The 139,209-nt window shown below is 42.9% G+C and overlaps 2 protein-coding genes across 4 annotated transcripts in view; one reads left to right on the forward strand and one right to left on the reverse strand.

Moving 5' to 3' along the window:
* Window positions 1–17,345: 17,345 nt before the first annotated feature.
* LOC121285033 (protein sel-1 homolog 3-like) lies at window positions 17,346–121,594 on the reverse strand. 3 transcript variants are annotated; one of them, XM_041201152.1, is made up of 25 exons: window positions 121,172–121,594; window positions 109,265–109,829; window positions 97,716–97,842; window positions 97,059–97,180; window positions 86,740–86,855; window positions 86,453–86,511; window positions 78,317–78,449; window positions 76,689–76,824; window positions 73,551–73,709; window positions 68,113–68,333; window positions 63,921–64,100; window positions 58,878–58,997; window positions 56,397–56,537; window positions 56,066–56,128; window positions 49,441–49,617; window positions 38,661–38,788; window positions 38,486–38,569; window positions 37,553–37,643; window positions 37,363–37,441; window positions 37,172–37,281; window positions 36,934–37,061; window positions 30,904–31,006; window positions 30,176–30,248; window positions 21,537–21,566; window positions 17,346–18,750 (listed from the first exon to the last, which is right to left on the reverse strand). In XM_041201152.1, exons 1-25 carry the CDS (start codon window positions 121,268–121,270, stop codon window positions 18,614–18,616), a joined length of 3,381 nt encoding a protein of 1,126 aa, XP_041057086.1. In that variant the 5' UTR covers window positions 121,271–121,594; the 3' UTR covers window positions 17,346–18,613. The 3 variants fall into 3 exon arrangements, with proteins under 3 accessions (XP_041057086.1, XP_041057103.1, XP_041057095.1); XM_041201169.1 differs by lacking the exon at window positions 21,537–21,566 and having other exon boundaries at window positions 17,347–18,695; window positions 121,172–121,593; XM_041201161.1 differs by lacking the exon at window positions 21,537–21,566 and having other exon boundaries at window positions 17,349–18,750; window positions 121,172–121,593.
* Window positions 121,595–132,532: 10,938 nt separating this feature from the next.
* The window catches only part of smim20 (small integral membrane protein 20), a 9,382-nt gene continuing 2,705 nt past the window's right edge, over window positions 132,533–139,209 (forward strand). The window contains exons 1-2 of the mRNA XM_041189247.1: window positions 132,533–132,694; window positions 138,455–138,511. Of these exons, the coding sequence (XP_041045181.1) occupies window positions 132,586–132,694; window positions 138,455–138,511 (166 nt within the window). The 5' untranslated portion in view covers window positions 132,533–132,585. The remainder of the gene's footprint in view (window positions 132,695–138,454; window positions 138,512–139,209) is intronic.

The raw sequence follows: 139,209 nt of genomic DNA on the forward strand, positions 1-139,209 counted from the left end.
AGTGCATGAAGCAGCATGGCCTTTAACAATGAGAGAGTGAGAGGAGCAGTGGGGCCTTTAACAATGAGAGAGTGAGAGGAGCAGTAGGGCCATTAACAGTGAGAGAGTGAGAGGAGCAGTGGGGCCATTAACATTGAGAGAGCGAGAGGAACAGCGGGGCCAGTAACAGTGAGAGAGCGAGAGGAACAGTGGCGTCATTAACAGTGAGAGAGTGAGAGGAGCAGCAGGGCCTTTAACAGTGAGAGAGCGAGAGGAACAGTGGGGTCAGTAAAAGTGAGAGAGCGAGAGGAACAGTGGCGCCATTAACAGTGAGAGAGTGAGAGGAGAAGCAGGGCCTTTAACAGTGAGAGAGCTGGAGAATCAGTGGGGCCATTAACAGTGAGAGAGTGAGAGAAACAGTGGGGCCATTGACAGTGAGAGAGTGAGAGAAACAGTGGGGCCATTAACAGTGAGAGACTGAGAGGAGCAGTGGGGCCATTAACAATAAGAGTGTGAGAGGAGCAGTGGGGCCATTAACAGTGAGAGAGTGAGAGGAGCAGTGGGGCCATTAACAATAAGAGTGTGAGAGGAGCAGTGGGGCCATTAACAGTGAGAGAGTGAGAGAAACAGTGGGGCCATTGACAGTGAGTGAGCGAGAGGAACAGTGGTGCCATTAACAGTGAGAGAGTGAAAGGAGCAGCAGGGCCTTTAACAGTGAGAGAGTGGGTGTGTGATGGGTTTGTTAGTGTGTGAGTTGGGAATGATGAAAAGAGTGACTTACCCTGGTGGAATGGAGGAGATCATTCATCCTTTTGCAGCACTGGGTGGCTGTCCTCCTCTGCAGAGTGTTTGCGCTGACCACCACTGCCACTGCCTCCCAAGCCAGGTTGGTGACTTTGCTGCCCATCCTGTGGCCAGAGCTGGGATAGGGCACATCCCATCAGGCCTCCACGACATCCAACAGTCACTCAAGGGACCCGTCGCTGAAGCTGTGGGATTTTGTCCCAATTATAATGAAAGCATAAAACCCCACCACCCCTCACCGCTCTCACCCCACGCACTCCCATGCTCCATCCATGCCATCTCATGCCCTACCCACCCCAAAGGTATTCTGGCTGTCAGCTAAGGATGCGTTATGAGGCTTGGTTGAGAGCCCAGAAATCCATTTTTCCTTTGCTGGCCATGTTTCCCAGGCAGCGGTGGTGAACTGGTGGCAGTGAGCGCTTTGGTGGCGGCTGCCTTTTAAAGGTGGCCACCGGCGAGTGATGCAATAGTGGGATGAAGACGGGCAGGCAAATGAGAGCCCGCCTGCCATGGAAACGGCATGTTTCGCGGGAGTAAATAAATAAGGAGGCAGGCTCTGAACGATACGACGTGAAAATCCGTCGGCTGGTACCCACCCGCTACCGCACTTAGTGAAATTCTGGGAAAATTCTGCCTGGGGTCTTTAACAGTGAGAGAGTGCGAGAAGCAGCGTGGCCTTTAACAGTGAGAGAGTGCGAGAAACAGCGTGGCCTTTAACAGCGAGAGAGTGCAACAAGAGTGAGAGACCATTGAAGAGCGCAGAGAACATTGGTGAGTATTTCTAGTCTTTAAAGTAAAAGTAATGTCTTTAGTTTGTGTTTAGGTCTCTAGTCTATTTTTCTTTTTTTCTCTTTTCTTAAAAATAATTTGTTAAGTATAAGATCGATACTGGTGTGTAAAAAAAATTACTATAAAGTTTTAAGAGCAGGGTTTCTTCAAGTGTAAAGAGCAGAGATACTACAGGAATTAATTAAGCAATTAAATAAAATATGATCGTGATGGCAGGACATGCAGCATGTGGGAACTGCTGGACACCATTGTGATCCAGAGCAAACACATCTGTGGTAACTGTTTGCAGCTCGAGGAACTTCGGATCCGAGTTAAGGAGCTGGAGTCTGAGCTGCAGACATTGCGACACATCAGGAAGGAGGAAAGTTACCCGGACACTTTGCTCCATGAGGCTGTCACACCCCACAGAATAGGTAATTCAAATTTAGTCTGTGATCAGGGACAGGGGGGTGTGACTGTAGATGAAGCTGAAATGAGGACCTAGAGGTTAGCATTCGAGGATCCTCGGCCCTTGCAACTGTCCATCAGCTGTGAGGTTGTGGACGGGAGCAGGGACTGCAAGGAGAATGAGCGAACTGACCATGGCACCGTGATACAGTGACCATTCAAGTAGGGGGAGGAAATGGGAATTTAGTAGTGGTAGGGGACAGGATAATTAGGGGGATAGATACTGTTCTCTGCAGCCGTGAGCATTAGCCCCGAAGGCTGTGCTTCCTGCCTGGTGCCAGGTTTAAGGACATCTCCTCAGGGCTGGAGAGGAACTTGGAGTGGGAGGGGAGGGATCCAGTTGTCGTTGTCAACATTAGTACCAACGACATTGTTAGGACTAAAAAGGAGGTTCAACTAAAAGGATTTGAACAGTTAGGAGCTAAATTAAAAAGCATAACCTCCAAGGTAATAATCTCAAGATTACTACCTGAGCCACAGGCAAACTGCCATAGGGTAAATAAAGTCAAGGAGTTAAATGCATGGCTCAGAGATTGGTGTGGGAGAAATGGGTTCCAGTTCCTGGGGCACTGGCATCAGGTACTGCGGTAGAAGGGAGCAGTTCTGGTGGGGCGGGTTTCACTTGAACCGTGCTAGGACCAGTGTCCTGGTGAACCAAATAACTAGGGCTGTAGAGAGGGATTTAAACTAAATAGGGAGGGTGAAGGGGTAATTTTGGAGAGAGGATACGTTGGCGTACAAAGCAAAAAGATATGGCAGAATTGCAGAGCAACTATTTAGATATTGATACCCAGAGTGTTACGGGAAGGGACAGAGTGTACAAACATAAAAGAAAAGCAGCAAATAGGGTCAAAGGGGGAAAAAATGGTAAAAAGGCAAAATTAATGGCTCTTAAATGCAAGCAGTATTTGGAAAATAAATAAATGAATTAACAACACAAATAGAGGTTAATGGGTATGATCTCATAGCCATTTTAGAGACATGGTTACAAGGAGATCAAAGCTAGGAACTAAATATTCAGGGGTATGTGACTTTCGAAAGGACAGGCAGGAAGGAAAGGTGGGCAGCTTTGTCAGTACAAAATGGATTAAGTACGATCGAAAGAAATGATCTTGGACCAGAAGATATAGAAATCATGTGGGTAGAGGTAAGAAATAACAAGGGGAAGAACACACTGGTGGGAGTACCCTATAGGCCCCCTAAGAGTAGCTATACTGTAGGACAGAAAACAAATCAGGAGATAATTCGGGCATGTGAAAAAGATAGTACATTAATCATGGGTGACTTTAATCCTCATGTAAATCGGGAAAATCAAATTGGCAGAGGGAGCCACGAGCAAGAATTCATAGAGTATTCAGGAAGTTTCCTAGAACAATATATTGTGGGTCCAACCAGGGATCAGGCTATTTTGGATCTGGTAACGTGTAATGAGGCAGTTTTAATAAATGATCTCAGTGTAAAAGATCTCCTTGAAAACAGTGACCATAACATGGTAAAATTTAGCATTCAGTTTAAGTGAGAAACATGGGTTGGAAACAACTGTGCTAAACTTAAATAAGGGTAATTACAAAGGAATGAGTGCAGCGTTGGCTGGGGTGGACTGGGAAAGGAATTTAGCAGAAAAGGCATTTGATGAACAATGGCAGACATTTAAGAAAATAGACTCGCAACAAAGATATATCCCATTGAGAAAGAAGGTTTCTAGGAAGGGGATAAACCAACCATGGTTAACCAAGAACGTTAAGGATAGTAACAAATTGAAAGAAAAGACATACAATGTGGCAAAGATTAGTGGTAAGAGGATTGGGAAAGCTTTAACAACCAACAAAAGATGACCAAAAATAATAAAGAGGGAGAGAATAAACTTTGAGGGTAAACTAGCAAGTAATATAAAAACAGACAGTAACAGCTTCGAACCATAGAACCTCAGAAAAGTTACAGCACAGGAGGAGGCCATTCGGCCCATCTTGTCCATGCCAGCCCAAGGACATCCAGGTGCCCTTTCTAATCCCACCTCCCTGCACCCGGCCCATAGCCCTGCAGCTTACAGCACTTTAGGTGCAGATCCAGGTACTTTTTAAAAGAGTTTAGAGTTTCTGCCTCTACCACCAACTTGGGCAGCAAATTCCAGACACCCACTACCCTCTGTGTAAAAAAGTTCTTCCTCATGTCCCCCCTACACCTTCTGCCACTTATCTTGAATCTATGTCCCCTGGTTCTAGAATTCTCCATCAAGGGAAACAATTTTATCCTTTCCACTCTATCTATTCCTCTCATAATTTTGTACACCTCAATCAAGTCACCTCTCAGCCTTCTTTGTTCTAAGGAAAATAACCCCAACCTAAGCATTCTCTCCTTCTGGCTATACTTTTCTAACCCTGGCAACATTCTTGTAAACCTCCTCTGCACCCTCTCCAGAGCTATTACGTCTTTCCTGTAATGTGGTGACTAGAACTGCACACAATACTCCAGTTGTGGCCTCACCAGTGTTTTATACAATTCCATCAATATATCCTTACTCTTATATTCTATACCTCTGCCAATGAAGGAGAACATTCCATATGCCTTCTTTACAACCTTGTCTACTTGAACTGCTGCCTTCAGGGACTTGTGCACTTGTACACCAAGATCTTTCACTTCATTTACCCCTCTTAGTATATTCCCACTTATTTTGTAATCCCTGTAACTGTTTGGCCTCCCTAAATGTATGACCACACACTTCTCTATGTTAAAATCCATCTGCCACTTTACCGCCCACTCCACCAACCCATCTATATCGTTTTGGAGATTATGGCTATTCTCTACACTATCCACTACTCGGCCAATCTTTCTATCATCTGCAAATTTACCAATCGTGCCCCCCATGTTCACATCCAAATCAATATATAACATAAACAGCAAGGGTCCCAACACCGAGTCCTGTGGAACACCACTTGAGACAACTTTCCATTCGCAAGGGCATCCATCGACCATTACCCTTTGTTTCCTGCTACAAAGCCAACCTTTTATCCAGTTTGCCACATTAAACTGAATCCCTTGGGCTTTTACTCTCCTGACCAATCTGCCACGTGGGACCTTGTCCAATGCCTTGCTAAAATCCATGTACACAACATCCACTGCACTACCTTCATCAACCCTTCTTGTCACTTCCTCAAAGAATTCAATCAAATTTGTGAGGCAAGACTTTCCTTTAACAAATCCATGCTGACTATCCCTGACTAGTCCATGCCTTTCCACATGACAGTTAATCCTATCTCGCAGGATTGATTCTACTAATTTGCTCACCACCAATGTAAGACCTATAATTGTTTGGCATTTCCTTTGATCCCTTTTGAAACAATGGAACTACGTTTGCATTTCTCCAGTCCTCCGGTACCTCCCCTGTATCTAGTGAAGATTGGAAAACCATCCACAGAGCATCTGCTATCTCCTCGCTGACTTCCTTCAGCAGCCTCGGAAACAATCCATCTGGCCCTGGTGACTTAACAACTTTCAAGGATTTCAACCCTTCGAGTACTTCCTCTCTCTTTATGACTATTCCATCCAATATCTCACAGTGTTCCTCCTGGACTACTATATCGACATCCTCCCTTTCCTTTGTAAACATGGAGACAAAATATTAATTCAAAACCCATCCCACAGCCTCTGCATCTACATACAAGTTTCCATCTTCATCTCTGATAGGTCCCACTTTTTCCTTAACTAACCTTTTAGCATTAATGTATTGATAAAACATCTTTGGGTTATCTTTAACTTTATTTGCTGATCTTTTGTCATGCCCTCTCTTTGATTTCCTTATTTCCTTTTTTACTTCATCCCTGCACTTCCTATATTCGTCTAGGCTATTTGCAGTGCTTAGTTCTTTGTGCCTATCGTATGCTTTCTTTTTCTGTTTGATCTTCCCCTGTGTTCCTCTAGACAACCAGGGAGGTCTAGATTTGGCAGTACCACTCTTATTTTTGTAGCTTCTTTAAATATTAAAAGGAAGAGAGAGGCCAAAGTGAACATAGGGCCCTTAGAGAATTAGGCTGGAGAAATAATAATGGGGAACCAGGAAATGGCAGAGGAGTTGAACAATTACTTTGTATCAGTCTTCCCAGTAGAAGACACTAATAGCATTCCAAAAATACTAAATAAACAAGGATCAAAAGGTTGGAAGGTGGGGCAAGGCCTGCACCAGTAATCCAGAGACCCAGGGTAATACTCTGGGGACCTGGGGTCGAATCCTGCCACAGCAAGTGGTGGAATTTGAATTCAATAAAATTCTGGAATTAAAGTGTAATGATTACCATTAAACCATTGTCGATTGTTGTAAAAAACCCTCTGGTTCACTAATGCCCTTCAGGGAAGGAAATCTGTTGTCCTTAACTGGTCTGGCCTACACATGACTCCATACAGCAATGTTTGCCCTCTGAAAAGGCCTAGCAAGCCACTCAGTTGTAACAAACTGTGGCGGCACTGTGGTATACCGCTGGAAGGGAGCTACCCTGGGAGCCCTCAACATCAACTCCAGACCCCATGAAGTCTCATGGCATCGGGTCAGACGTGGGCAAGAAAACCTTTTGCTGATTTCCACGTACTGCCCTCCCTCAGCTGATGAATCAGTGCTCAGTGCTCTTCCATGTTGAACACCACTTTGAAGAAGCACTGAGGGTAGCATGGACACAGAATGTACTCTGGGTGGGGGACTTCAATGCCCAACACCAAGAGTGGCTCGGTAGCACCACTAATGACCCGGCTGGCCGAGTGCTAAATCATATAGCTGCTAGACTGGGTCTGCGACGGGTACTGAGGGAACCAACAAGAGGGAAAAAAAATACTTGACCTCATCCTCAATAGCCTGCCTGCCGCAGATGCATCCGTCCATGACAGTATCGGTAGGAGTGACCATCATATAGTCATTGTGGAGACAAATTCCTGCCTTCACATTGAGGATAAACTCCATCCTGTTATGTGGCACTACTGCCATGCTAAACAGGATAGATTTCAAACAGACCTAGCAACTCGAGACTAGACATCTATGAGGCACTGTGGGCCATCAGCAGCAGTAGAATTGTACTCGAATACAACCTGGCCTAATGTCCCAACATACCCCCTACTCTACCATTACCATCAAGCCAGGGGATCAACCCTGGTTCAATGAAAAGTGCAGGAGGGTATGCCAGGAGCAGCACCAGGCATACCTAAAAATGAGGTGTCAACCTGGTGAAGCTATAAAACAGGATTACTTGCATGCCAAACAGCATAAGCAGCAAGTGATAGACAGGGCTAAGCTATCCCTAAACCAACTGATCAGATCTAAGCTCTGCAGTCCTGCCACATCCAATTGTTAATGGTGGTGGACAATTAAACAACTCACTATTGGAGGAGGCTCCAGAAATAACCCCATTCTGTATTATAGAGGAGCCCAGACATTAGTGCAAAAGATAAGAAGATAAAGACTGCTACAATCTTCAGCCAGAAGTGCCGAGTGGCTGATCCATCTCGGCCTGTTCCAGAGGTTCACAGCATCACAGATGCCAGTCTTCAGCCAATTCGATTCACCCCACGTGATATCAAGAAACAGCTAAAGGCACTGGATACTGCAAAGGCTATGGGCCCCGACAATATTCCGGTAATAGTACTGAAGACTTGTGCTCCAGAATTTGCTGCATCCCTAGCCAAGCTGTTCCAGTACAGCTACAACACTGGCACCTGCCCGGCTATGTGGAAAATTGCCCAGGTGTGTCCTGTACACCAAAAGCAGGACAAATCCAACCTGGCCAATTGCCACCCCATCAGTCTACTCTCAATCGTCATTAAAGTAATGGAAGTGGTGATAACACTGCTATCAAGTGGTATTTCCTTAGCGATAACCTGCTCACTGACGCCCAGTTTGGCTTCAGCCAGGACCACTCAGTTCCTGACCTCATTACAGTCTTAGTTCAAACATGGACAAAAGAACTGAACTCCTGAGGTGAGGTGAGAGTGACTACCCTTGACATCAAGGCAGCATTTGACTGAGTGTGGTATCAAGGAACCCTAGCAAAAGTGCAGTCTATTTGAATCAGGGAAAATTCTCCGCTGGTTGGATTCACACCTAACACATAGGCAGATTGTTGTGGTTGTTGGAGGTCAGTCATCTCAGCTCCAGGACATCACTGCAGGAGTTCCTCCGGGTAGTATCTTTCACTGAATCCCGCCCCCATAAAGTATTAGGGAAACTAATGGGGCTAAAGGCCAATAAGTCCCCTGGACCTGATGGGTTGCATCCTAAGATATTAAAGGAAGTAGCTACAGAAATAGTGGATGCACTGGTACTATTCTTCCAAGAATCATTAGATTCTGGAAAAGTCCAAGAAGATTGCAAAACTACCAATATATTCAAAAAGGGAGGGAGACAAATAAACAGCCAGTTAGTTCAACATCTGTCATTGGGAAAATGTTAGACTATTATAACAGATGTAATAGCAGAATATTTAGAAATACATAATCTAATCAGAGTCAGCATGGCTTCATGAAGGGATAATCATGCGTTACAAATTTATTAGAAATCTTTGAGGAGGTAACAAGCAGGATAGATGAAGGGGAGCCGGTAGGTATAATATATTTGGATTTCCAAAAGGCGTTTGATAAGGTACCACACGTAAGGCTACTTAATAAGTTAAGAGCCCATGGTGTTGGGGGTAGTATATCAGCATGTATGGAGAGTTGGTTAACTAATAGAAGAGAGGGAGTTGGGATAAGGGAGGGGCGTATTTTCAGGATGGCAACCTGTAACTAGTGGAGTGCCACAGGGGATTAGTGCTGGGGCCACGATTATTTACAAGGTAAATCAATGACTTAGATGAGGGAAGTGAATGTACTAACGCCAAGTTTGCGGATGACACAATAATAGGTGGGAAGGCAAGATGTGAGGATGACACAAAGAATCTACAGACGGGTTAAGTGAGTGGTCAAAAACTTGGCAGATGGAATATAATGTGGGAAGATGTGAGGTTATGCATTTTGGAAGGAAGAATAGAGGAGCTTAATATTATTTAAATAGAGAAAGACTGCAGAAAGCTACAGCACAGCGGGATTTGGGAGTCCTCATGCATGGATCCCAAATGCTAACATACAAGTTTAGCAGGGAATAGGGAAGACAAATAGAATGTTGCCCTCTATTTCAAAGGGAATGGAGTATAAAAATAGGGAAGTCTTGCTAAAACTATGCAAAGCACTAGTTAGACCACAACCAGAATACTGTGAACTGTTTTGGTCCCATTACCTAAGGAAAGATATACTGGCACTGGACGCAGTCCAAAGAAGGTTCACTAGGTTGATCCCTGGTATGGGGGGATTTTCTTATAAGGAGGTTGAGTAAGTTGGGCCTGAACTCACTGGAGTTTAGAAGACTGAGAGGTGACCTTATTGAAACATATCAGATTGTTAGGGGTTTGACAGGGCAGATGCTGAGAGGTTGCTTCCACTTGTGGGAGAGTCTAGGACTAGAGTGCATAATCTCAGAGTAAGGGGGCGCCCGTTTAAGACAGAGATGAGGAGGAATTTCTTCTCTCAGCGGGTAGTGAATTTGTGGAATTCTCTACCACAGAGGGCTGTAGAGGCTGGGTTGTTAAGTATATTCAAGGCTGAGATAAACAGATTTTTAATCAGTAAAGGAATCAAGGGGTATGGAGAAAAAGCAGGAAAGTGAAGCTGAGGATTATCAGATCAGCATGATCTAAAGGAATGGCGGAGCAGACTCAACAGGCCGAGTGGCCTACTTCTGCACTTACGTCTTATGGTCTTATGGTCACCTCCGCAATCGGCAGTCCCTGGCTGGACTGCAGCTCACACTCTCCCACCCACGATGAAAATCCCATCCTTGTGGGCCATGCCAGGTATTTTCCTGACTCCCGCTACCTGCCTCAAGGGTGAAAATCTAGCCCTCAAAGTCCCAGGCCTAATTTTCAGGAGTTTAGTACCACAGTCAAAGACAAGTGTGCAGAAATTACCATCTCATGTTAAATAAAACGATACACTAAGAAAAAATGATAGCTTCACTACTGACTAAATGTATGAGTGACATCTGATGGCAGAACAGCAATCCTGCAACAGCATTTTTAGGATACTTAAATTGATGATGTTACAATCACAGATAGTGGGCAGGATTTTTCGCTGAGCGGGCAGGCATGCAGCCGACCTGCTCGAGCATAAAATCACGCGCAATGACATTGAGCGAGTGTCCCAACGTCATTGCACACTCGCATGATATTTCAGTTGGCAGGTGCACGCAGGAGTCAGCAGCGTGTCTGCCGACAATTATAAGGCCTATTAAGGCCATGAAAGATTTAATTAACTTATTTTTACTTGCCCTTCCAGCTTTGACAGAGTCACATGAAGGGACATGTTTTTTACCAATTTAAAATTGTTTCCTTTTTATTTTTTATTTTCAAAACTGTTCATCTCCCTGAGGCAGCTCTGTGCCTCAGGGAGCTTTTTCAGCACACACCCAAGAACATGTGCGATGTTTGCACTCGCCCTCCCACCCCCTTCCCACAGGCAGTGCTCAGTGCTGTAGCACATATTTCACACTAGGTGGGCCTTAATTAGCCCACCAGTGTGAAATCACAGTCCGGCCGCAATCACGGACGGCAGTCGGAATCCCAACTGCTCCAGTCTGCCCCCACCAAGCCCGCCCAACAAGGGCAAAATTCTGCCCAGTGTGATATCATACCCTTGTTTCTGTGTTTCTCTGTCCAGGAAAAGTTGAATTCTGCATGCACGCACACATATGCTGAGCTTTCCTTAGCAACCTCTAAAGACATATTACATTTTTTATATTAGCAAAAAGGTACCAGAACTCTTGGTTCTTTGTCCGATTAAAAAATTGAAAAAGATTTTTTATTCATTTTTACAGGATGTGGGCTTCACTGGCTAGGCCATCCCTAATTGCCCTTGAGAAGGTGGTGGTGAGCTGCCTTCTTGAACCACTGCAGCCATGTGGTGTAGGTACACTCACAGTGCTGTTAGGGTGGGAGTTCCAGGATTTTGACCCAGTGACAGTGAAGGAACGGCGATATATTTCCGAGTCAGGACGGGGAGTGGCATGGAGGGGAATTTCCAGGTGGTGGTGTTCCCATGTGCCTGTTGCCCTTGTCCTTCTACATGGTAGTTGTCATGGGTCTGGAAGGTGCTGCCTAAGGAGCCTTGGTGAATTCCTACAGTGCATCTTGTAGATGGTACACACTGCTGTTGCTGTGCATCAGTGATGGAAAGAGTGAATGTTTGTGGATGTGGTGTCAATCAACCGTGCTGCCTGGTGGTGTCAAGCTTCTTGAGTGTTGTTGGGACTGCACTCATCCAGGCAAGTGGACAACATTCCATCACACTCCTGCCTTGTGCCTTGTAGATGGTGGGCAGGCTTTGGGGAGTCAGGAGGTGAGTTACTCATCACAGGATTCCAGCCTCTGACCTGCTCTTGTAGCCACAGTATTTGTGACTAGTCCAGTTCAGTTTTTAGTCAATGGTAACACCCAGGATGTTGATAATGGGGGATTCAGCAATGGTAATGCCATTGAATGTCAATGGGTAATGGTTAGATTCTCTCTTGTTGGAGATGGTCATTGCCTGACACTTGTGTGGCACGAATGATACTTGCCTCTTGTAAGCCTAAGGCTGGATATTGTCCAGGTCTTGCTGCATTTGGACATGGACTGCTTCAGTATCTGAGGAGTCGTGAATGGTGCTGAACGTTGTGCGATCATCAGCGAACATCCCCACTTCTGACCCTGTGATGGAAGGAAGGTCATTGATGAAGCAGCTGAAGATGGTTGGGCTGAGGACACAACCCTGAGGAACTCCTGCAGTGATGTTCTGGAGTTGAGATGACCGATGTCCAACAACCATAACCATCTTCCTTTGTGCTAGATATGACTCCAACCAGCAGAGAGTTTTCCCCCTGATTTCCATTGAGTCCAGTTTTGCTAGGGCTCCTTGATGTCACACTCTGTCAAATGCAAGTGATGTCAAGGCAGTCACTTTTACCTCACCTCAGGAGTTCAGCTGTTTTGTCCATGTCTGAACCATGGCTGTAATGAGATCAGGAGCTGAGTGGGCCTGATGGAACCTAAACTGAGCATCAGTGAGCCGGTTATTGCTAAGCAAGTGCTGCTTGAAAGCACCGCTGATGACCTGTTCCATCACTTTACTGATAATCAAGAGTAGACTGATGGGGCAGTAATTGGCTGGGTTGGATTTGTGCAGCTTTGTGTGTACAGGACATACCTGGGCAAAGTTTCACATTGTCGAGTAAATGCCATTGTTGTTACTGTACTGGAACAGCTTGGCTAGAGGCGCTGCAAGCCCTGAAGCACAAGTCTTCAGTACTATTGTCAGAATAGTGTCAGGGTGCATAGACTTTTCTGTATCCAGTGCCTTCATCCGTTTCATGATATCACGTGGAGTGAATCGAATTGGCTGAAAACTGGCACCTGTAACGCTGTGGACCTCTGGAGGGGGTTGAGATGAATCATCCACTTGGCTCTTCTGGCTGAAGATTGTTGCGAATACTACAGCCTTATCTTTTGCACTGATGTGCTGGTCTCCCCCATCATTGAGGATGGTGATAATTGTGGAGCCTCCTATTCTAGTGAGTTATTTAATTGTCCACCACCTTTCACGACTGGATGTGGCAGGACCGCAGAGCTTAGATTTGATCCGTTGGTTGTGGAATTGTTTAGCTCTGTCTATCATGTTCTGCTTATGCTGTTTGGCACGCATATTGTCTGTGTTATAGGTTCACCAGGTTGACACCTCATTTTTAGGTATGTCTGGTACTGCACCTGGCATACCCTTCTGCACTCTTCATTGAACCAGGATCGATCCCCTGGCTTGATGGTAATGTAAGAGTGGGGGATATGCAAGGCCAGATTGTGGTTGAGTACAATTCTACTGCTGCTGCTGATGGCCCACAGTGCCTCATGGATGCCCTTGAGCTGCTAGATCTGTTCAAAGTCAATCCCATTTAGCATGGTGATAGTGCCACACTACACGATGGAGGGGATCCTCAATGTGAAGACTAGTCTTCGTCTCCACAAGGACTGTGCATTGGTCACTCCTACCAATACTGTCATGGCCAGATGCATCTGCGGCAGGAAGATTGGTTCGGGTGAGATCAAATATATTTTTTGCTCTTGTTGGTTCCCTCACCACCTGTCACAGACCAAGTCTAGCAGCTATGTCCTTTAGGATTCAGCCAGCTCGCTCTGTGATGGTGCTACCGAACCACTCTTGGTGATAGACATTGAAGTCCCCCACGCGTTCTTGCCGCTCTCAGTGCTTCCTCCAAGTGATGTTCAACATGGAGGAGTACTGAATCATCAGCTAAGGGAGGATGGTACATGGTAATCAGCAGTGAGTTTCCTTGCCCATGTTTGACCTGATGCCATGATACTTCACGGAGGCCGGAGTTGATGTTGAGGACTCCCAGGGCAACTGCCACCTGACTGTATACCACTGTGCCACCACCTCTGCTGGGTCTGTCTTGGTGGTGGGACAGGACATCCCCAGGGATGGTGACGATGGTGCCTGGGACATGATCTGTAAAGTATTATTCCATGAGCATGACTATGTCAGGCTGTTGCTTGACTAGCCTGTGAGAAAGCTCTCCCAATTTTGGCACAAGCCCCCATAGGTTAGTAAGGAGGGCTTTGCAGTGTCGACAGGGCTGGGATTGCCATTGTCATTTCTGGTGCCAAGGTCGATGTCGGGTGGTCCGTTCAGTTTCATTCCTTTTTATTGACTTTTTAGCGGTTTGGGACAGCTGAGTGGCTTGCTAGGTCATTTCAGAAGGGCAATAAGCATTTTTTTTTTAATCATTCCTGGGATGTGATCTTCGCTGGTTGGGCCAGCATTTATTGCCTATCACTAGTTGCCCTTGAGAAGATGGTGTTGAACTGCCTTCTTGAACCTCTGCAGTCTATGTGGTGTAGGTACACCCACAGTGCTGTTAAGAAGGGAGTTCCAGGATTTTGACCCAGTGACAGTGAAGCAATGGTGATATATTTCCAAGTCAGGATTGTGAATAATTTGGAGGGTAACCTCAAGGTGGTGGTGTTACCACCTATTGCTACCCTTGTCCTTCTAGATGGTAGTGATCGTGGGTTTGGAAGGTGCTGTCTCAGAAGCCTTGGTGAATCCCTGCAGTGCATCTTGTAGATGGTACACACTGCTGCTACTGTGCGTCAGTGATGAAGAGAGTCAATGTTTGTGGATGTGATGCCAATCAAGCAGCTGCTTTGTCCTGGATGGTGTCAAGCTTCTTGAGTGTTGTGGAAGCTGCACTCATCCAGGCAAGTGGGGAGTATTCCATCACACTCCTGACTTGTGCTTTGTAGAAAGTGGACATGCTATGGGGAGTTAGGAGGTGAGTTACTCATCGCATGATTCCTAGCCTCTGACCTGCTCTTGTAGCCACAGTATTTATATGGCTAGTCTAGTTCAGGTTCTGGTCAATGCTAACCACAGGATGTTGATAGTGGGGGATTCATTGATGGTAATACCATTGAACATCAAGCGGCGATGGTTGGATTCTCTCTTGTTGGGGATGGTCATTGCCTGACACTTGTGCGGCATGAATGTTACTTACCACTTGTCAGCCCAAGCCTGGATAGTGTCCAGGTCTTGCTGCATTTGGACATGGGCTGCTTCAGTATCTGAGGGGTCCTGAATGGTGCTGAACATCGTGCAATCATGAGCGAACATCTCCTCTTCTGACCTTATGATGAAAAGGTCATTGATGAAGCAGCTGAAGGTGGTTGGGTCGAGGACACTACCCTGAGGAACTTCTGCAGTGATGTCCTGGAGTTGAGATGACTAACCTCCAACAACAGCAACCATCTTCCTTTGTGCTAGGTATGACTCCAACCAGCAGAGATATTTCCCCTGATTACTATGGACTCCAGTTTTGCTCAGGCTCCTTGATCCTACACGCGGAGGAACGCTGCCTTCATGTCAAGGGCAGTCACTCTCACCTCACCTCAGGAATTCAACTCTTTTGTCCATGTTTGAACCAAGGCTACAATGAGGTCAGGAGCTGAGTGGCGCTAGCGGAACCCAAATTGGGCATCAGTGAGCAGATTATTGCTAAGCAAGTGCCACTTGATAGCACTGTTGATGACTCCTTCCATTACTTTATCGATGATCAAGTGCAGACTGATGGGGCATTAATTGGCCAGGTTGGATTTGTCCTGCTTTTTGTGTACAGGGCATACCTGGGCAATTTTACACATTGCTGGGTAGATGCCAGTGTTTAGCTGTACTGGAACAGCTTGGCTAGGAGCGCAGTAAGTTCTGGAGCACAAGTCTTCAGTACTATAGCTGGAATATTGTCAGGGCCCATAGCCTTTGCCGTATCCAGTGCCTTCAGCTGTTTCTTCATATCACGCAGACTGAAACGAATTTGCTGAAGATTGGCATCTGTGAGGCTTGGGACCTCTGGAGGAAGCCGAGATGGATCATCCACTCAACCCTTCTAGCTGAAGATTGTTGCAAATACTTCAGCCTTATCTTTTGCACTGATGTGCTGAGCTCCTCCATCATAGAAGGTAGGGATATTTGTGGAGCCTCCTCCTCCAGTGAGTTGCTTAATTGTCCACCACCATTCATGGCTGGATGTGGCAGGATGGCAGAGCTTAGATCTGATCCGTTGGTTGTGGGATTGCCTACCCCTGTCTATCACCTACTGCTTATGCTGTTTGACACACATGTAGTCCTGTTTTATAGCTTCAGCAGAGGGGGGGAGGCGGTGGCATAGTGGTATTGTCACTGGACTGTTATTCCAGAGACCCAGTGTAATGCTCTGTTGACCCTGGTCCTTATCCCACCACAGCAGATGATGAAATCTGAATTCAATAAATAAAATCTAGAATTTAAAGTTTGATGGTGACTGTGAAATCATTGTCAATTGTTGTAAAAACCCATCTGGTTCATGAATGTCCTTTAGGGAAGGGAATCTTACCTAGTGACTCCAGACCCACAGCAATGTGGTTGACTCTTAAAATGCCCTCTGAACAAGGGCAATTAGGGATTGGCAATAAATGCTGGCCTAGCGAGCGACGCCCACATCCAATGAATAAAAAGATTGATGCCTCATTTTTAGGTATGCCTGCTGCTGGTCCTGCATTCTTTATTGAACCAGGGTTGATCCCCTGGCTTGATGGTAATGGTAGAGTGGGGGATATGCCTGGGCCACGCGGTTACAGATTGTGTTCGAGTACAATTTTGCTACTGCTGATGGTCCACAGTGCCTCATGGATGCCCAGTCTTGATTTGTTAGATCTGTTCGAAATCTATCCCATTTAGCAAGGTGATAGTGCCACACAACACAATGGTGGGTATCCTCAATGTGAAGGCAGGACTTCGTCTCCACAACAACTGTGTGGCAGTCACTCCGACCAATACTGTCATGTGTGGCAGGCAGGTTGGTGAGAATAGGGTCAGGTATGTTTTTCCCTCTTGTTGGTTCCCTCACCACCTGCTGCAGACCCAGTCTGGCAGCTATATCATTTAGGACACAGCCCAGCTCGGTCAGTAGTGGTGCTACCAAGCCACTCATGGGGTCCAGAGTCGATGCTGCCGACTCCCAGGGCAACTCCCTCCCAACTATATACCACTGTGCTGCCACCTCTGCTGGGCCTGTCCTGCCAGTGGGACAGGACATACTCAGGGATGGTGATGGTAGTGTCTGGGACATTATCTGCGTGAGGATGACTATGTCAGGCTGTTGCTTGACTGGTCTGTGAGACAGCTCTCCCAAGTCAACCACATTACTGCAGATCTGGAGTCACATGTCGGCCAGACCAGATAAGGTCGGCAGATTTCCTTCCCTAAAGGGCATTAGTGAACCAGATGGGTTTTTTATGACAACTGACAATGGTTTCATGGTCATTAGACTTTTAATTCCAGATTTTTATTGAATTCAAATTCCACCATCTGCGGTGGTGGGAAAAAGTGCAAGAAGCATGCCTCACAATGCTTACTGTCATACTGATGAGAACCTTGAGGTGGGCTCTCATAACATCCCAGAATTTAACCTCAGTGACTTCACTCAAAATTTGTTGTACTACATAACTTGGGTCAATGTGAAGCCAAGATCACCCCACAGCAAAATACAATGTGCTGTATATTGCTGGTCTAAAGCAGAATGCGTTTATTGGAAATCTTAAATAATTCGTATAGTGCCCAAATGCTTGGTTGAATCAAGTTAATCCTGCACCCTCTCCATAACTGGATAAAATCTGACAGAAACAGCAAGTTCGCAGAAAATAGATTTAAGTTCAAATCCTGCATGCATCAGAATCAGGATGATTACAATTCAATACCATTTCAGCTCGATGTGGAGAACTGTTTCTCATATTTATGAGAGCACAGTAATCACAGTTTTTATCCTTAAATGAGTGCAGCTGTAATGGAAAAATTTAGTATGGAATAATTATTTTCTTTAATGAGCAACATTTGATTTCTGACAATGGTTGTCTCAAAATGATTCAATGGGAAATGTTTATCACTGCTCTTTTGATTTAGATTGCAGCTACCATGTACCTCACTCACGTTTAGAACTATTTGGTAATCTTTTGCATTTGCTGATTTGACAACATAATTTATTTCATTTGGACAAGTAAAAAAAAAAATCAATACTTACATTGGCTGATGCAGTACGTTATATAAAATCTGGTTTTACATTAGTGAACTCCAGCCACAGATGTTTCCATAATTTCTGTAATTTTTTAAAAATTATACCCATAAACTATCTATATCCATATGAGAATTTAACTGGAACAAAAATAATCCAGAAGTACAGATTCACAAATCATTTAAAGTAGCAATGGAGTTTAACAAATCCATTTGGACAAGCAAGCAAGCCACTTGGGTAAGCATCTAGAGGTATAGAGTTGAAAAGCAGAGAGGTTCTGTTAAACTTACACAGAACCTTGGTTAGACCACACTTGGAATACTGTGCATAGTTCTGGTCTCCACATTATAGAAAATGATATAGCTGCATTATAAATCATTGCTTGCATCTTTTGCCACAGATGATAACAGAACTGAGAGATTGTAATTATCAGGAAAGACTGAGCAGATTGGGGCTCTTAAGTCTGAGGTCTTTAAAGTTATGAAGGAGTTTGATAGAGTAGATGTCGAGAATGTGTTTCCACTAGTGTGGGAGTCCAAAACGTGCAGTCATAAATATAAGATAGTTACCAATGAATCCAACAAGGAGTTCAAAAGAAACTTCTTTCCCCATGCAGGTAGTGTGTCGAACATGCTACTACATGGGGTAGTTAAATCAAATAGCATAGATGCATTTAGATGAATCTGCATAAGTAAATGAGGGAAAAAGGAATAGAAGGAAATGCTATTAGGTCAGATGAAGAGGATGAGGAGTCATTTGTGTGAAGCATAAACATTGGCATAGGCCAGTTGGGCTGTATGGCCTCTTTCCTTGCTGTAGATCCATATGATTCTATGCAATATACAGAAATATTCCTAATAAGCAATGATGTAAGTGATTACACATTTCAACATGGACAGGTCAATCAGGCTACGATGCCATTACTCCAGAGAGCTCGTCTCATTCAGGTTCCAGATATTCAGCTGCAGTTGAAGGTAGTGATGTTTCTTCTTGTACTGTCTCATCTGACTGAATGTTTTGACTAGAAGAATTCAAAGTTGGAGTATGTTCATTTGTACTTGTGGTGAAAACAATTGCTAAAAATACAGGAAATTGCATTGTTGATTTGCATCTCATCACAAATACATAAATGTATTTTAAAAATTGTCAAAAAGTAGCAAGCATTACATACTATCAAACATTTTAGAAAACAGAAAGCAACACTTTGCTAGGGAATTGGAGGGAACATCATTGAACAGTTAAATAATTTCCCCCTCTAGTCAACCATGACTCATTGGCAGCAGCTTTCATCTCAGTCCTGAAGGTGAGAGTTCATCAGAGGAATAGAGGTAGGCCATTCAGCCCCTCGAGCCTGCACTGCCATTCATTGAACTCATATTGATCTGTAACCTACGTCCATTTACCAGCCTTTGCCGCGTAACCCTCAACACCTCTGGTTAGCAAAAATCTATCAATCCCAGTTTTGAGATTATTAATTAGGCAAGCATTTACTGCTTTTTGTGAAAGAAAGTTTGCATGAAGAATCACTTCCTAGCTTCTCTCCTAAATGCCTGTTCTGCTTCTAAGGTTCTCTCTCCTCATAATATAACTCTTGGAGCCCTGATATCATTCTGGTAAAATTGCACCTCATGCCTTCCAAGGTCAATACATCCTTTCTAATATGTGGTGTCCAGAAATAGGCACAGTAGTCCAGATGTAGTCTAACCAGAGCTTTGCATCAATATAGACAAATTTCCTCCACTTTATATTCTAGCCTTCTAGATATGAAGGCTAACTTTGCATTAATCTTTTTGATTTTGCCCGCCATTGTTCCTCACTTTTTAACCATTTGAAAAGTACTTGGATTTATACCTTTTTGGTCCAAAATGGATGACCTTTACACCTACTGGCACTGAAAATCACCTTCACATTTTCCCACACCTACTTAATCTATGAATGTCTCTTTGTAATTTTACGCTCCCATTTACACTACCTGCTAAGTCTTCAATCTTAACGTCATCAGTAAATTTGGATAGGTGTTTCTCTATTGTGTTTTCCAAGTCATTAATAAACATAGTGAAAAGTTAAAAATCCAACATAGATCCTGTGGGACACCACTAGTCACTTCCTTCAAACTTAAGTGCATACCCAATCTTCCTGCTTTGTCTTCTACGGCCTGGCCAATACTTTGCCTTCAATTCTGTAAGTTCTAATTTTTAGCTAACTGTCTCTCCTATTAAACCTTCTTAAATGCCTTCTGGTAGTCCATTAAAACTACATCCACATACATTCCCTTCTACTAAGTTAGTTACTTCCTTAAGAAAAACAATTTGGTTTGTTAGACACATTCTGCCTGTTACAAATATATTTTGGCTCTCTCCAGTCAGCTCAAATGTGTCTGACTCATTTCTGCCAGAACCACAATAGGGTTCCCCTTGTCCTCACTTTCCACCCTACCAGCCTCCATGTTCAAAGAATCATCCTCTGTCATTTCTGTCACCTCCAGTGTGATTCCACCACCAAACACATCTTCCCCTCCTCTCTCTTGACAGTATTCCGAAAGCACTGTTCCCTTTGTGGCACTCTAGTCCATTCCTCCATCACCCCAACATCTCATCCCCTTCCCATAACACCTTCCCATGCAATCGCAAGAGGTGTAACACCTGGCCTTTTACCTCCTCACCGTTCATGGCCTCAAACACTCCTTTCAGGTGAAGCAGCGACTTACTTGTACAGGTACTTTTCAATTTAGTCTACTGTATTCGCTGCTTACAATGCGGTCTTCTCTCCATTGAGGAGACCAAATGCAGCCGGGCGGCTGCTTTACAGAATACCTCCACTCAGTCCACAAGCATGACCCCAAGTTTCCAGTTACTTGTACACAAGTCTATCCTTGACCTGCTGCAGCGTTCCAATGAAGCTCGATGCAAGCTCAAGAAACAGCACCTCATTATCCGATTCGGCTCTTTACAGCCTTCTGCACTCAACATCGAGTTCAACAAATTCAAGACCATGAACTCTGTCCCCCATTTTAATTTTTTCTTGCCATATTCTGCTCTGAATCTTGTTTCACATTTTTTTTGCTTTTCAAGAGAGCTGCTCATTATTCTGCCATTCACACTCACTTTGGACAAATGCTTTGTTTCTTGACTAGAACCATTACTATTCCCTTTGCCTTTTGTTCCATGGCAGCTTTGTCATTTAATCTCTCCTACCCCTGTATTCTATCCCTGATCTCCCCTTTTGTTCTTCCCCCTGCCTTTCAAAGTTGTAAAGCCCATCACATTTCTACCATCCTTCAGTTCTAAAGAAAATACTCTGTTTCTCGCTCCACTGATGCTGCCAAGACCTACTGAGAACTTCCAACACTTTCTGTTGCAAAAAGTCCTGGACAGAATTTCTGGTGTGGATCTTTTGCTCCCAAATCAGGGAGCGTGAGTTGGGAAATCTTCTGGTTTGCTGCACTTACCTCAGGAGAAACTCGCCCAAATGGTGGGATCTGTTTCACTCCAGGGGAGGTGGGGTTGGGTGGCAGTGGCAGGTGTGGGATGGAGATGGGCATGCCACTCCCAGACATAGATCGGTTGCAGGGGCTGCTGAGTATCAAAGCTATTTAAAAGGCCCGCCTGGTTCCCTGGGATTTTATCCCTGCTGTTTAGTTAAATATTAGACCTCCTAGCCCTCACCTTTAAACACCACACCCACTTGCTATGCCCCATCCATGCAAACCCATGCTTGTCACCCACCTCTATGGCCCCTCGTACCTTCCACGCTAACCCATGCCCCCAACCATCCCATGGCTCTATATAGCCCATGCCAACTTAATGTCAACTCATGCCCCAACCCATCACCCTTGGTCATTACACCTTCCTTGCCAACTCACCCAGCGTCCAACATGGACAGACCTCAGGAGCTATGTTGAGACAAAATAAAATAAGTTCTAAATAATCTATTACAAGCTTTACTATAGTAAAAACATGAAAGCCCATTCAAAAATTTTAAATCCCCTCAAGTACTTAATCAATTATAAAAATAAGTAGACGTATTCATAACTCCACATCAAAGACAGCTTTCCTTTCATAAACTTTGATTTGTCAGTCAAACTGTGAGTTTAGGATACCCTGCTGAGATAATTGCAGCTTGTGGAAAGCAGCTGGGCATTAATAATAGCATGATGATAGCCCTTGGGAAAATGTCACCAAATATCTATTGTAACTGCTAGAATGAGTTTTTTCAACTCCCACTGACACAGGCAGCCTATTTTCACAATTTGTAAAGGGCTGAAGATTTAAGTACCTTCACAGCTTGTCAGTTCTACAGACCTTATCCGTCCTTCAAGAGCATTTATGTCTACTCTAAAAATTCCAAACTCCCATGCTGAGATTTAAATTTTGCGGTACTGACACATCCAGTCGTGAATAGTGATGGACAATTAAACAACTCACTGGAGGAGGCGGCTCCACAAATATACCCAGCGCACCAGCGCAAAAGATAAGGCTGAATCATTTGCAACAATCTTCAGCCAGAAGTGCTGAGTGGATGATCCATCTCAGCTTCCTCCATAGATCCCCAACATCACAGATGCCAGTCTTCAGCCAATTCAATTCATTTTACATGATATTAAGAAAAGGCTGAAGGCACTGGATACTGCAAAGGCTATGGGCCCTAACAATATTCCGGCCATAGTATCAAAGACTTGTGTTCATGAACTTGCTGCGCCCCTAGCCAAGCTGTTCCAGTACAGCTACAACACTGGCATTTACCTGGCAATGTGGAAATGTTTTTTCTTTATTCATTTACCAGATGTGGGCATCACTGGCTAGGCCAACATTTATTGCCCATCCATAATTGCCCTTGAGAGGGTGACGGTGAGCTTTCTTGAACTGCTATAGTCCATGTGGTGTAGGTACACTCATACTGCTGCCGGGAGGGAGATCCTGGATTTTGACCCAAAAGGTTCTGTCTGAAATGGGTAGGACTTCCGCATCAGGGTCTCGCCCACCAATTTTAAAGGTTCACGGACTCTCAACAATGCCATGAAAATCTGGGCCTCTGTCTCAGAGTCTTTGGACAGAATGTGAAAGAGAGTGAGGGGGGTGGGGGGAAGTGAGGGAGAGAGGGAGAAAGAGAGAGAGAGATGGGTCTCTCAGAGAAAAAGGCTCAAATCTTCTGGTCTCCGGATCATTGGAGACTGGACGTAGAAGGCAAAGCATGCATAAGGACATTGCGAAGGTCCTGATGCGTGGACATACATGGGGGTTGCCTGGGAAGTTTAAACTTCCAATTGGTAATTCCCCTGCTGCCCTGGACCCTGTGGGAATGTCTCCAACACTAAGCTAGAGTCAAAGAATTGAGACAGATCCATGTGATTTACCTCGATACTTATCCAGGAACTGTTAGACAGTTTTAAACCTGGTCTAACACCTGAGTAAATCCACAACCAATTCCCCCAATAACCAGAACAGCACTGCCACCTCCCCACCCCCCCCCCACTCCCCACTCCCCCCCACACCACCCCTGATCAGAATACCTCTCTGATCACCTGATTACCTCCTCAACCACCTAATAATCCCCAACTAGCCCCCACAACTTGACTAACCCTCAGGCCAGACCTTACTAGCCCTCCAAACACCCAACTACCCCCTCAACAGGATTTGACTACCCATCAATCTGGACCCAGCTTCTCCCGACCACCCTAATAACCCCTGATCTGAGCCAACAATCTCTCAACCACCCGACTACCCCAACCTGAGCACCCACTCTTCCACCTACCCAACAATGCATTCACCTACTCACCCACCTATCCACCTACCTACCTCACCCACTGATCCACCTCACCCACTTACCCACTCATCCACCTCATGCACTCATTCATCTATCCACCTCACTGACCTACCCACTCATCCATCTATCCACCCATCCACCTCACCCACTCACTCATCCACCTGCCTCACCAACCTACCCACTCATCCATCTACCCACCTACCCACCTCACCCATTCATCTACTCATCCATTCACTAACCCACACTGTATCATTAAAAGGCTGGGCCTTTAAATACTTAGCAGAATACAGCAACGAGTGCTGTAAAAAGTGGGTGTGCCCTCTCATTCCACCTACTCTACTTCGCTTGCTGGAGTTAGAAGGGAAATGCTGCACTGCACATTTCTCTTTCAGCTGGGATTCAAAGATTCCAGAAGAAATGCACAGTAGCGTTGGGTCAGGAAGATCTTCGATGGTGCACAGCATTGCAGCTGACAGGAAGATTCAAGCAAAGGCTGCAGCCAGTGTGGTCAACAGAAAGGAGCAAGGTACTGTTTCTCTGCAAGCTAGCAGGCAGAACACAGGAAGGAGGACTGTGTCGGGTCAAAGAGATACATCCTGTGGCAATCTAAAGACTCTAGATTTGTCTTGGCAAGGCTAGGCGAAGAAATCACTGGAGTGGGCCTTACTACTGAAAGTCAGTTTGGCCATTCACAGGAGGTTAAGGGAGAGGAGCGTCAACCGTCATGGGATTTACAACTCACCAAAATGGGGATAAGTGAACCCATTGGAAGCTAGGTTGACAGTGGACTGTTTCCTATAAAGACTGTAATCTGGTGGAGAATATGATGTAAAGTATATATGTGGCATGGGGTTATTGATCATGTTAGCACATTAATAAGGGTTTTCATTCCTGTAGTTTAGAATATTTGTTGCCTTCTAGGTAATGTTTAGTTGTAGCTGCTTTAAGTTTGTATGTTACAGTAAAAGTCTTAAAACTGGAAATCTTGTCATGTAATTTCTTTAAGCTGGTCACTGGGAACTAAAATATCTTTTTAACAATCATCAGTCTCTATGGTGTTCATAACAAATTCAACATTTATGTTACACAAATGCCAGACAATAAGCATCTCCAATGAGAGAGATTCTAACTACTTCCTCTTGGCATTCAATGGCATTACCATCACTGATTCTCCCATCAACAACATTCTGGGAGTCATTATTGACCAAAAATTTAACGCATAAATACAATGGTTACAGGAGTAGGTCAGAGGATGAGGACTCTGTGGCAAGTAACTCACCACCTTATTTCCCAGAGCCTTCTCACCATCTACAAGGCACAAGTCTGCAGTGTGAAGGAATATGCCCCACTGCCCAGAATGATTGTAGCTCCAACAACACTCAACACCACCCAGGGCAAAGCTGCTCGCTTGATTGACACTCCATCCACTACACTAAACATTCACACTCTCCACCACCAGCGCACAGGGGCTACAGTGTGCACCATGTACAAAATGCAAAGCAGCAACTCACCAAGGGTCCTTCAGCAGCACCTTCTAATTCTGGAATTTTTATCACCTAGAAGGGCAAGAGCAGCAGACACATGGGAATACCACCACCTGTAAGTTCCCTTCAAGTCACATTTTGACTTGGAAATACATTGTCATTCTTTCATTATCATGGGTCAAAATCCTGGGGCGCTGTATCAAACAGAACTGAGGGTGTACCTACACCACTTGGATTGCAACTCAACATCACCTTCAAGGGCAATTAGGGTGGGAAATAGATGCAAGAGAAACCCACATCAGCATAAACAAATAATTTTAAAAAATCTTCTTCTACATGTAGGCTGACAAAATAATTGTTCAACAAGTCTGCAATTGAAAGAAACCTGCAATTCCTTATTTTCATTTGCAATATTACACACGTTTTAAAAGGGCCTACATTATCCTACAGTACTCTTTCCCTTCTAACCAAATTATAACATCTTTGTGTTGATCTTGATGTCCCTTGGAAGTTTCTTTTTGTATTCCCTTTTCATAGCTTTCTTGCATTTTCGTAGCTCTCCCTTGCAATTTTCATATGCGCTTTCCTTTAATTTTATAATATCTTGCACCCCTTTTGGTGACATGGCTGTTGTTTTTGCCAAGTAGAACTTATGCCCCTTAAGAGTATTTACTTCCCCTGTTTGAAGCTAAATTATTTTTGAACCCTCTTACTGCTCACCTGTAGTTTAAACCATCATTAGTTTTGGAAAATTGCAAACGTAATTCCTGTATTCAAGAAAGGAGAGAGGGAGAAAGCAGGCAACTACAGGCCAGTTAGCTTAACATCTGTCATAGGGAAATTGCTGGAATCTATTATTGAGGGGGTTATAGCAGGGCACTTAGAAAATCTCAATGCAATCAAGCAAAGTCAATGTGATTTTGTGTAAATCATGTTTGACTATCTTATTGGAGTTCTTTGAGGAAATAGCAATGTGGATAAAGGGGAACCTGTAGATGTGCTGTACTTCGGGTTCCAGAAGGCACTTGACAAGGTGCCACATCAAAGATTACGACGCAAAATAAAAGCTCATGGTGTAAGGGGTAACAAATTAGCATGGATAGAGGATTGGTTCGTGAACAGGGAACAGAGAGTAGGCATAAATGGGTCATTTTGGGGTTGGCAAGATGTGACGAGTGGAGTGCCGCATAGATCAGTACTGGGGCCCCAGCTATTTACAATTTATATTAATGACTTGGATGGAGGGACCATAGGTATGGTTGCTAAATTTGCTAATGACACAAAGACAGGTAGGAAAGTAAATTGTGAAGAGGACATCAGGAGTCTGCATAGGGACATAGATAGGTTAAGTGAATGGGCAAAAGTTTGGCAGATGGGATATAATGTTGGAAAATGTGAAGTTGTCCACTTTGGCAAGAAGAATAGAAAAGAGCACATTATTTAAATTGAGAGAGATTGCAAAACTCTGAGGTACAGAGGGATCTGGGTGTCCTAGTACATCAATCACAAGAAGTTAGTATGTAGGTACAACAGGCGATGTGGAAGGTAAATGGAATGTTGCCATTCATTCCAAAGGGAATGGAATATAAAAGTATGGATGCTTCAGTTTTACATGGCCTTGGGGAAACCACCTCTGGAGTACTGTGTACAGCTTTGGTCTCCTTATTTAAGGAAGAATACAAATGTGTTAGAAGCAGTTCGGAGAAGGTTCACCCGAGTGATACCTGGGCTGGGGTGTTATCTTATGAGAAAATGTTGGATAGGCTGGGCCTATATCCATTGGATTTTAGAAGAATGGGGGGTGATCTTATTGAAACATATAAGATCCTGAGAGAACTTGACAGAGTGGATTCTTATGGAAGAGACTAAAACTAGGGGACGCAGCTTAAAAATAAGGGGTCTTTCATTTAAGATGGAGATGAGGAGAAGTTTTTTCTCTCAGTGGATCGTGAGGCTTTGGAACTCTTTTCGGAAAGCAGTGAAGGCAGGGTCATTGAATAATTTTAATCAGAGGCAGGTAAGTTCTTGACAGTCAAGGGAGTCAGTGGTTATCATGGGTAGTCGGAATGTGTAATTGAGGCCACAGTCAGATCTTATTGAATGGCAAAGTGGGCTGCAGCAATCAAATGGCCCACTGCTGCTCCTAATTCGTATGTTCATATGACCACTTTGTTGTTGTCTATCTCTGTCCCATGCTTAAAGATAACTATAACAAAATCTAGGTCCTTAAATCTGTGCTCTGTTTCTCCTTTATAAACTGAACAAAGAATTTAATCATATTCTTAGTCAACACCACAGAAACAGATTATCTGGTCGTTATCACATTGTTAATCACATTCATAATTTTTAAAATGTTGATGGAATATGGACGATAGGCTGCGATGCCAACACAACCAAAACAGAAGCAAAAGTATGACCACTGTTAAATGAATGTTCCCTAATTGTTGAATTATTAACTAAATCTGGCTCATGAAGTCCCTCTCCAGGAACTTAGACATGTAATTTTGGCTAGAACTCTAATGAGGTACTGAAGAAGTGCTGCATTGTCAAAAGTACCATCTTTTGGATGAGAAGTTAAACCTGACCGCATTTGTCCTTTCAGGCAGGCCTGAAATATCCCATGACGTTCTTCGCCTGGTGCCTTGGTCAATATTTATCTCTCAACCTACATTATTAAAACAAACTGTTTGATCATACATCTCACTGCTGCTGTACTGGGATCTTATAACAGTGACTACACTTCAAAAGTACTTCATTGGCTGTAAAGCACTCTAGGATATCCCAAGGCCATGAAAGGCACTATATAAATGCTAGTTCTTCATTCTTTTAACATCTTGACTCAATTTAATAAGGAATTAATAACAAGACTTCATCAGCTCAAACTGCAGAATCTTTCTTTGCTGTGTGCACATTGTAATTCTCACAGGAATAGCACAGTTAGAAATCACAAGATTACAAACTTTCAGTAATCTTTACCACAACATATCCCTTCTAAAAGTGTTTATTTTGTAGAGGTGTGAGAATTACGAGCTGTGCTAAATAGCCACAAATAGTGATATTTTTTTAAAAAGTGAAAATGACTATAGACCACTTTCACATCTCAGATCCCATTTCACGCTCCAAACAGTCCTTCCATACCTCCAAAATTTTCTTCATATCAATAGGAGTTGAATTCAAGCCAAATGTTGGAGAGGAAAATAATAAAATGCCAACCAGAGCTCTCACTGATGCTTGCTTTTCTGTCACAACTGCTGAAAATTGCTGGTTTATAGGTAGACAAGAACAGGATCTGGTTAGACTGTGATGTCACCCATATCAAATAAAGTGCAAACGAGCGCTGTTTGAACTCATGCATAACAAATAGCTGCATGTATGAGGTATTGATGTGGGGGGGAACAGGGTAAGTAAGGGAAATAGCCTGCTACCCTGGACCTTATCCTAGCATGAACCAGCTGCTTCAGGAGAAGGTGAGATAAATTGTTAGCACTGTATTCAGCCAAACACAACAATATTTTAGCATAAATCATTGGGATGTCAACATTAATATGTACAATAGTTGTGATTATCACAATCCTACTGGGCTAATGTGTTCAATGGCCTTTAAAGCAGCTGCACAGGGGAAGAATTTCACAGATTATTAAATTTCAGCTAAATGCTGAGAGGAATGTAAAAGAGCAAGACTGCCTCCTAGTGTTTGATTTATCAGATTATGTAAAGTACATGGGGCTAAAATTGCTTTTACAAAACACAGTTGATGCTGTTACAACAGTACGCTAGTGTTGTTAAAAGTCCAGATTTGCACAGAATTTTACACCTACGCAAGTGCATGCCACCTACAAACTGATGGCGTGTTTAGTAGTGTTCCCCATCTAAAAGAGCCAAAGTATTTCACAGAATCACTGAATTTTAACAGCACAGAAGGAGGCCATTTGCCCCATCAGGTCTGCACTGGCTCTCCAGATGAGCAATTTTACCTAGTGCCATTGCTCTGCCTTTTTCCCATACTCAATTAATGATCAAATACCCTCTTGAATGCCTCGATTTTTATGAAAAAACTTTTGCTAAAATAAGTTCTCCATCATACACCACAATGACATAGCTCACATAGAAATATGTCATTATACTAGTTGCATGTCACCACGACAAAAGTAACACTTATTCTGATTTTTCTTCCTCCAATAAATAAAATAGCTTTTTAGTTTCCTGATTGGTCTGTAAATAGCTCAGCCATACTGACCAGGCAGGTTCGGCATTCAATCCCCAGTGTCTGCTGCATTAAGTCAACACCAATGGCTTCCTGCAGAAAACCACCCCCTCTTGAAGCTGGATCCCTAGGTCAGACACAAAGTGCTCTTGAATGAGGGCTGCCCCCACCCCCCCATAGGCCACTTACAAACCCATGTTTGCTGGACTCCCTCCCCAAATGGCCACTTAAGGGCCTAAATTGTCCTCTGGGCGGGATGGTTGCCCCGTAAGCTTCTCGCCCCTGACTTTATTACAGCGAGGCAGGAAGGTGGCGGTATTGGCATCCCACACCTTCCCGTCCGATCAGACAGTTAGCCTTGCCTCTAAACTCACCCAAGAGGTGTTGGGGGTGGGTGAGCGGGGTGGGCCTTTAAATACTGAATTTGGTCATAAAGGGACTGGCAAGGAAAACACTTCTCCATCTTAGTAATGTAACTAACATAGCAGTATTTCTAATCCCATACGTCCTTAGACCAGCTGGCAATTTCAATAAAATTGCACATTCATGATTTCAGTATACAGAACATGATAGCCTATCTTTTTAAAAAAGTCATGACCAGTAAATATATATTTAATTCTAATTAAAAGAAATTGAGCTTCTATATTTCAAATAGAGTTCTACAAATTTTTATACATGTACTTAACTATACTTTTATCAACCATAATGCTTTTCTTCATACATGAATAAAATACTATGTTGAATCAGTTTGAAGGTATAGGTGAGAAGGTAATTGTTTGTATACATTTCGTGCTGAAAGTAGACAAGTTGAAATTGAAAAACGTTAAGTTTGATGAACACACATGCTAAATCTTCCGAGATTTCAACAGTACAATTATCTATCTTATTTTACATCAAGCCTTTCATTATATAACTGGCTATGTTTTGAACTATTACCTTGTAAAACATTTTCAACATTATATTCAAGTAAATTGTATTTTTCCCATATTTCTGGAAAACATATACATAATTAAGAGGCTGCAGAATTTCTTCAAGATTTCTTCAACTCACCTGTGGAATACCAGTAGTACCTAACAGCAAAAACAATTAGAGTTGACAGGAGCACTGAGCCTGCAGTATATAACTGAAAATAAACACAAAGATGATTTACTAGATAAGTTCCAATAGCTTCAATAAATACGACAGCTTCAGAAGGCACTAATTGAAGAGTGTACATTCTGGATGGAAAGAGTATGTGCATACTCTAGTCTCGGTGACAAATCGCTTTTGTTTTTACGCGGAAACTGTACATCCTGGACCACATAGATCTGTAGCTCAAAATACTATGGTCTGATGTTGACCTGAATAAGCCTTGATCACTGTGACCAATCTTGGACTCCAGCTCTCAGAGGCTGAGCAATAATATTTTTCATTTTACAGTGCACAAAATGGAAGGCTTCATTTTCCGAACACCACTGACGTTCCAGGGATTGAAAGACACGATGCATGTGAAAACTTATTGGGCAAGCATTTTTGTTTACTAACATATGATACTTTCTCGTAAGTGATATGGATGTGTATCATGATGACGGTAATATCACATGGCTCTTTACATCCATAAACAAAATACTTTCATGAAAGTGATGGCCATTAAAATTCAAAATAATTGGTGAAACATGGTTGGGAGAACATTTCAAAATGATATTTTAAGTGTTGAACCACCAGCTCATAAATCGTGTAATGGCAGCAATATAAAGTGCAATCACGATCAATAAAACAGTGTTTGATGGAATACATACTAAAGCAGCAGAGCAGATATTAATCCATATTGTTTTCAAGTGAACATGAAGCAAAGCTATAGAGCATGGGACGAAACCCTCTTCCATATCAACGGTTATACACCTAGAAAATGGAGAAATGTGTTAATACATGACCAAAACTGTGCACCTGGATTTGAATTCTGTGTTGTTCCTGTGCAACTGTTCACATTTTTAAATATAGAACAAACCCAGATTCCAGTCATTCAACCCGAGGGATTTACAAATACCAACTGATACCATCTGCTGGGTTACAGCCATACATATTTGTTACAAATACAATTTTTGGCTATGTGTATAAAAGTTAAGGACATCTAAAACCTTGACATCAAGGCACATTTGACCGAGTGTGGCATCAAGGAGCCCTTGCAAAACTGGAATCAATGGGAATCGGGGGAAAACTCTCCACTCATTGGAGTCATAACTAGCACAAAGGAAGATGGTTATTGTTGTTGGAGGTCAGTCATCTCAGCTCCAGGACATCGCTACAGGAGTTCCTCAGGGTAGCATCCTCGGCCCAAACATCTTCAGCTCCTTCATCAATGACCTTCCTTCCTTCATTAGGTCAGAAGTGGGGATGTTCGGTGATGATTGCACAATGTTCAGCACCATTTGCGACTCCTCAGATACTGAAGAAGTCCATGTCCAAATGAAGGCTTGGGCTGACAAGTGGTAAGTAAAATTTGCGCCACACAACTGCCAGGCAACGACCATCTCCAATAAGAGAGAATCTAACGATCGCCCCTTGACATTCAATGGCACTACCATCACTGACCCCCTACTCTCAACTTCCTGGGGGTTATCATTGACCAGAAACTGAACTGGACTAGCCACATTAATACTATGGCTACAATAGCAAGTCAGAGTCTAGGAATCCTGCGACGAGTAACTCATCTCCTGACTCCCCAAAAAAGCCTGTCCACCATCTACACGGCACAAATCAGGAGTGTGATGGAGTACTCCACACTTGCCTGGATGAATGCAGCTCCCACAACGCTCAATAAATGCAGGCCCAGCCAATGAAGCCCACATCACTTAATAAATAAAAAATAAAACAGAAGTCTAATTTGCTTCAACAAAGCAAACAATGATTTAATGATTTTCTTTCATAAATATAGAAAATGCCCTGTGAGTTTCCTTTTAGTAATTGTGGGTGAAGAAAAGAGGTATGAACTGGTAAAAGGAGAGCAAGGGGTCATCAACGGTGATGTTAAAACCTTTAGGAAGACATGCATCCTTCATTTGCGGGGAGAGGTTCCATGTCCCAGGCTGTGCCTTAAATGGAAGTGTAAGCACAGGCAGTTCAGAGTAACCTCCATACCATACTGTTCATTATGGGATCGAGGTACTTATTCAAAGCGTTCATGAATCAGATGATCCCTGACAATGACCGCATCCTGACGAGATGCTCGAGCCCTGTGCCAGGCCCAAGCGCTAACCTCTGCAGCAGGGGCATCTCTGTGTTCAGCATTTCCCCCACCCCCCCGCCTCCTCTTCCTCTTCATCTTCCATGTTCTGCTCCTCTTCTTCCTTCAATGAGCTTGGACCTGCTTGGTCCTCATTGTCCTCAAGGTCGACATCTCTCTGGAGGGCCATGTTATGGCCACATGGGCGTAATTGATGATGCCCTGGGGGAATCTACTAATGATGACAAAACCCCCTGCCCTCTGTGCTTCCAAGATTACGTCTGTCTGGAATTGGATGTACGGTCCACCCCTGGCAAAGGGGGCATCAATGACCTCTGAGGTGCAGTGATGTGCAGCCATTTGTGAGATACCATCAAGGCTGCTAGCTGATTCTTGGGAGAAGCAAAAGCAAAAACATTCAAGGCCACAGTGACTCTGATGGCTACATGCAGGACATGGTGACCAATGCGGTGAGGCATGAGGTCTTCTGTGACAAAGACACAGACCATCCACCTGGAGAGTCACAGTCTCCTGTAGCACTATTTCTTGATTATCTCTGGTAAAGCTCCGTCTTTGGCACTAACACCCTATGCTCAAGGTATGGTCTCAGTGTTCTTTGCCCCATGTCTCTCTCTCTCCTCTGCCCTCCTGTTTCCAGGGGCTCTTCCCTCCTTGTGGAGGGTGTTGCTCCTCTTCATTACTGAATGTAAACGCTTAAATTCATACCCCCATTACCAGCTGCTGCCTTCCTTGTGCTAGGGTGGTCCGCAATTGTGTTTAGCAGCCTTGCACCTTCTCTTTTTTTCATTCATTCATGGGATGTGAGCATCGCAGGCTGGGCCAGCATTTATTGCCCATTCCTAGTTGCCCTTGAGAAGGTGGTGGTGAGCTGCCTTCTTGAACCACTGCAGTCTATGTGGTATAGGTACACGCACAGTGCTGTTAGGAAGGGAGTTCCAGGATTTTGACCCAGCGACAGTGAAGGAACAGTGATATATTTCCAAGTCAGGACAGTAAGTGACTTGGAGGGGAACTACCAGGTGGTGGTGTTCCCATCTATCTGATGCCCTTGTCTTTCTAGTGGTCGTGGGTTTGCAAGGTGCTGTTGAAGAAGCCTTGGTGAATTCCTGCAGTGGATCTTGTAGATGGTACACACTGCTGCTACTGTGCGTCAGTGGTGGAGGGAGCGAATGTTTGTGGATGTGGTGCCATTCAAGCGGACTGCTTTGTCCTGGATGGTGTCAAGCTTCTTGAGCATTGTTGGAGCTGCACTCATCTAGGCAAGTGGGGACTATTTCATCACACTTATGGCCTGTGCCTTGTAGATGGTGGACAGGCTTTGAGGAGTCAGGTGTTGAGTTACTCATCGCACTATTCCTAGCCTCTGACCTGCTCTTGTAGCCACAGTATTTATATGGCTAGTCCAGTTCAGTTTCTGGTCAGTGGTAACCCCCAGGATGCTGATAGTGGGGGTTTCAGTGATGGTAATGCCATTGAACCTCAAAGGGTGATGGTTGGATTCTCTCTTGTTGGAGATGGTCATTGCCTGATACTTGTGCGGCATGAATGTTACTTGCCACTTGTCAGCCCAAGCCTGGATATTGTCCAGGTCTTGCTGCATTTGGACATGGACTGCTTCAGTATCTAAGGAGTCGTAATCGTTGTGCAATCATCAGTGAACATCCCCACTTCTGACCTTATGATGGAAGGAAGGTCATTAATGAAGCAGCTGAAGATGGGCCAAGGACGCTACCCTGAGGAACTCTTACAGTGATGTCCTGGAGCTGAGATGACTGACCTCCAACAACCACAACCAGCTTCCTTTGTGCTAGGTATGACTCCAACCAGCAGAGAGTTTTCCCCCTAATTCTCACTAACTCCAGTTTTGCTAGGGCTCCTTGATACCACACTTGGTCAAATGCGGCCTTGATTTCAAGGGCAGTCATGCTCACCTCACCTCAGGAGTTCAGCTCTTTTGTCCATACTTGAACCAAGGCTGTAATAAGGTCAGGAGCTGAGTGGCCCTGGCAGAACACAAACTGGGCATCAGTGAGCAGGTTGTTGCTAAGCAAGTGCCACTTGATAGCACTGTTGGTGACCCCTTGCATTACTTTACTGATGATCAACAGTACACTGATGGGGCGCTAATTGGCCAGGTTGGATTTGTCCTGCTTTTTGTGTGCAGGACATACCTGGCCAATTTTCCACATAGCTGGGTAGATGCTAGTGTTGTAGCTATACTGGAATAGCTTGGCTAAGGGCGTGGCAAGTTCTGGAGCACAAGTCTTCAGTACTATTGCAGGAGTATTGTCAGGGCCCATAGCCTTTGCAGTATCCAGTGTCTTCAGCCGTTTCTTGATATCTCGTGGAGCGAATTGAATTGGCTGAAAACTGGCATCTGTGATGCTGGGGACCTCCGGAGGAGGCCGAGATGGATCATCCACTTGGCACTTCTGGCTGAAGATTGTTGTGAATGCTACCGCCTTATCTTTTGCATTGATGTGCTGGGCTCCTCCATCATTGAGGATGGGGATATATGTGGAGCCTCCTCCTCCAGTGAGTTGTTTAATTACCCACCACCATTCACGACTGGATGTGGCAGGACTGCAGAGCTTATATTTGATCCGTTGGTTGTGGGATTGCTTAGCTCTGTCTATCACTTGCTGCTTATGTTGCTGGGCATGCAAGTAGTCCTGTGTTATAGTTTCACCAGGTTGACACCTCATTTTTCGCTATGCCTGGTGCTGCATCTGGCATGCTCTCCTGCACTCTTCATTGAACCAGGGTTGATCCCCTGGCTTGATGGTGATGATAGAGTGGGGGGTATGCCAGGCCATGAGGTTACAGATTATGGATGAGTACAATTCTGCTGCTGCTGATGGCCCTCAGTGCCTCATGGTTGCTCAGTCTGGAGTTGCTAATTCTGTTCGAAATCTGTCTCATTTTGCATGGTGGTAGTGCCACACAACACGATGGAGGGTATCCTCAATGCGATGGTGGGATTTTGACTCCACAATGACTGTGTGGTGGTCACTCCTACCGGTACAGTCATGGACGGATGCATCTGTGGCAGCCAGGATGGCGAGGATGAGGTCAACTATGTTTTTCCCTCTTGCTGGTTCCCTCACCACCTGCCGCAGACCCAGTCTAGCAGCTATAACCTTTAGGATTATCAGGATCTCATGGCTACCCTCCCCCCACCCTGTTGAAACTGGCTGACACTGAGTACAGTATCTGCAAAATGGCACACTGACTGCAGCTGGTATTTTTGACCTCTACCTATCTCTGTTCCTGCTCCCGGTGAGACCTGAAAATTCAGCCCTTTTATTCAGACTATAAAAATTATTAATTCTGGTATTGTTGTGCTCAGCTCTTGTCTTTATATCTTCTTGCAGCCTGACTGACATGACCTTTGCCAATGACCTTTGTTCCATCATAAAAGCCAGAACTGGGGATGTTCACTGATTGCAGTGTTCAGTTCCATTTGCCAAAAATGAAGCAGTCCATGCTCACACACAGCAAGACCTGGACAACATTCAGAATAGTGTGTGATAAGTAGAAAGTAACATTCATGTCATACAAATGCCAGGCAATGACCATCTCAACAAGAGGAAGTCTATCCACCTCCCCTGGACTTTCAATGGCATTAGCATCATCAAAGCCCCCACAAACACCCTAAGGGTTATAATCAATGAGAAACTTAACTAGACCAGCCACATAATTAGTGTGGCTGCAAGAGTGGGTCAGACATTGAGTACTGTGCGGTGAGTGACTCACCTTCTAACTACTCAAAGCCTGTCCACCATCTAAATTCACTGTCAGGACTGTGATCGGATACTGTCTAATTGCTTAGGTGAATGCAACTCAAACAACACTAAAGAAACTTGACACTACCTAAGACAAATCAGCCTGCTTGATTGGCATCCCATTCACCACCTTAAACATTCATCCCCTCCACAACCAACGCACAATGGCGGCACTTAATACTATTTACAAGATGCACCACACGACCTCACCAAGATCTTTTCAACAGAACCTCCAAAACTTGTGACCTCTACCACCTATACAAATAAAGTCAGCAGGTGCATGGGAACACCATCACCTGCAAGTTCCCCCTTAAGCCGTTCACCATCCTGACTTGGAAATATATCGCTGTTCCTTCACTATCTGGGCAAAATCCTGGAATCCAGAATAACGGCACTATGGAAGGTATCTTCACCCTACGGATTGCAGCGGTTCAAGGCTGTGGTTCACCAATGTTTTCTCAAGGGCAATAAATGCTGGCTTTCCATGTTCATATCCCATTTTAATGAATAAAAAACAGACATTGAATATTCTTGGTATTTTCTATTTTCATTTGAGATTTCTTGAGCTCATGATATTTCTTTCTATCTCAATATTTTCCTGGGTTGGGTTGATAATGTGCCACATGTTGCAACCACCCATTGTTATTGATTGATGTGAAGATGAACTTGAACGTGAAGATGAAACCACTGCACAGAGTTTCAGGTTACTATTCACATTACTAAAAGTGACATAATACTAAACAGTTTGATTAGTCGCTGAAATCAAAATGGATTGTGTTTTTAAGGGCATTTTCCTTTACCTCTCATAAAGCTCCAGCAGGATTGAGAAGTTGTTGAAGTGGTTTGGTGTGCCTAGGTTCAGGAGATCTAAAATTCTTTCTGGTATGTGAAAACCCTCCTCTACCAGCAAGCCCAGGTTATAAAATGCCTGTTGAAAGGCAAATGAGAAACATTACGGATGAATAATGTATTAAGCCATATATAATTTGCTGGATTGTGATAAACTGGTCCAACAACTAGAACAGCACCAATACTCACTTGAGAATAATTCAATAAGGCTGCAGAGGTGTACATCTCAATTGATTGCATGATGTCTCTTTTATGGTTCTTGTCACCATAATAGTAGTAATCTCCCATTTTTGTTAAAACTGAAAGTTACACACAAGTAAGAAATGGGTTAGTGCATTGCTACTTACTGATTTCAGGTCAGATCTGCACAGTATACATACCAAAAGGATGTGTCGTCTGCTGAAAAGCTGATAAATTATAATATCTCCAGGTATAGTCAACACTGTTGCTTGTGAGCTCCTAATCAGAAGAAACATGAAGGTAAATTTTAATAACTGTTCCTAAAAATTAATAAGGTAAGCCATGAATTTTCAACAGAAGCTGTCAAAGTTGAAGTTAACAGTTACTCACTGGGTGTTCTTCACAGAGATAGGCAACATTTGTCTGTGATGTTTCAATTCCTGTTTCTGCTGTGGCAAGGAAATACAGCAGGGCTTCATTCCTAAGTAGTTGAGATTATAGTTTTGAAAAAATAAACATTGCATCAGTAACTATCTGACCCATTTGAAATTAGACACTAAATAAAATAGTTTAAACATGAGCATTATGCAATTATGCAGATTCAACAACTGACATTCTGCATTAGCAATAATGAGCAGTGCAAAATGAGACTTGAGAAGTATGTCATATAATTTTCAGAAAACATTGGCACAAATCCTTCTGGCTCCCAATTCAGCAGCAGTGCTGATACTATTTACAGCTTCAATGATAATAAAAAGATTGGGTGTGAAAATGTGACACAAAAGATCAGATTGAAAATCAATTTAAGTACAATGCAACTAGTCGCCAATTTTTACCTTACTACAATATATTGAAATGCAAGTGAATTTACCAAATTATACAATTTTATAGTGAGTGACAATATACAGTAGGTAAAAATGTGCATGGGACATCCAAGGAAATAATTAATTCTTGGTATATACCTTAGTTCTCAATTTCTGCACAGTGCCAACAAATATTAAGAGTGGGATACAATATTGTTTCAATGTTAAAGTTTATTTAGGCACACTCTATCTCTAATATATAAATTCATGTATACAAATAGTCTTGCATATGCCCTGTAGGTGTCACTTTCTTCATGTCACACTGTTGACAACCGCCCTATTATCATAAAACAGCATATTATCTGATTAATTGTGAGTAATGCCATGGGAGATCTGCTGGCAGTAATTAAATTTACTTCCTACAATAGACAAGAAACAAAGAAACAAAATTGAATTGCAATCTTGGAACAGTGTAGTATTTACAATCACTGGGATTTGTGGACACAGCTCTTAAGCTTACCAGGATTTCTGAAGATAGGCATGCATAGCTTTTCTCATAATATAACCCAAAAACCCATTGTGTTCAGCAACAAATCTGGCCCAGCTGTCATGGGAAAAACACAAAAAACTGTGACTTTTAGGTAGTTGTTTACAATTAAAGTTTGCTAAGAAAGAACATGAAATAAACATCTTACAGGACTGCCTTTTTGGGGTTGTGTGGAATAGATTCAAAGTTTCCTGTACTCCAATAAAAGGAGCAGCGGATTATACTTTCAAAGTGTCCCCCAGATCCAGCTTTATAGTAATATTGAAATGCTTCAGTCTAATAAGGAAAGAACATAAAATAAATGTAATTTTAATAAACATAATCCATATAGAGCAATTTGCTTAGACAGTGGCGGGATTTTCCTTGGAGCCCTGCAAAATTGTCAGAATTGCAACGGAAACCCATTGGATGAACAAGAACAGGGTTTGAACCACACTTCTGGCTAAGTTATGGTAGTGAAGAGGGAGATGCTCTGAGGAAATTCCTGAACAAGGTCTGGACTGTGTCCAGATGTTACAACATAATAATTCACACGAGTAAAACAAGGGCATATAAAAGTAATCAGAGCCCAAGTGATTATATTGTAGCCCATTCATCTATTATAGAATATACACTAACACTTGCAATTATCTAATGCCTTTCATGTAGTAAAACATCCTAGGGGCATTAGCAAACAAAATTTGACTCAGCCACATAAGGAGATATTAGGGCAGATGACCAAAAGCTTGGGCACAGAGGTAGGTTTTAAAAAACATTTTAAAGGGTGGGTTGGAGGCAATGGGAGGGGAGAGAGAGGGAAGGAGAGAGGGGGAGAGAATTGAAGAGGTGGAGAGATTTAAGGTTCTGGCAGCTGAAGGCACCAGCAACATGATAGAGCAATTAAAAACCAGGGTGCGCAAAAGGTCAGAATCGGAGCAGTGCACAGATCTCAGAAAGGTTGTGGGGCAGGAGCAGGTTGCAGAGATAGGGAGGGGAAAGGTCACAGAATGATTTGAAAACAAAGAGGAGGGCTTTAAAGTGGGGGCATCGCTGGACTGGGAACCAATTTAAGTCAATGAGCACAGGGCTGATGGATAAATGACATTTGGTGTGAGTTAGGATACAGGCAGCAGAGATTTGAATAAGCTCAAATTTATGTTTTGAGATGAGACTGAGCCAGGAGTGTACTGCCAGTAGGCAGTATTGGTGATCAAGCAGATATATAGTCAAAAGCTGATCTCAGTGCCAAATATAGCATAAAGATTGAGAATGGTTAGGGTTAGCTTCAGACAGTTGTCAAGGAGAGGAAAGGAGTCAATGGCTTGAGAAGGGAGTTTGAGGGGGGATCGTAGACCTTGTAATGGAATTGTCCCAGAATTGCACTAAGTGTGGTAGCGGGCGTGAAAAACAACATTTTACCCGTTGGCTGCAATGGCGGGTTTTCATGTCTTATTATCCACTTCCCGCCTCATTAATTATGCAGTCACAGGAAACATGCCATCTCTCTGGCAGGTGGCCTCTGAATTGCCCACCATGCTGTTTTCACTCTGGGTGAAATAGCTAAACTGCAGCCGCGCACACACTTCTCAATGTTTGCAGCCCAGGACTGCTCCAGTGACGACATGGCCCTGAAAGCCAAGAAGAGTTCAGTGGTCCGTCACTGGAATGCCTTTCAGAGGCCCATCGTGATGTCCTCCACCCTTGTTCTGGCCGTAAGAGGTCAAGCAATCTCACTACTCCAGCCTGGGAGTGGGTGGCAGTGGTGGTCAGTGCCAATGCTGCACAGAAGAGGTTGACCATCCAGCGCAGAAAGAGGATCACTCTAAACTTACATTCTCAAGGCCATCAACATTCACTGGCATCTCACTCACTGCCAGCTCAAGGGACAGCACCAATCACTCTCTAACACACACACTTTCCATCCGGCTTCATCTCCTCTGGGAGCGGGTGATTCAGCCCATGGTTTTTTTCTCCCCAATATTTTGTTGGAGGAAATTTCTGCTCACCCAGTACTGGGTGTCAAATAGATATTCACAGATTTTTTCTTATTTTCAATTAAGATTCACATCTTACGGCAGTAATTCTCAAACTGGGCTCTGCACTCTCCTGGAGGTCGATAGAGACTTTCCAGGGGGTTTGTGAACTAAATTGCCTATGCACAAGTTTCACGTGAAATATATTGTGTGGAATTTTACGAGCCCACAGGCAGCGGATGTGATAGGTGCTGGGCGCGGAAAATATGGCGTGACCTGCTTCATGACGGCATGAAGGCAGGTTGCAATTGTCCACTCCGCGTTTCCCGCCATCGGTTGGCAGGGAGCTAATTGTAATACATCAGCATATAATTAAACAGCCATCCTACCAGGCTCTTGGAACCCCACCGTATCGTCCGTCCACGTCAGTAGGAAAGCCCAGCGACGTGTTTCACAACAACACATGGGCGACATGCACTTGGCGGCCTTCACTTAGGCGGAACTGAGGTGAGTGAGCAGCAGCTTTCTCCACAGCTCATCTGTAATTTACAGAGGGAGGGGGGTGGCAACTGATGCCTGGCCCCAGAGGCAACTCTGTGGTTGGTGGTTGAGGGGAGGGCAGGGGTGTCCGGGGGCAAGTGCTGGCCAGCCTTGGAGGTGACCGTTGTCAGCGGCGGGGTGGGTGGGCCTGATCACAAGCTGACCTGGCACTGTATCTCACGCACAGGCAATCAAGGTGGAGGTCAGGGTAAGTGAGGGAAGAGGCCACACATTAGGGACACCTGTATAAACTGACCATTTCTCTGCAACTGAGACAGATCAGGCACAGCCACAGTGATATGATTGGGGCCGGGCTCCTAGTCTTCCCGCCCATGCAAGCAAGATGGAGGCACCGACAGGCCACCAAGTGCTCAGTACCTTACCCCGCCCCACCCCAACCCCCGGCACAGAATTTGAGTCCGCCACCACTTGGACCACGGAGCAGTTGGACTGCACATGTTGTACAATCTCCTCGCCAACGCTGGCCATGTAGCAGTCACTGCTGGAGGTGCTCACAGCCCCTTGTAATCTCAGCATCCCGGTTTGGACCAGTGTCCCCAACGTGGCAGGTTGACAGGGCAGCCATGCAGCGCACTCATCTCTGGCCGTGCGAGGGGTGACCAGCACTCTCCAGGAAGCGTTAAGGGGCAGTCACACAGGGCCAGGAAAGGTGCTAAGTACAGCCATGATAACTACGTCTCTCTCTCTTTCATGCTGCAGGAGTACCATGTCAGGATCATGGATCCTGGTGACCTGGCTGTATGCTTGATGGCCCTACAGAGACCGTAGAAGATGGAGGAGACACTGACTGAGGCTCCTGGCTGCGCAAAGGCAGGAGCAGCAACCTCATGAAGAAGGGTCAGCAGGGGCTCCCGCACACGCTACCCAGGAACGACTGCGAGCTGTGGCCTAGCGACACCCAGGGTCTATAGACACCGCCTGCCAATCCTGCAGATGACTGAGAACTTGTAATGCCCATGACCGCACATGTCTAGGGACCTGGTGGCTCACATCTGCCACTTACTGCAGGACTTGGCGCCAAGGGGACATGGAGGGCATCCACTGCCAGTGGCTGTGAAAGTGACTGCGGTGCTCAGTTTCTATGCTAGTGGCTCATTTCAGGGCTCCACAGGTGACCCCTGTGGGATTTCACAAGCCACCACCCACAAATGCATCCATGGAGTCACGGATGCCATCTTCTTCATGGCACACAACTTTGTGCATTTCACGTGGGACCGGGACAGCCAGGATGCAAGAGCCATTGGATTCACCCTGATCACAGTATTCCCACAGGTGCAGGGTGCGATTGACTGCACTCATGTGGTGCTCAGGTCTCCATTGATCCACTTGGCGGACTTTATCAATCGCAAGGGCTTCCACTCACTGACCGTGCAGCTGGTAATGTGACCATCAGAAACGCATCCTGCAGATATGCACACGGTTTCCAGGGAGTGTGCATGATGCCTACATTCTGAGTCACTCGCAGACGCCTGCAGTCTTCCAGGGTCCACAGAGGCTACAGGGTTGGCTCCTTGGGACAAGGGCTACCTGCAGCGGTTGTGGCTGATGACACCCGTGTGGCGGCTTCAGACTGCAGCAAAGCGACTCTATAATGAGGCTTATGCTGCAGCTCACAACCTGGTGGAGCAGACCATCAGGATGCTGAAGATTCAGTTCCAGTGCCTGGACCGATCTGGTGGAGCCCAGCAATACAGTCCACAGAGGGTGTCACGCATCATTGTCGCCTGCTGTGCCCTTTACAACCTGGTGCTGCAACGAGGAGAGGAGCTAGCTGCATGTCTCCTCCGATGAGGATGCCGCCGACGGGGATGAGGGTGAGGGGGTCCTCAGTGGTGACGACGACGGGGATGAGGCTCTCGCACTGGCTAGATGAGGACAGCGTGCTCAGGAGGCACTCATAGTTGCAAGATTTGTGGAGGACGATGACAACATACAGTGAGGTGTCCTCATAGATCCTCACGTCACAGTTGTTTGACACATTTGACTCCAGTCTGGATTATCGCAGCACCAATACCCTCTGTGAGAATGCTCCTGTCATGGAGCTACAGTGGAGGCCCTAATAGTTGCTTGATCGCAGGAGGATGATGACAACATGCAGTGAGGACACTCCATAGAACTTCATATAGCCTCTGAGAATGAGTGACTCCTGTCTGGCCGAGGGCAGCTCGCTTGCGCACCATGATCAGGGCCATCTAAGAGTCGCAGCCATGAAAGTTTAGACGCATCTGATACTGTGTACGCCTTCAGCACCTCACACCTTCATAAGCACTCTAACAGCACTGTGGGTGTACCTACACCACATGGACTGCAGGGGTTCAAGAAGGCAGCTCACCACCATCTTCTCAAGGGCAACTAGGGATGGGTAATAAATGCTGGCCCAACCAGCAAAGCCCACATCCCATGATTGAATTAAAAAAAAAGCTGGTGCACAGCATCACTGGTCACAGATGCTGAAGAGATGGGGGCCAGCTCCACTTTAAAGGTGCTGAGAGCACACAGAGAGAATGATGGAACTCTGTGGCGCCTGCCCACTACATTCTGGCAAGGCGCAGGCATCAGTAATGTTTCCTGGGAGTGTGAGGCTGGACCATCACTGTGGTCTGAAGGCTGCACAGAGCACAGGGAAGAGGCCCTGGACTGAGACACCTGCCTTTTATCTTGTACAGAAAGGTTTCACATCAGAGTGACAAGAAAGCTGCTCATCAGAACAAGGAGCCACAGGCATGGAGACATTCTTAGGAGTTTATTGACAATAGTGAACAGTATGTACAAGTGATCAACACCCATGCCCAGGCTGTGCAACTACTTTTACCTAACTTTCCTAACTCTGCCGCTGGGTCTTGGTGCTCCCCAGTCATCCATAGCACAGGTGGAGACAGCCTGCTGACTGTGATGCCCTGACTCTGATGACTTTAGCGGGTGTCCGCTCTTGAGCCAAGACTTGTAGGGCCCTGGTCTGCTTTTGGGGTCCTGTTTTGTGGCAGTGGCTCCCTCCTCGGCCTACGAAGCTGGAGCTGCGGAGGTCACAGAAAGAGAGGGTTGGGATTGGCCGGGCTCTCCCAGAGTCACCTAGGTGGATGGCCCTGGAGAGTGGGCCTGCTGATCCTCCTCCCTATGGGTGCCTGAGGGCCCGTGGTTCACTCCATGAGTGGAAGGAGTAGCTGGAGTGAGATCGATCTGCCCAGCAACCTTCTCACATGCACACTGTTCGAGGCCAACTATGGCATCAGTGATAGACTTAAGCCCATGCAGCAGTGCAGGGGTGCCATCCTGGACCAAGGTCTCCATGGCAGTTGCCATCCTGCCAGTGTTGACTTCGGTGTGTTGCAATGCCGGCACTATCACCTCAGCCTGAACACGGACGGACTCCTCCATTGTGCCTTGCAATCTGATGAGTGCAGCGGACATCCCCTCCTGATGTTCCCAGGCCATGACATACACTAACAAACCCATCACACATCCACAGGGCTCTCACTCACTGCCAAACAGGTGGAGGGATGCTGGAGATCAGAGTTCTGACAGAATTTTAAAACAGAACCATTCAGCTGGCTGGTGATGACCGAAACAGGTCCTGTGCTGATGGTGAGGTCGGCGTTGCTCTACCAAATGAGGATCGAGCAGTGCAACATCCATCAGACAACCATGCCGTGAGTGAACTGTGCCATGATCGAGTCCAGAGGCTCATCATCTGACACGGACTCAGCAACGTTCTGGCCTCCAACAATCCTCTGAGTGCTGGGAACCTGGGAAGTCCCTGCCTCCACCTCCTGTGGATCAGAAAGTGTGATGTGCTCACCAGATTGTGATCCCAAGGCTACTCGAAAGCAACGCCCCACCGAGGTGTGTATCTGTGTGCTGGTGGAGGGTGTGGGTGAGCGCTGTGATGGGTCCTCAGGGAGGGTGCCTTCAGATTCCTCTTCAGGGCTTTCTTCAGGGCTTGGTTGGAGGCCCTGGGTCATGGACTCTGTCGGCTGTTTGGCAGATGCACCTGCGAAGGCAAGGGGAGATAATTAATGCATGGCAGTGGCCTGTGAAAGAGGACACGTCACTCACGGCATGGTTGTCTGATGGATGTTGCACTGCTCGATCCTCATTTGGTAGAGCAGCACTGACCTCACCATCAGCACAGGACCTGTTTCGGTCATCACCAGCCAGCTGGATGGCTCTGTTTTAAAATTCTGTCAGAACTCTGATCTCCAGCATCCCTCCACCTATCTGGCAGTGAGAGCCCTGTGGATGTGTGATGGGTTTGTTAGTGTGTGAGTTGGGAGTGATAAAAGAGTGACTTACCCTGGAGGAATGGAGGAGATCATTCGTCCTTTTGCGGTACTGGGTGGCTGTCCTCCTCTGCAGGGTGTTGGCACTGACTACCACTGCCATCGCCTCCCATGCTGAGTTGGTGACTTTGCTGCCCATCCTGCGGCCAGAGTGGGGGTAGAACACATCCCGGCTGGCCTTCACAGCTTCCAGCAGTCGCCCGAGGGGCCCCTCGTTGAAGTGAGAGGGCTGCAGTCTCTTTTTCTTGTGTGGCCATTTCTTCTGGCAGCGGTGGTGAGCTGGTGGTGATGAGCGCTTTGCTGGCGACTGCCTTTTAAAGATGGTGGCCAGAGAGATGCAACAGTGGGGTGATGGTGGGCGGGCGAATGAGAGCCTGCTAGCCATGGAAACAGCATGTATCATGGGAGTGAATAAATACAGAGGCGGGTTCAGAACGATATGGCGTGAAAACTCGCCAATTTCGTCAGTGGGTAGGACTCCACTTTACCCACCTGCTACCGCACTTAATGCAATTCTAGGAAAATTCAGCCCATTGAAATAAAAATGTTTCTAACCAGAGACTCATTCAATAATAATAAATTAAGTGCTATGAACACCAGTAATAACCTTCTCATCACCAATCTTCACAGACACCATGGGTGGAATCTTATGCCTCCGCAGGAGGTAAGGGAGGAGTTGGGAGGGCCTGAAAATTTGTCAAATTGGTCATTGTCAAACATTATAAGTAGACACTGAAGTGGGATGCAGGCACAACCATCTCACTGATACCTGCAAGTAAATACCTGTTATATTAAAAGCATTATTAAAGCACATTTTATGTGCAGCACTTTCAGAAGTATTGTACAGTGTTGTAGTTTAAATGGGAGGTCAGTGATTACTAATCCATTTGAAAAGATGTCCTTCAACCAGTAAAGTTTGAGAACCCTTTGATAAATGGAAAAATCTGCGGCTGGCTGGCCATGACTAGCAGATGTAAAGATGGGCCAGAATTTTCTAGCCCCATTGCTCCGGGGACGGGGTTGTAAAATGTAGCGAGCCATTCTAAACTCCATTGACTTTGGTGGGATTGTAAAATCTCACTAACGTGAAATTCTGCCTATGGATGCACGCTGAGATTTTCCTGCTATGCACATTATTCGTTAATGAAATGGACGAGGGTACCTTCTGTAATACAAAATGATATCAAGTTACAAGGAAATCTGAAGATCTTTAAAGACATTGACAATCATAGAAGGGGTTTTTGTGAACTAAGGAAGTGGGTCAAAGAATGGTACAAGGATTTAATGTTGAAAATGTGCAGTTTTGTTCAGAGAAGCTCAACCATTCCATATCATTTAAAAGCCCACCTTTTTGCAGAGGACACATCAAACAACAAAGGGATAGATAGGTTATCTGTATTGCAAAAGAAATCATGAAACAGGTGCACACCATGGCCCAGGTCTACTGGTTAGCATCGATGTTGCATGAATTGCTGCTGCCTGTGAAGATTTCCGTGATCCGACTGTTTTGCACACTTTCATCGGAACTTCCAATTCCAGCAGCAGCAGCAATGGGTCAGCGCTGCCACCCCTGCAGAAGGCTAACAAGCGCAGGAGAAGATAGATGAGGAGAAGACATGCCCCCTTTTTACGACATATTCAAGTGGTTTTTGAAGGTCTTTCAGTTGGCGAGTGAGTGGGGGAATGGATGAGTGCATGGGCGCATATGTAGGCATGGGTGAGTGTGCGCGCCTGGGTGAGTGGATGAGTGGGTGAGCGGGTGGGTGAGCGGGTGGGTGAGCGGGTGGGTGAGCGGGTGGGTGAGCGGGTGGATGGCTGAGTGCGTGGGTGGGCGAGTGGGCAAGCGTCGCGTGGGTGAGCGGATGGGGTGAGCGTGTGGGGGAGTGGATGAGTGTATGGCTGGGTGGGTGAGTAGGTAAGTGAGTGGATGAGTGAGCAGTCAGATTGGTGGTGGGGGAGTAGTCGGGTTGGGTCAGGGGGTATGGCGGTGGGAGAGAGTTTCAGCTCGGGTGAAGGTAGGGGTAGTTACTTTGGCAGGCTGGTGGTGGGTAGTCAGGTTGAGTAGAGCGGTAGTGATTGGTGGTGGGAGGAAGTGTCAGTTTGGGTCGGTAGGGGTGATGGTGGGAGTGTGTATCAGCTCGGGTCAAGGGGCTAGTTAGATTGGGTGGGTTATTGGTAGTGGGAGAGATAGTCGGGTCGGGGAATGGGTAGTCAGGTTGGGTCAGGTCGGTGGGGTTTAGTGGTGGGATTGAGTGTTGGGTTGGGTTATCGGGGGCGATGGTGGGAGAGAGATTCAGGTTGGTCAAGGTGGAGGTGGGTGGTGGTGGGAGAAAGGGTAAGGACGGGGGGGATGAAGATTTGGGCCAATACCTATTAGTAGAGGAAAGGAAATTAGATTTAGCTATAAGTATTTCATCACTGTGAAGTATTATCAAATCCTAACTGTGAAATGCAACTTATGGCTATTGTATAAATTGCAACTAGCTATTTTAATCTGACATGGAGCATTATGAGGCAACAAGTGAATGACTATATGCAATTTTGGGCACTCTGCCATCAAAAGGACATTGATACATAAAAGAGGGCTCAAGAAGGTACAGAAGATACCACTGGTAGAATTTCAGGTATAATCTTATTCAATGGTGCAGCAGTCTCAAGGGCCCGTATGACCTACTCCGGTCCCCATTTCTTATATTCTTATGCCAGTTATACCACTTATATTGCTGAAGCTTGTCAGGAAGATATAATACATCTCATAATGTTATTGGAATTTATTGTAAAATAGTGGTATCTGTGTCTACATACATATATGTGTGTGTGTGTGACTTAGTTGAATTAAAGGCAGCTGGTCTGAAGGCTTTGATGTAAACATGGGGCAAGTTTATAACGTAAGTTGTAAAAGGACATTTGCATTTAAAAAAAAAACAGATTTGATTGTTTTCAAAGGAGGGGTGAAGTGTGTCACCTAGCCAAGTGAAGTTTAGAAACAGTATGTTTATTTTTCCCAAAGGTTACTGGTAAAACTTAGTGCTATGAGAGATTTTTATTATCAGAAAGATAAAGTCCAAAGACATAGTGAAACAATGGGAATTTTCATTCAAAAGAGAAAATGTGACAAAGGAGTGAAGGCTGTGGTTAAAGATCGGCATCGTAAGATCTTACGAGTGTGAAAAGCCTTCAGCATGTTTCTTTGCCTGGGTCTTCTAAAATCTGTGTGTCTTACTGTTGCCTTAACAAAACCATAACTAGGATTCAGATTAAGTGGGGGATTTAGAAGTTATCATAGTAGTAAATCTATGTTTAAAATAATTTCTCTTATTAATAAATGTTTAATGTAGTTTTGTAAAAACCTATAAGATTTGGTGGTCTTATTACAACTGAATTCGAGGCACACATCTTGAAATTTATATGAATTGCACAAGTTGTGGTAGTTGTTTCAAGTTTCCCTTTGGGATTTGAACAACTCGGCATTTACCATTGGCTGTGCCATAACAAGCTGTAGTGATGCTCTCCGTGTTAATTTTAAGAGAATGTGACAAAACACCTCAAGGAGCTTTGGTTTTGCAACTATTGCATTTTAACTGTGACATGCGGGCATGCGCACTCCAGCACTTTGCCTGGCCAGAGTGTCATGGATAGTCTCAATTGCTCCAAGTGAGTTCTAACTTTAAGCTGGAACCTACAACTAGAGTAACTATGGAGAGTCGGTAATGGGACATAGGTTTAAGATAATTGTCAAAAAATTCAGGTGACAAATCAGGATTTTAAAAAAAAAACGCAGTGAGTTATGATGATGTGGAAAGCATTGCCTGAAAAGGTGATGGAAGAAGAATCAACACCAACTTTCAAATGGGAAGTAGATACATACTTGTAAAGGAACAACTTGTAGCACTGTGGGGAAAGAGCGGGGGAGGAAGTGGGATGACTGGGTAGCTCTTTCAAAGAGACCACATGGGCACAATGTGGCTTTGTGATTCCATAAAGGAGGTTTTCCTGTGGAGTATGTATAAACAGGGTGAATATATTACACAATATTTGTAGAGTAATGAGGAGGAATGCAAGATTCAAAAAAATAACTGAAGCATACTTTTGCTTTTCGTGATGAACAAGACATGTTCAGAATTTTGCAGTCATTTACCTCATTTTTTACAGGTTTGCCTGGGTACAGTCCAGCTGCATACATCACTCCAAGATTATGTAAGGCATCCAGGTTTCCCATTCTCATTGCTTTTTCCCAATATTCCACAGCTTTCACATAGTCCTTCTTAAAGGTTTCATAATACCATCCCAAACCATTAAGTGCTTCATGTGATCCCTGTTTCAATAATAAATTAATGTAAAACTTGTAATTATCTAATTACACCCTTTTAAAGGTTTTATCCGGATATATATTAATGACCTAGACTGTGGTGTGCAAGGCATGATTTCAAAAATTGCAGATGACATGAAGATTGGAAATGTTGTCAACTGTGATGGTGATAGTCTTGAACTTCAAAAAGACATAGCTATGTTGGTGGATTGGGCCGACAAGTGACAAATGAAGTTCAATGCAGAGAAGTGTGAGGTGATTCATTTTGGCAGGAAAGATATGGTGAGACAGTATAAAATGAAGGGAGAGGCTCTAAAGGAGATGCAGGAACAAAGGGACCTTGGAGTATACGTACATAGGTCACTGAAGATGGCAGGGCATGTTGAGAGAGCAGTTAATTAAGCATATAGTATCTTCAGCTTTATTAATAGGAGCATTGAATACACAAGTAGGAGGTCATATTGAACTTGTATAAGACAGTAGCTAGGCCTCATCTGGTGCGCTCATCCAGTTCTGGGTGCCATACTTGAGGAAGGATGTGAAGGCATTGGAGACAGCACGAGGGGATTCACAACAATGATTCCTGGGAGAAGAACTCTAGTTAAGAGGATAGACTGGGGAGGTTGGGGCTGTTTTCCTTGGAGAAAAGACGGCTGAGAGGAGGCTTGATAGAGGTATTCAAGATCCTGAGGGGTATGGACAGGGTAAATAGTGAGAAACTTCCCACTCAAGAGAACATCAAGAACTAGAGGGCACAGATACAAAATAATTGGCAAAAGGAGTAAATGTGATGTAAGCAAAAATGTTTTCACCCAGAGGATGGTTGGAGTCTGGAATGAACTTCCTGAAAGGTGGAGGGAGGTTCGATTGAGGTATTCAAAAGGGAATGGATTTCTAAGTGAAAAGAGAGAATCTGCAAGGTTACAGGGATAAGACAGGGGAGTGGTACGAGGTAGAATGCTCTTTCAGAGAGCCAGTGCAGACTCAATGGGCCAAATGGCCTCCTTCTGCACTGTAAAGATACTGTGATAAATTTGATAAAAAAAACTCTTCCTTTGTATGTCCAGGAGGATTAAGTTAAATTAATCCAGCCAATCCTAGAGCATACCAATAGTATAAAAAGTCCAAAAGATCTTCAGCTACTTTATCAATGACCTTCTCTCCATCATAAGGTCAGAAGGGGCATGTCATGGATGATTGTGCAACCCCTCAGATGCTGAAGCAGTCCGTATTGGTATACAGCAAGACCTGGACAACACTTAGGCTTAGGCTGATAAGTGGCAATTAATATTTGCGCCACACAAGTGCCAGCCAATGACCATCTCCAACAGGAGAAAACCTGACTATCTCCCTCTTACATTCAATGGCATTATTGAAACCCCCACCATTAACATCCTTGGGGTTACCATTGACCAGAAACTGAACTGGACCAGCCATATAAATACTGTCGCTACAAAGCTGGTCAGAGACTAGCAGAGAGTTACACACCTCCTGACTCCCCAAAGCCTATCCACCAACTACAAGACACAAGTCAGGGATGTAATGGAATACTCTCACTTGCCTGGATGAGTGCAGCTCCAACAACACTCAAGAAGCTTGGCATCATCCAGGACAAAGCAGTGCGCTTGACTGGTACCCCACCACCTTAAACATTCACTCCCTCCACCACCAACTAACAGTGGCAGCAGTGTGTATCATCTACAAGATGCACTGCAACAACTCAGCAAGTGTCACAGGACAACAACATAGGGGGTTGCGTTCAAGAAGCCTCAGCCTCTGAAATGGTCCAACAGTTACCAGGTTCTAGCAAGCTATGTGGACGAGAGCAGGGGCTGCAGGGAGGATGAATGAACTGACCACAGCACCGTGGTACAGGGAGCCATTCAAGTGGGGGGAGAAAATAGGAATGTAGTAGTGGTAGGGAACAGTCTAATTAGGGGAATAGATGCTGTTCTCTGAAGCTGTGAGCATGAGTCCCGACGGCTGTGTCGCCTGCCCGGTGCCAGGGTTAAGGATATCTCTTCAGGGCTGGGGAGGAACTTGGAGTGGGAGGGGAGGGGTCCAGCTGTCATCGTCCACATTGGTACCAATGACGTTGATAGGATTAGAAAGGAGGTTCTGCTGAAAGAATTTGAACAGTTAGGAGCTAAATTAAAAATCAGAACCTCCAAGGTAATAATCTCAGGATTACAAGCTGAACCACAGGCAAACTGACATAGGGTAAATGAAGTCAAGGAGTTAAATGCGTGGCTCAAAAGTTAGTGTGGAGGAATGGGTTTCAGTTCATGGGGTACTGGCATCAGTACTGGGGTGGAAGGGAGCTGTTCCAGTGGAATGGGCTTCACTTGAACCATGCTGGGACCAGTGTCCTGGCAAGTTGAATAACTAGGGCCAAAGTGAGGACTTTAAATTAAATAGAGCAGTGGACTGGGAGAGGGGGGGGCGGGGGGCAGAGGTGCAGGGTAGGGTTCTGAACAGGGGATAAGAGGCTTACAAAGCAAAAGGATATGGCAGCATTGCAGAGCAGCTACTTAGGCAATGATACCCAGAGTGTGACAGGAAGGAACAGAGTGTACAAACACTAAAAACGGCAGCAAACAGGGTCAAAGGGGGAAAAAATGGAAAAAAGGCACAATTAATGGCTCTTTACTTAAGTGCGCGTAGTATTTGGAACAAAATAAATGAATTAACAGCACAAATAGAGATTAATGGGTATTATCTTATAGCCATTATGGAGACATGGTTACAACATGATCAAAGCTGGGAAATAAATATTCGGGGGTATGTGACTTTTCGAAATGACAGGCAGGAAGGAAAGGGTGGTAGGACAGCTTTTTTAGTATGAGGTGGAATAAGTACAATAGCAAGAAATAATCCTGGGATCAGAAGATGTGGAATCCATATGGGTGGAGGTAAGAAACAACAAAGAGAAGACAACACTGGTGGGAGTAGTATATAGGCCCCCTAACAGTAGCTATGCTGTCGGACAGAGAGTAAATCAGGAAATAATGAGGGCATGTAAAAAAGGCAGTATATTAATCATGGGTAACTTTAATTTCCATGTAGATTGGTAAAATCAAATTGGCAGAGGTAGCCACAAGCAAGAATTCATAGAATGTATTTGGAACAGTTTCCAAGAACAATATGTTATGGATCTAACCAGGGAGCAGGCTGTTTTGGATCTGGTAAAGTGTAAAAAGGCAGGTTTAATAAATGATCTTAGAGTAAAAGATCCCCTAGGAAACAGTGACCATAACATGGTGGAATTTAGCATTCAGTTTGAGAATGAGAAACTTTGGGTTGGATTTTCTGCAGCTGCCCGCTGTCATGATCTTCTGGTCCGGCCGCAAGTCAATGGACTTCTGGCTGGGGCGCCGCCTTGCCCATGGCGAGTCCTGCCCACGACGGGGATAGAAAATATTGGCCTTAGTTCAGAAACATCTGTGTTAAACTTAAATAAGGGTAATTACAAAGGAATGAGGGCAGAGTTGGCTACAGTGGAATGGGAAAGGAATTTAGCAGAAAAAAAGGTTGAGGAACAATGGCAGAAGCTTGAGAAAATAGTTCATGACTCACAACAAAAAGATATATCCCAATGAGGAAGAACAATTTTAGGAAGGGGATAAACCAACCACAGTTACCCAAGGAAGTTAAGGATAATATCAAGGTGAAAGAAAAAACATACAATGTGGCAAACCAGAGGATTGGGAAAGTTTTAAAAACCAACAGAAGTTGACCCAGAAAATAATAGAGGGAGAAAATAAACTTTAAGGGTAAACTAGCAAGTATTATAAAAACAGACAGTAAGAGCTTCTTTAAATATATAAAAAGAGAGAGGCCAAAGTCAATAAAGGGCCCTTGGAGGATGAGGCTGGGGAAATAATAATGGGGAACCAGGAAATGGCAGAGAAGTTGAATAAATAATTTGCATCAGTCTTCACAGTAGAAGGCACTAATAGTATACCAAAAAAACTAAATAATCATGGGCAAAAGAGGGGGAGGAATTAAATACAATAACTATCACTAGAGAAAAAGTACTAGGGAAACTAATGAGGCTAATGGCCGATAAGTCACCTGGACCTGATGGGTTGCATTTGAGGATATTAAAGGAAATAGCTGCAGAGGTAGTGGATGCACTGGCAGTAATCTTCCAAGAGTCCTTAGATTCTGGAAAAGTCCCAGAGGATTGGAAAACTGCCAATGTAACATCCTTATTCAAAAAGGGAGGGAGACAAAAAACAAGTAACTACAGGCCAGTTAGCTTAACATCTGTCATTGGAAAAATGTTGGAGTCTATTATAAAGGATGTAATAGCAGAGCATTTAGAAATGCATAATCTAATCCAGCAGAGTCAGCATGGCTTCATGAAGGGGAAATCATGCCTGACGAATTATTATAATTCTTTGAGGAGGTAACAAGCAGGATAGATAAAGGGGAACCAGTAGATGTAATATATTTGGATTTCCAAAAGGCATTCAATAAGGTACCACACATAAGGCTACTTAGTAAGATAAGAGCCCATGGTGTTGGGGATAGTGTATCGGCGTGGACAGAGGACTGGCTAACTAATAGAAGACAGAGAATTGGGATACAGGGGGCATTTTCAGGATGGCAACCTGTAACTAGTGGAGTGCCACAGGGATCAATGCTGGGGCCTCAGTTATTTATAACATATATTAATGACTTGGATGAGGGAAATGAATGTTCTATCACCAAGTTTTGGATGACACAAAAATAGGTGGGAAGGCAAGTGGTGAGAATGACACAAAGAATCTTCACAGGGGTATAGACAGGTTAAATGACTGGGCAAAAATGTGGCAAGTAGAACATAATATGGGAAAGTGTCAGGTTATGCACTTTGGCAGGAAGAATAGAGAAGCTGAATATTATTTAAATGTGGAAAGACTGAAGAAAGCTGCAGCACAGAGGGATTAGGGGGTCCTCGTGAATGAATCCCAAAAAGCTAGCATACAAGTTCTGCAGGTAATAGGTAAGGCAAGTGGAATTTTAGCCTTTATTTCAAAGGGAATGGAGTAAAAAAATAGGGAAGTCTTGCAAAAACTTTACAAGGCACGAGTTAGACCACACCTAGAATACTGTGAACAGTTTTGCTCCCCTAATCTAAGAAAAGACATACTGGCATTGGAGGCAGTCCAGAGAAGGTTCATTAGGTTGATTCCAGGTATGGAAGGATTTTCTTATGATGAGAGGTTGAGTAGGTTGGGCAGGTTAGGCCTGTACTCATTGGAGTTTAGAAGAATGAGAAGCGACCTTATTGAAACATATAAGATTCTTAGGGGGCTTGACTGGGTAGATGCTGAGGGGCTGTTTCACCTTGTGGGAGAGTCTAGGACCAGAGGGCATAATCTCAGAGTAAGGGGGCACCCATTAAAAACAGATATGAAGAGGAATTTCTTCTCTCAGAAGGTAGTCAATCTGTGGGATTTTTTTTACCAGAGGGATGTAGAGGTTAGGCTGTTAAGTATATTCAAGGCTGACTTAGATTTTTTAATCAGTAAGGGAATCAAGGGAATCATATGGGGAAAAGGTAGGAAAGTGGAGCTGAGGATTATCAGATCAGCCATGATCTCATTCAATGGCGGAGCAGACTCGATGGGCTGAATGGCCTGCTTCTGCTCCTACATCTTATGGTCTTCTGATCTGCACTTTCCAAACCCGCAACCTCTACCATCTAGAAGCAGAACAACAGCAGATGCATAGGAACACAATCACCTGCAAGTTACCCTCCAAGTCATGTACCTTCCTTACTTGGAACTATATTGCTGTTCCTTCACTGTCGCTGGGTCAAAATCCTGAAACTCCCTCCCTAACAGCACTGTGGATGTACCTACACCACATTGACTGCAGCGGTTCAAGAAGGCAGTTCACCACCACTTTCTCAATTAAGAATGGGCAATAAATGCTGGCCTAGCCAGTGACGCTTTCATCCTGTGAACAAATAAAAAATAGCTCAGCACTAATTTTGCACCCTCACCTAGATGGATCATAAGGTGAGACAGTATGGAATATGAACAGTGACAGAGCTCTGGCGAGAATTTGGAACTTGTATGGTGTGGTTGAAGCAAATAGCGTTGACACATATAAGGGGATGCTTGAAGCATAAATGAGGGAGAAGGGAATACAAGCACATGTGGGCAAGGCGGGAACAGATTAGTATGGTTGGGAGATACTTGTATGACATATAACTACTGGGAAAACTAATTGGGCTGAATTGCCTGTTTCTGTGTCATGGATTTTATGTAATTTAATGCAATACAGAATGTTTTCCAACATTTGCTATTATATTATACTGTCTCAGTGAAGTACAGAGGCTGTATGATGAATGCTAGGGTTGCTGATTACTGCAGGATTCTCAAGTTCTTTCAATGTTAAATTCAAACAGATAAACAAAAAAGGTTAAACAACACAGATTTGCATTGTGTGAAGATCTTACCTTGGAAGCTGCTTCATTGATTAGTTTTAAGCCTAATTTTGTATTTTTTTTCACTCCACGACCCTAAAAGTAGTTTGAAACACAGCAGAGTTTACATACCATTTAAGGGTTATCTCAGTGTTACAAACTGAAAATGCTGGAAATACTCAGCAGATCAGGCACCTTTGGAGAGGAAAAACAAAGTTAACAACGTTTCAGATCTTTGATATTTCATCAATTCGCAGCGTGGCTCAACTCTGACAAAAGTGAAATAGCTGAGATCATGTATCGTAGCACTGGAATCCAAGTACCTAAGAAGATATGTACAGGAGTCAAAATTTGTAACACCTACCTTGAAAAGAAAAAGCCCATACTCGTACAGCGATAGTGGGTCTCTTGTCTCTTCTGCACTTCTAGAATACCATTCCAAGGCTGCGTTCACATCACGTGTGACACCCTGTTGTCCCCAGTAAAGCATTCTTGCAAGTTTTTGCTGCAAGTGTTAAAAAACCTTTATTTGGCTAGAATAGAATAACTAAACCAGATTAAATCTTCAATTAATTTAAATTTTATTAAAATATAGATACAATTTTTTCCAATAGTATTTAATGAGTTAAATTACAATAGCCCAGACCTTCCAATCAGAATCAGAACCATTGCGAATGACACTGATCAGGCTGAAAACTACCTTCTCACTGGGATACATTTAAAAAGGCCAGACTTCCAATTGATGATACTGAAGAACCCCCTCAGTGCAGGAATCCTCACAGAGAGAGAATCAGCGCAGAAGACACATCCCCTTTTTATGGCACGAGTTGCTGTAAGGTAAGTCGGGGGGATGGTGGGGTCAGAGGAGAGTAGTCAGGGATCAGTGAGGGGGGGGGAAGTAGTCAGGGGAGGGGAAGGTCAGTTGTATAGTTATCCAGGACTTAGACTAGGACTTTTCTGTCTAACATTTCCTGGGTAACTATTCAGGAGCTGTCTGAAGTCTCTGATTCAATTCTAGCTCAGAGTTGGAGATCTTTTCGGAGGGTCCTGGGAATAGAGAAATTGCCCACTGGAAAGTGAAGCTCCCTGGGAAATTCCCATGGATTGAATGCATTGGGACCTCAGCAAGGATTGACATGCATCTTGGGTCATATATCCAGTCTCCATATCTAGAGATCAGAAGATCTGGGCCAACATTTATGCTGTAGTTGAGCAACACTGAAATTCAGACTTGCTTCTGGTACTCAATTTATTCGCAATATATTTCACTTTGGAAAATATTTTATTATTTCAACAAATATCACCTTTATATTCATCATCAATAACTTGCATCCAGAAAGCACCTTTAACATAGAAAAACATCCCAAGGCACCTCAGAGGGGTATAATCCAAAATAGACAGACAATGAAACAATGGGCAGGATAGTATAAGAAATTATTAGGAGCTCAATCAAAGTGGTAAAGAGGAAGGTATTAAATGGAGGAGAGGAAAGTGGAGAGGAAGATGTGGTGCAGGGAAGGAATTCTACAGTGTGAGGCCTAGACGGCTGAAAGCATGACCGCTAATAGTGAGGAAAAGGAGGAATGATGCTCTAGAGTCTGAGGAACACAGAATTCTGGGGATGTTACAGGATAGGAAAAGCTTACAGACATGAGGAGAAGCAAGGCATGCATAAATCTAAACATGAATAATTTTAAATTTGTGACACAGATAACAAGGACATATTTCATGGGTGAGCAAGATTTGGTGGAGGATAGGATATTAGCAGCAGTTTTGAATGAGCGGAAGTTTACAAAGGATGAAAGATGGAAAGACAGCTAAGAGTGCACTACAAAGTCTGAAAGTGCCTAAAACATAGTTGAGGGTTTCAGCCGTGGAAGAGATATGTTTTTTGTTCAGAGGGCATTTAAGAGCCAACAGCATTGCTCTGGGTCTGGAGTCACACGTAGGCGGTAAGGATGGCAGATTTCCTTCCCTAAAGTGAACTAGATAGGTTTTTACAATCAACAATGGTTTCATGGTCATCATTAGACTTCTAATTCCAGATTTTTATTGAATTGAAATTCCACCATTTGCTGTGGTGGGATTCGAACCCGGGTCCCCAGAGCATTTCACTGGGTCTCTGGATTACTGGTCCAGCAACAATACCACTATGCCATTGCCCCTCCTCCCCTACAGGGGCAGAGGTAGGTGATTTATAGGCCAGAGAGGGTACATCTCTCCCTGCCCCTCCTCCGCCCAATCCCCTTGGTGGCAAAATGCAAACCTCCTTTGGACCATATGCCAGTCAGAATGGGTAATCCACAGGCTCACCTGCATTTCAGAAATCACCAAAGAGTTTAATGCCCTTTGTGGTGAATGATAGAATATAACCTCAAGTACAAATAATATAATATAAATAATATAACCTCAGCCAAAAATAGGAACAGTAATCTCCTTGGCATAGCCCTGCAGAGGATAATAGTTCTGGCTTACATTGTTGCTATGCTGATGAAATAGATAGACCTTTTATTACTTCCTTTTCCAACAATAGATTTATCCAAACCATTTATCCAATGGGAGAGCCAAGAACTTGCTCCATGCCTCTGCCAACACTAAGAAGCCAGCCAGATTCTGCCTAGTCATTCCTTTTAACAAATCACCAAGATAGGCAATTTACACACAGCAATTGCAGGCGCAAGCCCACTTCTCACCACCCCTTAACTATACCAAGGCAGTGCAGCGTTAGGCCACTCATAGAATCCAATGTTGTTTTTATGAAAATAGTAGCAACAGATATGCAGGCATCTGGTTAATTTACCAGGATGTGTGAATAAAGCAAAATATTATGGTATGTGCAATGTACCTGAGCAAATGCATCCCCATGATTTGCCTGATACCTGAGCCACAAGAAGAGGTCATCGTTTTCTTTAGTTTGACTCTGCAAAGCTGAATTATCCATTAACCTTACTTGTTCAACAAAAGCCTGAAAAAGTAGGAAATTATTATTACAGGATTGGTTACAACAGTTATGGCAAAATAACATGTTGGAAGAATTTGTAAAACCGAATTTGTAATGACCAAAAACTCAAATTTTAGCAAAGTAAAATTATAGAAGAGAAACATTATGTAAAATCACAAAACAAAATTCATGTAATTGGAGAAACACTCACTTTACTAACGATTGAGTTAGTTTGTCCAGTGAGTAGCTGTACCATATAGACCAGGAGGATCCCAGATCCAATCCCTGATTGGTATTGAATTAACTGACCATGTGATTAGCATGCTATAGTTTGAATCAGCACCCTGGAACATATAGGAGGAAAAATTGGTTCCTGGTTCAAATTGCTATTCAAACATCCCTGCTTGAAATGGGTGGCTGAATGTCAAATGAAGTCAAGACCTGGGAAACTGGAGGAACAGCACCTCATCTTCCGACTAGGCACTTTACAGCCTTCCAGACTGAATGTTGAGTTCAACAATTTTAGATCATGAACTCTCTCCTCCATCCCCACCCCCTTTCCAATCCCCCTTTTTTTCAATAATTTATATAGATTTTTCTTTTCCCACCTATTTCCATTATTTTTAAATGTATTTCCATCCATTGTTTTATCTCTACCTTTTAGCCTTTTTTGATTCCTTCACCCCACCCTGCCCCCACTCGGGCTATCTGTACCTTGTTTGTCCTGCTTTCTACCCTTAATTAGCACATTCCTTAGATAATATCACCATCTTCAACACCTCTTTGTCCTTTTGTCTGTGACATCTTTTGGTTTTCTCCACCTATCACTGACCCTCTATCCAGCTCTACTTGTCCCACCACCCCCCTTAAACCAGGTTACATTTCACCTTTCTTCTATTTTTACTTAGTTCTATTGAAGGGTCATTCGGACTTGAAATGGGTTCCTGTGCTCCTCGCCGCAGACGCTGCCAGACCTGCTGAGTTTTTCCAGGTATTTTTGTTTCTGTTCAAGACCTGGGTTTGATAGTGGATATGGAGAGACTGTTTTCAGGAGGGTTGGTGACCAGAAGACACAGATTTAAGAAGATGGGCAAAATACAGGGAGAGATGAGGAGATTCTTTTTAAACTCAACAAGTTGCTACAATTGGGAAAGAATTGCCTGAAAGAGTGGAAGCTGATTCAATAGCAATTTTCAAAAGAGAATTGGATACTCAAAAAGAAAAGAAATGCAGTGCTACAGGGACAGAGCAAGGGAAAATAACTATATTGGACATATGGCCTGTTTCTGTGCCCTTCGGCCAAACTAGTCCATGGTGATTATGCTCCTAGGCACTTGCTCCTAACTTTTCTCATCTAAATCTACAATTGTAACGTGTACCCCTCTCCCTCATATGCACATCTAGCTTCCCCTCAAATGTATCTGTACTACTCACTTTAACCACCTCCTGTGGTAGTCAGTTCCACGACCTTACCACTCATTGAGCAAAGAAGTCTTTTCCGAATTCCCTATTAGGTTTCTTGCTGACTATCTTATATTGATGGCTCTAGTTATGCTCTTCCCCACAAGAGGAAACATACTCTCTGTATCCACTCTACTAAACTTATCATGATTTTGAAGACCTCCATTAGGTCACTCCTCAGCCTGCTTCTTCCAAGAGAAAAAGATATCCAGCCTGTCAACCTTTTCCTGATATGTATACCCACGCATTTCTGGTATCATGCCTGTAAATCTCACTGCACTCTTTCCAGTGCCTCTGTGTCCTTTATATGACGTCCAGAGCTGCACACAGTACTCTTAAATGTGGTCTACAGTTGCTTGCTCTTTCAAATAGCTGGCAAAGCCATGATGGGCCAAATGGTTGCATGATTCTATGATTTTCTGGACGTGAAAACCCACAATTAATATTCTTTGATCAGGCTTATTCATGAATATTAGTCACAGGGCATAGTATTAGAGATTGACCGGCATCTGTGTAATTGTATCCCAATAAGAAGCCATTAATTTGAGGAGGAAGAAAAGAAACACACTCACAATGATTGTTTTGATGAAGTATGTAAATTATAAAAATATTTTTAATTTGTACAATTAGTTCACCCAACATAGTGTATGTGCTTCAGAAAAAGTATAGGTTGAACTTCTCGGCATTTTGAAAAGTGCACAATACTATTCTTAGTAGTTTCCTCATCAATTTAATGCTTTTATCATATTTTCAGTTACAAGGTTTCTTTTCTTTTTTTGCTTATTTATGGTAACTTTAATGTTATCCTGAATATATATGAATTAAGCTAGAAGAATGCTGTCTTGTTTTGGTCATATTTTTGTCATTTTTCTGTAGGTCTTGATACCACCACTGAAAAATATTAAGACCACAATCATTAGTCTAACAACATTATCCTTGGAAGAACTATTCTAGGTATATGACTTAGCAGAATCCTGGGAACTAATAATTCGATCAATATACCACCAGAAAGTTTAGTGAAAACATCATCTCCCTCCAGGCATGCTGAGCCAGTAGTTTTTATTAACAAGTTATCCTATCACTGACAGTAGCTCACTTACTTTGACTGCACAAAAGAACTGATGGGAGAATGGAAAAATGCTATAGATATGTCAACTAAGTATGGTCCATCAAATTACAGCAGTTTATGAAGAACAGAATATTTGACCAGGCAGCCTATAGGTATGTGTTCCATTAAGCAATTCACTTGTCAGACCTGAGCTACTTAATCAGTGTTTCACAGAGATGATGGAGGCAGAAAAGGAGTGAAATCAGAACATTCTACATTGGGTCAGCGGACTGATGTGTTCCCTCATCTAGGCAATATTGCTGGAAAAGCTACACTCCCAGCAGTGGCAGGAAGCCAATTAAGGGCTTAGTGAGGGGATCTGAAAGGACTTTGCCAGGATCTTGCCTGCATCAGAGCTTCCTCTTACGGAGTGCAGCTCCAGAAAGATGGCTGCATGGCAGCAGGCTGGAAAACCATCAGAGCTGGGGCTCTGTGGACCAATTATGAGCAGGAAGGGCTGCAACTGAGGCCCAAACAATCATCTGGAGGGGTTTCTCTGCCACTCCGAAGCACATATTGAGTTCAGCCCTCTTTATTTTTAATATGTTATGCACATTTCTGAGGGTACTTTGATTTTGAGGCAATGACCCACCTTTCCCAGTGGGGTTCCTGGCCATTCAAAGCTGAAGGCTCTCTGATTAGGTGTACATAGCGTTCAATGGTTTGTTTCATCTGTATTTTATTATGTTAGTATGGTAACTGATCCTTATACACTTGCTTGATTGCTTATGTCTGTGGGTGGAGCTAGAGAGTTAAAAAAAACTTGATAAAGTTGCGGAAAGGATCTGGGATCTAGCAAAGACCATGCATGTTGGTAATTCTGTAAGTTCTGCGATGTTTTGAAGACTTGTAAATAAAGATTTAGAATTAGAGTCATCACTGCATTGTTCTGAGACAATTCAGTTATCTAAGTATACAGCAACTGAGCACATACATAACAGCATGTAGCCTCAGGAACCCACCTGCTGTCTTTAATTGTATGGGGCTCCAGGAGGCGGCCTCCTATACACCACCTGCCCCCACCATATCCGAATCTAAGGAACTGTTGCTCTGACAGCCAATCTAGCTGTTTGCTTCGTACAGGTGATGCCCAGCTCCAATCAGCAACAGAGCCTGGATTTTAAGCATTCACACATTTCTACATAGCAATCAGATGTTTAATGCTTCATTTGAATTTTGTAACACTTTTTTTAAATTTCACGAATCTGCTGCCAGTGTTGAATGGTTTAAATATTGCTGGAAAGCAGGGTAAACATCATCCTGAAAACAACAGCATAATGAAAGCACAGAAACAATTCTCGAGAGTCTATGTAGTGGGATTCTCCACGGGTGCTGTCAATGTCATTTTGCTCAGATGATATGAAATTTTTTGGGGGCTGTGTTTGAAAAACAATATCAGGTCATATGAGACAGCCTTTGTTTGGCTTTACCAGCTGAAAATAGAGCATTGCTCTCCTTAGAAAACTCTAGCAGCGAGGACAAAACTGAGAAAAAAATTACTTGGGTCTGAATGAGACACAATTCTCTGGCTGGATAAGGATTTGGATTATTTTTGGCTTTGGATTTATAAATGGGGATCCTTGTTCAGATGTGTCAGGCTAGTGTAAAAGTCTCTTACAATCAATAGGAAAGATGTACCCCACATTTAGTTAAAAACAAATACAAATTCAATATTTATTATCCTTGAAACATGCCAGATACACACAGCCATCCAAACAAAAATGACATAAATGAAACATTGTTTAAAAATATTACTCCATAATAACTAAATGAAAGATTGTCATAAATTCAGGTGGGTACTGACTCTCACAATCACAATCACTGGCGTTTCAAATTTAAGTATTCAAAGGAATAAATAAATGGGTGAACTTCATCCACTTTCAATGCAGTTATTCATACCCTTTCTTAGGACATAGATTGATAGCATCAGGACTTTACTGCTTATAATACCTTGCAATTATTTGAATTATAAATCAAAACTTCAACATCATTGCCCTTCTAAAGTAATCTCCAGTGTATAAGGATTAATTTTGATTTTGTTTTCTGATCTCTGATATCACTGGGGAATTCAGTTTGGAGAGGTCACTAACCGTGAACTACATCAACCACAGAAATACAACTGACAACTTCAGGCAGGCCATAACTTAGCCACATCATAATTCAGACAGGGTTGATACATCAGTACCCTTAAAAATATCCATACAGCTTAAAAAAAAAAATAAAACAATAATCTTATAACAATTCATAACTCTTGATAACTGATTTTTTTAAATATTGATTCTAACAGTGAGGCTGCCCCCTCAAATTAAATCATGTTAGTCATTTAATTTTCAGCTATGTATTTTACTGTAAGTCTCATTCAAATCCATAACACTTACCTGTTCTCCATCAAATTCATGCCGATCATTAACAGTCTGTTGTGCAACGTTTAAGTAGTAACTGTATGATATATCGTCGTCCAGGGCGTAACCATCAATGCCTTGATTATGCTTATATCCCAGATGCATTAAGGCAAGTCTGTCATTTCCTTGTGCAGCAAGCAGACTGTACAACAAGCCCTGATGAAATATCAATGAGATTCCATTTTTTAAAAAGGATGATTACAAAAATTTACTACAAGAAGTTGCATTTTGTAGTTCTTTTCAGTTGTCACTTTAATGTACTGAGCAGAGAAAGCAACAAATTAGGGAAATGATTCCTAGGTTTTGTAGGTGAGGTTTTAATGACTGACAAAGCATTTGACTCAGTTGGATAAACACAAAAGTATGCATGTAACTTAAAAAAGACTATGCACATAAACTGTACTCTTGCAAAATAATAATGTGTAAGGCGAGGCAAGAGTGTAAATTAAAATCGATAAATAGCTTTATTTAAAAGGAAAGTGAACATACAGCAAAACAGCCATGATTGGACACGTTACAATAATTAATTCACTCAATACAACCTATCCTTACACAATAAAAGCAAACAAAGAAAAAACTAAATGTTCCTTCTATATGAGAGGTGGACTTACTCAAATTAGGAAAATAATTTCTGACTCTTCTCTCCCGCACTCTTAACTTTGGCTGCCTGACTGGTTTCCAATATTCAGTGCCAAAAATCTCTGTCTCTCTGGGTAACATACCAGTTCAGCTTGTTATAAGACTGTTAAGGTTTATTGTCAGAATTTTCCAGTCGGCCTCCAGGTCCCCAGAGGTGTTGCGGAACAGTATAGATGCCCAGAGGCAGCCTTCTGGTTGCAGACCAAGGTGCCTTAGCTCCTGGCATGCTTAGAGGCCCTCCCCACCTGCTTGGCTTTAGCTGCCACTACAGGTCTCCCTATGGATGGGTTTCCCCTCCACAATGGTAGCCTAGCTCCTGTGGCCATTTTTTGTAATGAAAAAAGCAGCCTGCTGACTTCTATGGGCTGGAGGGCTTCCTTTTGGCCCTACAGCTTCAAGAGGCAACCCGCTGTCCTTAATTGGAGGGCAAGCCCACTCTCTAGTCACTTATTGACAATTTGGGGGAAATCACAGCTGGGTGACTGGTCCTCACACAGCGCAGCATTCTGATCCACATTTGACTATGATGGCAGGGTACCAAAATCTGCTTGGAAAATCCTGCCTCTGTTTGTTTCATCGCTCACTGTTCACAGCCAAAACAGTTCAATGTGAATCAAAATTTGCTGGCAAAATAACAGCCAATTAAATGGGACATTTCATTATTAGTATGTAGATTATCCAAATATTTGCATTGAGAAAGAGATACCCATGAGTTGTAAAACAGCAGCTCATCCTCATCCTCCCTGTGAGTTTCAAGGAGTAAATACTTCCTAAACTCAGCACAGAAAGCTACAGTCGGTACCTAACAGCTTATGGACCTTTTTAATGAGGAGATTTATGTTTCTTCAAAGTCACTCAACCTCCTCCACCAAAAGGGAACAATTGAAACTGTGGAGCCTCAATCCTGCAGTTAATAAATGGTTCTTAAAGGCTTCTGATATTTTAAAATTGTTTTTTTTTTCTTTTCTTTCTGTCCCTTTCTTTCTTGACCTAATCTTCTTTGCCCTCAATTGATTTCTCTTTCTGTACCTAATTTGACTCAAGTTCTTCCTATTTCTTTCTCCATTGGCCTGCTGTTTCTTTCTGTGTCTTTCAATCTTTAGCCAAGAATGCATAATGAGGCTTGGCTGAGAGCCCAAAAATTCATTAGTCTATTGACACACCTGAGCTCTAGCGAAAACACTGCTTGATTGACAGCTCTGGATCTCTAATCTCTTTTGTCAATTACACAATGTCTGTTTATACAAGATTAAAGAGGTTGCAAGTGCTTGCAGATTCAGCTATTGATACTTTAAACGGTCTGGATGATTGATACTTTTATTGGCCTGTAGTAAAAAAGATTTTCTTTCAAGAAAGAGGAAAGTTATCAATTAATGTCTTTTTTATAGCTTTTTTGTTTACACATCCTACTGTCACTGTAGGGTTCATTAGCTCTATACACTGTATAGTGGGTGAATGGGCATGGAAGTGCCATAACTTGGAATGAAAGGCAGGGGGGTGGGTGTTATAAGATGGCATGGCTGGGAGATGGGGAGTGTGTGGAGGGGGCGAGTGGGTGTGAGCGGTGATGGATAGAAGGCCTTACTCTTTCATCATCACTGGGATGAAATCCCAGAGCACCAAGGGGTGCCTTTTAAACAGCCCGCCTGTGCACCCAGTAACCCCTGTGGCTGCCTCCGATCTCTCTCCTGGGTCAGCTGGCCTGAATGCAGCCTGCCTCAAGGCTGAAAATCCAGCCCATTAAAGCATCAGTGCTGGCTGTAATTTTAATACCCAAGGGCAGGTATGAACAAAAATACATTTATAAGTTTCAAACCCACTTCCATCACTAAGATAAAAGCAAAATACTGCAGATGCTGGAAATCTGAAACAAAAATACAAAATGCTGGAAAAACTCAGCAGGTCTAGCAATATCTGTAGAGAGAGTGCCAGAAGTGAAGTTTTGCATCCGTATGACACTTCTTCAGAGCAGGGTTATACAGAGTCAAAACGTGAACTCTTTTTCTCTCTTCACAGATGCTGCTAGACCTGCTGAGCTTTTCCAGCATTTTCTGTTTTTGTTCCACCTCCATCACTTTTGGTTTTAATTGAGGCTGTTTGGGGCTGACAATGAAACTAAGCTCAGGAGGTGAGTTGGTCATTGAAATCTTTTAAAGTAGCTGCATGCCTCCATTTCAAACAGGTTTATTTTCACTTTTAACTCTTGGAGGCTAGGATTCCCTGGCCTCAGAATCCAAGCAGGTAAAAGGAGGAGGTAAGAGCTGAATCCAAGAGGTTTGTGTCTTTATTGCCCTGCTGGTAGGACAGAAGCAGCAGGAAAGTATCTTCAAGGTCCAGCAAGCTTATCCACCCCATTGGACCTCCATGATTAGCTGACACTCCACTATGATCAGCTGACTTCTACCTGTGATGTACGTCTCCCAATTCCCTCCCCCCTCCGCTGACCCCACGATATCAGGGGTCAACACTTCCAACATCCACAACCACACCTCCCAGGATGTCCAAACAACCCCACAAAGCCAAGATGTTTGACCTGGTTTCCACTCCCTGGCTGCTTTCCTGCCTGATGGCAAATAGATTGTCAATTTGGCTGGCTTCAGGTAGAAGGCCTTTTGAGAAAGCTAAGAAAAAGACAATCTGTGGTTAAATTCTGCAAGGCATCTGGATTTGGGGAAATTCATATTTTAGGCTATCCTTTCTGAAAATCTCCCCACCACATCTCCTCAATGCGCCCCTCCCCCCCCCAACTCAAACTCTTTTCTCAGCCTCAAGTAAATATCAGGATCATTATTTTACTGAGAGAGTCATCAATCTGTGGAACAGGCCTCCTGCTGAGATAATGGAAGCAGATGGTATTCATTCATTCAAATACAAAATAGATTTCTTACAGAAATTATAGCAATACAGTATATAAGTAATTTGAGACATGTAGTTAATGTAGCACACCTGGGAAAAACAGGTGACTGTTGACGTCCGGATTTTCATCACCAGATATATGGATCTGATGTAGGCTAATTGATGGAGATTTATTGCTATAATTAGTCAACAACTCCAACATTGTTACATAATATGACTACCAGGATGGTAGAAGGCAAACTAGATGAACCTTGGTATAATAAAAGCAAATACTGTGAATGCTGGAACTCTGAAATGAAAACAAATTGCTGGAAAAATTCAGCAGGTCTGGCAGGATCTGGGGACGGACCTTGGGTCTTTTCTTGCCTAGCAATTCCTATGATTTTTACTGGAGCACAGATCTTGGAAAACAGGTCAAAACCACCTTGACTTTACAGCAAATCAAGGTCAGTTTGACCTGTTTGCCACCATCTAATATTTATAATACAAGTTAAGTCAAATTGTTGAAGAGTTTCAAAACCAGTTCACATCAGCACCATTCTACTCTGTCTGCTTTTAGAAATTTATAACATGGAAAAAGCTACAGCAAAATTAAAAAACACAACACATGAAAGGACCTTTCATTTTAACTAGGTAATAAAATTGAAATGGTCAATCCCATTGATTGCATTACCTGTAAGGGCTGTATTTCCACACCTAAACCAGTCTCAAAAATAACTGCCAGGAAGTAGGCTGCTCTGTGGTAACCACAGCAGCTAGCTTCCATTAATGAAGTGATCAGGTGGTCCATTTGCTCAGTACTGTCTGGACGAACAAGTATTTCTACTGTCTTCTGGAAAAGTTTCTCACCAACTTTAATAAGTGTAGATCCTAGGTTTGGTGACTGAGTGGAGTCTAAGGACAAGATCACAAAAAAGATTTGTAAAGATACTGAAAACTGTACAAAAAAAGAAACGTACACCTTGCAAAGTTAATTACTTAATAACATCTATCTCTGTAAGCCCCTAAACTATTCCAATATTTTTGGACAGATTATTTTATATATCCATGGGAACTAAGATACAAAAATAAAATGTTTAACATGATCATCTGAAATTATTTTTTCCATGATTTTAGCAGAGGCATTAACTCAATAAAAAATAAATGAGGAATCATGCCATATTTGTGCCCTACATGGGAATTTCAGGGATCAAGTCATTTGTCACATGAAAAATGCACAGCTTCCTGGGACAATTTAACTTTCCTTTACATAAATTGGAATATTGTAACATATAAATGCGGTGTGGGGTTTTCGAGCATTTTAAAAAACTAGCAAGGGACTTTTTTTCTGTAGTTTAGTCTGAATGGAGTTACATTCTCTAACAGGCTGCAGCCCATTTTGTCATTTTCTAAATAATCTCTGAATTATAGTTTCACATTTTAATTTGGAAGAAGATATCAACTGAAGGATGCCAAGGATCTATTTAGCTTAGTGGCTAGATGATCTTAAATGCATCCTCTTATCGATGTCACTTTATCAATGAATATAGATTATGAGGTGTAGACATAATATTCCTTGTAAGAAAAAAAACTGGAAAATGGCAGACTTCCTCCATAATTTGCAAGTCACAAATGAAATTGTGTAGCTTTGAATTGTATACTTCCATTTGCAGATTGACATCCTGTCACAGTGTGCGCCCACACCCTCCACCAATGCAGAGAAAAACACCTTGGTGGGATCCAACTTTAGAGTAGCCTCAGGATCACAATCTGGTGAGCACCTTGTACTTTTTGATCCAGAGCAGGCAGCTGAAGCTCTTCCCAGGTCCCCGGCATTCGGAGGACTGCTAGAAGCCAGAAGTTTGCTGAGTCCAATCATATGATGAGCCTCTGGGCTCGGTCATGTCACAGTTGTGGGAGCTGCAAAGGTAAGCTCAGGAACATCAGGAAGGGATGTCCGCTACACTCCTCAGATTGCAAGGCACGATGGAGGAGTCCATCCACCTTCACTCTGAGGTGATAGCGCTGACATGTCAATGCACTGAGGTCAACACTGGTAGGATGGCAGCCGCCATGGAGCCCTTGGTCCAGGATGTCACTCCTGCACTGCTGCATGGGCTGAACTCCATCACTGACATCATAGTTAGCCTCCAACACTGTGTACGCCAGTGGGTGCGGGGCAGTTTGACCTCACTCCAGCTACCTCTTCACCTCTAGGTGCCAGCCTGGGCCCTTGAGCACCTATAGGGAGGAGGATCAGTAGGTGCACACCCTGGGGCCATCCACCCAGGTGACTCTGGAAGTGTCCAGCCCAAGCGAATCCCCTCTTCCTGTAACCCCAACAGCTCCAGCTCCACAGCTCGAGGAGATTGGCACTGCCACACAGCAGGTCCCCAAAAGGAGGCTGGGGCCCTCCAGAGGACGCCCACCAAGGTCATCACAGGTGAGGTTTGGCAGTCAGCAGGCTGCCTCCATGTCCACTGTGGATGTTTGGGGAACACCAAGACGTAGTGGCAGGGTTAGGAAGATTAAGAAGATGCAGTTGCACCATGTAGGCACGGGTGTTAATCACTTGTACATAATGCTCACTATTGTAAATGAACGCTCAACAATGTCTCCCTGCCTATGGCTCCTTGTTCTGATGAGCAGTGTTCGTGTCACTCAGGTGTGAAACCTTTCTGCACAAGATAAAAGGCAGGTGCCTCAGTCCAGGGCCTCTTTCCTGTGTTTTGTGCAGCCTTCAAACCAAAGTGATGGTCTGGCCTCACACTCACTTCACATATTATTGATGTCTGCACCTCGATGGTGCTTGCCATTGCTGCCAGAATGTCGTGGGCAGGTGTCACAGAGTTTGTCATTCTCTCTGTGTGCTCTCAGCACCTTTAAGGTGGGGCTGGCCCCCATCTCTTCAGCATCTGTGACCAGTGACTCTGTGGTCCTAAAGGGCTCAGATGCTGAAAGCATCAGGTGCTTCTAAAGTTTCATGCCTGCGTCTCTATGATATGAACCTGATCACTGAGCGCAAGTGAGTTGCCCGCGGCCAGACAGGAGTCAGACAGTCTCAGAGACTATGTGAAGATCTATGGACTGTCCTCACTGCATGTCGTCATCATCCTCCTGCGATCGAGTGACTATTAGAGCCTCCAATTTGTTTCCATGACAGGAGCCTTATCACAGAGGATATTCGCGCTGCCATAATCCAGTTTGGAGTCAAACATCCATATATACAATGCAAGGATCTTATGGTGTCACCTCACTACATGTCAACATCATCCTCCACAAACCTAGCAGCTATGAGGGCCTCCCCAGCACACCTGCCTCGTCTGGCCAGTGCAAGGGCCTCATTGCTGTCATCGCCTTCAAGGACCTCCTCACCCTCAACATCCTCCTGATTGGAGGAGACCTCCAGCTCCTCCTCAGCCAGCTCCTCTCCCCATTGCAATGCCAGGTTGTAAAGGGCACAGCAGACAGCGGCGATACATGACACCCTCTGTGGACTATATTGCAGGGCTCCACCAGACTGGTCCAGGCACTGGAATCTCATTTTCAGCATCCTGATGGTTTGCTCCACCAAGTTGCGAGTTGTTCCTTGAGCCTCATTATATCTTCGCTCTGCTGCAGCCTGAGGCCGCCACATGGGTGTCATCAGCCACGTGCTCTGTGGGTAGCCCTTGTCCCCAAGGAGCCATCACTGCAGCCTCTGTGGACCCTGGAAGATATCAGGGATCTGTAACTGACTGAGAATGTAGGAGTCGTGCACTCTCTGGAAACCGTGTGCAGACCTGCAGGAAACATTTGTGGTAGTCGCACACCAGCTGCACATTCAGAGAATGGAATCCCTTGAGGTTGACGTAGTTGATCATGTTGCCATGGAGATCTGAACACCATGAGTGTGGTCGATCACATCCTGCACCTGTGGGGAACCCAAGATCTGGGCAAATCCAATTGCTCCTGTATCCTGGTTCTCCTGGTCCAGGGCAAAATGCACAATGTTTTGCGCCCTCACAAAGATGGCATCTGTGACCTCATGGATGCATTTGTGGGTGGAGGCTTATGATATCCCACAGGGGTCACCTGTGGAGCCCTGAAAGGAGCCACTGGTGTAGAAATTTCACGGTCACTTTCACGGTCACTGGCAGTCGATGCCCTCCATGTCCATGGCACCAAATCCTGCAGCAGTTGGCAGATGTGACTGACCAGTTCTCTAGACATGCGCAGACTTCGGCAACATCGGTTCTTGGTCATCTGCAGGAATGAATGTAGGTGTCCATAGACCCTGGATCTAGCAAGGTGCTGACCAGCGATGGCTCACTGTGGCTCTTTGGTGATGCGTGCGGGAGCCCCAGCCACCCTTCTTCCAGAGGGTTCTGCTCCTCCCTCTGCATAGCCAGGTGCCTCAGTCGCTCTCTTCCCCATCGTCTTCACTCTCTGAATGCCATGAGGTATACAGCTAGTTCACCAGGCTCCATTATGCTGATGTACTCCTCCTGCAGAATGAAAGAGAGAGACACGTGTGTTCGCATGGGTGTACTAAGAGCCTCCCCTTGGTTAAGTCTGAAGGCCCTTAACACATCCCAGAGAGTGCTGGCCACCACTTGGATGGCCAGAGATTAGTGCACTGTGTGGCTTCCCAAAATCCCACCCTCCTGCCACTCCACCTGACCCATTGGCTGCAGCTTTGCCAATTGGACTGCATGCTGTGCTCTCAGCTCAGGCGCAGGCAATCTTCTAACCCGTGCTGCAAGGCTGCACTGTTACCTCGATCCATGGGGGAGACTGGTCCAAACCAGAATGATGACATTGCAAGGGGCTGTGAGTGCCTCAACCAGTGACTGCTCCATTGCCAACATTAGCGATGAAATTGTACAACATGCCCAGTCGTCCAACTGTCCTGCAGTCCAATGAAACACTCATTAGTTTGCAGTCTGTGCCCAAGGGGTGAAAAACTCTGGAGCACTTGGTGGCACTTTGGTGCCTATGTGTTGCTTGAGTGGGCAGATAAGCTCGAGGCCTGGCTCCAATCATATTAATGTGGCTGCGCCTGAGCTGTCTCAACTTCAGAGGAATAGTCACTTTATACAGGTTTCCCTAACGTGTGGCCGCTTCCCTCACCCACCCCTACCTCCCACCCTGCGTGTGTTTGTGTGCTACCTTCAACCGCAGGGCAGCCTCTGCACCCCCACAAAGTTGCCTCAACTGCAGGACAGCCTTTGCACCCCCACCCCCCACTCCCACCCCACCTCAAGCTTGAAAACCAACAGGCATCCCTCATGTGCACTCACCTCCAAGTTCCCCTCAAAGTGCAGCCTGCCAAGTGCACGCCTTTTACATGCTGCTGTGAAACATGTTAAAGTGCAATCACAGTGACATGGGCAGACGATACAGCGGCTGGATGGGTGGGGGGGCGCAGTTGGGTGTGGATGAGTCTGGTGGGCTGGATCTATAATGATATGCTGGTGTATTACAATGAGGTTCCGGACGTCCGATGGTGGGACACATGGCTCACCACCGGCGGGCTGAGTGGACAGTTGCAAACTGGGTTTCCCGATGGACACGGATAATTCTGCCCAGAGACAGGGACATCAGCTATTGCAGTCAGCAGAGGGGGTAGGGTATTTTCTGTTAGCTGTCAGACAGAATGCAGGTGGGAAGGCATTCTCTGGTCAAACAGATGGGACTCGTAGAACTTTTAAGGGCATTGGAAGATTTGTCCTGGCGTGGTCTGGGGAAGGAGTCACCAGAATAAGCTGCTGGAGGTCCATTCGGCATTTTGACCGTCACTAAACATTATGACTCAGCGAAAACAGGGAGAAGCGAGCTTGTTGAAAGCTGGGAATAACTTTGGACTGACTCCTGTAAAGATTACAATTCTGCAGAGGGTGTGCGGTAGCGTATAAATGTTGTGCAGAGTTTTCAAATGTGTTAAAACACTAATAAGGGATTTTTTTCTGTAGTTTAGTGCATTTGTTGCCTATTAATACTGTTTGGCGATGTTGATTTTAGTTTGTTACTGTAGAAGTCTTAACTTTAAATCTCGTCAGCCATTCCTTCAAGTCAGTCACTAAGAATTCAAATCTCTTTTTAAAAGTTATTGGTGTCTACAGGGATTGTAACAAATCACTTTGCAATTACCTAAAATTGGCTGCAAAGCCATTGTCTGAAGTAGATCAAATAAAGCCTTGTGTTTCTTCTCTGTTCTTTTCCCCCAGGGACGCACTGCACATTTTTCTTCGTCGTAGTTTATTGGTCCATATTTAGTGACCAACTCTAAATAATAATTGTTGTTTCTATCTGTAAATAAATAAATAATCATGGATAATCATTGTTAAACTGAAGAATTTCCATAATTTACAACATGGATGTCTCCTGACAAAATATGTAAAGTGGATCTCTATCGCTTACTGTGCTCAGCTGTCTTTTGATCTGTAAGTTAATTCCTTCTTTATGGGAATCATTCCATGAGAAAACAATAAGAAATTTCCATCACAGTAGCAATTTCAGGAGTGATATTAGAGAAATTCAAAGGGGACTCTACAAGTTGTGTGTAATTCATTCAGAAACAAATTTAACAACTTTTATGTCTTGTGTTTATAAGTACACTAGTCGAGTGTACTTCAATTGCGCCTTCATATACACTTGTTCATTGATGCTCGCTATCAATATCAGAGAGACCAACATAAGAACAAACTGTGATTGGTTATTGCAACAGAGAGCAGAGAACTAAATCCTTGCATGCTCCCACAACCACCACCACCTCTAGACTTACAATTAACCAGTAGCCCCCCACCCCCCCACCACCCCCGCTGTACATTGATTGGTACGTACTGTCACATGGTTAGACCACTTGCATTCTCTTGAAGGCACATGATACTCCACTTTACCACATCCCTCCCCCTTTACTTAAAAAATACAGTTGACAAACTTAATATGTTAACTATTTACAGTAATAACTATTTACAAATCAAGACTCTCTGAAGACTTTCTCAGGTGTGTTGAGTGTCGCAGTTCAACAACCTCGGCTGGTTTCTCCAAGACCTCCTTTTCAGGAGATAGATGTCCACTAGACTCCTCAGTGGATGATTTCACCATCTTCTGGGTGTGGTCACATTCACTCCTGCTGCCCCTCCCCTCCAGGCTAAACAGATAAAAGGCAACTAGCACAAAGCAACAAAGCGGTGAACTGCATGAGGTGTGAAGGGAGGAGAAAGAGGAAAAGAAATTTTTAAAAATTTGTTTTTCTTTCAGGATTGTCAATAATTCCTCTTTTTCTTCCTTTGTGTCCTTTCCTTGGTAGCACTGATCCATATCTCGGTCTTCTCATTAATTTCATTATTGGTTGGACCAGACTCGGGCGTGAGCTGAACATGAACAAGCTCAGTAGTTGGGTTTTCTGACAGCTGTTCTGAAAACTCAAGGCCTTCTAGTTTTAAAACTTCAGGGCTTTTACACAGCTGCTGATTCAGCTCTTTTAATTCTTTCTTATTCTCATTAATAGTTTCCTGGAGAATCCAATATCATTGCCCCTTCTCAGCTAAATAATTCCTTAACTCAACCAGAGACAAGTTTAACTCTTCCTTTTCTTCGTCATAACTTTTCAGTGGCACAAATTGGGAGCTGATTGAATTTTGTAGCGCACAAAAGTCCTTTAGTAGGGTTTCCTTTTCTTTTAGACGGATGCTGACTTCAGCTTGATCTCTGACCTGGTGTAACACTTCTACGGGCTTCTCCCATTAGGTTTACGTACACCCATTTTTTTCTGCAATAGCACTTCTGGTTTCCAATTGGGAACTTAGCAGGCCCTCAAGGTTTCTCTCTCCCAGCCAGTTCCTTCTGAGGAGACTTGGTCCCCTGCCTGACATTACCAATAGGGGTAATTTTGTGGGCTGTTTCTCATACTCCACCTTGACTTGACATATCCCTTTCGGTCTTATTTCTTCACGCATGTATGTTTTCAGTCTAGTGTCCAAAATTTCCGACCTTTAAGGATGGGTTCCTTTACTCAAGTACCTGAATGTATGTTCTCCAATGACGGACATCGACGCTCCAGTATCATCTTTCATTTTAATGGGTTGTCCATTGACTATAATAACTATTTGGATTGGCTCGGTTCTACCCACTTTCAGGTTATATAATGAATGGATGTCTGATTCTATTTCTTCTGGTTCTTCCCTGAGATACATTTCATGATTTTTCCCTTTGTCTTTAAAATGCTGTCTCAGCCTATCTCTGCAGTATGTGACAATAGCGATGGCAGAAAAAGCACTCGGCTTGTTTGAATTGTCAATCACCGACTAGATGCCTGGTTGCATTTCTCTCATTCATTTTGTGGGTTTTCACTGCAGCACTGCTGTTTTTACTGATCTGTACACAGGGGGCATTTCCTGCCTTTCTGCGGGGTCTGATGTTTTCACGCCTTTGTTGCCGGTCAGTCCTATCCTACCAGATGGATGGTGCCATTTTGCGCATCCCCTATAGCTTCTGAATTCCTAACAGCAGTCTCCATGGCTGTAGCTAATTCTAATGCCTTGTTGAAGTCTAGATTAGCTTTGGCTAGCAAACGCCTTTGAAATAGTATCATCTTCAATCCCGGATAGCAGTCGGTCTCTCAACATAACACTAAAAGGTGATCTGAATTCACAAAGTTCAGTTAATGCCTTTAAAATGGCAATATAGTCATCTATTGTCTCTCCTGGAAGCCTGTTCCTTGAATTGAACATGAAGCACTGCATAGTGACTGAGGGCTTTGGTCTCAGGTGGTTTTGTACAATTTTTATTAACTCGTCGAAAGTCTTCAAGTCGGGGGTGTTAGGTGACGTGAGACTGTGGATCAGCCCATATATTTTGCTCCTACATGTGGACAAAAGAATCACCCTCTTCTTTTCCTCCCCCATGATGTTGTTAGTGGTTAAAAAGAATTACTATCCACCTCCTTCATCCAGCCCAGAAAGCTTGATAAGCCTAAGGCTTGAATTGCCTTATGCTCACAAATTCCTGTTAATATACTATAGCCTGCAAAACAAGTTTACTGAACATTTCAATTTACACCTGTGTCTTCTGTGTTGGGTTCCTTGCGATGATTAGCACTTCATTGGAATTTATAAGTTGCAACTGAGTAAATCATTAGCTTCTTATCATAATCTTTAATTAGCTCATTATTTCCTCTACATTCAAATTCTATGTGACAATTGATATTTCTTTTGCTTGCACATGTATGTGTATATGTTGATAATTTCATTCTCTGAATAGCTCCATAAACTTAAGTTTACTTACTCATTTGTTGTAGCTTCTTGTGTAATCCAAGAGTCTGAAAATACTTCATGATAAGTGTCGTGAGGTATTTGCATTTTTTATTGTACTGTTCAATATGTTTATGGAAGTTATGATTAGTTACAAGGGGATTTGAAATCTGCAAACATAAGAAATTACCTTAAATATAGTTGAACCTGTGTTAAAAACAAACATAAATAGTTCTTGATGGCACAGAGATCCCTTGCCCACTTGCCAATATGCACATTTATTGAAAAGATAATATTGCATTAGTTTATTTAGTAATGAAGGTGAGGGAGGAGGGAAGGAGATAGAAACATTTACTGTATGAAGTTTTCAGGATTGATATATTTTGTAAGCTTATCAGAGTTTTATTTTCAAATGACTCCCAATGAATTTTGTCATATTCTCAACTAATCAAAGTGCCTTCTGTACACATATCATGGACCCAAATGACTGAATAAGTGTAAAGAAATGTAAACCCTCGGGCTATTTGTTCCATCATTTTAGATTCCTGGTTTCTTGGTTGAGAGGAGTATAATACATCTGAGGTATTGATTTCTGTAGCGTTCTAAGACGCCTCTTTATTCTTGCATGCAACTCCCACCACCCCCAGCCTCCCATCCCATCAAGCCCCTCAACTATTGTCATTTTATTGGAGTTTGACCCAGAAACTATCTTGCCATCAAAACGTACATCAATGCAGCAAATGTTGCTCTGAAGAAGAGTCATACAGGCTTGAAACATTAACTTTGTCTCCTTCTCCACAGACGCTGCCAGACCTGTTGAAGTTTCCAGCATTTTGTTTTAATTTCAAGTTTCCAGCATCCACAGTAATGTGCATTTATTTTATGTTTTTAAGGAGCATCTTTAAGGAGGTTGCCAGGGTTGGAGCGTCAGAGCTTGGCATAGGGAGCATGAGGGGCCATGGCGTGGGTGGGGGTATACCCTGGCATGGGGGCAAGAACTGATATGAATGAGGTATAGGTAGTATGTTGGGGGGGGGGGGGGGGGGGGGGGCGGTGGGGGGGAGGTGTGGGGGGGGGGTGGGCAGGGGAGGTTGAGGTGGGTGAGAGTGGCGAAAGCTGGAGGGCCTTTGTGTTTTATTTTAACTGAGCGAAGCCTACAGCACCGAGGTGGGCATTTTAAACAGCCTGCCTCCGCACCTAGCGGCCCGTGGTTGCCTTTGAACTTCTTCCCTGGTCCACTGGCCTGACTCCAGCCTGCACCTGCTCCCTGGCAAATGGGGATCTCACCGTCGCAGGCACTTTCTCCTAAGGCGGCAAGCCCAGCTGGAATTTTCCCGACTCCTGCTACTTGCCTCAAGGATAAAAATTCAGGCCATGAACTCTGTTTTCCTCTCCAAAAATACTGCCTGATTTCCAGTTTTATTTCAGGTTTCCAGCATCTGCAATATTTTGCTTTTGTATGAATTCTGGCTTTGTGTGTTTCCCTTCCACAATATTCTTGAAGCAGTTTTGTCACATAAATGAGGTTAGTCATCTGTCAAACATCTGAACATTCAAAACTAACGTGGGTGACAGCAAACATACAGGTTCAAACATTCTGGTGGACAGTAAACAGCGAACATTTTTGTGCGTGCATTCACATGATTGGAGTTTGGAAGTTACCTCTTGTCCTGTTAGGGCCACGAGCCGATATAACTTCACAGGACCAATGAATCCCTCAAAACCACGTACATTGTTGCTGCCTCCAAGTACAAAATAACCAGCTGAATCATTGTGATGAACGTCTTCAGGATAGCTGGAAAAATAACACGATTTAAAGGCTAGTGGCATTTTACATCATTCTACACAGAAAGGTTTTAAAATGTTCCTGCAATTCATACTATGTTGGCTGGATGCAAAATTAAGGTGTTTCTTACACAGAATTTATAGAATACAAAATCTCCAACAAATTGCTATTTAAGTTCATTTGAAATGAAAGTATAAAGATGATCGACTCCTAATGGGGATCTCCCTGGGCTGTCATAGGAACACATATATTTTGCTCTCTTCAGGTACCATGCCCTGAAAGGGCATTGGTGACCATGGACTACTTGTGATTGTTCCATGGTTATGCTTGGCTGCAATGGTTTGCCTTGTCTTCTGCAGATGGCTGACCGGGAATCTCTCCTGCTCTTACCGCCTGCCATTGATGTATGTTGAAAGGATTTACAAGTTGATACCAACCTGTTTGACCACATTATGAATGCATCTTCCTTGGCCATCAAGTCCTGGAGTGGGACTTGAACCAAGAGCTTCTGGCTCAGTGGCAAGGATGCTGTCCACGTCCCACAAGACCCCTCACAGAAATCTATAGGCAACAAAAAAAACCAAGGTCCATACCACTGGATTTTGGGGTTTTTCTTTACCTTGGGACTGGCTATCTGTCCCCTTTGCTCCAGTCCCTCCTGGCAGCTACTTTCAAAACCAAATGAACTCAAAGAGTTTCCAAATCAAATTGCTGTTTCTTGTTTCCTCTGTATGTCTGTGGGAGGGACCTGCCTCCCTGGACCCCTGTTGCTAGGCAACAGTCCAGTTTCTCTATTCTTGTTTGTTTAACTTAGCTGCAACTGTCGTAAAATTCTCATTAGAAATGCAATCACCTTTTAAAGAGAAACTAAAACCTAGTTTGACCTTAATTTGACCTTTTTCTTAACACTAGATACAGAAATAGAAATCAAACTTAAACATTAAAGCTAAAACTCATTCCTAACACCTACAAATACAAATTAAATTTATTTAAACTATCTATATTTCCTAACACCTCTGTCTTTGGAGGAAAGAAAACTTCACAACTGTAAAGGTTTCTTTACAATGGCCTTAAATCCACCTCTCACAAATTTATCATAAACTTCTAATAATAGCTTATTACATACTATACAAATAAATGTTCCATCTTGTTTCACAATTACACATCATATTGTACAATTACAAAGATTGAAGCAAAACAAAGTCAATCAATGTAATACGATTAGTAGAATTAATACATCACAGTATTATAACTCAACTCTTATGTTTCTTTTTCCTCTTATTGCAAAAGAATGTTTCATTTAAGTCTACAGCCCAATTGCCCTTTTCGTTTGCTGAAGGCGTAATTCTATCTTCAAATTCATTTTCCGAACTCAAATGTGGTAAATTCTCATTTCGATTTAGCAAAGTAAAAGAATGACATTTTTGTGAGTTAACATCTCATTTCTTCTCTGGTCAAAGTCTCTTTTCATCACTTCTATGATGTTGCTAAGATGCTCTTTATGTTCACATAAAAGGGTTTCGTACTCCAGCTTGGTTGGATCTTTGAACTTCTGGTGATATTGTTGTTTCTCCAGATCCCATTTTGAACAGGTCTTTCTGACTTCTCTTTCAGCAATGTCAATTATATTCTCCCTGTGGAGTTTCATAGTTTGTTCCAACCCTTCAACTCTTTTACATAACACACAAACTATATCATTCCACTCCTTTATAGGTTTTTAATGGTCTTTTGCAAACTATCCACTTGCCTGGATTCCAACTGTTGTATTTTGTATACTAGCACAGGCAAGCACTTGTAAATCAGTGTCTCTGGTCATTGACTCTTCCAGGCCATTTTGCACTTTGTCCTTTTTGTTGGCAATTCTTGATTTCCAATTCTACAGTCACATCAGTTGTTTTCACATTGTCCATTACTGTGGTTGATACATCAGTAATTTTACTTCAATCAGTTCTTTGCTCAACTGGACCACAATTCAACTTTTGAACTGTGGTATACCTGCACATCTTCTCCTTCATGTTCACCAGTTTGCATTGAAGTTCAAGAATCTCATTGCTCTTTCCACGACCAAGCTCTAACAGTTCATTAGTTTTGGTTTTTAATTCTGCATTCAACCAATTATTCTGATTTACCAACAATTCCTTTTCTTGTTCAAGGCATATTCCATGATATTTCATAGCAACTTCTGATGCTTGAAATTCAAGTTTTCACTGAAGATTGACCTTTGTTAAGTTTGCTTCTACAAGTTTATCATTTAGACATTTCGAGTCCTCAGTCAAATGTTCTACTTTCTGCAACTGATTCTCAATTGATCTCACCAATTCTCTTCTTTCATTATCAAACTCCTCTTTCATTCATGAAAGTTGGTTTTCTACATCAGTCAAGTTTTCCTTCAATTGCTTGTTATCGGCAAAAAGCATCTAATTTTTGGCCACGATAGTTTTCTGAACTTGGTTAAGATCAGCATGATCAAACACCTGATGTAATACAGTCATTGCCACATTACTGTCTCCACCAGCCAAATCATTACCCAGAATAAAATCTACCCCTTCAATAGGTGAGTTAGGAATAATTCCCACTCTAACAATCCCATTTACAAAGTGACTTTGTAAGTTAGCTTTACGCAAAGAAACAGATTAATAAATTCCATTAATATCTCTTATCAATACTTTTTGTTTCATAAAACTGCCTGGAACACAAATTGTATCATCAGCCATCAATGATGATCTTCCCTTGTATCTCTCAAAATTTTAATCTGTTTACTTATTTTGTTAGAGGAGTAAGGGAACACTTCTCCCTTTGACACAAAACATATAGACCCTCTAATAGCCTGACCTCCTTCACCAGTGATCAAAAAAGAATTCTCGGGACTGCCTTGAACCATATTCCCTTTCCTGTATGTTCTGAGGGAACACGTTTCACCTGTATTACTGCTACAGTTTTAACAACCATTTCCTTTTCTGATGCAATCTTTCCTGAAGATTCTTTAGACATTCCTACTGCTGCAATAGGTCTACCGTTTAATTTCCAGCAATCTGCCCAAACATATCCCACCTTGTTACAATGAAAACACTTAGGCTTTTGAATGTCACTTCTACCCTCAGCACCTTCCTTTCTGGTCTGAGGAGAAATTTCCTGGGAATTTCCAGCTGCCCATTCACTTCACTGGCTACTTGCCTTCCTTTCATCTTCCCATCTTCTATCCTTTTCTGCTTTATGGGAATGATAGAAAAAAGGTTTAGATTTATGGACCAGTTCATAATTGTCAGCCATCTCTGATGCCCGTCTTTCTGTCTTAACCTTCTGGTCTTCAACATGGGTTCTAACTACAAGAGGAAGTGAATCTTTAATTTCTTCCAAGAGAATTATTTCCCTAAGTGCTTCATATGTTGTCTCTGCCTTTAATGCCGGTATCCAACAGTCAAAATTACTTTGCTTTACCCTCTCAAACTCAATAAAGGTCTACCCAGGCTGTTTCCTTATATTCTGAAATTTCTTCCTGTATGCCTCAGGAACTAACTCATATGCACTCAGATTAGCCTTTTTTTACTATGTCATAATCCACTAATACTTCTTCTGAAAGTGAAGCATAAACCTCATGAGCTCTACCTACCAACCTAAACTAACAGTAATGTTCAAATTTCTTTTGACCACTTCATTTGCTTAGCCACCTTTTCAAATGAAATAAAGAATGCCTCTACATCCCTTTCCTCAAACTTTGAGCATGCTTACACAAACTTAAACATCTCCCCACTAGGTTTTAGGTTGAATGTTTTTTCATCATGATAACTTTCCTCAGCATCTAAGGCCTCTTTTTAAGGTCCAGCTTTCTAAGCTGGTATTCCTTTTCTTGTTCCTTCTCTCTTGCCTGAAATTCCAGTTCCAGCTTCCTAAATGCCCTTTCTTTTTATTCTCTTTCTCTTTCCTTTGCCTCTAATTCAAGTTTCTTCAGTTCCTTTTCAAGTTCAAGTTGCTTCTTTTGCAACATTGGATCTTAGCCAATTCAACTAACACGCCCCTTGGAGTGCGTGGTGTCTCTGGTATCCCTTCCAGCTTTAAATGTTGTGCTATTATCCCAACTATGTCGGCTTTCCTTGCCCCTTCGAGTAATTCTAACTCCAACATATCCACCAATTCCATTAGCTTACTCTTGGTTAACTTATGTAAACCAGTCAGAGTTCCATTTTCTATCTGTAGAAATGCCTTAGCAACCTCCAAGCCATTTCGAATTCCAATTCGTATAATACCTCACAACAACTCTAATTCCTATGTCTAGTACCGCAGTACCTCCACGTACTTGCTTTATAAGGATTCCCACTTCCCACCAATGTTCAAGAGTTTCCAATTCCACCTTACAATGATAATCCTGAACCAATTATTATTCTACATTCAATCACTTGCTGTCCACATTTCAAATCCCATAAGAGCCCCCACTTTGTTACGATCCCAACTGAGCTTACCTCCGGATAAGCCTGATCCAAGAGTGGAACCCAGCTTGATAGACCCTAACTTTTATTTGTTTGTTTAAATACATGGAGAGGGGCTACTAAACAGCGTCACAGAAGCCTGATGAACTTTTAACAAAAGAATAAAACATTTATTTCACAAGAAAAGATGAACTATATTACAATACTCCTTCACCCACAACTATACCTTTACAGATATATGCAGATTTGTTAGGATAACACAAGTTACAAAAACTGTTATGGCACAGCGGATGGTAAATGCTGAGCTGTTCAAATCCCAGAGGGAAATTTGAAGCAGCTGCCACAACTGTTTTTGCTATTTGTTTTTATATTTTGAGATGCATGCCTTGAATTCAATAGTATAAGTCCACCAAGTCTTAGGGGCTTTTTCCAAAACTAAATTAAACATTTACTCATAAAAGAAATGATCTTAAGCACATACATAGGTCTACAAATTACTACGAAAACTCCTAGCTCCCTTAATTCATCTGAATCTGAGTTACACCTCCATTAAGGCAACAGTAAAAACAGATTAATTTTAACAGACCCAGGCAAAGCACACAATACTCTGGACAATGATATTCACAGTGAGTTTTCTTAGCTTCGGTTCCTGCAGACAGCAAATTGATACTTTGAGGCTGGAGGCTTTTCACACTTGTTAGTTCTTAGAATGTCTTCTGCTTACACATAACCTCAGCTCCTTTATATATGTTTCTCCCTTTTAAATGTAAATCCCATTGTTCTAATATGTCTCTCCAAATTTACTTTTTCCATAAAATAAATCTTTCATAGCACTCATATCAGTAATCTTTTGGAAAAATAAACACACTGCTAGGCTTAGCCTCTTAAGGCTAGGTGTAACACCTTACCGTCTCTTGGAAATTCACTACTCTGGCTTATCTACAAATGCAGATGTTCTTCACACCTCACATTCTAAAACTTCAACCATGTTTACATATTTAGCATTTCAGACCTAGCTTCTCTTTTGATAACTCAAAAGTTCCAGACTAGCTATCTGCAATTCAATTAAAACTCCCACAAATACAACCGCACAGAGAAACTAATCCAAACCCCACTATTAACCCACCTTTACAATAAATCACAATAATATTCTGAAAATTATATTTTTATAACAAAACTATCTTATACTGTAATGTTCACAGTAAGTACACAGTCCATGTAAACCAATAGACACCCAGTGGTCAGACACATCACACTCTGAAAGAGAGATGCCACCTCAACCAGATGCTATGGATCTCTCCTCAACTCCTCCAGGTACTTTTCAAACCATGAGTAAACCGGTCTCACCGAACTCTGTCTTTCACACAAAGGTTTACAATCTCCACCCTCCAAGACATTGCTCTGGAGTCTTCTCCCAAACTGACGCCTTCTCTCAGATGCCTTCCGCAAAGATTTTGAACTCTCCTTTTGATGTTCCTCTTTTCTGGGTCACCAAGTGCATTCAAGCTGTCTTCCACACACTTTCTTTCACTGACTCAGCCATCAACAGTACACCACTGCTTCACATGCCCATACTAAGAGTTACAGACTTTCAACGTCTCCTTTGACCTTCTGGCCTCTTGCAAACTGTTCTCACTTTCAATCTGCTTTCTGCAGCTTTTGTCTCTTTAAATCTGAAGCTTGGAGCCTCTCTCTCTGCCCTTCACTCTTAACTTCACTTAACATCACATTTTCCAGGTTCCTGTCCTTCCTTTTGACTAGAAGGTCTTCTTGGGATGTTCTCCTGTTCCATCCTCCTGGATTTGGGGGTCTTTTCTTTAGCTTGGGACTGGCTGTCTGTCCTCTTTACTCCAGTCTCTATGATGACCACTCCAATAAGTGTGGGGGACATATTGTGATCCAGAAGCGTTAGAGTCCAAACATCCAAAAGAAAGGGCTGGTCTTGGCTGGTTCCTAGTGATATGGATCACCTGTCAGATTCTAAGGTTGGTGGCCAGTGGAGATGACTAGTGTGATAGGACATAAGGACCCCATAACCTCTTTTGAAATTATTGATGGTTGAAACATTAACCATCTCAAGAATCCAGACAAAGGAATAAACATCCTTTGTCCAAACCAAAATGGAGAAGCGGAAGTTATATCATATGACCCACTGGGAGAACCAGTGATCCTGCCTTGTGGAGTTGCAAAACAGACTGCCATCTTCCATCCAGCAAGCAGCAGCTCTGAACAAGGGCTCAGTCCAGGTAAATACCTGTCCCCAACTAGACTGGCCTGAATTTTTTGGATAGCAGAGTTTTGCTTCCTGCCATCTGAAGAGTCGACAGGGAACACATCCCCACTGACTCTGAGTACCCTGCAGCCATTTCATGTTCGAATGAGCGTTAAGTGGTTGCAGGCGAGATTTCCACTCCTCACTTGAGAAGAAGTCCTGCCCAAGAGAGCTGCCAGCCAATCTCCTGTCCCTGCAGTGACAGTGCTGAAAAGCTCAGACTAGAAATGCAGGAGAAAGTCGGAGCCAAAGTCCTGGGGGGGGGGCACAAAGGGGGCAATGGGAGTCATGGGGGAGAAGCCCAGTGGGGAGGGAGGTCTGGAAGTCATTGGACTTTATGGACCTTAATAGGACCCGCCTCAGTCAGAAGGGAGCATCCCCCGCCCCCCCCACCGCCCCCCCACCCCATCCCCAACCCCTCCTCTTCTTCCCATACCCAGGATCTAACTATGTTCTTTTTCGGGCTTCCTCCATTGTCGTCCAATCCACCTGCCAGCCTAAATATTCAGGCTGGGTGCGAAATGGCCCTTAAGTGGCCAATTATTGGCCACTTAAGGGCCTCAATTTGAGTAAGAGCTGACTTTCTGTCTGAGGGCTTTGCCCACCCGAGTGTAAAATCACTGTGTGGTCAGGGTGGGCAGGAACCGGACGGAATCCCATCCCTTTAATTTCACATCTAAAAACCCGCCAGTGGTGGAGCGTAAAATTCTGGCCACTGTTTCTGCCACAACTTCTGTACCAGCACCTACAAGGCTAATGCATCTCTATGTGCCCAACTCATCGTGGATGTCATCTCTACTGGAAAAGTGAATTATCCAGCATCAATCTTCAACCTGCCAACTTTGAAAGAATATACCATTGGATTTTTGATTCTGGACTCAGGGGAAACAATACTTCTTATTTTCTCTGTGGTCTTTGCCCTGTACCTCTTTCTTTTCTTTGTCCCTCTTTTACTGTATGAATGCAAAATTGGGGGGATGTTGCGAACCCTATTCCTGTGTTTTGAGTGTGAGTAAAATGAACTACCCCCCTGATTTTACCCTATGTTGAGTTTGCTGTGGAATTGTTAATAGATATGGGATCACACCAAAACTGAGGGGTTGGGGAATACACCATCACTTATAAAGGTGGAAATCAAAAATCATAATGCCTTTCTGTTTACAAAAGAGTGGTGAGTGAAGAACTCAGGGCTATTTAAACTAAACCTCTCCTGTCCATAACAATAGAAATTTTCACTATAATTAATTATTTTAGAAAGTGAAGACAATTGGCAAATCAAGTCTTAAAATATATAGTTAGAAAATATTTTAACTTACAAATAAAATGCATCTTCTCTGGTTTGCAGTTTTTCTCCATAGCTGACTGACAAAGTCATCTATTAAAAAGGTGAATAATCAAAATAGTGTTATGGAAAATCACTATTCACAAACATTTTCACACAGAATCAATTGTTAAGTAGGTAATGGAGTTGAATGGATTAGTCAGTTGCTTTGTTAAGTATTCTTATAGAAGGGATGGAAACAAGATAAATATTCACTCAAAAGACAGAAGTGATCTTACATGGGTGAATGCATCATATCTTAGAAAAAGACATTTTAAATACCTTCCTGTCATGCAAGGTTAAATCCAATCGACACCATCGCCTCAATGACAGTTTGAAATTCGACTTTCCTGCAATGTATTTTCCTGAGGACAGCATCATCTGAAAGTGAATGCTACCTAAAGAAAAATCACAACATCGCAGAGTTACAAACATAATGGAGCTTAATCATCAAGTGGGTGAACAAATGTCTCAGAGATTTTTTTTAATGGTGCCTTATCAATTTAAGGGTCCACGCAGAAGAAAAAAAACCTAGAGTCAAAGGTCTTTTTTATTTTCTATATACACCCTGTTTACCTCTTCATCTTATGGGGTTTCTCTGCTCTAAGCTCATAACAGTGCCATTTCTGCTCCCTCACAATCTCTCTCTCTCACAATCCATATTCCCTCCGGAATGTTCAATGCACTCTTGCTATGTCTGAAATTATTCAAATAGTTTGTGAGCCCTTGCTGTGCGCAAAATAGCCTCTGTGTTTGGCCACCCAGCAACAGTATTGACACGTCAAAAGTAATTCAGTGGCTCGAAAGTGCTATGGGGGGAGGGGAGGCACCCTGATATTAAAAGTGCCAAATAACTGTGAGATCTTTCTTTCGTTCCCATCTGATTCAGAAAGTTTTGGGTTTAAATCTCACTCCATGATCTAAGTATATATTCAAAATTCAAACACAGTACTAAGGGACTGCCATCTTATCTGAAGGACTGCACCACTGGTGAAACATTAAACTGCAGCTACGGCTGCCTGGTCAGGTTTAATGTGCAAATTTTCATTCAATTCCAGAGGCAGGACAGGATGCAGGTGGACCAGCAATTTCCCATTACTGGTTAACGTGCCAGATTGCTGGCATGTTCCTGCCTCTAGGCCATTTTGGATCAGGCAGGACCTGGAATCAGCTGACAGCTACCTGCCCAGTGTCTGCGGGTTGCCAATCAAGTCAAATAAAGAATCTATTAAGGCCACTCTGCACACGCTGACTGCAATTTTCCAGTTGGCATAAAGGCCTCCTGCTGTAGCCAAAACACAGCTGAGGGATGGAGGCTACCTCCCAGCGGCAGACCGGGTTGTGGGCCCACCACTCCATCCTGGAAGGGGCCCCCAGCCCTGCATCCACCACAACCATAGAGCCACAGCTGCAGCTGCTGGTCATCCAGCGGAGGGATTGCCATCGATGATGACTTGCCTGGCAGTTCTGGCTTCTTTGTTTTTAAAAATTTAAAGATCTTCAGGGGGTGCCTCCATCTAGAGGTGCCATTTCTCTACCTCTCTTGACCACATCTGCAACTCCTACCTGTGATGTTAGGGCTGCTGATCTTTCAGTGTTGGATGACCTCCTAATGGCCCTTCAGCCTTTGGAGCCTAATTGTATGGGGCTTCTGTAGGCAGCAACGTAATCACTTCCAGGGTCCAGCCACTGGCATCTACAGCTTCTGGAATTCGTCCCAATCGAGGCCCATAAATGAAAATCCAGCCCCCACCACCACATTCTCGCCCCCTCCCCCCGCCCCCATGAGTACTCAAAAAGGATAGAGGGCAACATCACTTCCTTAACCAACATCACCAAAAATAGATTAACTGATCATTTATCTTATTACTCTATATGGAATTCTGCTGTTCTGCTCTATGTGAATTAAATGCACATTTTCCTACATAATAGTAGGCTACATTTACGAAAAATAATTTGTGTGAAACAGTTGAAGGTATTTCTCAAGAAAATAAGGCGCCAATGCAAATCTTTCCTTACCCTAACTCCCTGATCCTGAATTTTAAAAAACCCCTCTAGATTCCTCATGAACTTGCGTTCTGTTGGATCCTTGGTCGCTAGTTTAGTTGGACGATTCGGTCCGGGTTGCACACGTATTTCGAGATGACCAAGTTGGCACCATAGACAAAGCAGATCAGTAGAACATATTCTATTTATTTACCAAAGGAACTCAGCAGCTACACTATTGTTCATACAACTAAAACACTGTCTCTACATTACTCTAGACTACTCACTATGGACTACAGACTATTAAGGTAGCCCGTGCTACTGTGTCACGAAATAATGAGAACATGTGATCTTCTATTATAACATTCTTCTTAAAGGTATTTTACACATCAGATTACCATATTCCTCCCCCTTTACTCAGAAATACATTTTATAGTTACAATTACAATTTTTCTCAAAATATCAAATTATTTACAGAGATAAGTTATTTACAAATTCAATCTTTCTCGGGTTGTTCTTAAGCATGTAGAATGCCTCAGTTCTACAGCTTCAGACGTTTTATCAAGAACTTGCTTTTCTGGTGTTGTCTGAACATCAGGTTCTTCGGTGGGCTCCTGTAGATCTGTTTCCTCAACTCTTGCAGGTACAGCCGCTCCTTCAGACACACCTGTACTCAACTGAGTTCTTTCAACAAGAGATGTTGACGCATTCGTGAACACTAGAGGAGTCATTTCTTGATACTTTGTTTCTCTCCTCCTTATATGATCTATATGTCTCCATATGATTCGGTCTTCTACTTTCACGTGGTAAGAAAGACTTCCAGTGACTTCACTTATTTCACCTGATAACCACTTAGGTCCTTCACCAAAATTTTTCACATATATCGTCTCTCCTACAGTAAAATTTCTGTCACGACTACGCCAATCATGTACAATTTTATGATTTCCCTGACTCCTTTCCACCTTTCCCCCCCTAAATTTGATGTTACTAAGCTCAATCTCGTTCTGAGACTGCGATTCATCGACAGTTCCACAGGTGTGACATCTGTTGTCATGTTAGAGGTGGTTCTATAATGGAAAATATGGTCACTATGGAATCTCTAGTTACCTTCTTCAAACCGTTCTGAATGTTTGAACTGCTCACTCAGCCAGTCCATTCAAAGAAGGGTGGCATTACGTTTTTACATGAGTAATACTGTTGAGGCTGATAAATCAAAGGCTTGTAAATGCTGTGCCGTTGTTTGACACGACCACTTCTGGTAGTCTGTTGATGGCGAAACTTTGTCATAGCTTGTCAATTGTTGCAGAAGATGTTGATGATTTTACCTCATATGTCCATCCATTTTGAGTGAGTCCACAATAAGGAGAAACATTGCTCCTATAAAAGGTCCCACATAGTCAATATGTAATTGTACTCATGGCCTTCCTGGCACTCCCACGGGTGTAACGGAGCTGCTGGAGGTAATTTATGTACTTGCTGAAACTACATACAACTTTCCACTATGCTCTCTATTTCTCCATCCATTCCAGGCCACCATAGATAGCTGTGTGCTACGGTCTTCATTCAGGAAATATCTGGATATATATTATGTAATTCAGTTAACAAAAGCCTTCATCCTTTTGGAGGAATAATCACTCTAGCTCCCCACAATAAGATACCATCCTGGCTGGTTATCTCATACCTTCTGTGAAAATACGGTTTCATTCCATCAGATTCCTGTTCTTGTGACCAATCATGAAGAACTTGTTCTCGTACTTTGGATAAGACTGGGTCTTGACTTGTCCAATCTCTAATCTGTCTAGTACATACCAGTGATGAATCCCAGAAGTTCAATAATAAAACAAGTTCTTGAGGAACTAGAACATCCTCATAGTTTTCTTTCAAAGGCAAGCAACTAAGTGCATCAACATTTGCAATCTGATTTCCAGGCCTGTGGATGAAAGTTTACTCATATGCTCCCAGAATCAACACCCATATTGTATTCTTGCTGAGGCTAGGGTGGTATAGCCTTGTCCTCGCTGAACAATCCTAGCAATGGCTTGTGGTCCAAAATGATAATAAAATGACGACTATGTAGACTCTGGTGAAATTTCTTGATACCAAAGATGATTGACAAGCCTTCTTTTTCTATCAGTGAGTGTCCCTTTTCTGCTGTGATAAGCATTCTTGATACATATCCTGTAGGTTGTTCTGAGCCATCGTCCATTCGATGGGAGAGCACTGCTCCCACTCTGTAAGGAAATGTGTCACATGTCAGAACTAACTCTTTTCTTTGGTCAAAATGTACTAATAGGCTAGATGAATGTAATAGCTGTTTCACTTTTGTGAAAGCTTCTTTCTGTGGTATTTGCCAAGACCAATGTTGGTTTTTCTTGAGCAGGTAATACAAGGGCACCAGTTCTGTCAACAAATTAGGCAAAAACCATCCTTAGTAATTGATCATCCCCAAGAATGATTTTAGTTTGGAGATGTTGTTTGGTGCTGATGCCTCTCTAATGACTCTCACTTTTTCTTCAACTGGTTGGAGGCCCTATGCATCTACCTAAATAGCCAAGTGATTATGGTACTGGGCTTGTAACCCAAAGATCAAGAGTTCAAATCTCACCATGGCAAATTATGAAACAATGTAATTTCATCTGAATAGGAACAGATGGAAACGTGTTTGTACTCGAAAGAGTTACAATCTCATTATTGGGGCTTGGCCTAAATAGCCAAGTGGTTATGGTACTGGGTTTGTAACCCCAAGATCAAGAGTTCAAATCTCACAATGGCAAACTATGAAACAATGTAACTTCACCTGAAACAGATGGAAACGTGTTTGTACTCAAAAGAGTTACTTTTGGGCTTGGCCTAAATAGCCAAGTGGTTATGGTACTGGGTTTGTAACCCCAAGATCAAGAGTTCAAATCTCACAATGGCAAACTATGAAACAATGTAACTTCATCTGAATAGGAACAGATGGAAACGGGTTTGTACTCGAAAGAGTTACCTATGACCTAAATAGGCTACCTCTTTCGCTTGGAATGTGCTTGTACTTTTCTTTTTATAAATGCATTCCCACCTGTGAAAAATGCTTCAATACTTCTTCCAAATTTGCCAAATGCTCCTTTTCAGTGAGCCCTCTCACTAGAACATCATCTAAATAAACTACACCATGAGGCAATCACTGCAGTAAATTTTCCATTGTCCTCTGGAATATGGTGCATGCAGAGGATACACCAAAAGGCAAATAGGTGTATTGGTACAACCTTTTGTGTGTATTAATTGTGACACACTTCTCTAACTCCAATTGTTGAGTCCATGAATCCATGGCTCATATCAAGCTTCATGTAGGCAGTTCCACCTGTCGACTTAGCATACAAGTCTTCAATTTTTGGTATAGGGTGTCTGTCCAACTTAGCTGCTTTATTGGCATTCACTTTGTAATCTCCAAAATTTAAACACTTTGGTAAGGCTTAAGTATGGGGACTACTGGTGCTGCGCATTCCAAGAACTGCACAGGTTGTATCACGCCCTGTTTCTCTAATCCATCCAATTCAGCGTCTGCCTTTTCCCGCACTGTACAAGGTACAGGTCTTTCCGTCATAAATCAGGGAGTAGAGTCTGGATCAACATGAATTTTTGCTTGTAGCCCTTAGGTCTTCCCGAGTTCTTCTTGGAAAACTGAGGTGTGTTTTTGTAGTAGCTCAGGTAACGCAGTGGCTCTCAGTTGGAAGATCTCAGTCCAATCCAATTTACTTTCTTACGGCCAGTTTCATCCATGAAGACTTTTCCCCTCACCTGCTACCATCATAAAGGATAATTTCACTGATTGACTTCTGCACTGTACAGTAACTCTGCTTATGTCTTTGATTTTGATTTCTTCCCCCGTGTAAGTTTTCAATTTGGTATCCGTGTCTTCCAATTTTAATTTATATTCCCCATAATTCAGATATGTGAAGGAATGCTCACCTATCATTGTACAGGAAGCTCCTGTGTCCACCTCCATTCTGATAGGCCTATTATTCACCCTCACAGTTACATAGATTGGTTCTGTTCTTCCTACCTTTAAATTATACAATGAATAAATATTTGAATCTGTTACTTCTGGCTCTTCTATGTTATGAATCTCAAGGGGTTTTTTCTTTTGATTGAAAGCCTGCCTGATTCTACCCTTGCAATGCCTCATGAGATGGCCATTTCAATTATAATAAAAACTTTCGATTTTTTTAAACTTTGATTCATTATAAGGTTGTCTGCTTCCACCTCTGCTATTATTATTCCACGTTTTTGCTGCAGCCATTTCTTTTTATTTGTCTGTAAGCTGTGGCTGCTTCCTGCTTCTCATCAGAACTGTACATTTTCAAGCCCTTTTTGGTTGAGGCCCTGACAATATTCCAGCAATAGTACTGAAGACTTGTGCTCCAGAACTTGCCGCACCCTAGCCAAGCTGTTCCAGTACAGCTACAACACTGGCATCCAACCGGTTATTTGGAAATTTGCCCAAGCATGTTCTGCCCATAAAAAGCAGGACAAATCCAACCCGGCTAATTATCCCCCATCAGTCTACTCTCCATCATCAGTAAAGAACAGAAGGGGTCATCAACAGTGCTATCAAGCGGCATTTGTTTAGCAATAACCTGCTTACTGACACCCAGTTTAAGTTCCACCAGGGGCACTCAGCTCCTGACCTTGTTACAGCCTTGGTTCAAACATGGACAAAAGAGCTGAACTCCCGAGGTGAGAGGAGAGTGACTGCCCTTGACATCGAGGCCACATTTGACTGAGTATGCCATTAAGTAGCCCTAGCAAAACTGGAGTCAATGGGAATCAGGGGGAAAACGCTCCACTGGGTGGAGTCATATCTAGCACAAAGGAAAATGGTTGTAGTTGTTGGAGGTCAGTCATGTCAGCTCCAAGACATCACTGCAGGAGTTCCTCAGTGTAGTGTCCTAGGCCCAACCATCTTCAGCTGCTTCATCAATGACCTTCCTTCCATCATAAGGTCAAAGAGGGGATGTTCGCTGATGATTGCACAATGTTCAGCATCATTCACGACTCCTCAGATACTGAAGCAGTCTATGTCCAAATTCAGCAAGGCCTGGATAATATCCAGGCTTGGGCTGACAAGTCACAAGTAACATTCGCGCCACACAAGTGTCAGGCAATGACTATCTTCAACAAGAGAGAATCCAACCATCACCCCTTAACGTTCAATGGCATTACCATCACTGAATCCCCCACTATCAGCATCCTGGGGGTTACCACTGGCCAGAAATTGAACTGCACTAGCCATATAAATACTGTGGCTACAAGAGCAGGTCAGAGGCTAGGAATAGTGCAATGAGTAACTTACCTCCTGACTCCCCAAAGTCTGTCCACCGTCTACAAGGCACAAATCAGGAGTGTGATGGAATACTCCCCACTTTCCTGGATGAGTGCAGCTCCCATAACATGCAAGAAGCTTGACACCATCCAGGACAAAGCAGCCCGCTTGATTGGCACTACATCCACAAACTTTCACTCCCTCCACCACCAACGCACAGCAGCAGCTGTGTGTACTATCTACAAGATGTACTGCAGGAATTCACCAAGGATCCTTTGATAGTACCTTCCAAACCCACCAACACTATCACCAAGAAGAACAAGGACAACAGATAGATGGAATACCACCACCTGGAAGTTCCCCTCCAAGTCACTCACCATCCTGACATGAAAATATATCACCATTCCTTCACTGTCGCTCGGTCAAAATCCTGGAACTCCCTTCCTACAGCACTGTGGGTATACCTACGCCACATGGACTGCAGTGGTTCAAGAAGACAGCTCACCACCACCTTCTCAAGGACAAGTAGGGATGGGCAATAAATGGCCCAGCCAGCGAAGTCCACATCCCGTGAATGTTTAAAAAAAATGTAAAGCATGCACATACGATCTTACCCACTTCAACCATCATCTCAATTCAAGATCAAAAAAGGAGTTAATTTGAATCCATTTTGCTGCTTTGTATTACACATTGTACAGATATCTTCAAATACCACAGCCAGCTTAATTTGGCATAATCCATTCGGCCCCTCTCTCCCAACTCCTCTATCCTTGCCTCTGGCACACAATGAAAAGAGCCCATGGACTTCTCCAACATTAAAGCCACTTGGCTGCCTCCAAATCTTCCAACATTACTCTCTATCCATCCCAAAGTCTTCTTTCCAACACAGATTTGTTAAATGCAAATCATCTTTGGCAAACTTGATTGAGTTCTTCAATGAAAAGGGTGGATGAGGATAGTGTAGCTGATATTGTACATAAAGACTTTCAAAAGGCATGTGATAAACTACCATAAAATAGACTTGTTAGCAAAATTGAAGACCATGGGAATTAGGTGGCAGTGGCACTATTGGTACAAAATTGGCTAGAGGACAGAAAGCAGAGTAGCAGTTGTTTCTCAGGCTGGAGGGAAGTGCATAGTCCCAGTTTCAGTATTAGGACCACTGCTTTTTTTGATATATATTCCTCTGCATTTGGATATACAGGGCATAATTTAGAGGTTGCAGATGAAATGAAACTTGGGACTGTAGTTAGCAATGAGAAGAATCTTAACAGGCTTCAGGAGGACATAGATGGTGAAGAGGGCAGTCAAATGGCAGAGGGCATTTAACACAGAGAAGTGTGAAGTGATTCCTTTTGGCAGGAAGAACGAGGAGAGGCAATATAAACTAAATGATACCATTTTAATGGATGTGCAGAAATAGGGTATGGGTAGAAACATAAGTGTGGATGGAAATTAGGAATAACAAGAGTCAGAAAACACTGGTGGGAGTAGTTTCTCAGCCCGTTAACAATAGTTATTATTGATGCTTAAAATTGGTGGAGCTTGTAACAAAGGCAATATAATAATTGTGAGGGACTTCAAACTTTATGTAGACTGGGAATTCAAATTGGTAAGGGCAGTCTAGAAGATGAGTGTGTAGACTGCTTTGGTGACAGTTTCCTGGAGCAATACATTGTGGAGTTGACTAGGGAATAAAGCTATCTTAGATCTGGTATTGTGCAATGAGGTGGGGTTAATTAGTAATGTCATAGCAACAGATCCACTGGGAAATAGTGATCATAATATAAGTGAATTCCATGTTAAGCCTGAAAGAGAAAAAAAATTATCCAGTGAGGGAGAACTAGCTAAGGTTGATTGGATAAATGGACTAAAAGGTATGGCAGTAAATGGACAGTGGGAAACATTTAAAGAAACAACTCAAAATGTTCAACAAAAATACATCCCATTAAAAAGCAAAAATTCAGCATCCATGTTAACTCAGGAAGTTAAGGGCAGTACTGGATTCAAAGAAGAGGCTTACAATGTTGCAAAGAAGAGCAGCAAGTCAGAAGATTGGGAGTGTTTTAGAAACGAACAAAGGACCACCAAGAATTGATAAAAAGGGAAAAAATAGAATATGAGAGTAAACTTGCTAGAAATATAAAAACAGATTGCAAGAGCTCTTATAAGTATATTAAAAAAGAAAAATTAATTAAAGTAAACACTGGTCCCTTAGAAACAAAGTCAGAAGAAATTATCATGGGGAATGAGGAAATGGCAGAGATATTGAACAAATAGTTTATGTCTGTCTTCACAGTAAAAGACACAAGTTGCATATCAGAAATAGAAGATAACCTAGTGGCTAAAGAGAGGAAATTAAGATAATTAATAGCAGCAGACAAAAAGCATTGGAGAACTTTATGTAGACTGGGAATTCAAATTGGTAAGGGCAGTCTAGAAGATGAGTGTGTAGACTGCTTTGGTGACAGTTTCCTGGAGCAATACATTGTGGAGTTGACTAGGGAATAAAGCTATCTTAGATCTGGTATTGTGCAATGAGGTGGGGTTAATTAGTAATGTCATAGCAACAGATCCACTGGGAAATAGTGATCATAATATAAGTGAATTCCATGTTAAGCCTGAAAGAGAAAAAAAATTATCCAGTGAGGGAGAACTAGCTAAGGTTGATTGGATAAATGGACTAAAAGGTATGGCAGTAAATGGACAGTGGGAAACATTTAAAGAAACAACTCAAAATGTTCAACAAAAATACATCCCATTAAAAAGCAAAAATTCAGCATCCATGTTAACTCAGGAAGTTAAGGGCAGTACTGGATTCAAAGAAGAGGCTTACAATGTTGCAAAGAAGAGCAGCAAGTCAGAAGATTGGGAGTGTTTTTAGAAACGAACTTAAGGCACTAAAATCCAACAAACCCCTGGGGCCTGATGACCTACACCCTAGGGTTCTAAAAATGATTGTTGCAGAGATAGTGGATGCGTTAGCTATGATTTTCCAAAATTCCTTAGACTCAGGAATGGACAGCAACCACGGCGTGCGATTCCTTCTAATCTTCTCCAGTTAATGACACAGCTAACTATTCCTTCCTAGACCACCTCTGTTCTCCTTATCTGCAGCAACTTATGCTTCTTCTATTCTTATCCATCCCAAAAAAGATAGTCATTGCTTCCAACAACTTCTCCCACATTCACCCAGTCACCTACTCACCAAAGAGAAACTGAAAGCAGCAATTCAGTTCCAACACAGCACTATGAATGTTTTGGTTAAGTATATCTGGCAATTTCAGAATCTTATAGAAGCATGACTTACCATCCTGAGTTAGAAACAGCAATGGGGTGGCATAGACCTGTTTTTCATTAATGCGATGGAAAATCCCACAAAGGAGCCATTTACACCCATGGAGTACGTAAATCCAGATTGACACAGTAAACCTATCAGACAATTTTGAAGAAATAATCTGATTATATTACAGGATGAGAAAATTCTACAAATAATTTTGAGTAATACATGGCCTTATCCATGAAAAAAGATATCAGAAGCAACAACTTAACATGTACATATAGTGCATGCTTGCTTTAGTTTAGAACAATTTAAATAGCAACTTATATGTAATAAAACATTCGAAGATGCATCACAGGAGCATTATAAAGCAAAATTAGGCATTGAGTCACATAAGGTAATATTACAGTAGATGGTGAAAAAACTTGTTCAAAGAGGCAGGTTTTAAGGAGCATCTTAATATGTGTAATTGCTAAGCCTTGTTATATGTTTCCATTCAAAATATCTATTGTTGTGTACACTTTCTGTTTTGTTTAAATTTAAATTAGCAGAGCAAATTCACAATGATCACTGAACTATATTAAACTACAAAAAGACAATATGTTGTTTTCTGATGCAGGTAAACAGGATATTAGAACTCTAAAAGGAATGTCAACAAGGATGTAATTTGCAATATTCTGGGCATACCTTGGATTGTTGACAAGTTGTTTGCTTGTCACTTCCACCTCCAGGTTATTAAATTTTTTTAGTTTCCTCATTATTCCAAAATTCAAACCAGGTGATGCAAATGGAAAACCAAGTAGCTCCACAACATCTAGAAGAAAAACAAGTTAATAATCATACATAAACATATTCAAGATGTAATAATCTGTTGATATGGAAGAGCTCCATTAAAAATAAATCCATTTGCCAGAGAAAAATCTGACCTGAACAAAAAACCAAACCAAGCTAAAAGAACTGGGGCAAAATTTTTCAGTCGGCATGTGGGGGCGGGCCCGACACACTGACACGTAAAATGATGCGCTATGACGTCGGGCATGCGTCCTATTAAGGCCATTAAGAAATAAATTGAAGAACTTGTGAACACTGCCTGTCCAACCTTAAGGTTGGCGGGCAGGCGAAAAGCCCAAGCGGCCTCCGCATTTTTCAGGAAACCACGAGCAGGATGAGGTTTCCTGAAGCTTTTAATAAATAAATAAATTTTCATAAATATAAAAACATGTCCTAACTCATGACATAGTCACATTAGGGGGCATGTTTAAATAAATTATTTTCATATCCATTCAATCTCCCCGAGGCAGCTCTGTGCCTCAGAGAGATTGCTGTACTCTTTCATGCACATGCATGAAAGAGCTCTGGCCCCAACTCTTCCTCCTCCCCCAGCTTGCACAGGTAGTGTGAGCGCTACTAGTCGTGTATTACGCTGGGAAGACCTTAATTGGCCTGTGCACTTAAAATGGCGGCATGGACTCGATCGCAGGTGGCAATCAGCTCCGCACCCACCCCTGCGCGCTCCTGCCCAGCCCGCCTGCCATATGAAAAATCCTGTCCCTAATGATAGGATCATGGAAAGTTTACGGCACAGAAAGAGGTCCCTTGGCCCATCATGTCTGTGCCAGCCGAAAAACAAGCCACCCAGCCTAATTCCACTTTTTGGTGTTTGGTCCATAGCCCTGCAGGTTTTAGCACTTGAGGTGCATATCCAGACACCTTTAAAAAGATTTGAGGGGTTCTGCCTCTAGTTTCTTTCAGGCAGTGAGTTCCAGACCCTCACAACCCTCTGGGTGAAAAAATGTGAGATGGTTAGTAGCACTTAACAATGATTCAAAATTAACTAATAGCAATAAGAGCTCATCTTGCAATTCAGGTCCCATTCATAAAGTGATCAGAACAAATTACATAGCAAGCATGCTATTCGCCTCAGCTTTTCCATGTTGTGGAACATGGCATTTGGAAATAACATGGGGGGCAATTTAAAAATAAAATTGTTATGCTTTGATTTGTGGTAATTTTTAAATCAAGAGGAATAAGTTTTGTACAATTTGTGTTTGTAACTTACCCAAACAGCTGTAGATCAACAATCCAGCTCAACTGTGATTTCAAAGAATCTTAGGCTAGAATTCAATGCCCCCCAGCATTGCATCTGGAGGTAAAAAGGGGTATTTAATGGAGCAGCAGGCTGCCAGGTGTTGGATGTTGTAGGGTGTTGGATACCATCCACAAGTCTTAATGAAGTCTCCATCATCTTAAGTAGGTTAACTGTATCTCGATCGCACCACTGACAGAAGAGTGATAGGCTCTATCCTTGCAGGTAAATTCTGTTGATTTGGAGGCTGTTCTAGCATCTAGGTATCTTTCTCGATGTCTCTCCACTGTACTGTGGGAACGGGCAGTCCAGGCATGAGGAGCAGACTCCTCCTGTTTCCCCTGACTGCACCCTCTCAGGTGCCAACCAGGTAGGACCAAGGTTGATCATCGTCCTTCCTGATGATAGTGCCCTCTCTTTCTCAAGGTCTTTAATCCAGATCTTGTCATCCTTTCATAGTTGTGGCAAATGTCTGCTGCGGTACCTTTTGTTGTAGGTGGAAGCCTGCTTCTACCTGTAGGACTGCTCTCTTGCTTGGATGTCCTGGTAATCCTTGGTTACCAACTGTTATTAGTTTCTTCAACAGGACTGGAAGTTGTGTGTGGAGTTTTCTGCCCATCAGCAGTTCAAGTGGGACCAGGACGCATTGTAGCAAGGTGAACCTGTAGGTTAACGGTGCTGTGGGAAAGTCCTCATTCTTTTTAAGGAGGGTATTTACAGTGCAGGCCCTTCTTTCGGCCTCCCCATTTGACTGTGGGTACATCAGGGAGCTGGAATGGTGGTCGAAGCCTGATGTGATGGCGAAGTGCACAAAGTACTCATTTGAAAATTGTGAGCCATTGCTGGACACGATTGCATCTGGGATACAGTGGCTCACAAGCATCTCTTTTAGTGCCTTAATTACTGTCTCTTTGGTAGTTTTTTATGGTTGCTTCACCCCCAACCCATCTGGAAAAATAATCCACCACTATAAAGGAACAATTTGCTTTTGAAGAGAAATAGGTCGATGCCCAGCCTCTCCCATGGCCTGGTAGGGAACTTTGTGGGAATGAGAGATTCTCTTTGGTCCTGCCTGTGCAGCACACACAACTGACAGTTTGCTATGGTGTCTTCAATTACCCTGGAAATGCCTGGTCACCAGACAGTGGATTGCTGGAGGTCTGGAATTGAGGATGGGATTTGGACCTCACTAATGGCTTTAGTTTTCTGTCAGTCTGCTGTGGCCCAGGAATCAAACTGCTGCTTTGGAAGACTCACATTGCTCAATCAGCATCAGCCCTGCTTCCTGCAGGCACTCTAAGACTGCTGTGAATCTCTTGTCATTTTCCTCCACCATTGTACATAAACCAATATGTTGTCCATATGGCAAATGATCCCCCTGTAGGCCCTGCAAAATGGCCGACAGACTACACTGAAATATTTCTGATGCCAAAATGATTCCAAAAGGCAAGCAGTTAAAGCAGAATCTGCCGAAGCGGGTAATGAATGTGGTCAGCAGCTGGATTCTTTGATAAGGGGGAAGTTGCCAAAAGCTTTGAAACTATCATGCTCTTTGAGAATTTAGTCAGGCTTTTGCCCACTGAGGATATGAGATGTACTTTTCTGGCTATGGTTTTATTGAGCTGTGTCAGATAGGTGTAAGTACAAATGGATCCGTTCGGTTTTGGAACTGGAACCATCCCGCAACACAATGCAGTTGGCTGTGTGATGGGGGAGATGACTCCCACGTTTGTCATCTCGTCTAGCTGCTGCTACATTGGCTACATGAGTTGGTGGGGGAATCTTTTGTGGAGCAAATAGGCACACGGGTTTAGTATCCTCTCTCAGTATGCACTTATACTTGTTTTTCAGTCGCCCCAGTATTGTAAAGAGCTTCAGGAGCTCGCTTTTATACTTGAAGCCAAGCCCTTGATAGTTAATCTTTTACAAAAAATATGACAAGGTCAAGTTTGCCATAGGCTTTGCGGGTTAGTAGTGAACAGTCCTAGTTGTGGATGACAAACAAGGTCTCTGGATTCTTTTATCCTTGACCCTCAGTGCCACCTGCACTGGGAGCTTTATGCCTCCCGCACCGCATACATGTGTCGTGGATGGCGTCAGCCACTGGGTCACCATCCATGGTTCTCTATCTGATGGGGGCCAGTATTATGGTACTATGTCCAATTCTGAGATGCCATTAACCGAAATGTTGAGATTCCAAAATGAAAATCCAGGATCATTGACTTCACCCAAGAAACATGGCTGTGTCCCCTCTTGCTGTGCACTCTCAACCTCATGAGTCATCTTTGGGTCTTCTTTGTATTTAGTTGTTTTGGCCTTGCACAGTATGTTGAAGTGTCCCAATTCTGTTACATTGAAAACATTGGGCTAAAATTGCAGGATATTGATCTCACCTGTGGAGGCGCTTTGCTCCACAGTGCTGGCATGGTCGCTCTACAGGTCATTTACGGGAATGCTTTCATTAGCCTGGAGTGTCTCTGTTTTTGTATCATTTAACTAATTGGACTATGAGGTTTCCTTTGTATCATGGTTTACTTTCTCCTCTTAAAATGGACCTGTGCTGCAGACGGAGTTTAAACTGCCTAACAATCTGGATGGCTTTCTTGATGGTTCGATCTTCCTTTGCTTGCAGTATGTCTGAGTGTGTTGTTCGCTATTCCTACAACTGTTCTATCCCTGATAAGTTCAGAGTTCAGTTTTCTCTATTCACAGCCTCCAGGCAGCGTTTAACTGAGTGTGGCTTCAAGGAGTCCTAGCAAAACTGAAGTCAATGGGAATCAGGGGGAAAACTCTCCATTGGTTGGAGTCATATCTAGCACAAAGGAAGGTGGTTGTGGTTGTGGTTGTTGGAAGTCAATCATGTGAGCCCCAGGACATCACTGCAGAAGTTCCTCAGTATAGTGTCCTAGGCCCAACCATCTTCAGTTGCTTCATCAATGACCTTCCTTCTATCATAAGGTCAGAATTGGGGATGTTTGCTGATGATTGCACAATGTTCAGCACCATTCGCAACTCCTCAGATACTGAAGCAGTCCATGTCCAAATGCAGCAAGACCCGGACAATATCCAGGCTTGGGCTGACCAGTGGCAAGTAACATTTGTGCCACACAAGTGTCAGGCAATAACCATCTCCAGCAAGAAAGAATTGAACCATTGCCCCTTGACGTTCAATGGCATTACCATCACTGAAACCCCCATCCTGGAGGTTACCATTAATCCGAAACTGAACTGGACTAGCCATATAAATACTGTGGCTACAAGAGCAGGTCAGAAGCTAGGAATCCTGCGATGAGTAACTCACCTCTTGACTCCCCAACGCCCATCCACCATCTACAAGGCACAAGTCAGTAACGTGATGGAATACTCCCCACTTGCCTGGATGAGTGCAGCTCCCACAACACTCAAAAAGCTTGACACCGTCCAGAACAAAGCAGCCCACTTGTTTGGCACCAGATCCACAAACATTCACTCCCTCCACCACCAATGTACAGTAGCAGCAGTGTGTACCATCGACAAGACACACTGCAGGAATTCACCAAGGCTTCTTCGACAGCACCTTCCAAACCCACGATCACTACCATCTAGAAGGACAAGGACAGAAGATAGATCACCACCCGGAAGTTCCCCTCCAAGTCAGTCACCATCCTGGCTTGGAAATATATTGCTGTTCCTTCACTGTCGCTGGGTCAAAATTGTGGAACTCCCTTCCTACAGTGCTATGGGTGTATCTACACCACATGGACTGCAGCGCTTCAAGAAGGCAGCTCACCACCACCTTCTCAAGGGCAATTAGGGATGGGCAATAAATGCTGGCTCAGCCAGCAAAGACCACATCCTGTGAATGGATGTTAAAAAAAAAGCCACCCTGTACAGATCAATAATGAATGAATCGACAGGTTCTCAAGGCTGCTGGATACGCATATTAAATTTAGCCCTTTTGAGGATTTTGTTATTTCTTAAGTTAAAATAAACATTGAATGACTTTAGTACTTCTTCAAGTTTAGCAGATGATTCATTGATTCTTTGTTTAACAATAATGTTGCCCACTATTGGGCCTACCAAGTAAAGCAGTGCGTTAACTTATTGATCTGTCTTTTTATCCAGAACTGAAGTAATTATGTATCTAAGGAGGCATATCCCTACCAAGTCCCCAATTATGTGATTGATCTGTGCCCTGGATAAGTTCAAATTGATCTGGAAGAGTGGATTTCTGATCCATGGTTAAAAAACGTTTAAAGTGTAGTTTCAGCTTTATGAAGATGCTGAAATTCGAGATGGCGCTGCCATTTGTTTGAAAACAAAAGGCTTACCTGCACTTGCCGGTTTTGGCGGGCTCTTGCTGTATGGTGCTGGCTGATTGGATTGACGAGCTGCAGATTTCTCTGTTTCAATGTTATGCTTTAGGGCGGTGAAAGCGTCAAATCCTGGTCTTTAAAGCTGATTCTTTAGTCACAATTCTTCCAAATTGATTGTTTTTTTTCATTTTGGAACCAAGTTCGGACACCACGCGTTCAGGCTCTGACTCAGGAATCCAGCTGGCCACTGCTTTCAGAAACAGGTTGCTTGACTTTTAAAAGACTGAAAACATTGTTGAAGTATTTCTGGCCAAGAACTTAATTTTATAGCTCAACCCCGTTCGGTTCTTTGATTCTGCAATCCGTGGCTATTCAAACTGGACTTCCACGTGGTCTTTGGAGATCTAAGCTGCACTGCGGAGTTTTTTCCTTTTGCCCTCTGCTTCCAATTCTGCTATAGAGCTTCTCTCAGACGATCTTCCTCTGTGTCCTCACTTCAGGTGCTTTCAGTCAGGTCAGAATGCCGCTCCTTTAATTTTCCAGCTTTGAGTTTCTGCTCCAGCTTCTGAGGTCCTCAGTTTTCCCAAGGGCTGCCTCCATATTGTAGAGTGTTGGATACCGATCAGTAGGTTTTAATGAAGTCTTCATAGTCTTAACGAGGTTAACTGTACATAATTAATGATAAGAACTATGTACACATCTACAGTAAAGGATTCAAGCTAGGAGCATTTCCAAGCTTGCTTGTGCATACGGCTCTGACCAACACTAGACTGACCCCTAGGTGTGGGTCATGTGTTCCCTTTCATCACTGTATAAGTAGTACTGTACTCAGTCCCACATCAACCCTATATGTGCCAGACACTTATACTATTGTGGGGATCCCACCACCTTCCTGCCTCTGCCAGTTAAGTCCAGGGTGGGAAGGCTTATGGATAGCCTTCCCACCAGACATGAGTTGTGACCCTTCAATGGGCAATTAATGTCCACTTAAAAAGGGATCATCCCATTGTTTCTGGTATTCAACCAGCAGCAGGTGAGGGAGGTGCCATACGCAAATTCTGGAAACCAATTTTGATGGGATCCTGGGGTGAGGGGGGCAGGGGGAGAGCGTCCTTATTCAAAGACACTAAAACTAAGTATGTGTGTGGGCTGGGATGGGGATGGGGCACTGAAAGTCACCCTTCTGCCCTTGTCTCCAACCTCCTGCTAATAATAGATCAGATAACTTAATTGAATAATAACTACTTCAGTATGAATTTAATGGTTCTCTTATGAGGTAAGTGAGGTTTCAGTCTATCCATTGTGAATGCCTAGACACGAGTGTACTGAGTGAATCTTCACAGACCATTCCTGTAGAATGAAATGAAGCATTTTCTGCTTGCATATGAATGCGGTTGTAATGATTGTGCCTTAAAATCTCTGACAACTCAACTTCAAACCAATGGAGTGGTTAAATATGGGGCACCAAAAACTACTGGAATTTTTGTAGCATCTGCTACAAAATCACATTCCTTTAATTTATTTCTTCAGGGAGACATTAGATTGATATATATATATATACACACACACACGTTTATCAATGTAAAGGTACAGTTGTGAGTGAAGGAATATTGTAATATAGTTCATCGTTTCTTGTTAAATAAGTGTTTTATTCTTTTTTTAAAAGGTCATCAGCTAACTCTTGTGCCACTGTTCAGTAGCCACTCTGTTTCTAAACAAAAAATAAAAGTTAGGATATATCAAGCCAGGTTCCAGTCTGGGGTCTGACTCGTCCAGTAGTAACATCAGCTGGGATCATAACATTAAGGATAATTGACTCATTATATGAGTTAATAGCCTGTGCAAGCTTGATGTCAAAATAGGGTACATCAAAGCATCCTGCAGGATAATGGGAACCCTGATCAGAACGTTGCTCGCTGCATATTGCGCAAACTCATGAATCAGCTGAAGGCCACCATTTTCATTCGTAAAAAGTGCCAGTCTACCTCAGATTACCTTGAAAGAGTAAGGTATCTCAAAGGTTTGAGCAACAGGTGAAAGCTAGCCATTTCAGGCTGTTACTATGCTGTAGCAGCACAAACAGGATGCTACCTTCAAAAGACATTCTGCTTACTACACAAATGGGTAATGTGGTGGTGTGATGCCAGGTATGCAGGCCATACGTCCTAATAACTGGTGGATTGTATGAAATACCACGTCCCTTCTGCTGTTCATTATAGAGGATACAAAACACATTCCAATAATAGCTGTAAATCAAGAGGTGAAAGTGAGAGAGGAACTTCGTGAAATTGCAATCACTAGGGAAGCAGTACCGAGTTAACTGATGGTGCTGTGGGCTGAAAAGTCTCCGGGTCCTGAAGGACTTCATCCTAAGGTCTTAATAAAGATGGCTAATGAGGTATAGATGCACTAGTGTTAATTTTCCAAAATTTGCTAAGTTCTGGAAAGGTTCCATAGACTGGAAAGTAGCAAATATAACCCTTGTATTCAAGAGGGGTGTGAGGCAGAAAACAGGAAACTATAGGCCAGTTAGCTTGATGTCTGTCATAGGGAAGTTGTTAGAATTGATCATTAAGGGGGTTATAGCTGGGCTATTAGAAAAGCTCAAGGTAATCGGGAAGAATCAGCGTGGCTTTGTGAAAGGGAAATCATGTTTAACCAATAGCAGTTTTTTGAAGGAATAACGTGCTTAGAAAAAGGGAGCCTGTAGACGGACTGTACTTGGATTGCCATAAGGCGTTATATCAGAGGGAGAAAGCTGCAGGATGCAGGCTTAAAGCAAAATAGGCTTGCGAGAAGCCAGAAGATTTGAGGAGACAGCCAAGATTGGTGACTCCTTACTATGGGCATGTCAGCCATTGGTGTTCTGTTTGCATGGCCGAGTATCTGAGAGAGAGTGTGCATGGAAGGCAAAGCTTGAATGCACATGGCAATCCAGCGGAGAGGAACATCGAAGGTGTCACATCAAAGATTACTACAGAAAATAAAAACTCATGGTGTAGGGGGTAACATATTACCATGGATAGAAGATTGGCTGGTTGGCTGGCACAAAACAGAGTATGCATAAATGGGTCTTTTTCGGATTGGTGGGATGTGACAAGTGGAGTTCCACAGAGGTCTGTGTTGGGGCCTCAACTTTTTAAAATTTACATCAATGACTTAGATGAGGGAAGCGATGGCATGATAGCTAAATTTGCAGATGACACAAAGATAGGTAGAAAAGTATATAGTGAAGAGGACATAAGGAGGTTGCAGACGGATATAGATAGGGTGAGCGAGTGGGCAAAGATCTGGCAGATGGAGCTTAATGTGGGAAAATGTGAAGTTGTTCACTTTGGCAGGAAGAACATAAATGCAGAGTAGTATTTAAATGGAGTACAGCTGCATAATTCCGAGGTGCAGAGGGATCTAGGTGTTCTAGTAAATGAGTCATAAGAAATTAGTATGCAGGTAGAGCAAGCAATTACGAGGGGTAATGGAATGCTATCCTTTATTACAAGAAGAATTGAACATAGAAGTAAAGATGTTATGCTTCAGTTATACAGGGCATTGGTGAAACTGCACCTCAAATAGTGTGTGCAGTTTTGGTCTTCTTATTTAAGAAAGGATGTAAATGTGTTGGAGGTGGTTTACCAGATTGATACCTGGAATGAGCGGGTTGACTTATGAGGAATGGTTAGACAGACTGGGCTTGTTTCCACTGGAGTTTAGAAGAGCGGGGGTGATTTGATCAAAGTATACAAGATCCTGAATTGTCTTGACAGTGGACGTGGAAAGGATGTTTCCTTTTGTGGATGAGTCTAGAACTAAGGGGCACTGTTTTAAAATTAGGAGTCGCCTAGGACAGAGATGAGGAAAATTTTTTTCTCTCAGCGTGTTGTGCAACTTTGGAACACTCTGCCTCAGAAGGCAATGGAGGCGGGGTCATTGAATATTTTTAAGGCAGAGGTAGATAGATTATTTTTAGGTAAGGGTATCAAAGGTTATTGGGGTAGATGGGAATGTGGAATTTGAAATACAAGTAGATCAGCCATGATCTTATTGAATGGTGGAGCAGGCTCAAGGGGTCGAATGTTCTACTCCTGTTCCTATTTGTTATGTTTCCACTGGAAACATGGGGGGGGGTGGGGGGGGGGGGGGGTGGTGGGTGTTGGTCTTGGAGGTGTGCAGCCATACCCTGGGTTCATTCCCCATAGCAATACCTTGAACAGAGTCAAATAGCCTGGTTTGAATTTAAACAAAAACTTGGCAGTTAACTGTTCCCTGCTGCATTCTCCATTGCAACACCTCTACCAATCAAAGTGTATTTGCCAACCAATCAGTACCCTCTTCTCATGCAGTATAAGTTGTTATTCCCTTCAAGATATGGTATTCTTGTAATACCTTCCTGATAAAGGCAAGATGAAATGCTTCGACAGCATGTCTCTTTTTCCACCAATATTCAAGTTCTGTACTACCAAGCAACTATTTATACATTTTTCCTATTGTACTTGTGTTTCATATTAGTACTCATGTTGGTTAAGCTTGTTCTTCATAATTCTATTTAATTGTAAACAATGTTTTAGTCCAGCCTGTAAATTCTGGTCTGAATTTAACATTGATTAATTCAAAATGAGTGCAAAGGACAGAACATCACTATGTTTAATTTTGAAGAATGTCATGAATAAGGATAATTGACAACCTCCAATTGATGTAAATCTGTGAATGGATGAAAAAGAAATTTCCAGATTGCATGGGACAAGATTTTCTTTCAGTACCACTGACAGTACAATCGAGAGAGAAAGGCATGCTAACATTGATAGAGCATCACATCATGGCAACAAAAGGTCTTAGTATTTTGCATAGTGAATTACATTTGGACTCCAGTGACATGTATGTAGGCAAATCCAGGAAAACTGTTTCTATGTAAACACAAACTTGTAACACCAAAAGGATTGAACCTGATATTGTATTATCTGAAGGGAGAGGCATCATATCTTTCATTCACCTAATCCAGAAAATACTTACTGTGCATAACATCCATGACAATTAGCAATCTACCACATTGAACAAGTGTTTAAAACAGCAGAAATAAGTTTGAAACTTTCAGCAATAAGTTGAAGTCTCCCTCTGTTCCTCAAACTCAATTTGAAAGTTTGGAATATTTTGAATGGAATTGAGGCCTAAGCATTTTTTTGAATAGTACAAAAGTGTTACCAAAATAACAAGGATTCATCCCATAAGACATTTCTGACTTTGTAATTATTTAAAGAGCAGAGTGTATCTTTGTCAGCTGGGCAATATTCAGGCAGAATGAAAATCAGGCAGTTTCCATAATAGTAGATGATCAGTTCCATTAGATTACCACCTAGTAAGCTAGGTCAAAAATCTCCCCTGATGTATGCAATAAAATGAAAATTTTTCAATGCTTATTTCATACATAAATTTTCTTATTGGGATAATGAAAATCAGAGAAGGCTAAATTAGATAGAACCAGCAAAGGTGTGAACTCAATAATATGTTAGCACATCTGATGTATTAAACACATCTGCTGCATTAATGACTTTGTCATTTTTAAAAAATAAGTTTGATTAAAGGGGACTACTTGGGAATAATTCAATTTCTATAACTGTTCATAAAACTGTATTACCACAAAATGTTATTGAGGCTGAGTGTATTCTCTACATTTGAGAGAATTTAATAAAGCACTTGAGGAAAAGAATTAAAGGAGTGTGGGAGGAAAATAACCCAAAGATGCGAGACTAGAGCAGCCAATTTTTATGTAGAGCCAACTGCAGCATAAGCACGATGGGACAAATGATCTCCTATGTTGCAATTTCTACTTCAGGTAAGTAAGTGAAATAAAAGGCATGTACCATTTTCAAGCAGGCACTGGGGTATTTGCTTTTCTTTTATTGTCTGTATCTTCTCTCTGTCCCACTGAAGGCATTCTTTATGATCTTTGTAAGGCCGTTCAAAAGGGCTTAATGTCCCCAGTAATTTGTAGGTTCTAGTCGTAGCTTGTTCATAAACAGCCGCATTACGACTCTCGTGAGCTTCTAAATCAGTATTTATAATCCAAGCTCTTAATATTACATTATTTACGACAACAGAATGTTGGATCAAATAATCAGCTGCATATAACATGATGCTTGGAAATCTCACCCACAGAGTCCGATTTCTCAAGGTATGAAGACGTTTTTCACATTTCCATCTTTTCTTGTAAACAGTGATTCCGATTTTAACGTCGGTTGAAACTATCACCTCAACACCAACAGTACTGGGTTCAGAACATAAATATTCAATGGAAAGTTTGTAGTCAGCTACTACCATGTCAGTTGCATTAATAAACCGAATGAAATCTTTATGCTGTCTGTCTGTTGAAGATTGCAAAACAGAGGTAGTTTGTGCTGTATTCATACTGAGTAAAGGTGCTGGCATCTGGAAAAAAATTCAAAATACAAATTTTTATTAAATTCAGCATCTGAACAACATGAATATCATTTAGCATTTTTACATTAAAGTATTAGTATTTTAGGGCCTTATTATGACGCAGTCGATGGTAAATGCCGAGCTGTACAAATCCCAGAGGGAAACTTGAAACAACTGTCATAACTCATTTTGCAATTCGAATGTTTCGAGATGCAAGCTTTGAATTCAGTAGAGAAAAGACCTCCGAGTCTCAAGAGGTTTTTATAAAACCACATTACATATTTATTAATACAAGAAAGATTGTAAGCACATACATATGTCTACAAAATTAGTACTATAATAACTACAAAGATCCCCTAATTAATCTGACTCCTAGTTACACATCCATTAAAGCAACAGTAAAGCACAGATTTAAACAGACTGTCTCTGGACAGTCACATTCAAAATTAGTTTCTTTCAGCTCTGTGTCCTTGCAGACAGCAGCTTGAGGCTTATGGGCTAGAGGCTTTAGATCTTAGAATCCCTTTCCTTTTTACCAACAGCCTCTTTGAATGCAAATTTTCATTATCTCACCGTGTCTTTTGAACTTTACCTCTTCTAATAATAAGGCCTTTTCATAATACCCACTTCATTAGTAATCCTTGGGAAAAATAAAAAAAACTGTTTCTGAGCTTCACCTGGTTAGGTGCAATATTTCACCTCTTCTCTTTGAATCCTAGCTACACTAATTTGTTTAAAGAAAAAATGCAAACTTTCCCCAAGTTTATCCAATTAACAATTCAAACCTACTTCTCTTCTATACATCAAAGCCACAAGGCCAGCTGGCTTTAATGCAATTAAGCCAAACAAACATGTGCACACATTTTTAAAAATTCATTCACGGGATGTGGGCTTCGCTGGCTGGGCCAGCATTTATTGTGCATCCCTATTTGCCCACGAGAAGGTGGTGCTGACCTGCCTTCTTGAACCAGTGCAGTCCATATGGTGTAGGTGCACCCACTGTGCTGTTAGGGAGGGAGTTCCAGGATTTTGATCCAGTGACAGTGAAGGAGTGTCGATATATTTCCAAGTCAAGATGGTGAGTGACTTGGAGGGGAACTTCCAGATGGTGGTATTCCCATCTATCTGCTGCCTTTGTCCTTCTAGACGTTAGTGGTCGTGGGTTTGGAAGGTGCTGTCAAAGAAGCCTTGGTGAATTCCTGCAGTGCATCTTGTAAGTGGTACACACTGCTGCTACTGTGCATTAGTGGTGGAGGGATGAATGTTTGTGGATGGGGTGCCAACCAATAAGGCTGCTTTGTCCTGGATAGTGTCAAGTTTCTTGAGTGTTATGGTAGCTGCACTCATCCAGGCAAGTGGCCTGTGCCTTGTAGATGTTGGACAGGCTTTGGGGAGTCAGGAGGCAAGTTACTTGTTGCACGATTCCTAGCCTCAGTCCTGCTCTTGTAGCCACAGCATTTATATGGCTAGTCCAGTTCAGTTTCTGGTCAATGGTAACCCCAAGATGTTGATAGTGGGGGATTCAGCAATGGTAATGCCATTGAACATCAAAGGTCAATGGTTGGATTCTCTCTTGTTGGAGATGGTCATTGCCTGAACTTGTGTAACACGAATGTTACTTGCCACTGGTCTGCCCAAGCCTGGATATTGTCCAGGTCTTGCTGCATTTGGACATGGACTGCTTCAGTATCTGAGGAGTCGCAAATGGTGCTGAACATCAGCGAACATCCCCACTTCTGACTTTATGATGGAAGAAAGGTCATTGATGAAGCAGCTGAAGATGGTTGGACCAAGGACACTACCCTGAGGAACTCCAGCAGTGATGTCCTGGAGCTGAGATGACTGACCATTGTGCTAGGTATGACTCCAACCAGCTGAGAGTTTCCCCCCAATTTCCATTGGCTCCAGTTTTGCTACTATTCTGTGTCAATTTGGTCAAGTGCGCCTTGATGTCAAGGGCAGTCACGCCCACCTCACCTCGGGAGTTCAGCTCTTGGTTTGAACCAAGGTTGTAAATGAGGTCAGGAGCTAAGTGGCCCTGGTGGAACCCAAACTGGGCGTTAGTGAGCATGTTATTGCTAAGCAAGTACCGCTTGATAGCACTGTTGATGACCCCTTCCATTACTTTACTGATGATTGAGAGTAGACTGATGGGGTGGTAATTGGCTGAGTTGGATTTTGTCCTGCTTTTTCTGTACAGGACATATCTGGGCAATTTTCCCCATAGCTGGGTAGATGCTGGTATTGCAGCTGTACTGGAACAGATTAGCTAGGGTTGTGGCAGGTTCTGCAGCATAAGTCTTCAGCACTATTGCTGGAATATTGTCTGGGCCCATAGCCTTTGCCATATCAAGTGCCTTCACAAGTGGAGGGAATCGAATTGGCTGAAGACTGGCATCTGTGATGCTGGGGACCTCCAGATCAGGACATTAGTGAAGCAGATGGGCTTTTTACAACAATTGACAATGGTTCCATGGTCATCATTAGACCTTTAATTCTAGATTTTTAAAATTGAATTCAAATTCCACCATCTGCCGTGGCATGCTGCGGGATTCAAAGCCGGGTTACCAGAGCATTACCCTGGGACTCCGGGTTACTAGTTCAGTGACAATACCATTACGCCATTGTCTCCTGCCCTACACAGACACAGTCACCACTAAACTCTTATTTTAAAATAATTTCCAACGACATTATAGACATTTTTATATCTTCTTGACACCCTTTAAGTATCTCACACATATATCATCTGTAATGGTCCTTTAGTATTTTCTGATCAGCTAATTAGATACATCAGTAAAATAACACTAAGAAAACTTAAAGCAAATCAGAGCAAATCCTGTCATTGTTGCTTTTCTGTAACTAAAAAAATCTGAAGTTTAGCAATCAGTCTTTTGTGGAAAAGCTGGAACTTAATTACACATAAATAAATTTACAAATTCTTTGTGAACTTCACAGCCTCCAGTTATGCTGGCAGCAGACTTGCCACAGCTTCAACTGATACTGCTGAAGCCACCCATGTCCAGCACTTCCAGAAAATTCACCTGTTGCACTTAGCAGCATCTGCACAATGACAAGGATGTATAACTATTGTAAAGGATCTTTGTTATGAAGCTATGCCATGCCCCTTAATTTTTTTGAAAATGTAACTTTTCAACTGACTGGAAGTTTTGCAATTTGAACTGGTACAGGGCAAAATGCTTAAAAATGCAAGGTCACATTCCAAGGTGAAGGTGGGAAATGAATAAATCACTCTTAGGGAATTTTGAAGAGACAGACATTTCCTATAATATGGACACCATCAAAGCTCATAGCTGTCTAAAGGAGAGGCATTCAAAATGCAATGTACCGGATGTTAAAACAATGGCTGCTACAGATGAATATGCCCAAAACCTCTTGGAAGTACACAATGGGTGAATTATTTCAAGGCAAAGCTGCCCAGCCACTCAAGAGAGATTGCACAGAAGGTGTCAAGAAAGTCTTCAGCAGAGGAAACGGGATGAACGCTACTCTCTCTTTCGGAAGAAGAGTGCTGCCTGGTTTGAGAAGCCAAGTCTGTCAGAAACCTACCAGCAAACCGAAACCTTATAATAATTGCAACATCTCCTCCATCTGATCAAATCAAATTGATTTCTGGGCTCTCAGCCAAGTCTCATTATGCATTCTTGGCTGAGATCACAGACTTCCATTAGATTACCGAAAGACCTAAGACTCAGTAAAAAACATTGCTTGATTGACAGCTCTGGCTCTCTGATCTATGTTTCCAATTGCATAATGTTTATTTAGATAAGATAAAGAGGTTTCAAGTGCTTGCAGTTTCTGCTATTGATACTTAAAAGGGTCTGGATAATTGATACTTTCATTGGCCCATAGTTAAAAAGTAGCTTTTGTTGTAAGAACTTGTAAAGTTATCAAAGAATGACGTTTTTTAAATTAGATTTTAATTACACATCTTATTGTTACTATTGGGTTCATTGGTTCTATACAGTGTAAAGTGGGTGAATGGGGATGCAATTGCCATTGCCCGGCATGGGGGGCATGCCTTGGCATAGAGACATGAGGGACCTTTGGAGGTGGGTGGGGGGTGCAGAAAGAGGAGGGGTATGTGTTGAGGACATTCTGAACTTACCTTGGAAAAGGTTCCCTCATACAGAATATTGTTCAAGGCACCTCTGAGGTGCCATGAACCACAACTCTTTGAAAAGCAGGCCCAACTCCAGGAAAATTGCGGAGGATTAGGACATCCTATTCCCTCAGTGAAGACAGCCATGTCAAGCGTGCAAAACACGGGCTCACAATCCGAACCAGCCTGCACCTTAAAAGACACTCTTGAAATTCAGAAACACCAGGCATGGAGTTGGGAATCCCAGAATCGGAACTGGCTGCCATTTACAACCCTCAACGGAGTCTCCCTGGCTCCAAGAAAATCCAGCCCAGAGTTAGGAGGCTGTGAAATTCACTTCCAGGGCTGCTGGTTGAGGCAGAAGTGTGTCAACATTCAAAAGTACATTGGTTAGACAGATGAAGGAAACAGGGCTGAAAGGATATGGGAACAGGGTGGGTAATTATAATTTACTTATGTGACAGGTGAATGCCAACATTGGCCGGCTGGGTCAAATGGCCTATCTTCACTTAGAAATATCTAGAAATTCCCAATAGGATGAAAAAAACAAGCAGACTCTGTCCAAGATTGCAACCTCTACCCCAGTGCAGTCTATCATGCACTGCGCTTCCTTGATTGCAGAAATTAGGTAGCTTCAGAGGAAGGAGGAGAAAGAAAACCACTCAGCCTGCTTTCATGCATCTCATAGCCATCAGTGTAAAAGAGAGAAGTCAGCTTTTTGGTGATAGTGTTCAGTTGCTTAGTTCTCCAGGGGGTAGTTGCTAGTATTTTTCTGAATCTACCTTTTAAGTACCATTTAATATTTTATATAGTTCTGAAATTTCACTTCTCATGTGTCCATCCAAGTTTCTCTAGTCCTTCCTCAACATTAAACACTTTGATCTTAGGAATCAGCCTTGCAGCTCTTCCCTGCACTGCCTTCCTGCCCTAAATGTCACTCGTGAGTCTTGGCAACAAGAAATTAACAGAAAACTGAACTCCTCTTAATTGAATAATGTCACAGGATCTTTTTAACATACACCTGAACAGGATGTTTAACTTCTTAATCAGATGGGCAACGCCTGCTCCCTTGATATGATTCACGCTGACATGTCAGTGCAGTGTGTTCAAGATCTTAGTTAGATATGCTAAAACTGACAGGTCCTTAATGTAACTGCTCTGTTCAAAAATAGAGAAAAAGACAAACCTGACATCAGTAGCAGGTAAGATTCTAGAAGCTATGTTATGGGATGAAATCATTAGAAAGACATGAGTTATTTTAGAACAGCCAGCACAGATCTGTAAAAGGCAAGTCATATGTGACAAATTTTAAAGTGTTCTTTGAGGAAATAATAATGTAAATAATTGAATAAGTTTTTTTTATTCATTCATGGGATGTGGGCGTCACTGGCTAGGGCAGCATTTATTGCCCATCCCTATTTGCCCTTGAGAAGGATGTGGTGAGCTGCCTTCTTGAACTGTTGCAGTCCATGTGGTGTAGGTTTGCCCACAGTGCTGTTAGGAAGGGAGTTCCAGGATACTAACCCAGTGACAGTGAAGGAACGGCGATATATTTCCAAGTCAGGATGGTAAGTGGCTTGGAGGGATGTTTTCAAACAGGCTGAGTATCAGCCGGCAAATCCTTCCAATGGTACGCAGTAAGAGCAGAAGAGATTCCTGGTCAGCCATGTGATGGAAAGAATGTTGGAACCTCTACCATCACTACCCATAGCACCAGACTACAACATGCATATAATAGTGCATATTGCCACAGAAACTCAGACTTCCTGAGTGAACTGTAATAAAATGAAGGAGCCCCTTATAAAAAAGAATATAACAGAGTGGATGGAATGTTAACAGAGAGAAGAAGAAGAAAGAGAGTAGTGACTCAGGAATGTTTTCTGAGATGCAGCAATGCAAACAGCGATGCCGCCAGGGGCTTTTGTGCTAGGATTTGAAAATGATTTGGACTTGGATATGAGAAGCACAATATTAAAGTTTGAAACTGACACAAATGTGGGGCGTGTGGTTTAACTGTGAACAGGGCTAAATGTAAATTCACAATATGACTGAATTTCACAATCAATGTTAAGGGGAGAGGAGTGGATCTAAGACTAATGTTTTAAGCTTAAATAAGGGCAATTATGAGAGCATGAAGACAGAGCTGGCTAAAGTGAACTGGCGAATTAGGTTAAGGGATAGGTCAGTAAAGACACAATAACAGATAGTTAAGATGTTTTAGAATACTCAGAAAAGATACATTTCAGTAAGAAAAACTCTAAGGGAAGGACATACCATCCATGGCTAACCAAAGAATTTAAAGATAGTATCAGATTGAAAGAAAAAGTGTATAATTCCAAAAAGATGAGTGGCAGGTCAGAAGATTGGACAGAATATTAAGAACAACAAAGAATGACTAAAGGATTAACAAGGAGGTAGAAATTAAGGTAAGAGAGAAAGCTAGCTAGAAATACAAAAACAGATAGTAGACATTTCTACAGGTATTTAAAAAGGAAAAGAATAAGTCAGGCAAGTGTTGGTCCTCTGGAGATGGGAATGGGGAATTAATAATGGAAAATAAGGAAATGGCAGATGAATTGAACAGATATTTTGCATTTGTCTTCACCGTAGAGGATACAAAAATCATCCCAGAAATAATTATGAATCTGGTGGTGAAAGGGAAGGGGGAACTGAAAACAATTACAATCAAGGAAAGGGTACTATGTAGGGCACTATTAGAACTAAAAGCTGAAAGTCCCAGGTCCTGATGGACTTCATCCTAGGGTCTTACAAGAAGTGGCTGCTGAGATAATAGATGCATTGGTTTAATTTTCCAAATTCCCTAGATTCTGGAAAGGTCCCATCAGATTTGAAAACAGCAAATGTGACTCCTCTATTCAAGAAAGGAAGGAGACAGAAAGCAGGAAACTACAGGCCAGTTAGCTTAACATCTGTCATACAGAAATTGTTGGAATTGATTATTAAGGAGATTATAGCAGGGCACTTAGAAAATCTCAATGCAATTAAGCAGAGTCAACATGGTTCTCTGAAAGGGAAATCATATTTTACTAATTTATTGGATGAAGTTCTTTAAGGAAGTAACAAGCGACATGGATAAAGGGGAACCTGTGGATGTGGTGTACTTAGATTTCCAGAAGACAATTGACAAGATGTGTCTTGGTAGACGAACCACAAAATGTTAGTAAGCAAGTACAAGTGATTAGGAAGGAAAATGGAATGTTGTCATTTATGGCAAGGGGAATGGAATATAAAAGTAGAGATGTTTTGCTATATTTGTACAGAGCATTGGTGAGACCACATCTGGAAAACTGTATACAGTTTTGGTCTCCTTTTCAAGGGAAGGATATAAAGCGTTAGAAGCAATTCGAAGGAGAAACCCAACTAATACCTGGGATTGGGGGTGGGGGGGTTTATCTTATAAGGAAAAGTTGAACAGGCTGGGCCCATATTTATTGGAGTTTAGAAGATTGAGAGGTGATCTTATTGAAACACATAGCACCCTGAGAGGACTTGACAACGTGGATGCTGAAAGGATGTTTCCCCTGGAGGAGAGGCTAGAACAAGGGGACAGAGTTTAAAAATAAGGGGTCTCCCATTTAAGACTGAGATGAGAAGAATATTTTTTTCTCTCAGTGGGTGGTGAATCTTTGGAATTCTCTCTCCCAGAGATCAGTGAAGGCAGGGTCAATAAATATTTTTAAGACTGAGGTAGATAGATTCTTGACTAACAAGGGAGTCAAAGGTTATCGGGGTAGGCAGAAGGCCACAGTCAGATCAGCCATGATCTTATTGAATGGTGAAGCAGGCTTGAGCAACTGAAAGGCCTAGTCCTGCTCCTAATTCGTATGCTCGTAAATTCAAGAACAATAGTTGGAATAATAGATTTGTCAGATGGATTTAATGTGAGGTGATACATTTTGGGTGAAGAATGATGGCAAGTCATATATACTAAATAGCAAAATTTTAAAAGATTTAAAATGGTAAAACTTGAAACAGTTCAAGTAGTCAGAAACATAAATCTTTAAAAAATGAGGAGGAAAATTGATAACACATATGGGATGCTAGGTTTCATAAACAGGAGTCAAGAGCATAAAAGTAGAGGTAACAAGACACCTATCTTTATACCTATACCAATTGGTTTGGCTGCAATTATGATGGACCAAATTTTGCAGTTTTAATGACAGCATAATTGTCAGCATTCACTGTTATTACTCTGCGAAACTGATGGCAACTTCTGATATTTGCAGTTAAGTGTAAAAGTCCAGAAGTTGCTATCAATGATTCCCCACATGGAAACCAATTAAGATCACTAAATTGACACGAACTTCCACTTTCTACTCCATTGTTCTTACTGTAAAAACTCTTGCAAAAGTTAGACCTGGTTGAATAAGGTATAACTAATTTTTTAATGGCATTCTAAGTCATACTTACTGCTGAATGACCTCACCAGCCCTGAAATTCTAAATTTATATTTGTGGAATGTCAAATTTCTTCCTTCTATCATAAAAATATTCTAGATTTTTAAAATAATAAGAATACTTGTTTTAATGTATGTTCAAGGTATTTCAGCTTCTACCTTAATCCCATGTGTATGTCCCAATCTTTATATTGCTTTCTGTAAAATTTGAAAAAATTAAACAAATAAACATACTTATTACTTCCTGGTTTGCTGTCTGTAAGAATTCTTCAATGTGATTGGCTGCCTAGCTTGCTTGATGACTGTTTCTGGATGCCAGAGATCCCCTATAACTGGTGCCAGAATGAAAGCAATGTTCTGGATAGGTGAAATCCACACCACAGAGATCACTGGATCTTTCTGAGCAATTTTCTTCATGGTCAGTGGCAATAGTTGTCAATTCCCTACTAACTACAAAATCAGGGCCAAGTTTTGCCCAAAAATTACTGGAGCAGCGCATTGTGCAGAAAGAGCCATGAATTAGACTTTTTCCCTTAACATTCATGTCATTTCATTTTTACACGACAAATTAACTGGAAATACCAATTGATAATGGTGCAGCAATGTCAACAGGATATCCTGGACATTGGGTTTAATTGCCTACTCAACTACTTAAATTTAAGGATAGAGGACAAAACAGAGGAAGTGAATGAGGGGAGAAAGGGCAAATTAGAGACAGAAAGAGAAAAAAAGCAAGGAAAATAAAAATTAGATTGAGAGAGAAGGGAAAAGTAAGTTTTTTTAATCTAAGTTTTAAAAGGCTCTATGAACAGTTTATTACTCACAAGGGTGAAACTCCAGTTTCAACTATTCCTTTCCTCAACCTCCAAGGTTGAGTTTCATATCAGGGCGGTAAATTGAGTCATTAACAGTATCCTTGTAACACGAAATACCAGCCCAAAACATCTACAGTGAGTGTCATTCACATTTGCAGCTTTAATCCAGCAATTTCTTGACATTCATGTGCAAGTTGGCCGCAAGCTCCCATTTTGGAGAGGATATCAGCGGAGCAGCATAAATTGGCCGGCAATTTATGCCAATTCACAATGCATGGAATATTGGGGGGTTTTTTATGCACGGATAATAGCGGACGCCATGAAGTTGTCATCATTTTGCCAATAATTTCTGGGCCATAGCAAATATTTTTCAGACAGTTTTAGGGAGGATGTTGAAACCATGAAGAGGGTTTATATGCATTCAAATAACATCAGGCTTTAAAGAGATAAAGAAACTGGGGTTATTTTTACTGCAAAGGAGGTTAAGAAGAGATCAGACTGAAGAGCTCACAGTTGTCCCAATAAGGTAAATCAGTAAAAAAACAATTATTTCTACTGGGTTGAGTTCTAACTCAGGGTTCATAACTTTACCAAAAGAATGAGAGAATGAGATTTTTTTTTGCACAAAGGTTGTTAGGAGATAGAATCCCCTATTACAAACTATAATGGAATAAAAGTCCCAAGTAGTTGTTAAAAGAGAAGGAAATGGGTGAATATTTGGAAAACAAAATATTGGGAAAGCGCAGAGGAGTGAAACTAATTTGCTATCTCCTTCAAGTGCAGTGACCTGAATGGCCTCCTTCAAGCCTGTTAAATTCTATCATTTTAACTCCTGGTGAGATGAACATCTCGAACAAGAGAGAATCTAACCATTACCCCTGGATGTTCAATGGCATTACCATCACTGAATCGCCAGCTATCAACGTCCTGGTGGTTACCATTGACCAGAAACTGAACTGGACCAGCCTTAAAATACTGTGGCTGCAAGAGCAGGTCAGACACTGGGAATTCTAAGGCAAGTAACTCACATCCTCAGATCCCAAAGCCTGTCCATGATCTACAAAGCATAGCAGATGTCAGGACTGCAATGGATTGTTCTCCGCATACCTGGATGAATGCAGATCCAACAACACTCAAATTTGACACCATCCAGACAAAGCAGCCAATTTGATCGGCACCCCATCCACCACCTTCATTCCATCCTTAACTGACACACAATGGCAACAGTGCATACTGTGTACAAAATGCACTGAAGCAACTCACCAAGGCTCCTGCGACAGCAACTTTCAAACTCTTGACTTCCACCATCTAGAAGGACGAGGGCAGCAGACATATGACACCACCACCACCTGCAAGTTCCCCGCCGAGCCACAAATCATCCTGCCTTGGAACTATATCACCGTTCCTTCACTGTTGCTGAATCAAAATCCTGGAATTCCCTTCCTAACAGCCCTGTGGGGGTACCCGACAAGATAGACTGCAGTGATTCAAGAAGGCAGCTCACCACCACCACCTTCTCACCATCACTTTCTTTAAGTGATGGGCAGCAAATGAACAAATGCTGGCCTTGCCAGTGATGACCACATCCTAAGAAATAATAAGACGACTCCTAGAGGGGCAACCCCTCCAGGGGACAGCCAGCAGACGCAGCTATGGCCCAGGGGCTATTGGGGTGTATTAGTGAGAGTTCCCAACAAGCATTGCTCAAAAGGCGTAAATTATTCAAAGGTTTTTACATCCTGACTAATAAAGTAAAAGGGCACGTTTTCATCAGCTGTTTGCGGGGACTTAAACAATGAACCCAATGGAGAAGCAGGATTACCGACTGCAATGTGTGTTCAACTGTACATGTGCGGATACAAAAGTTGCTGTAAATTTCAGAGGGGTAATAACGACGAACGCCGAGTTTCACTGTCATATTTACGCAAAATTCAGGCTAATTGTTGTAACTTAAAGAAACAGTAACTTTTTGCCTACATCTTTGTTCAGTGTCACTTACCAGCATAACGAACCACCCAAGACATGGCAGCCAATGGGAATTCCTCATCCTCCTGCAGGTGGACTTCAAAAACAATCTGGTCACCACCTCCACGTCCATCGCTTTGCATTTTCCATTTGTTTTTTATGTCCCCGAATTAATCGCTGTTTTGTTCGTGATGAGTAGAGTTATGCAACTAGCAGTTTAAGACTTTTAAATAAATACAAATCAATTTAGAGATTTAAGAAACTGGGTCTAATCGCTAGATAAATCCTAATCTGGGTTTTGCGAACCAGATGCCCACTCTCCCTACTTGCGGTCCCAGGCTGGGAGCAAACTAGAAGCTAACAGGTGGACAGTGGATTGTCGACAGGTGTTCACTGTTGATCCTGGTCGAGTAGTAAAAGTCACGACAGACGTGGAACCTTCACAGATACTTCCGGAAACCGCGGCGCCAAAGGGAGCGGCGGCTACGGCGCACCCAGGGAGATCGAGCCACATCCTGGTGGAGCAAAAGTGTCCAGCGGCTGAAATGGACAAGTGGTATTGAAATGTCTAGATTTTTGCAGCCGTGTGTTACAGTGTGTGGTTTCATTGTGTGTTCCTTCTCGAAGCATTTATGAACTAACGGATTTTCCCACTTTTAAAAACAATTGTTTAATAATACATATGTACAAAATGCGGATGGGTGTATCCAAGCTTAAGGAATCGCTAAATAGTGCTGCCATTTCGTCCGTATACAATTAGTTCTGCACCAGATAACTTTTCATTCAACTCCTGCCACGTAGCTGTAAATACAATTCTCAAACAGGATTAAGGGATGTTTATTTTAACTCTATCGTCACCCAGGACTTTGAACGAATCACTTCGAACTCATCGCAGCTGAATTCCTCAAACTAAGCTTTCTCTAGTGAATCATAATATATTCAAAATATTAAACTGACGAGAATATCGTTTGCTCCGCAGTTGCATTTACCAAAGCAGGCTTTGTTTTCTGTTTCAAACACAGAAAATGCTGGAAAAACTCAGCAGATCTGACAGCATCTGTGGAGAGAGAAACAGAGTTAACGTTTCGAGTCCGTATGACTTTTATCTTTTATCTTTGTTTTCTGTTTCCCTTTTTTCAAGAAACCAATTCAGAAACCGCAGTTATTAAAGTACTTCTTTTAAAATTCTTCAAATTTATTGGAGCAATAATAGAAAAACAAAATGTTTTGATTCAATATAGGCTGTGTCTTAGCATTTTTTAAACAAGTTGTAACTTTAAACTATTAAAGATAAATCGTTTAGTGCAAATTTCAACGAAATATAAGCAAAAACAACTCAGCCGATTACCAAAAGTTCAAAACTAATGCAGGAGTCAATTACAGATCCCATGATCAAGAGTTTACTGTCCAAGAAGTCAACATTTCTACTCATATGAATGCTTAACCAAAAATAAACAACCCAGGCATTAAGTTTTCAATTAGCAAAAATGAAACACTGCAGAGGCTGGAAATCTGAAAATAAAACAGAAAATGCTTAACAGGTCAAGCAGCATCTGGAGAGAGAAACTGAGTTCATGTTTCAAGCTAGTGGCTTTTCATCAGAATTAGAAAAAAGATGAGTTTGAAACAAGTACAGAGGCAGGGAAAGGGGTAAGAATAAAAGGAAAGGTCTGTGATGGGGTGTAAGGCAGAGAAGATTAAATGACAAAAAGCATGATGGTACAAGACAAAAGGGGATGGCAATGTTTCAAGTAAAGAAATAAAAGGTGGATCGAGAGAAGGTGTAAATAGAGTCATTGAGGTCTACAGCACAAAAAAAGGCCCTTTGGCCCATCAAGTCTGCTGGTCAAACATGTACCTAACTATTCTAATCCCATTTTCCAGCACGAGGCCCATAGCCTTGTATGCCATGGCATCACAAGTGCACATCCAAACACTTCTTAAACGTTATGAGGGTTTCTGCCTTTACCACCCTTTCAGGCAGTGAGTTCCAGATTCCCACCACCTTCTGGGCGAAAAGATTCTTCATCACATCCCCTCTAAACCTCCTGCCCCTTACCTTAAATCTATGTCCCCTGGTTATTGATCCCTTCACCAAGGGGAAAAGTTCCTTCCTGTCTAACCTATGTATGCCCCTCATAATTTTATACACCTCAATCATGTCCCCCCTCAATCTCCTCTGTTCCATGGAAAATAAGCCTAGCCTATCCAATCTCTCCTCATAACTAAAACTCTCCAGCCCAGGCAACATCCTGGTAAATCTTGTCTGCACTCTTTCTAGTGCAATCACATCCTTCCAATAATGTGGATTCCAGAACTGCATGCAATACTCTAGCTGTGACCTAACTAACATTTTATACAGTTCCAGCATAACTTCCCTGCTCTTATATTCTATGCCTCGGCTAATAAAGGCAAGTATCCCATATGCCTTCTTAACCACCTTATCTACCTGTCCCACTACCTTAGGAGACCCGTGGACATGCACACTAAGGTCCCTCTGATCCTTGGTACTTCCCAGGGTTCTACCATTCATTATGTATTTCCATGCCTTGTTTGTCCTGCCCAAGTGCATCACCTCACACTTATCCGGATTAAATTGCATTTGCCACTGATCAGCCCGTCTATATGTTCCTGTAATCTAAGGCTATCCTCCTCACTCTTTGCCACCCCACCAATTCTTGTGTCATCCGCAAACTTACTGATCAACCTTCCTATATTCAAATGTAAATCATTTATATATACCACAAACAGCAAGGGACCCAACACCAATCCCTGTGGAACCCTACTGGACACAGGCATCCAGTCGCAAAAACACCTCTTGACCATCACCCTCTGCTTCCTGCCACTTAGCCAATTCTGGATCCAATTTGCCAAATTGTCTTGGATTCCATGGGCTCTTACCTTCGTTATCAGTCTCCCATGTGGGACCTTATCAAAAGCCTTGCTGAAGTCCAAGTAGACTACATCAAATGTATTGCCCTCTTCTACACACCTGGTCACCTCTTCAAAAAATTCAATCAAATTGATCAAACATGAATCTTCCCTTAACAAAACCATGCTTATTGTCCTTGATTAATCCCTGCCTTTCCAAGTGTAGATTAATTCTGTCCCTCGGAATTGCTTCCAATAGTTTCCCCACCACTGAGGTTAGACTGACTGGCCTGTAGTTCCCTGGTTTATTCCTTCCTCCCTTCTTGAATAACGTTACTACATTGGCTGTCCTCCAGTCCTCTGGCACCTCTACTGTGGCCGGAGAGAGATTGAAAATTATTGACAGCGCTCGTGCTATCTCCTCCCTTGCCTCACTCAACAGCCTGGGATACATATCATCTGGGCCTGGAGATTTATCTACTTTTAAGCCTACCAGACCACTTAACACTTCCTCCCTTTCTATGCTAGTTTCCTCAATTATATCACAGCCCTTCTACCTGATTTCCATACCCACGTCATCCCGCTCACTTGTGAACACTGACACAAAGCATTCATTTAGAACCCTACCTACGTCTTCTTTCTCCACACACAAATTTCCACTATGGTCCTTTTTGGGCACTACTCTTTCCCTAGTTATCCTCTTACTTTTAATGTACTTGCAAAATTACTGTGGATTTTCCTTTACTTTACCTGCCAATGTTTTTTCATGCCCCCTTTTTGCTCTCCTCATTTCTTTTTTAAGTTCCCCCCTACACATTCTATACTCCTCTAGGTCTTCCACTGTTTTGAGTCTTCGGTATCTGCCATAAGCCTCACTTTTCTTTATCCAATCCTGTATATCCCTCGACATCCAGGGTTCCTTGGACTTGTTGGTCCCACCCTTTATCTTTACTGGAATATGTTGGCCCTGTACTCTTCCTTCTTGATTGAGTCCCACTGCTCTGATGCAGATTTACCTAAAATTAGCTGCCCTCAGTCCACTCTGGCCAAATCATATCTGATCTTATTAAAATTGGCCTTCCCCCAATTTAGAACTCTGACTTCTTGCCCATCCTTGTCCTTTTCCATAACAACCTTGAATCTAACAGAGTTATGATCACTATCTGCAAAATGCTCCCCCACTGATACCTCTAGCACTTGCCCGACTTCATTCCCTAAAAGTAAGTCCATGGCCACCCACTCTCTTGTGGACCTTCTACATGCTGGCTTAAAAAGCTCTCCTGGATGCATTTTAAGAATTCCACTCCCTCTAAACCTATCACACTATGACTAACCCAGTTAATGTTGGGGAAGTTGAAATCCCCCCCTACTATTTTTACACTTCTCTGAAATTTGCTGACATATCTGCTCTTCTATTTCTCTCTGACTGTTTGGGGGCCTATATTACACTCCCAGCAATGTGATTGCTCCTTTTTTGTTTTTAAGTTATACCCATATGGCTTCATTTGTGATTCCTTGATCAATAATGCGATACCCTCTCCTCTTTTACCTCCTTCCCTGTCTCACCTAAAGACCCTATATCCTGGAATATTGAGCTGCCGATCCTGCCCCTCTCTCAACCATATCTCTGTGACAGCAATGACATCATACTTCTATGTGTTAATTTGTGCCCTCAATTCATCTGTCTTATTCATCAGACTCCTTGCATTAAAATAAATACCATCTAACCTTGCCAAACTACCTTGTGCCTTAACTGGCCTATAATTTTTATACCTTCCAGACTTACTTGCTCTCTCTTCTAATTTTGGCAGTGAATTTCCCCCTGCTGAACCTACTCTCAGGATCCCAACCCCCTGCCAAGATAGTTTAAATCCTCCCCAACAGCACTAGCAAACCTCCCTGCAAGGATGTTGGTCCCATTCCGGTTCAGGTGCAATCTGTCTGCCTTGTACTGGTCCCACTGCCCCCAGAAACAGTCCCAATGTCCCAGAAATCTAAAGCCCTCCCTCCTGCACCATCTCTCCAGCCACGCATTCTTCTAGACTAACCTATTTCTATACTCACTAGCGCGTAGCACCAGAAGTAATCCAGAGATTACTACATTTGAGGTCCTGTTTTTTAATGTTTCCTAGCTCCCTAAATTCTGCTTGCAGGATCACATCCCTCTTTCTACCTATGTCGTTGCTACCAATATGTACCACGATCTCTGTCTGTTTGCCCTCCCACTTCAGAATGTCCTGCAGCCGTTCAGTGACATCCTTGACCCTGGCATCAGGGAGGGAACATACCATCACGGAATCACGTCTACGGCTGCAGAAATGCCTGTCTGTTCCCCTTACTTTCGAGTCTCCTACCACTATCGGTCTTCCCCTCTTTTTCCTCCCCCCATGCAGCTGAGCCACTCACAGTGCCATGAGTGTGGCTGCACTTCCCAGAGGAACAATCACTCTCACGATTTTCCAACACAGAAAAGCAGTTCTCTAGTGAGATGCACCCTGGGGATTTCCTGACTACCTGCCTGACGCCTTTCTTCTGACTGGTCACCCATTCCCTCTCTGTCTACACTTCTGTAAGCTGTGGGGTGACCACGTCTAAAAATGTGCTATGCACGAAACTCTCAGCCTCGCGGATGCAACTCAGTGCTTCCAGCTGCTGCTCAAGCTCCAAAACTTGGAGCTCAAGTAGCTGCAACTGGTGGGACTTTCTGCACACGTGGTCAGTCAGAGCGCAAGCAGTGTCTAGATGAAGATGGGAGCAGAAGGTATGATCTGAAATTGTTAAAATCATTGGAAGATTATAAAGTGCCTTTCAAAAGATGAGGTGTTGTTCCTCGAGCTTACTTTAAGTTTCAACAATGTAGATGGCTGAAGGTAAGAGGTCAGAGTAGGAGTGGTGTGAGAATTAAAATGATAGGCTACCAGAAGTTCAAATTCATGCTTGCGACTTGAGTGGAGACATTTCAACAAGTGATCCCCCAACCAACGTTTAGTCCCCTCAGTATAGAGACTGCATTGTGAGAGGCGAAGACAATATGCTAAATTAAAAGAACAAGCAAATCATTTGCTTCCAATTCTGCCTCACATCATGAGCTACTGAAGCCCTGTTCCATGATTTTGTCAACTTCAAATTTGACTATTCCAATACTCCCATTGTAGCCTCCTAGCCTCCAACTTCTGTAAACTTGAGTTCATCGAATGCCAGCTTCCTGTATCTTATGCACCATGTCCTCCTCACCCATTTTTCCTGTGCTCCCTGGCTTGCATTGGTTCCTGGACACCATTGCTCAAAGATGAAATTCTCATCTTCATGTTCAAATTACTTCATGACTTCATCCTATATCTGTAACCTATTCCAGTCCCACAACCAACCATATACTTTATGTTCCTCCAGCTCTGATCTCTTGTGTGTCTCCCACTCTGTTTGCCTGGCCAGTGGCAGTCAGGTCTTCAGCAATCTAGGCTTGGAATGCTCACCTTAAACCTCTCCATCTCTTCAGCTCCTTTTCATCCTTTAAAATCCACCTCGTTGACCAAGCTTTTAATCAGACCTAATTATCTCCTTGTTTAGAGACATGGGCAGTCTGGATGTCCTGGCCAAAGCCATCAAGGTGCTAAAAGTTGCACTTGGCCCTGACTCCACTGTGTGTTGAGGAAGTTCGACCATGTGTAGCAATCATGTCGGAACATTTTGGACAGAATTTCTCGTCAGTGGGAAGGTCCCAAAATCTCCCTCAGGCACTTGCCTCCCAAGAAGATCTCTTGTCAGAAATTCCCTCCACATAATTTCACTTTGCATGGCAGGTTTTCCTGTGGGGCCATGGTTTGCACACTGTCCACTTTTTCTCCCCTGGCTTCCATCTGGACATGTTCTTGCCATCCCACAGAGGCAAGGGACCTCAATTGAGGGCTATGGGAAAGGTTCCTGTGCACCACTAGGAATCTGAGTTGGAGAATGTTGCACTGAAGTTGCTTTATGGACTTTCAGGTGATCACTTTTGTGATCGAGACAAGACCATTTTCCATACTTTGGTCCAATGTGAGAGATTTAAGTCCATCTTCCACAATTGAAGGGACTGCTCCTCAACTTCTGGTCCCATTCCAACCCCATCTGACAACCTCACCTAACAAATTTGATTGAATTTTTTGAGGAGGTGACCAGGTGTGTAGATGAGGGTAGTGTAGTTGATGTGGTTTATATGGATTTCAGCAAAGCTTTTGACAAGGTCCCACATGGGAGACTTATAAAGAAGGCAAATGCACATGGGATACAGGGTAATTTGATAAGGTGGATTCAAAATTGGCTTAGTTGTCGGAGACAGAGCGTGATGACAGAAGGATGCTTTAGTGGCTGGAAAACCACAGCGATCTGTGCATGGTCCCCTATTTGTCATTTATATAAACGACATAAATAACTATGTGGGGGGAGTTTTCAGATGACACAAAGATTGGCCGGGTGGTTAACATTGAGGTTGAGTATCTTGGGCTCAGGAAGGTATAGACGGGATGGTCAAATGGGCAGATAAGTGGCAGATGGAATTTAACCCTGAAAAGTGTGAGGTGATACACTTTGGAAGGAGTAATTTGATAAGGAAGTATTCAATGAATAGCATGGCACTAGGAAGTTCTGAGGAACAAAGGGACCTTGGTGTGTGTGTCCATAGATCTCTGAAGGCAGAGGGGCACGTTAGTGGTGTGGTGAAAAAGGCATATGGGACACTTGCCTTTATCAATCAAGGCATAGATTACAAAAGTAGGGAGGTCATATTGGAGTTGTATGGAACCTTAGTGAGGCCACTGTACTGTGTGCAGTTCTGGTCGCCACATTATAGGAAGGATGTGATTGTACTGGAGGGGGTGCAGAGGAGATTCACCAGGATGTTGCCTGGGATGAAACATTTAATTTATGAAGAGAGGTTGGATAGACTTGGGTTGTTTTCATTGGAGCAGAGAAGACTGAGGGGCGACCTGATCGAGGTGTACAAGATTATGAGGGTCCTGGACAGGGCGGAAAGGGAGCAGCTGTTCCCCTTGGTTGAAGGTTCAGTCACAAGGGAGCATAAGTTCAAGGTAAGGGGCAGGAGGTTTAGGGGGGATGTGAGGAAAAACTTTTTTACCCAGAGAGTGGTGATGGTCTGGAATGCGCTGCCTGGGAGGGTGGTGGAGGCAGGTTGCCTCACATCCCTTAAAAAGTACCTGGATGAGCACTTGGCACGTCATAACATTCAAGGCTTTGGGCCAAGTGCTGGTAAATGGGATTAGGTAGGTAGGTCAGGTGTTTCTCATGTGTTGATGCAGACTCGATTGGCTGAAGAGCCTCTTCTGCACTGTGATTCTGTGTGATCTACTCTAGTCGCCCCCTGCAAAAGCAGGCTAAGAAGTCAGATGACTGCCTCAAAGCCCTATTCCTGAGCCTGACCTAAGTGGCCGTCTGCAGGTAGGAACGTGGAAGAAGCCCTTGGATAATTGTTCTGGCTATCTTTCTTCTGTGGTCTTGTCCAGCCCAGGTGACCTTGAAGAAGCATTAGGGATATGCAGGGTATGTTTGAAGTCTTCCACAACCTGTGGGCACTGCAGGGAATAGGGATAGGGATGTTTAGTGGATACTCATAACAATATTATTACTCAAGTTTATGTTTCCTTTGTTCTTGCTAGTTAAGTTCTTTATTACTTGTGCTCCCTTAAAAAAAGGGAACACTTTTGTTTCGTCTGCAGATGATAACGCTGGGACCATCCAGAGTCTTAGTTATTTTTGCAGAAAAGTACTGCCTGCTGCAAGTGAATAGTATAGCTAGACATTCCTTGAGTGCTGCCAATAGAGGATAGGATCTCTGCCTCAGTTTGCTCTGGGTAGTAATTCTCTTTTTGCTGGGCCTCTGCCTATTGTGTAGAAGTGCGGATCAGTTAGGGGAGGAGCCAGGTGCAAGGAAGTACATATTGTATGGTTGTACTTAGTGACTGAAAAGTGAACAAATATGGAGTATACCCTGCACTGAATGTTTTATCACAAGTGGCTCTCTCTCTCTTCAGGTACCTTGGCCTGAGAGGGCATTGGCAACCATGGACCGTGTTAATTTTGCTCTGGAGGTGTGGCTCATCTTTGTCGGTGGTACATTCATCCACTTTGCGAAACTCTTTTTAAAAAGGCTCTTTACAATCAATCTATTCCTTCAGCATCAGATTTTCTATATCCTGATTTATTTTTTACGTGTCCAAAAAATTCCAACTGTCTCTTCCTGATCCTGGTCACAGAGTTCTTTTGGTCTCAGGTTTTACTAACACCTCTTCAATGGTAGTGTGACTTGTCCAAAATATCATCATTATTCGCTTCAAAAGCCTCAATTCTCCTCTGGATTGCATCATTGATCATCTAACAGTAACTTTCATATGTCAAAATTGGTGTTATGTAACATTCCAGCATTCAGAGCTCTGTTTTCCTGGCTATTTTTGAGTTAATTATAGTCTTTTTCATTTTTTGAAATGCATTTTTGGCCATTCCAATCCTTCATCAGATTTCTTAGTTGCACTTTCTGTCTGATGTTGACATACTTCCTAGATAACAACATTTGTCTACCTGTGTGACCTTTTTCATTCTTACTTTGATCTTACATTCTGGTATGATTTTCTCTTTGGGCACTACTAGACATTTAGTTTTCTTACAAATTAAGATCACCATAAAAGCTAAAGAGAAAGCATACAATGCGGCGAAGAGCAGTGGGAAACCAGGGATTGGGAAGCCTACAAAGACCAACAGAGGACAACTAAAAAAGAAATGAGGGAGAAGATTAAATATGAGGGTAAACTAGCCAGTAATATAAAAGAAGATTGCAAGAGCTTTTTTAGATTTATAAAGGGTAAGAGAGAGGCAAAAGTGGACATTGGGCCGCTGGAAAATGACGCTGGAGAAGTAGTAGTGGGGAACAAAGAAATGGCGGAGGAACTGAATAGGTACTTTGTGTCAGTCTTCACAGTGGAAGACATGAGTGACATCCCCAAAGTTCAAGAGAGTCAGGGGGCAGAGGTGAGCATGGTGGCCATTACCAAGGAGAAGGTGCTAGGAAAACTGAAAGGTCTGAAGGTGGACAAATCACCTGGACCAGATGGATTTACACCCCAGAGATTTGAAGGAGATAGCTGAAGAGATAGTGGAGGCATTAGTGGCGATCTTTCAGGAATTACTGGTGTCAGGGAGGGTCCCAGAGGACTGGAAAATCGCTAATGTAACCCCCCCTGTTTAAGAAGGGAGTGAGGCAAAAGACGGGAAATTACAGTCCGATTAGCCTGAACTCGGTCATTGGTAAGATTTTAGAGTCCATTATTAAGGATGAGATTTCAGAATACTTGGAAGTGCATGGTAAAATCGGGCAAAGTCAGCATGGTTTCATCAAGGGGAGGTCATGCCCGACAAATCTGTTGGAATTCTTTGAGGAGGTAACGAGTAGGATAGACAAAGGAGAGCCAATGGATGTTATCTACTTGGACTTCCGGAAGGCCTTTGACAAGGTGCCGCACAGGAGGCTGCTCAGTAAGATAAGAGCCCATGGGTGTTAGAGGCAAGGTACTAGCATGGATAGAAGATTGGCTGTCTGGCAGGAGGCAGAGAGTGGGGTTAAGGGGGTCCTTCTCAGGATGGCGGCCGGTGACTAGTGGAGTTCCGTAGGGGTCAGTGTTGGGATCACAACTTTTCATTTTATACATTAATGATCTAGATGAAGGAACTGAGGGTATCCTGGCTAAGTTTGCAGATGATACAAAGATAGGTGGAGGGACAGGTAGTAGTGAGGAGGCGGGGAGGCTGCAGAAGGATTTGGACAGATTAGGAGAATGAGCAAAGAAGTGGCAGATGGAATACAACGTGGGGAAGTGTGAGGTCATGCACTTTGGTAGGAAGAATAGAGGCATAGACTATTTTCTAAATGGGGAGAGAATTCAGAAATCTGGAGTGCAAAGGGACTTGTGAGTCCTAGTCCAGGATGCTCTTAAGGTTAACTTTCAGGTTGAGTCATTAGTTAGGAAGGTAAATGCAATGTTAGCATTTATTTCGAGAGGACTAGAACATAAAAGCAGGGATGTGCTGCTGAGGCTTTATAAGGCTCTGGTCAGACCACATTTAAAATATTATGAGCAATTTTGGGCCCCGTATCTCAGTTGGTCAGCCGGGCCTGACCACCCCTTTTAATCTTCTCAGAATCACTTAGATTGTTCTCAACTTTTACACGGCAGTTTGTTCCCAATAAAGATTTCTTATTACTCTAAAACCTTGACCATCAAGGTCAATAAGCATCAGTTTTCATGGTACACCTTATCAAATGCCTTTTTTTATAAATGACCACTTATGCAAAAAAGACTATTATTGAACCCTAAGTAAATATTTGAAAAGGAAAGAGATAAAAAGGCTGCAGGTGGGCTTCAGTGCATGCGCAAAGGAGCGAATGGCTACCTGGGATTCCACTATGACCAGCAATTGCCTGTCCGAAAGATGGCTTCAATGCTGCTATTCTGCGCGCACGCGTAACGCCCCCGAAAGCGGAAGCGATTCACGGAGCAGTCGGTTTGCCCGTCCCCTCTCACCGAGCGCACTATGTCCAAGCACGCGCGGGTGGTGTTGTTATTCGGCGGTTTCGCCGCTCTTCTAGGAGCCGCCTTTTATCCTATCTACTTCCGGCCGTTGATTTACACCGAGGAATACCGTGAGTGAGAGTTGGAGTAAACCTGAGGCGGAGGAGGGAGGGAGAGAGATTGAGAAGGATCGGGCCGCTGCAGAGCCGCAGTAATCACCCTACTGGGCCCGCCCCTGCTGTGGGTGGCACCGGTGTTTCGGGGTGAAGGGTCAATGTGATGTCTTCGGGCACGTGACCGTTTAATTTAAAAGTTTATTGGTTTGGACAAACAGTAACTGGTTCGAACTCTCTCTTATACAACCTAACATTTACTTTGATGTTGTCACTGAGTGGAGGCCACGTGTCAGCAACCAGTCACAAAACCGATATAAAAGGAGCTGACATAATGTGAGATTTTTAAAACATTTTTTATTTTTTTAGTCGCTGCCTCGTGTCTGCTCCACTAAAATATTGTTACCTGTCAGACCTGTTATAATGACAGGTCATCGACCTGAAACTTCACCTCTCTGTCTCTCTCTCTCTCCACAGATGCTGAGTATTTCCAGCATTTCTCTTTTTTGTTTTTATTTCTGAATTCCAGCGTCCGCAGTATTTTGCTTTTGTGTCGCACTTCTTGTGGCTGAACAGCCATTGCTTCCTGTAACTTGATAGCAGGACAAGTCCAATGTTTTTAATCTCACAGCAGCCCAGACAGACTGTGGCAATCCTCTGTGTCCTGTTTGATTCTGATTGCTGAGCTCATCTTAAGACCCCATATCCTATCTTATCAGCGGAGCCGAGGGATCCCAACCCTCCAGGATTGGCCTGGAGTCTCCAGGAATTGAAGATCAATCTTCACGACATGGCTGTGTGCAACCGTGGAGAAATATCATAGGGATGTTAAAAAAGATTTTTTTCATTTTCTTTACCAGATATAAAAATATTGGAAATGGGATGGGGTGGGGGTGGTTGAGGTGCTGTTTGGCTGACAGTCAATCATCATCCAATTGGGTAATGAGTCTTTTTGCTTTCCAGTTGGCATAGGAAGGTAGTGTATCACAAAGATGGACGTGTTGGCTGACTAATGGCTGGAACATGGCAGCAAATTGTGTGATAAAACCTCTACTAATATATTTAAGGCTGTGTTTGCTGCCAGCACCGTGCATGCGCAATTGTGTGCTGATGACAGGCCCGTTTTAATGGCTGCTATATTAACGGAGCAATGTGCAGCAGAGCACATGTGCGGTCATCACTGGTGCTGGCAGTTGGAGCAGAAAATATTGTGAATTTATATCCTGGACTGACACTGATGACGTGTTTAACCAATTCATTGGAGTTTTTTGAAGGAGTAACATGCACAACGGATAAAAGGGAGCCTGTAGACTTACTATACTTGGATTTCCGGAAGGCATTTGATAAGGTGCCACATCAAAGATTATTACAGAAAACAAAAGTGCATGGTGTAGTGGGTAACATATTAGCATAGCTAGAAGATTGGCTGGCTGGCAGAAAACAGAGTATGCATAAATAGGTATTTTTCTGATTGGCAGGATGTGACAAGTGGCGTCCCACAGGGGTCTTTACTGGGACCTCAACTTTTCCGATTTACATCAATGACTTAGATGAGGGGAGTGAAGACGTGGTAACTAAATTTTCAGGTGACACAAAGATAGGTAGGAAAGTATGTTGTGAAGAGGACATGAGGTTGCAGATGGATATGGATAGGTTGAGTGAGTGGGCAAAGATCTGGCAAATGGAGTTTAATGTGGGAAAATGTGAAGCTGTGCACTTCAGCAGGAAGAACAAAAAAGCAAGGAAGTACTTAAATTGAGAATGGCTGCATAATTCTGAGGTGCAGAGGGATCCAGTTGTTCTAGTACGTGAGTCATAAAAAGTTAGTATGCAGGTGCAGCAAGGAATTAAGGCTAATGGAATGTTATCCTTTTTTACTAGAGGGATTGAATATAAAAGTAAGGATGTTATGCTTCAGTTATACAGGGCATTGGTGAGGCTGCACCTCAAATACTATGCAGTTTTGGTCTCGTTATTTAAAGAAGGATGTAAATGTATTGGAGGCGGTTCACAGGTGCTTTACTAGATTGGTACCTGGAATGAGTGGGCTGTCTTATGAGGAAAGGTTGGACAGATGGCTTGTTTCCACTGAACAGCCTTGACAAGGTGGAGATTGAAAGGATGTTTCCTCTTGTGGGTGAGTCCAGAACTAGAGGGCACTGTTTAAAATTAGGGGTTGCCCTTCTAGGACAGAGATGAGGAGAATTTTTTTCTCTGAAAGTTGTGTGACTTTGGAATTCTCTGCCTCAGAAGGTGGTGGAGGTGGGGTCATTGAATATTTTTAAGGCCAAGGTAGATTCTTGTTAGCCAGGGGACTCAAAGTTTATCGGGGTTAGATGGGAATGTGGAAATCCACACACAAGATGATCAGCCATGATCTTATTGAATGGCAGAGAAGGCTCGAGGGGCAGAATGGTCTCCTCCTGTTATTTGTTATTATGGATTTTGGAAGTTCCTTTTATAGGGCCTTAGATGGGGAGGATTTGCAGACTGGAAACAAACCTTTTCCTCGTGGGAGGTATTTTACTGCAGTCACGTTGGTTAGTGTTTATGAAATCTGTTTCACTATCCCAGTAATGTAAGTGGATTGTAGGTTACTATGAACATTAGACTATATTGCCTCGCCTAACACAAAGCAATCACTGACCAACATGATTGCAGTAAAATAAACCACAAGAAAAAGATTTTAGTTTCCCATAAGAAATTCCTTCCCTCCTCCTGCCACCCTGAGTTCCAGGCTGCAGGGTCCAGCAGTGACGTCATTGGATTTCTGTGCAAACGCGGACCAGTGCACATGTGGATATTGGCAATTGTCTTACGTTGGCAGGAGAGACAGTGTACATTTAATCACAGTTGGTATCCCTAGTGGGGCTATCCATCCCTACTTGCGCTAAATCACCCACTTTCACCTATCTTTCCTAAAGTGCGGTGCCCAGCTTTGGACCTTCCTTCCATCATAACGTCAGAAGTTGGGAGGTTCACTGATGATTGCGCAATGTTCAGCACCATTCACGACTGCTCAGGTACTGAAGCAGTCCATGTCCAAATGCAGAAGACCTGGACAATATCCAGGCTTGGGCTGACAAGTAGCAAGTAACATTTATGCCACACAAGTGCCAGGTAATAACCATCACCGACAAACGAGAATTCAGTGGCATTATCATTCTGAATCCCCCACTGTCAACATCCTGGGGGTTACCATTGACCAGAAACTGAACTGGACTAGCCATATAAATACTGTGGCTACAAGAGGGGTCAGAGTCTAGGAATCATGTGATGAGTAACTCACCTCCTGACTCCCCAAAGCCTGTCCACAAGATGCAAGTCAGGAGTGTGATGGAACACTCCCCAGTTGCCTGGATGAATGCAGCCCCAACAACACTCAAGAAGCTTGACACCATCCAGGACAAAGCAGCCCACTTGATTGGCATCCCTTCCAAAAACATTCACTCCCTTCACCATCAACGCACATTGACAACAGTGTGTACCATCTACAAGGTGCACTGCAGGAACTCACCAAGCCTCCTTAGACAGCACCTTCCAAACCCACAACCACTACCATCTAGAAGGACAAAGACAGCAGTCACATGGGAACACCACCACTTGGGAGTTCGCCTCCAAACTACTCACCATCCTGACTTGGAAATATATCGGCATTCCTTCACTGTTGCTGGGTTAAAATCCTGGAACTCCCTCCCCTATAGCACTGTGGGTGTACCTAGCCACTTGGACTGCAGTGGTTCAAGAAGGCAGCTCAACACCACCTTTTCAAAGGCATGTTGGGATGGACAATAAATGCTGATCTAGCCAGTGACACCCATATCCTTTGAATTAATTTGTAAAAAGAACACCATTCCAGCTGTAACCAATCTAGTGTTTTACATAGGTTTAGCACATCCTCCTGACTTTAACCCTGCTCTCCTTCAAATCCCCTGAATCCCTGATGCTTTATTAACTGTTTTGTTTATCTTTCTTGCCAGATTTGTGCAGTTTGTTCAGCCCCCACATGTCTCTGTTCTTACACCCCTTCAAATTTATCATTTAGCGTGTATTGTCTCTTGTTCTTCTCAGCAAAATGTATCACCTCATTTTTCTGCAATGAATTTCATCTGCCATATATCTGCCCATTCCACATGCCCGCCTGCATCCTCTTACTAACTTCTTCATTGTTCACTTTACTACACCTTGTGCAATCTGCAAAAGTTGAAATTGTGCCCTGAATCCCCCAAGTCTAAAATGTTATTGTAGATCAGAAACAAGTGTTCCTAGTGCTGAACCCTGACAGCACAATTGTGTATCTCTCACATTTTGAAATTAGTCATTTATCACAACTTAATGTTTTCTATAAATACAGAAGCAAAATACTGCTGATTCTGGAAAATGCTGGAAATAACTCAACAGGTCAGGCAGCATCTGTGGAGAGAGAAACAGAATTAACGTTTCAGGTCAATTTTGAGGATGTTTTCTAACCTTAAGCCAATTTTATATCCATACTTCCATTACCCCTTTTATTCCCTGGGCTTCAATTCTGCTAACAGGCCTAATATGTGTGACTTTGTTAAACACCTTTTGAAAGTCGACAAACCTAACTGGATCAACTATATAAATATCGTGGCTACAAGACCAGGTCAGAGGCTGGGAATTCTGTGGGGAGTCTTCTGACTCCCCAAAGCCTGACAATCATCTGCAAGGCACAAGTCAGGAGTGTGATGGAATACTCTCCACTTTTCAGGATGAGTCAGGCTGTAACAACACACACATGAAGCATGACACCATCGAGGACAAAGCAGTCTGCTTTATTATTCACCAACTTAAATATTCGTTCTGTGCACCCCATGTGCACTGTGGCAGCAGCGCATATCATTTACAAGATCTGCTGCAGCAACTTGCCAAGCCTCCTTTGATAGCACCTTCCAAACCCACGATCTCTACCACGTAGAAGGACAAGGGCAGCAGACCACCTGGAAGTTCCTCTCCAGATCACACATCATCCCATCATTGTTCCTTTACTGTTGCTGGGTCAAAATCCTGGAACTCCCTGCCTAACAGCACTGTGGCTGTATCTACACCACGTGGACTGCAGCGGTCAAGAAGGTAGCTAAAGGGCAATTAGGGATGGGCAATAAATGCTGGCCTTGCCAGTGATGCTCATATCCCAAAAACAAATTTAAAGAAGCACAATGTCAACTGCAATTGCGCTGAAAAACTCAATCAAATTGGTCAAATATGGTTTGCCCTTAACAAATCCATGTAGACTTTCCTTTATTGGTTCATGATTGTCCAGATAGCTGTTAATTCTCGCCTAAATTATTTTCTAAATGCTTTCCCACCACTGATGTTAAACTGACTGGCCTGTGATTGCCAGATTTAACCTTCCTGCCCCCACCCCATTTATGTGAACAAGTGTGCAACATTTGCAATCCTTCAGCCCTCTGGCATCACCCCTGTATCTAAGAATTGGAAGGTTGTGGCTAACACCAACAAATCTCACATGAAAACAGATCTTTTTCTCCCGGCTACTAAAAGTGAACAAAAATCATTGGTGGTTGTATAGAGCAGGTGAAGCCATTATGTCGTTGTCCTGACTCTTATGCTAATCCTGCAAACTACATGATCTTACTCACGTCAGATGATTTTTGTTGGTTGTCTTGTAAAACTACTTGTTCTGAATATTTCTACTTCACAGTAAGTCCTACAGTCACACATACAGAAACAGGATCAGACCATTATTGTCTTGGAGTGAATAAATAATTACTTTACACAACTGTTTTTCAACAGAGCAGGAACAAAAGGTGAACAGAACTGGAATAAAGCAGGAGGAAATTCAACCTGGAGGTGAGTATTCAGGAGGTTGGTGCTCAGTCATTGATTATTCTCATTCAGGAATAAAGCCTAATTTGGAATATTGATTTTTTTTGCCTCTAAATTACTTTGTCAAGACAAATGATTGTGTTTACTGAGTAAAATTGCAAAGTCTACAAATAACTGAGTAAACTGGTTTTGTTTTTATTTCATACATCCAATCCTTTAGCTGGATAATTTTTTGCTGTTGTGTCTGGCATTGCTTTTCTTAAATTTGTAGTATTTGTTATTTTGATCCGTTCTTCTGAAAAAGCAGCAAATGCCACATAACAATACTGTTGCCTTTGTTACTTTGATGGTTTGCTACAAACCATATTCAGTTGGCTCATTATACACAAACATTTGTTGATGCTTTCTACTCGTTAAACAGTAAATACACCAGGTTTTCATATAAGGACATCTATGTGCTGTAAACTGAAATCCATTTGGTCTTCTGTTTCTGGGCTGCAAACATTTATATTTCCAAGTAGTTTGTGGGACGGAAAAAGACTGCAATCCAGGTAATAAGGTACAACACCCATAGCATTGATATTCCTACCACTGTTGCCTAAAGGTATAACTGGTGCCATTGGCACTGTAATAGGCTTTACACAAAATAATTTTTACATGAAAGTCTTCAACAAAATGTCCACTTTGGTGAATTCTGTAAAAAGGAGATTTAGTTAAAATCA

Source organism: Carcharodon carcharias, chromosome 1 (genome assembly GCF_017639515.1).
Source record: "Carcharodon carcharias isolate sCarCar2 chromosome 1, sCarCar2.pri, whole genome shotgun sequence".
Taxonomy (NCBI): Eukaryota; Metazoa; Chordata; class Chondrichthyes; order Lamniformes; family Lamnidae; genus Carcharodon; species Carcharodon carcharias.

Bases quoted from the DNA above. Each gene is read 5' to 3' on its own strand.
- LOC121285033 (XM_041201152.1), bottom strand. From the start codon at position 121,270: ATGGACGTGGAGGTGGTGACCAGATTGTTTTTGAAGTCCACCTGCAGG. The intron at 86,512-86,739 runs GTATTTAAAATG...CCTTTTTAATAG, and splicing joins TAACCTTGCATGACAGGAAG to ATGACTTTGTCAGTCAGCTA. The intron at 56,129-56,396 runs GTAGGTGTTACA...AACTACTTTTAG, and splicing joins ATGGGCTTTTTCTTTTCAAG to GGTCGTGGAGTGAAAAAAAA.